This window comes from Podarcis vaucheri, assembly GCF_965113315.1.
Source record: "Podarcis vaucheri genome assembly, chromosome: 11".
Taxonomy (NCBI): Eukaryota; Metazoa; Chordata; class Lepidosauria; order Squamata; family Lacertidae; genus Podarcis; species Podarcis vaucheri.
The window spans coordinates 43,727,488-43,871,666 of record NC_138749.1 but is presented as its reverse complement, the minus strand read 5'-3'; the positions used below and the strand labels follow the sequence as shown (position 1 = coordinate 43,871,666).

At 42.8% G+C, this 144,179-nt stretch overlaps 2 protein-coding genes across 3 annotated transcripts; one reads left to right on the top strand and one right to left on the bottom strand.

Moving 5' to 3' along the window:
* Nucleotides 1–40,929: 40,929 nt before the first annotated feature.
* STARD4 (StAR related lipid transfer domain containing 4) lies at nt 40,930–52,652 on the top strand. The gene is made up of 6 exons (XM_082191507.1): nt 40,930–41,077; nt 44,709–44,826; nt 47,269–47,318; nt 48,090–48,216; nt 49,439–49,553; nt 50,834–52,652. The coding sequence occupies exons 2-6, from the start codon at nt 44,722–44,724 to the stop codon at nt 51,058–51,060; spliced, it is 624 nt and encodes a 207-aa protein (XP_082047633.1). The 5' UTR covers nt 40,930–41,077; nt 44,709–44,721; the 3' UTR covers nt 51,061–52,652.
* Nucleotides 52,653–53,716: 1,064 nt separating this feature from the next.
* CAMK4 (calcium/calmodulin dependent protein kinase IV) lies at nt 53,717–139,155 on the bottom strand. Of its 2 annotated transcripts, XM_082191495.1 has the most exons (13): nt 139,008–139,155; nt 135,469–135,730; nt 105,522–105,600; nt 99,712–99,765; nt 97,165–97,227; nt 96,800–96,882; nt 84,530–84,602; nt 67,735–67,825; nt 67,378–67,452; nt 64,340–64,415; nt 61,422–61,548; nt 60,335–60,487; nt 53,717–59,379 (listed from the first exon to the last, which is right to left on the bottom strand). In XM_082191495.1, exons 2-13 carry the CDS (start codon nt 135,684–135,686, stop codon nt 59,155–59,157), a joined length of 1,317 nt encoding a protein of 438 aa, XP_082047621.1. In that variant the 5' UTR covers nt 135,687–135,730; nt 139,008–139,155; the 3' UTR covers nt 53,717–59,154. The 2 variants fall into 2 exon arrangements, with proteins under 2 accessions (XP_082047621.1, XP_082047622.1); XM_082191496.1 differs by lacking the exon at nt 99,712–99,765.
* Nucleotides 139,156–144,179: the final 5,024 nt, after the last annotated feature.

Here is a 144,179-nt window from a genome sequence, read left to right as displayed (position 1 = left end):
GGCCTGCTGGAGAGTTGCCACATGGCGTCAGGGCAGGAGAGCATGATCTCAGGGTGAGGTGGAAGACTCACTGCAGGGAAGGGGAACCCGTGGTCCTCCAGATGTTAAGTACAGTTCCCATCATCCCTTGCCATTGGCCAGGCTGGCTGGGGCTGATGGGAGGTGGAGTTTGAATGAACCACAAGTTCCTCACCCCTGCCTTAGTTCATTGTAAATAGTTCAAGGGCTTTATATATGCCCACCCCTGCCCCAGAATGCTGCTGTTTCCACCCAGTGCCAATCTGCCTTCTGCCAGCCCCTGACACAGAGAGAGGCCACTGCTAGTTTGTGCTCCAGCTGATGACCTCCATTTGCTGGTGTCGCAATGAAATGGGATTGGGCTGCTGGGTATTCTCTTGAGTGTGTATAACTGCAGAGACAGCTTGAATTAATAATGTACGGCAGTTGGATTCCAGCTTCAAGACAGCTTTGCCTGAACAGGCTCAGCGGTAGGGCCGTAGAGTAGCAGAATTATTAGCACAGCTAAAAATGCTGGATATGGAAAATCGTGAATATATGAGATAGGGTTGTGGGCTCCCCCCCTTCCACATTTTTGCTTGGCATAGAGGCTAGGAAAATATTCTGCAGCCAATATTTTATTCTGATCGGGAGGCTGCCGTTATTCAAGAGTTTGCCATTTCTGAGTTAAAGAAAATGAGAGCAAACAAGTTTGGATAAGGGCAAGCAAGTTGAAATGTAAACCAGATAAAATGGGGGTGGTATGGCTGGCTGATCTGAATGGAGGGAAGCAACCTGTTTTAGATGGGAGGGCAACCCCCTATAGAATCCCATTTGTTATTTTGAGTTTTTTGTTATAATGTTGTATTTATAGATATTCATTTTTAAAAATTGTTTTATTGTGTGTTATGTGAATCACTTGGGGATTTTGAATATTGTCAGTATAGAAATGTTATAAATATATAAGAAAACTGAAACTAAACAAGGTTAATATAGAGGTGTGAAAACTGATTTCTGATGCAGAATTTCAAGAAAGAAATGTGAGCATTTAATACTTACTGGAATTAATATAAACTAATTTTCAAGACTAATGAGTCTAGCCTATTTACATGTAGCCACACAAAAGCAAAAAAAAACAAAAAAAACCCACCCGTTTAACTATCTTGGTTGCAATCCTGCACACACAAATCAGATTTATGTCCCACCTGCGTGCTGGATTTCAACTATAATGATGAGGACTTTGTGGAATTTATTGTTAGGACTCTCTTTCTGCAGTGTCTCTCTGCTCAAGATAATGCATAATAATGGACTTTACTTTAAATCTCGCTGACATTAAATAGTAAACAGGCTAAACATAGGTTTAAAGTTAGAGCCAGGCTTAAGCACTTGTTATAATATATTATAGGAACTAAGAACTAAACATTAGAAGTGACAGTGTGGGAAAGAAAGTATTAGCAAGACAATCTAGATAGTAAAGCACAGCTTCTGGCAGCATGGCCTGCTACCATTCCTTACCACTTTGAGAGAATAAATATGCCTTTCAGTAAATTATTGCAGGGAAAGGGTTCATTACTGGGTGCCAGGAGCCTAAGAAACAAGCCATTTAAGAAGGCAGGAGAAGGCAGGCAGCAAAAAGGTACATTTCAATAACTAGGCAATTTTTTGCAGCACGAATGGATTTTCTGTGCACTAAATTAGAAGTGCCAGTAAAAATGGAGCCTCTGATTAACACCCAAATGAATTCATTGGCAGGCAAGCTCGTTAGCATTAATGTTCTGTGCCTTTGAGTGATGGTTTAAAGCGATCTTCCTCATGCTATTATCAGTAAGTTATCTCCCTCAGACGTGTATTAGGTGCACTTAATATGATCCTCACCTGGTCTGTAAATTTATGCAATCAGATTTTACCTTGTTTCTTTTTTGCACACTTGCTTACACTTGGCAGTTTGTGTGCAGAGCACGCAACCAGGTGTCTAACTGCCTTAAGCATCAGCCTTGCACAACCGCATCTCTGCGTCCAAACATATCCAAAACATGCAGAATAAGGATGCACTTGTTGTGGAGGTTTGCAGATACATTAAGAACAGGAAGTCTTCCCCTCTGTGCTACCCTTGTGCAAACAATCTGTTTTGTTTTCTTGGTCAGAAAACAACAGCTGCTCCTATGTCAGCTTGCTGGGGTTAGGTTCTTTTACCTGAAGAAGGCCCCTGTGATCTTGGAAATTTTATTTCCAACAGATGGGGCCATACTCTTCAGTGTTGCAGAAAGAAGAAGAGTCATTAACTAGGAAAATGGTAGTGATTCCCTTCCGGGCAGAAGTCTGAAACTTTATACTGAGGAAATCTCATGTACTTTGCCGCAAGCTCCTTGGAAGCAGGGTGCGATACAGATGCAACAAAAAATAATACAGTGGTACCTCAGGTTACATACGCTTCAGGTTACAGACTCCGCTAACCCAGAAATAGTACCTCGGGTTAAGAACTTTGCTTCATGATGAGAACAGAAATCATGCTCTGGTGGTGTGGCGGGAGCAGGAGGCCCCATTAGCTAAAGTGGTGCTTCAGGTTAAGAACAGTTTCAGGTTAAGTACAGACCTCCGGAATGAATTAAGTACTTAACCCGAGGTACCACTGTACTGGCCTTTTGTTTTCCAAGATGTAGGAAATAAAGAGCTGTGTAATGCTCTACCACTTTGTTACACTAGCCAAAGGGCAATCTCTGTACGTTGGGATTACTGGTGCTATAATTTGAGGAATTGTGTGTACCATACTGACATGGTATTCAGCCAAGATGGAAATTTCCCAAGGCATGGCTTCTGCACCTACCAAGACCCAGAACTCTAGAAAGCGAATTGTAGTGTGTGATGTTTTCTCCATTCATCATAGTTTTGTTGATTGCACCGTGTTTGGAAAACAATATCCTAAACAACATTCTTCCACCTAATACTTTGAACTTGAAGTTGTGTATCCTTAATGTTTAAACCAAGTCTGTAACAAGCCAAATGTATGTAAGGGGAAAGGTTTTGCATTGGTACGGTAGAAATGCAGCTAACTCTTTTCTCTCCTCCCACCCTCTTGTGTAGGATAACCTACCCATCCCAAAGGAAGTCAATCGCAAAAAGAACGATGAGGTGGAAGCTCCGCTCCTGGCACCAGCAAATCGCTATGGACACCATTTCACCAAAATAAATTACCTCTCCTCTTTTTAATCATAACTCCTCATTTGTATTAAATATGATGTATGGGTGTTGATGAGGTCATCATGGTGTCATATATCGGGAATTGTTTCTGTGTAAATCATACGAAGAAAATTACGGGACTCTGAGCCTTTCTATAGAGAATTACAGTGGGGGGAAAATACGTATCATGAAACTGGTTTATAACCATTCTGACTCAAGTCAAAGCTCTCAGAATTTCACACTGTGAATCCAAGTTTACAAACTTTACAGGTGGGCCTTCAGGCCTGGTTCTACCACAACAATGTCTTCCACTACTCAAAACTCAACAGACCGCATGCAACTGGTAACTTTGCTGCCTCTTCATTTCCATGATTCCGAACTGCTTCTTGCAGAGGCTGAGAGTCCCCCTTTTATTTCATTTTAGATGTAACAAGCCTAGTAGTTTATTTTCATCGATTGTCTGTATATCTCTATATTTTATCCATGTACTCTTTTGATGTATAGAAGTAGTATGAAACTCATGGTTTCCTTGTGGTAAGTGACTGAGATGCTGCCACGGGATTTGAGACACTGATGAATGGTGCTATTTTGGACTTTAAACGTGCTCCTTGGCAAGGTAGCTCTGATGGAGTTATTTTTAATTTCCATGTTCTAAGAAGGTGTTGGTACTTCGTTCTCGTTCTTTAGACTGGACTGACTTGTTTCCTTGTGTCTTCAGTGTGGCTTTCTTATTCAGTGTTGTAGGGTGAGTAATTACTAATACAGTAAGTGCGGAACCAATTCCCACCTGGGTCTGCTCACAAACTTGAAATGGTAAGTGGGAGCAATCACAAAACTGTAATTTACTACGAGTTCCTTTCTGCCATCCTGCTTATATCATTTGGATAAAAGAATAGCAATAATTTTCATACGGTCTTTAGGGGTCTTCTTAATTTTTTTGTCTTTTTTATTTATTAGGAAGGCTTTTTTTTTTAAAGGGAGGGTTAGCATGTTTTTACATGTCCTCTTAAAATCAATAAGAATTGGCTGGTTTCCCCCCCGCCCCCCAAAAATGTAATCGTTCCTTTAAATGTATAAAATGACAAACTCTTTAAAAAGCAATGAATAGAATTCCACAGTCTTTCCAATGTGTGGGTTTTACATTTTTGTTCTTGCTCCCAGGGTATTAGGAAACAAAATACAATACAAAATTGTACCATCTCCTCATGGAATGTTGTTGTGTTAGACACAGTCTGGAAGCCCACCTTGATTTTTTTATATAACTCTGTCTTTCAGCTCTTCCTTTGACTGGGCAGGTTTTGACCTGAACTGTTTAGCTTCTGACTGTTAAATACCAATGCATGCACTGCAATTCTTAGTTTTCTTTCCACTTCCTCCTCCTCTTCCTCCTCCTCCTTCCCTATTCTCGTGCGCTTTCTTTCTAGTAGACTAGATAAGCGTCAATTGTGCTGTATATACATATAGCAAGAATCAGTATTCAGCAGTTGTGGCATTTATGTATAGTTGCAGTTGTGTACTGCTGAAAATGTAGGCTTTTGTAACAGTGTGATCTTTAATAATGCACTACAAGTACCCAATGTATTTTAGCTCTTTTAGTAGGATTTGTTCAATAAATATGCAAGCTCTAAGAGTAACTATAACATCCGTGGTCTCTTTTTCTTTTTCTTCTTCTTATCCTGTGTGGGTTACGAGTTTGATTGTTGAAAAACAAATAATAAAAACAGCACCCACCCAATCCACCGACATTAATCGACAGAATTCCTGAAACCAAAAGCCTTTTGGAAATCGCAGTAGGTGCTATATAGTCTTTTCCAAAATGTAAGCAAGGAGGTTCGCTGGGAGAAACATCCCAAAGTCCTGGGGCCATCGGTGTAAAGGCCCTGCTTCTGCGCCTACAATTCAAATTTCCTGAACTGATAAAAATGAGAGGTATGGTTTTGTTGGAATAATACTATAGAGCTGGGGGATGTGCTGCTAGAAGGAAAGGTGGTCTCTAGGATATGGGAGCTTGACGAATGTGTGCAACTAGGATCCTACAACTTGTCCCTGGATCTCAGCACAAAAATGTGACTGCATATTTTAGTTCTTTTTAAAAATGTTTCCAAGATTTATATCCTAGTTAAAAAATAAATTAAATGCAATCACCCCAATCCAAGCATGGCAAATATTTTGCAACCGTGACACCAACTAGACTTCCCAGTGAGCAAAGCATGCCTTCTGCGTTGGATCCTTTCATTCATCCCCCATACTGTGTTCGCCATTCCCCTTGCTGGATTTGCACATGCAGAAAACAGTTGGTAGGTACCGCTAGCAGTGGCAGCATTGTGTATGCCTGTTTAGGGATGCAGAGAGTGAATCGTTCGGATTACAGATAACAGGAGCCGATGGCTATCTTCACTGAGCAAAAGATTTGCACTCAGTTGTGCAAAACATTTCAGATGATCTATTTAGATAGGTTTTTGTAGTCTAAAAGGGAAGTTCTGCACATGTTCAGGATGAAAAAGGAGAGAAATGCTGGCTGCACTGTTTGGGCACAGTGAAAAACGAATTAACAGGACACACATTCCCATGTCGGCCCGTCAGATTCCTAGAAGCAATCTGACGTTCGTGACTTTTGAGTACATAAGATGCATGAGCCCTTGTGATTTCATGATGGTAGTCACTCTGACTTTTGCATAAGCAATTATTTTAACATTTGCTGCTCCGTCAAATAAGTGCACTCAGGGAACAGGCTGACTACTGGGACGGTGAAATGTCAAATATATACTGGTGTTAGGAATAGGGAAACAATTCACATTTAAAGGCGAACTTAACCAAATTTGCATTTTCTGAAACAATATGCAGACAGAAATGCAGCTACATATTGAAATTTACACTTTCCCAAATTTTGCAACACAGTTCTCCAGCTGAGTAATGTTTACAAAAATGGAATGGTCCCAAGAATCCATCAGTCTCTGAAGGCAGATCATCTTAACTGGTTTCCAATCCCTGTGGAGGTGTTATGGTCTCCATGCTTCTAAACCCCACCATGTTGTGATTTCTCCATGGAACCATCACCTCACCTGGCAGAGAGCACCAGATTGAGCATATGACCCATCACATTTATAGGACCCCAGGCATTCTTGGCCAGCTCCATGGTTGCTAACGGTAGTTACACTTGGTAAGGAGGTCTTCGCATGAATGTTGAAGACCTCCTCCACTCCCGGAAAGAAAAGCTTGGGGATTCTCAACATCGGGTCCAAGACCATCTCTATCAGGAGTAGTCACTGGGGTGGTATAAACATGAACCAGAATCCTTCAATCCCATGTGTGTGTGATATCGGGGGCTAATGCTTTAAATGTGAGCTCTGCTAGATAGGAACTGGGGGAGAGGGTGGAGAAATGAAACCCACACTTTCCCAACCATTGAGGGCTAATGCTGAACCAAGAACCTAAGTTAACATAACTGAAGCAGGCTAATACCACCTGCCTCTACCCAGGTGCCTATTACCGTATTTTTTGCACCATAACACTCACTGTTTCCTCCTAGAAAGTCTGTGCGTGTTATGGAGCGAATGCCTGCGGGTGGCGGGGGGGATCTGCTGCAGTCGTGAGCAGAGGATCCATGGTTCCCCTTCCTTCCCTCCTCCGTGGTTACAAAGCATGGATCCACATGGATCCTCAGGATTTTTGCATTGGGCTACTCCAAACTCACTGTCAGATCACATGTCTGTGGCCACAGCATGAACCACAAAAATCATATATCCAATATTTTGTTTAGAATGTTTTTTTCTTCTTGTTTTCCTCTAAAAACTACATGCGTGTTATGGTCTGGTGCGTGTTATAGAGCGAAAAATACAGTATGTATCCCCAGGTCAGTCCCATCCTCAGGATAACCTACTAGGTGGCATTTAGTAACAGCACTCTAAAAGCTCCATTGACATTGCATCCTTGGCTGCAAGCAGTTGACCTATCAGATTCTCAGTGCCTGGGCTCCCTCTGCCCTTTACAACAGTAATCGGCACCCCCAGTGTCCCACCACCAAGGCTTATAGCAGTACCTGACAACAGCAATAAGAAGTAGCTACAAAAATGGTGTGAAAGAATAGAATCCCAGAGTTAGGGGTATTTCCATCCAACCTCCTGCTCAAAGCAGGATGATTCATCCATCATCCAATCTTAATAATTTTATTCTTCTGTTTCACTTGTCCTACCCCAAAATTCAGTTCTTGCCTACATCACTTTATTTGGGCTTGAAATGAGAACTTGGCTCAAACAGGGTTTACAATAATTGCCCCAAAGCACAGCATCTCCAGGGACACACGTTGCCTCTTACCCCTCTAACTATAGACCTGAGTAGGTGAGAGTCAAGTCTGCAAATCAACATATTCTTCATTCAAGAATACATCCTGTATGCCAAAAATGTCCCTTCAGTTGTTGCTGGACTCCAAATCCCATTAGCCCTGGGCAGCGGCGTAGCGTGGAGAGCACAGAGGCGGTTGCCCCAGATGCAAAATAGGGGTGCAAAATTTCGACACCTTCTGCTGCCTCAATACAGCTGCATGCTTCTGTCACGGGGCTCCGCTGAAAACGTCTTCTCCATGTGAACCAGGAAGCGACCTCTCCGGACAATAGAACGACTCTTCTTTTCTTATCTCTGTGGTTGTGATCTCCTGGGTGACATGGACGACGCTAGGCAGTTTAATGCGCATGCGAACTCCACCCATTTTTCTCCCCCCCCCCCACTCCTTAGGCTTGACCCCGGGCACTGACAATCCATGCTATGCCACCAGTCCTGCACAGCATGGCCAATGGTCATGGATAGTTGTAGACCAGCAACATCAGGAGAGCCAAAAATCCCTCTCACCCGCTTTACGTTGTTTTTGTAAAACCACCTTAATCTATATCACATATGCTCAAAGGATATCAAAACCTATTAATGAAAAATGCTGCATTCCAAAGAATGGGCTCTTATGATAGCCTGGAGGCTGAGCGGTTCACAAATAAACACATGCTGATTTCTCATTTCAGAGCATCAGGATTATATGATGAAAAAGAATATCCCTGTTTGTGATGTAAGACAATCTTGAGGTCCCCTTGCACTTGTCTCTTGATATCTCAAAACCTTCTTCTCTGTGTGTACTACTTGTAACTTCAGAGCGTTCCCCTTAAGTCATTTCAAAGCTGTTTAAGAAATTATGCATTTACAAAGGGCCTGATTTTTCCATGAATACATCAGGGGGCGGCTGGTTTTCCCTTCCAGCTGCAGCCCCATGTGCCACATCAAATACTGGTTTGGAGATTTAAAGAAGTGTTATTAAGGGGGCTGCAACAGGAGGGGGCTGAAAAGTCCCAGTACACGTTAAAACTCCATTTCTGCCTCTGCATCTCCATGTGTGCCATATTCCTAATCTCTGTGTAAATGTAATTTTTATTCTACATGAGTAGCAAAAACGGCTGGCAAAAATGGAGGAAATGTGGCAAAAATGGCAGTATGAACATTTGTTGGCTGCTAGGGCATGTTCTACATACTTAGGCTGTGCACTCACCTTTCAGATTTTCTAATATAATCACAATATTATGCACATGGTCATAGTTCAAGATTGAGCTTAAACAATTTACCACCTGAGCACAGCTTGGACATGCTTCTACAGTGCTATCATTATCCGTGCAAACATGAATTTCCAGCAGTTCCCAGTTCCTCTGGCTTCCTCTTCCTAGATTCCCGATGCATTCTTAGTATCTTATCCAAGATTGTGTATTTTAGAGCTCAAACATCTTGTTAGTGAGGCATCATTTAGCAATTGTTTTTTAGAGTCAAACCACACATGATAGGTGAGATCTAGGACAGGTGAGATCCAGTACTTTAATTTGTCTCTCTTTCCACTATCCTTTATTGCATTTAGCATGACAATGTGGAGAGGACATTACACTAAGATCAATTTTGTGTGGGCTGCAGAGCTTTGCAAAATAGATAAAATGTGGACTCTTTGGATGATCTTCTGGGAAAACTGCGTGCAAATTAATTTTACTGCTGTTCCCACTGACCCCTGTGCACATCAGTTGTTACAGTGTGGTTTGCTAGCAAATTCTCACAGCAGAGTTTTATATAGTCCTGTTTCATTTCCCTCTGAGTCATTTTGGCTCCTACAGAGTTCTCCCCTTCCTGTTTGCTTAAAGGCAATGTTTCTGCCCGTGACTCACTAACTCCATTTGTAAAGTCTGCTTGCTCCGTTGAAGTCTACTCAGAAGCCACACACATTTCCTGCACAATCCTAATTTCCTGTTCAAAACCACCTGGATCCTCTGCACATCTTTAAAACCCTGTGTAAGTTCTCAAGCAGATCACACACATCTGCAGCCATAACTATTTATCCAGAAGTAGAGGAGGCTTTGAGAAACCTCCCGAGTGTGGTAGGTCTCTCCATCTGAATACCACTCTTCTATGTAAACAGCAGTTATCTGAAACTGCAGGTTACTGTAGGAGCAGTAAAAAATTTCCATTGGGTTCTGGAATGTTAATTTAGCCACAGCAGGAAATTATTACACGCCCTGAAACCCTGTTAGTATGTAAGATTTTAGCCAGCAAAGGAAGGAGTCAACTTAGGTGAATTCATGTTGACCTGTGTGTTGAAATATTGTAACTCCAGCAGTTTGGAAGAGATCTTTTCATTAGGACATCAAAGTGGCTTGTGAATCAACATAAAAACTTCCCCAAACCCTGGCAGAATGGTGACTTGCCCAGGAAAGCAGATATATAAATAAGTTGAGCAAATACTTGGAGAGATGAGACGCGCTCATTTCTGAATGCTGCCTTTCTGCTTTGACTAATCTGAGCTCGCAGTTATGCCCATAATTACAATTAGGCTGGACACATGCAATATTGGTATGACAGAGGCATTGTTGATCTTTGTATACATATACACAGTGCTCTTTCTGTGATACTTTTCACTGGTGCAGAGTAACCTTTTTTTTGCTGCCCACTGCACTTTTATCAAGAGACGTGTACCAGCACCTTATTTTTCACACACAAAAGCACTACATAGATGCTAAGTTGTGGGTGAACATATCAGACGACACAGCGATTCTTCAGACAGCTCTTGTTTATTCACAGGCCAGAACAGAACTGAACTGAAGGGTTCTGCCAGCCTGCTTATATAGAGCTCCCCTACAACGCGACAGTAACAATTTTCTGTAACTATCCAATCACTGAACGTCACTTTCAATTCCTTATTTGCATACGTAGACCTGAGTGAAAACTATCTACGGTATCCCCCTGCTGGCCCAGGGTGAGAACTTCAGTACATAACAATAGATATAACTATGGATCATTCACATGGTGCTAAACCATAGTTTCTATGCAATGTTGGCTAATGCAAACCTTTTTGCAGAACTTTCCCCCCTAACATAATGCATTTCATATATTCTTTTCACTAATATGTGCACTTTTATGTACACTTTCTTCCAGTGCATGCATTTTGGTATACCGTATTTTTCGCCCCATAAGACACACTTTTTCCCCTCCAAAAATGAAGGGGAAATCGGGGTGCGTCTTATGGGGCGAATGCCTGCAAGCCTCGCGCGCCCGGCAGGAGGTCCCACCGGGTGCGCGAGGCTTGGGGCAGCAGCCTGGCGCCCGAAGCACGGGGAGCCCTCCGGAGGGCTTCCCCTGCTTCGGGCGAGTGTCTGCAAGCCTCGCGCACCCGGCAGGAGGTCCCACCGGGTGCGCGAGGCTTGGGGCGGCAGCCTGTCGCCCAAAGCACGGGGAGCCCTCGGGAGCGCTCCCCCTGCTTTGGGCGAGTGTCTGCAAGCCTCGCGCACCCGGCAGGAGGTCCCACCGGGTGCGCGAGGCTTGGGGCGGCAGCCTGTCGCCCGAAGCACGGGGAGACCTCGGGAGGGCTCCCCCTGCTTCGGGCGAGTGTCTGCAAGCCTCGCGCACCCGGCAGGAGGTCCCACTGGGTGCGCGAGGCTTGGGGCGGCAGCCTGTCGCCCGAAGCACGGGGAGACCTCGGGAGGGCTCCCCCTGCTTCGGGCGAGTGTCTGCAAGCCTCGCGCACCCGGCAGGAGGTCCCACCGGGTGCGCGAGGCTTGGGGCGGCAGCGGACTGCTTGCGCGCACCTAGAAGCTTGGGGCGCGTTGAGCTCAGCACGCCCCAAGCTCCTGGTGTAGCGCAGCGATCCGCTAGCCCTGGGAGAGCCCCGCGCCTCTCCCAGGGCTAGCGGACTGCTTGCCGGCACGCAGAAGCTTGGGGCGCGCTGACCTCAGCACGCCCCAAGCTTCTGGATTAGCGCAGGGGTCCGCTAGCCCTGGGAGAGGCGCCCGGCTCTCCCACGCTAGCGGATACCTTACCGGCACGCAGAAGCTTGGGGCGCGCTGAGCTCCGCACGCCCCAAGCTCCTGGTGTAGTGCAGCGCACCTGGGGGGGGGGAATAATTTTTTTCCTTTATTTTCCCCCAAAAAAACTAGGTGCGTCTTATGAGCCGGTGCGTCTTATGGGGCGAAAAATACGGTATATTACTTTGCTGGAGAATGGCACTGCAAAATTAGGAGAGCTTCAGGTGTCAGTACGGCTGTGCTTTGGTTTGCATATTGTTTGAAAAGTGTGGATTTGCCTTTAAATGAGAACTAGTTCAAATGTCTCCCGCATTTGGCTTCCTATACTATAAAGGATGGATCGCCAACATGGTTGTTGTAGGTGCACGAGAATCCGCAGACATCTTCCCTAATGTCCACAGGATCCCCTCCCTCTGGGAAAAATAAGCTTGAAAGAAGCCTTCTACAGTAGTCAATAGGATAGATTGCAGTGTGTGCTTGGTTGTGTTTTGTGTGCAGTTCCTGCAAGTTTCTCCAGTTTTGCAAACAGGCTGGTCCTTGTTTTTTTTTATTATTCATTACATTTATATACTTATACTGGCCTTCAGCAAAAGATCTCAGGATGCTTCACAAGATAATAGTACAAGATAAAAGCACAAATAAATAGTTAAAACAGAAACAACAAAACAATAACCTCCCTCCCACAAACACATTGAAAAGGCTGTAGAATATTAATCAGCCAACAGCTGATATTATGGAGTCTATAGTCTTCTAAATTTTGCTTCAGAGTCTTCTAAACACAGAGCTTCGTGTTAAATTCCCAGCATGATGCCTTAAAAATCAGCCCTGATGGTTAACTATAAAGTGCTTTCTCTAACATATTCCTCACTTTTGCAGACAGTTGCTTTCTACAGATCATATCTGTACGATCTGCATTTGTTTATTTATTTGGTGACTTATAAAAGTTGTGTCCTGCCTTCTCACCAAATGGTGTTCAAGGTGGCTGACAGTAAGATTCGGAATGAAATGTAACGTAGCAATCAAAATGTAAAAAAAAACCCCAAATGACGCTCTTGAGACTAGAAAATGTCTTCTCTTTCTCCATTAATAGAGCAAAGGAAGGAAGGACTAAGAGTTTAAAATTCTTTAAGATCTTCAAAACCTAAAACTCATTAGAGCTTGGATGCAAACGAAGAATGAGTACATGAGAAGCAGTACTAACTGATATTGTTCGTGACAATTGCCAAGATTTTCCTCTCCCTTCCCTTTTGGCACCAGGCTTCTGCAAGGCTGCTGCTTACTTGAATGTGATTAACCTTGTGTTCATAGATCTCTCAAACTAAATGAATAATTATTTGGCTGGGTGGGAATGTCAATGTCCAGTTATGGTGTCTCTCGCTAAGGGACTGCTACTTGCTTTGGTGAGTGCAGAAGAAACCCAGCCTTGTTTGGAAATTCTGATGTCAAGGCAATAGATGCAACCCTGATCAAGTTACAATCTGGGGGAAGCTTTGCCAACAATTTCTTTTGAGGCAGAAGTCCCTCCTTTTGTATTTGTGTGTTTGTGTATGAGAGACAGACAAATAGTGAGCAAAGGGCAAAGAAAGAGCAGGGCCGGCGCTACCATTAGGAAGAGTAGAGTGGCTGCCTCAAGTGGCAGATACTGGGATGGTGGGCAAAGGTAGAAGCAGACCCCTGTCCTTCCTCCTGAGTTCCCAAGCCATTCATCTCTGTTGGAGGCAGAGAAGAATTGTAAGAATGTAAGAAGGCATTGTTCTGCCCTGTATTTGTCCTGTGCAGCTCTGTTTCCATTCCACTGCAGTTCGCCTTGTAGCCAAAAGCTACATTATTTGTTTCGCTGTCTGCTGTGGCAAAATTATGCAACTTACATAATCAATTACTTCATTATATTGTCTTTACATTATTCCAACCCAAAGGAAATGCAATGCAATGGTGGGGAAACTGTAAGCAACTTCATGTGTTGTTTGAAGACTGAAAGCAACAACAACAACAACATTGACTACTGATTATATTCACAGAATTGATTTCTGTTCTGGATATGGGACGAATAAGCAAACACTGGCAATTTGTGCTCTCGTTTCCATTTTGTCAGAATTCTCCCGTAGTTGAAGAACACTCTTAGTTCAAGGACAGAACTAAGTGTGGTATGGAATCTACTTTGTGTCCCTACATTAGCCTCTTGCCCTCAGGTGTGGTTCAAGACACTGTCTCTTTTTTTTAATAAAATATTTATTAATTTTTTTTGAAATATAACAGTAAAAATGAAAAAGAAAAAAGAAAAATACAAAATAAAAACAGTTAAAAACATACATTTTTTCTTTTACTTATTTTCTTTTAGCTTATTTCCCGGACCTCCTCATACCTCCCTTTTTTGTATTCCACTTCAATTTATTGGTTCAGCAAATCCTTACCATTAGATTTTAACCCATTTATAACCCTTTTTTCATATTCTCTTAAATCATTACAGCTGCTAACCCCTTAGTTGCTATCCAACATCATTCTATCATTCATTAATTTTACAATATTTCTGTAGATAGTCTTTAAATTTCTTCCAGTCTTCTTCCACCGACTCTTCTCCCAGGTCTCGGATTCTGCCAGTCATTTCTGCCAATTCCATATAGTCCATCACCTTCATCTGCCATTCTTCCAAAGTGGGTAGATCTTGTGTCTTCCAATACTTTGCAATAAGTATTCTTGCTGCTGTTGTGGCGTACATAAAGAAAGTTCTGTCCTTCTTTGGCACCAATTGGCCAACAATGCCCAGAAGAAAGGCCTCTGGTTTCTTCAAGAAGGTATATTTAAATACCCTTTTCATTTCATTATAAATCATCTCCCAGAAAGCCTTAATCCTTGGGCACGTCCACCAAAGGTGAAAGAATGTACCTTCAGTTTCTTTACATTTCCAACATTTATTGTCGGGCAAATGATAGATTTTTGCAAGCTTGACTGGTGTCATGTACCACCTGTATATCATTTTCATAATATTCTCTCTTAAGGCATTACATGCCGTGAACTTCATACCTGTGGTCCATAGCTGTTCCCAGTCAGCCATCATTATGTTATGTCCAACATCTTGTGCCCATTTAATCATAGCAGATTTCACCGTTTCATCCTGTGTATTCCATTTCAACAGCAAGTTATACATCCTTGACAAAGTTGCCAGCAGGAGGATATTGTCCTCCTTTAAGTCCAATCAAGTCTATAGCACATAATTTGCTATCTAGAGAGGATCCCTTCCATGCCTGGTGTATCAACATTATTTGGCCGCTTCTGTCCCATTATTTGCTTCTTATGCAACAACAAATACTGTAAAAACCTAGAATAAACACTGTCTGCCCTCTGACCACTTTTCCAAGAAACAGTTCAAGTATTTTCCAAAAAAGCAACAGCAATGTAGGAAGTTTTCCAATTTGGCATTGCTAGCATGCTAGGCATGCCAAAGGTTTTGTCCTACTTGCTGGGGTCAGAAATGCACACTGTACAGTGTGGGCACGTTACCGTTCCTCCCTCATAGCTTATGTAAGTGATGTTTGTCGCGGATGAAATACTGTAACCATAAGGCTCAGAGCACTTCGCATAACTTCATTGCGATCTTCTTCTTGTCAAAAACAATTGCTTTTGACTGATTATAAATGCAACATTCCAGAACACTTGCTTATTACCATCCATCATTTATATAACCCTTTTATATGGGTTCTACAGCCTTTTTGCTGCTTGTTCTCTCTACTACCAGGTAAGAAAGCTACAGAGGACGACTTGAAGTTTACAGCATGCTATTCTTTGAAGGAGAACTACCTGAAAATGATTCACAGATGGTATTTAACTCCGAGTAGGCTTGCTAAGATGCGTAAGTCTGAATAAGATAAGTGCTGGAGATGCAAAGAGGCGGAGGGACTTGTGGTGGGCTTGTAAAAGGGTAAAAGAGAACTGGGAAATGATCCATAATGAATTGAAAGAAAAATGTTCAAAAGTACTTCCCACCCAAAACCAGAGTCCTTTCTGTTGGGGACAATTCATACTGAAATTCCCAGGTGTCAAAAAAAGGTTATGTATACTACTACTGCGGGTGGCGCTGTGGGTTAAACCACAGAGCCCAGGGCTTGCCGATCAGAAGGTCGGCGGTTCGAATCCCCACAATGATCCCTGCTCCTGCCAACCTAGCAGTTCGAAAGCACATCATAGTGCAAGTAGATAAATAGGTACCACTCCAGCGGGAAGGTAAACGGTGTTTCCATGCCCTGCTCTGGTTCTCCAGAAGTGGCTTAGTCATGCTGGCCACATGACCCGGAAGCTGTACGCCGACTCCCTCAGCCAATAAAGCGAGAGGAGCGCCACAACCCCAGAGTTGGTCACGACTGGACCTAATGGTCAGGGGTCCCTTTACCTTTACTACTGCGGCCCGTGTTTTGTTAACCCAAAAATGGAAAACAAGCAAGCTCCTAACTAAAGAAGAATGGCAACTTGAGTTGACAGAATATGCACAACTCGCAGACTTAAACATATAGAATAAGAGAAGAAGAAGAACATACGTTTAAAGAAGATTGGAAAACGCTTATCGAATATATGGAAAATAATCGTGCACAGCTCGAAATGCTGGCAGCGTTAAGATAAACTCAAGAGTGTAAAGAAGTTTTGATGGATGCAGTAATGGAATACAGAATGGTATAGTTTTTGTAAAATATGCAGGGATTTATGATATGTAAAATGAACCATGGAAAGAGAAGAAGGGAAGTCACTGATAGCTTAAGGATGTAAAATGAGTATTTTAAATTGTAAAACAGAAAATTGTATAAAAATTATATATATGTATAAGAAATTTAGAGGAGATTTTAGGGCAGTGCAAGCAGTTCGGATGCACTGGGTGCCGCGCTGCAGGGGGCACCACAACAACCCTGTAGAACAGCGCAAGAAAGGCAGGGACGGAAGCATTATAGTGTTGGTCAGGGTGCCACTGAATTTTGAGAGCCCTCAAAATCCGCCACTGACAAGTATCATTTATCTGTGGGTGGGGAACTAAATCCAGCCCCCTTCTTTCTAAGTAGAGAATAGGTGCTGTCACCAACTATCCATCTGGGGCTGTGCAGACATGGCGCCAATATCCAGATCAAGCCAGAGTCCACTCGTACAACACCAGCATATATGCCGAGTGCCGCATTCAGCTATGGATATGTGCAAGAAAAACACATTTCCATTTGCATACGCCCAAACTGGATTGGGGTTAATGGTAAGAGTAATATCTAATCACTGTGGCAAGTAGGATATGCAATTCAAAATATTATACCACTATATATATATTTTAAAATATCCTTTTATTATTTAAAATAAATCACATCAGTGTGCAATAAAACTCTATAATGTTCACAGCGTTAAAATGTCACTAATAGAAAATATTGGTTTCTTATGTATAAGAAATTAGCATTTAAGTGAATTATTTATCAGAATTAGCATGTACGCTAATTTCTTTATCTTGCAGAGTCACATTTGATTGGGGTACTTGGCTGGTGTGCTTCTTTAAGAGGTTTCTCTTCAAAGCCGAGGCAGATGCAAAGAGGCGACACAGGTTGTTGCTGGCATCCGTCTGTCTCGAGAGACAATGGAGTCCGCCTCCGGGTGTAAAGTCAAACCGCTGCATTAGCAGCACCAAAGTGGCCTCCCCTGGGCAGTGTGTATGGAGATCCTGGGATTGCCCAGATGACAAGACCTCCCTCTTGGCCTCACTGCTGTGGTCAAAAGGAAAGGAAAGCAATGCATTTGGCACCAGCTTGGCTGCAGGAGTTGTTAGGTGGATGATACAGCTTGGTTAGGTGATATATACTCAGAGTCGCAAAGTGATTTCATGCTCTTTATTCAGCTCATAGTGGTGAGGAGGAATGAATGAAAGTCCCCTCAAAGTATCTGCTTTATATACATTATTTACACAGTGGGCTGCACATGATTGGCTAATTCCGGAATTCTACTGTAAGCCAATCAGGTTGTGGATTCACTTATATCTGGAGCATGATTGGGTGGTTCCTGCCAACCAATCATACTGCTGCATTGTTCTAGGACCAATCAGACTGCTGCATTCTGAATCCTATTGTTCTAGGACCAATCAGACTGCAATTTGGATCCTATTGTTCTAGGACCAATCAGACTGCTTCAGTTTGGATCCTATTCAACTCAGTACATAACATTAGGGTTTGCTCCTTAGCTTCTTCTTCTCCCAAAGATATTGCCCAAAGCAGTGGAGGTTTAGGACCAGAGTTTTCCTTCTCCTAGATGGGCTACCTTTCTAGGTTGATGAGCCCCATTTGCCTCTCACTTCCCTCTACAGCACGTGCAGAAACCGCCTTCTTGACCATTGGACCCACTATCGGTCTTGTCTGCTCAATTCACCAGTGCCTGTCTTTGCCTGCAGGGGAAGTCCCATGTCCCAAGAGATCATCAGGAATAGGAATGTCAGAAAGTGCTCAGATCAAATCAATGACTTATTAAGCACTTCTTGAGACCTACTCACTGTTAAGTTGTGGGTGAACATATCAGACAACACAGCGATTCTTTAAACAGCTCTTGTTTATTCACAGGTTAGAACAGAACTGAACTGAAGGGTTCAGCCAGCCTGCTTATATAGAGCTCCACTACAACACAACAGTAACAACTTTCTGTAACTATCCAATCACTGAATGCCACTTTCAATTCCTTATTTGCATATGTGGACCTGAGTGAAAACTATCTACGGTATCCCCCTGCTGGCCCAGGGTGAGAACTTCAGTACATAACACCCACACTGTTTTAGGAATGTCAGTCTAAACCTTAGTTCAAAGCTTGACATGACTAGGTTGTGCAAGAACCAATTTTTAATGAAAGATAAAACTATTCTGTAAATATTATTTGCAGGTATTGCACACATGTCCTGCTCGTGAGCTTCAGCAGGCATCTGGTGTGGAGAAGAGTCCTGGACTAGAGATGGAGATGTTGGAGTACAGAATTCTTCCTCCCCTCTTGTTTGCTAATGTCTAACTGAGCATATACAGGGCATTTTGCTTGCTGTGTTTTCAAAATAATTCACAACCCCATAGAATAGTGTCTCTTCTCCGGGACTACAGATGATTTTAAACATATGCCAGTTATGTGAAGAGGAGCAGATTCAAGAACGGCAATGGCCTCACTAAACATCGTGCAGCTACTGATTGTGCTGCACAGAACCGCAACCCTGAAAGCCCTCCCAGAGGGCTACTAAACGGCAAGACAGGCCACCAATGAGATGGAAGATTTTTTTTTAAATCCGTATGATTACATCATCAGAGCATAGTTTCATTGGCTGGTGCTGTTTCTGAAGGCAGGGTGCTGTTACCTAGCAACGTCTGAGAGGCTATGATGAAACCCTGTTTTAACACTTTCTGTTGTTTTGTAACAGTGACCTAGTTTTGCTTTATAGGTCGTTTAAAAATGCAACAATTCCAATTGAAATGGGATTTTTAATTTTTGCACACAGAACATCACATTGCAGCTCAGTTCCAGAGAGTTCTCTGTAGGTTTGGGCACTAACATCAATAGCCTGAGAAAAATACCATACCCTCCAACATTTCTCTGATGAAAACAGGGATGTCCTATTCCATAATAATAATAATTTTATTATTTATACCCTATGGCATATGGGTTGACCCAGCCACTCTGGGAGGCTTCCAACATATATAAAAGCATAATAAACATTAAAAATACTTCCCTATACAGGACTGCCTTCAAATATCTTCTAGAGGTTGTATACTTACTTATCTCCTTGGCTTGCATCCCCACGTTTAATATTGTTTGTGCCTGCAAAAGTTTTGGGGCAGACATACTGCTTGGTTTCTAGTTGGTCTCATAGCTTCCTGCTGAAATCCAGTAACTTTTCATACCACAAATGTCCTGGGGTGGGGTAATTTTGTGTGTGTGTGTGTCACATTTTTGTGCTATACCACAATCATGCTCCTCCACACAGCAACAATACAAGAACATTGATGAAGCACTGCAGAACAACTAATAAAGGGAGGAATGATGTGTAGACTGTCTAGTATAAATCTACCCCTGGGGTATTGCTCAGTCAGTAGAGCGTGATCCTCTTAATTTCAGGTCGTGGGTTCGAGCCCCACGCTAGACAAAATATTCCTGTTGGTTGTGAGGAAATCACTGACTTTCCATTTCCATTCCATACTGAAAGTATGGCCGTCAACCAGAATTTTTTATTTCAGGGGGTGGCAATCTATCTGGTTAAAGTTCCCTATTCTCCTCACAGACCTACAGTTTACAAGGAATAAAATATGAGTGTTCAGCCAGTGATTTTTTTATGGCGTTAATTACTATACAGTTTGCCTTGAAGGAAAAGAAATGTGCTTGAGAAATGTATTCCTTCATGAAAGGACCATAAGTTGACGCAAACAATTTCTTAATCAGCCCCTAATATTAAAGTTGTAAACTTTTGTCTGTTTTCTGTCAGCTGTTCTGTATCATCTCAGCAAAGCAAAACTTTGAAATGCTAACACATTTGTTTACTTTAAGCCCAGAACTGCTCCAGTGAAGTGAAAAACAGACAGGAAATGTATGCTCTGAGGAATATATGCTTTGAATATTTGGCTTAAAATAGCTGCTATTGATTCAATCTGTGCACAAATTAGTATGAAGCATTTAAAATGGCTGCAGTTTGAGGAGGATGTTTGCTAAAGCAGTGGTTGTCAAACTTTTTTCTCTGGGCCACGCTTTCAGAAGAAAAAATTGCTCGAGCCACACCGAATTTTTAATTGATAAGAAATGCATTGCAAAACAAAAATAAACAACTCCACTTCCCTAGGGAAATCCAGCTTTGATTTATTAAGCATTGGATCAGACTTGGCTGATAGACTAATTGTACCACTATCAACAATTAAGAAACAAAAGAATACTGAAGGGCAATAAAAGACAAACATATAAGAATAGTTGGGGATGGAGGTGGGCTGTGTGGTTTCTGTGTGAATTATATGTCAGCCATGCTGTGATCCCCTCACCAAATTTCTGAAACCACATATGCAGAAAACGCTGCATACAAAACGATCTGTGGGACGGAAAGCAAAGTTTCAGCATTTAAACATCAGGCCAATTCTCAACACACTTGTGGGTAAGAGCCTAATTGAAATGAATGGGGCTTGCTTTGGCAGGCTGTTGGACGATCGCAGCTACAATCTTCCTCCGGCAACACTTTAATAAATGCTTCAAAATCTCATTTATTCCAAGAGATAAAACTTCACAGGCATTATATTACATGTTCAGCCAACCAGACTGCCAGATCTGATTGCACGTCAGCCAGCTATTATGGAAACTCAGCAATAATTTGGCCAGAATCCCTCTAAACAGGTAGATAATCTTTCCAACTGGAACGGAGAAATAAAATGTGCTTTTGCTTGAACAAACCCTTTAGACAGCAATTTTTGGCTCAAAATACCGGTGCTAAAAGTAAAATACAGAACCATTTTGCCTGAAGTAGAGCTGCACTGTGCTCAAAAGCTGACAAATGTTTGCTGCTGGTGTTTGATCTAGATCCTATGTCTTGCTGGAATCGCTGTGTAGGCAGACCATCGTGCTTCAACAGACAAGGACATGTTCAAACATAATAACAAGGATGATTTTACCAGGGGGTAACTAGCTGTCTCGAAGAGTTTGGTTAGTACTTATACTTTGGTAAGTATACAGGCCTTTTTTTCAGCCAGAACTCACTGAGGCATCAGGCATAAGCCTGCATTTTATTAATGTTTGATCAGGACTTGTATATTAAAGAGAGCTTAAAGATTTTCAAAAGTTTCAAGCCAGAAGACCAGCAGTTTACAACCTTGGTAATGTTTATTCTTCTAGACAAGGGCCCCTTTGATTGATAGCAGAAAACAATTCTCAAAGTCGTAAAAGCTGAAATTACAGGAAACTGACCCTACATGTTACAGAAGATAAAAAAAGGCAGAGATAAACATAATTAATAGTTGGTAAATAGTAAAATAATATCAATGTGCCTCCCAGTAAATGACCCAGATCTTCTTTCTAAGGTTAAAAGGCCAAGACCAAATGGGGAAGCATCTAGCTAGCAAGTCTTTTTGTCTAATGGGAAAAGCAGCTGGCTGAAGGAGGGGTTGTAAACTGGAGAGGCTTCTTTTGAAGCTGTTTTTTTACTGAGTTCCTTTTTACTTTACAAAGGCCTTATTCCTTTTAAAAGGCTACCTATGTTATGTATTAAATATATTGTCTTAAATGTAATTATGCAAAGGATTTAAGAAATGCTAGATTTCATAGAGTCCTAGAGTTCGAATAGACCACAGGGGCCATTGAGCCCAGCCTCTTGCCAGACAAGAAGACGCCATCAAATGCTGTCCTGATATATTAGCTGTCAGACATTTGTTTAGAAACCTTCAAATGAAGGAGATCTTTCAATGTTGATGTGAAACTCAAGATCCTTGACATATGTTTAAGATAAAAATTTAAGATTAACCATTTGTTTTAGAAGGCAAAAGGGCAAGGAGGGCAAGAGGTGAGCTGGTAATTAAGATTCCTTGTTGAGACACATGTAAGATATATTACTACTTATTTGTCATTTATAGATGTAACAATATATAGCTGTTTGTGTTCCATATAAGGACAGGAGGATGTGGGTGTATCTTTTAGGATTGGGTATAGCAATCAGCCAATAGGAAATCCAACTAGGCTGATTGGACAGAGGCAGCCACAGGAGGAGCAAAGGGGGCTGGATTAAGGGAATATAAGGGCTGGCCATAATGGCAGGAGCCAGGCCAGAGCTTGGTAACCATATACCACTGTGCCTCTCATTTATTTGTCTGACAAATAAATAATTATTTTAATTTCTCTATTGCTGCGTTGAATATTTCATTCCAGCTAAGCGTTAACCACAAGCAGGGTGCTACATTTTATGGTGCCTGCGACTCGGATAAGTGGTCTGCTGGAACGCAGCCCCTTCGCCCTACTGGGCAGGGTACAAGAGAGAGGACCACTCACTGCCTACCCAGCGCGCACTGGAAAGTTTTTTTCCAGGGGAACGCAGAAGTCTCATCTGTCTGATACCCTGCTCACTGGCGGCGACGGACCGGGGGGAAACGGAACCAACCAAGGGTAAGTGCACAAAGGGATTTTTGGCCCTCCAATTAATTGGGAGGAAGAGAAGTCTTGATCAAACTTCTGCGTCTCAGTAAGTGGGAACTGAGTACGCTAGGTGGTTGGGTATATCAGATGGTGGTCTGGTGGGGGAAAAGGGAAGAATGGGAGGTAGTGTGTGGTGAAGTATCTAGCGCATTGTATGTGTGAGAAAGTACAGAGCAATCTGTAGCTGACCTGAGTGTGGAGTGGGTAGTACTTCGGTTCTCAGTAAGGCGACTTCACTGAGCAAGGAAACTCACGAAGTGTGTGTGTGAGTGACTGAGTGGATACTTCACAGGGCCATACAATGGGAGTTGGGGGTTCAAAGGGGGGAAATACACCTCTTGAATGCATGTTAAGTAATTTTAAGAAAGCCTTCTCAGGGGCATATGGAGTCAAAATGACGCCAGAGCGCCTGAGAACGTTATGTGAATTAGAGTGGCCGAAGCAAAATACTGAATGGCCATCTCAAGGAACCTTTGATATAAATTTAGTAAGCAAACTTTGGTCTAACATCGCCAAAGAAACTGGAGGATGCCCAGAACAATTTTCATATATAGATTCCTGGCTGAGCACATTAAATAAAAATCCTCCATGGATAAGGGAATGCAAAGTCCAACGATGCAAATTATTGGCTGTAAAAGCCGAAGCCAGGAAAGGAATCTTGCCAAATAAACTCAAACCCATTTTTGAGGGACCAGAGGAAGAGCTGCTTCCACCTCCACCCTATGCTCCACATCGAAGGGAGCCTAATCCAAACACTCCACCAGTTGTAACCCCAAGGCAAGAAAGTGGAATGAATAATGGGGCTGGAGTCACAGAACTTGATTCCTTGATAGATTATGATAAATATCTTCAGGAGGCATTGGAGGCCTATAATAAAGCCCAAGCAGAAGTGGTTATTCCACCTGTGAGTCCCAGTAGAACTCCATCTACAGTCTCTTTTAGTGGAACAACTGATTGCCTACCCCAAACCCCTGTACATCCAAGTCCTAGAGAATTATTACAGAAGTTACAGGGAGACCTTAATCGGTCAGCAAGCAATACAGCCAGGCGTATAAGGCTGCTAAAAGAACGCCTTGGGACAAATACCATCCCCTATGATTTGAGGCCCCTAGAGCAAAGCGAAGAGAAAGATCACGTACTAGCCCCTCTCAGAAGAGTATTTGATGCACTTGAGGAGCCTGTGCTGGTTAACGGGCAACCCGGACGACGGCCACCTCGAACTTCGACCCTTCAGTACATTCCATTCACAACTACGGATCTGATGAATTGGAAAACACACACCCCATCTTTTGCAGAAAAACCTCAGGCTATGATGGACTTGGTGACTTCAATAATAAATACTCATAGTCCTACTTGGACAGATTGCCGCCAGCTCCTGAATACTCTGTTCACCACTGAGGAAAGGAGAGACATAATTGAAAAGGCACAGATATATTTGCGTGAGCAGGCCAGAGTGGGAAATGTTTTTAATATTGACCGTCATCTCCAAGACAACTTTCCCTTGGAAGATCCTAATTGGGATCCAAACAATGCAATTCATCTGGCCAGGCTTACCACCTACCGCCAGACGCTTGTGCAAGGTATTCGCAGGGCATGCCAGAAGCCCACTAATATGTCTAAAGTCTCAGAAGTAGAACAGAAATCAAATGAGAGTCCAGGAGACTTTTTAGAGAGGCTGCAGGAAGCCTATCGTATATGGACTCCTTTTGACCCTGAAGCCCCTGAAAACAGTAGAATGATTACTGCTACATTTGTGGCCCAGTGCGCTTCTGACATTCGTAAGAAAATTCAGAAATCAGAAGGATGGGAAGGGATGCTGATGAGCCAAATTATGGCCATTGCACGCCGAGTTTATCGGAATAGGGATGAGGCTGAGAAGCAAGAGAAGAAGAAGTGGCAGAAGGAAAAGATGGTAATGCTAGCCACAGCAGTGAAGCAAGACTACCGCCCCTTAAATGGAGGAAGAGGGCGGGGAAGGAATCCACCACTGGGAAGGAATCAATGTGCAAATTGCAAGAAGGAGGGTCATTGGAAGCGGGAGTGTCCTGAACCCCTGAGGTTGGAAGAAGTACGCCCAGGCCCAGGCCCAGGCCCAGGCTCCGGCCCAAGAAACCAGGGACGGGGACGGGGAATGATCCGAGATGGAAGATATCAGAGACCTGGACAAGGACAGAGTAGAGACAATTTCATTGGACTGGCAGAGGAGGATTTTACCCAAGACTAGGAACGACCGGACTCCATAAAGTTAGGCTTCCAGGAGCCCACGGTCACGATTCAATTAGGAAGCCATTTAATAGACTTTATGATTGATACTGGGGCTGAATACTCAGTACTCCCAGAACTATTGCAGAAAAAGGCATCCAAAAGTGTAGTCATTAAAAGTGCCACTGGTCAGTCAGCTAAGAGGTCTTTCCTCCAACCTTTGGAATGCCAGATTGGGGGGCATCGTTTAACCCATCAGTTTTTGTATATACCTGAGTGTCCAATACCTCTCTTAGGTAGAGATATGCTGTCCAAATTGCAGGCCCAAATCACCTTCACTCCTCGAGGTCCAGAAATGAAACTGCCATCAAAGGCAGCAGGAATAATTTCCCTCTCAGTACCTAAGGAACAATCATGGCGCCTAATGTCAGCCCTGCAAGTCCAACCCACATTGGAAACAGAGTTAAACAAGCTCCTCCGAACCCTACAGGTGCCACCAGGAGTATGGGCCGAAAATAGCCCACCAGGAATGGCCAAGAATATAGCTCCAATTGTAGTAACCTTAAAACCTATGGCTACCCCTGTATCTGTAAAGCAATATCCTTTACCCCGGCGAGCAGCAGAGGGCATCCAGAAACATTTGGACCGCCTATTAAAATATGGTCTGCTTAAGCCCTGCCAATCAGAATGGAACACACCCCTTTTGCCTGTTCGAAAACCTGGGACAGATGAATACAGGCCAGTGCAGGACTTGAGGCTCGTAAACCAGGCTATCGAGACCTTGCACCCAAATGTACCAAACCCATACACCCTGCTGAGTTTGATCCCACCAGAAGCAACATTTTTTACTGTATTGGACTTGAAAGATGCATTCTTCTGTTGCCGGCTGGCACCACAGAGCCAACCTATATTTGCCTTCCAGTGGGAAGACCCTTTGACAGGAACAAAAGGCCAGCTAACCTGGACGAGATTGCCCCAGGGATTCAAAAATTCCCCAACTTTATTTGGCACTGCCTTGGCGAAGGATCTAACAAGTTACCCCTCAATACCTGGAGAAAAGGTGGTTCTGCAATATGTAGATGACCTTATACTAGCAGCAAAGGATTTTGATACCTGTAAAGAAGGTACAGAGGAACTGCTCCACTTGCTCTGGCAAGCTGGCTATCGAGTTTCCCAGAAAAAGGCACAGTTATGTTTAGAAAAGGTCAAATATTTGGGCTTTGACATCTCACACCAACAACGAGCATTGAGACCAGAGAGGAAAGAAGCTATTTGCCTTATCAAGGAACCTACCACAAGGAAACAACTTAGAGGATTCCTGGGAACAGCAGGGTTTTGTAGACTATGGATACCTGATTTCAGCAGTCTGGCCAAGCCCTTACATGAAAGCACTCGAGGTGCAGAAAAGGACCCATTCGTATGGGGACCTGAGCAGCAACAAGCTTTTTTAGTTATCAAACAACGACTTATGGAGGCCCCAGCCCTTGGACTGCCTAATTCAGAAAAACCCTTTCAGCTGTATGTACATGAACAGAATGGGATTGCAGCGGCAGTCCTGACTCAGAGATTAGGAAGTTGGAATCGTCCAGTAGCTTATTTGTCAAAACAATTGGACTCAGTAGCAAAAGGATGGCCTCCATGCCTAAGGGCAGTAGCGGCCACTGCCAGCCTTGTCAAAGAAGCTGATAAATTTACCTTCGGCCAGACGATGTACGTGAATGTACCTCATGCTGTTCTGACACTCATGGAATATAAGGGTAGTTATTGGCTAACGAACCCAAGGATGGCTAGGTACCAAGGCCTATTGTGTGAAAATCCCAGGATTCATCTACGAGTAGTGAATATGCTCAATCCAGCGACTTTGCTGCCCCTACCAGAGGTAGATGATGAAGAATCACATGATTGTCTCCAAATAATGGATGAAGTTTATTCCAGTAGACCTGATCTGAAAGATGAACCATTGAAAAATCCAGATGTTGTATATTATACTGATGGTAGCAGTTACCTGCATGAAGGTGCCAGACGAGCAGGATATGCTGTGGTCACCAATGAGGAAGTTGTGGAAGCTGAAGCTTTGCCTGCTGGCACCTCGGCACAAAAAGCTGAACTTATAGGTTTAACTAGAGCTCTGCAATTGGCAGCCGGATGTAAGGCAAACATCTATACTGATTCTAAATATGCCTTCTTAACCCTGCATGCACATGGTGCTCTATGGAAAGAAAGAGGTCTAATAGGAGCCCACGGGAAGGCCTTGAAATATGGACCTGAAGTAGAAATCCTGTTAGAAGCAGTATGGGCTCCAGAACAGATTGCTGTAATGCACTGCAAAGGTCATGGACGAGGAAGGGATCCAATAACCAGAGGAAATCATGCTGCTGACAAAGCAGCTCGAGAGGCAGCCCAAAAGCCTGTGGGAGGATTTATAGCAGCCCTCATACCAGAGGTAGTTCCAGAAGAAGTTAAACCTCACTATACCCCAGAAGAGAGGAAGTGGGCTGAACAGGAAGGAGCGGTTGTGAAGGACGGTTGGATGATCCTGCCGGACAATAGGATTTATGTACCTCATCACCTAGCAGGCACAATTGTAAGAAATTATCATGAATCTACTCACCTTGGCGGTACTGCAACCAGAGAGAGTCTCAGTCGGAAGTTGTATATTATTAATCTATCACAATTAGCAACTTGCATTTCACAGAAATGTGTTCTTTGTGCTAAAAACAATCCCAGGCAGGGACCGGTACAACCTCCTGGAATCCAACATGTGGGATATGTCCCCATGGAAAGCCTAATTGTGGACTTCACAGAGCTGGTCCCTTCTAAGGGATTCAAGTATCTCCTTGTGTTTGTGGATACTCTTACCGGATGGGTTGAAGCTTTTCCCACCCGAACTGAAAAGGCACGAGAGGTAACTAAGAGACTCCTCACTGAATTGATCCCGAGATTTGGGTTACCTAGATGCATTGGAAGTGACAATGGGCCAGCGTTCATTGATCAAGTAGTACAAGAAGTATGTCGAGTCCTACAAGTGAAATGGAGACTGCATGCAGCCTATAGGCCTCAAAGTTCAGGGAAAACTGAAAGAATGAATCGGACTTTGAAAACCCAATTGGCAAAATTAACCCAGGAAACGGGATTGGGATGGGTGGATGTGTTACCCATAACACTGTTTCGTGTTCGGTGTGCACCCACAAAAAGACTTAAGTTGTCACCTTTTGAGCTCCTGTATGGGAGACCGCCCTCCTTTGTTCAGGATATTTCAGTTGACCTTAAACAAATAGGAGACCATGTGACACAGGGACAAGTGCAATCTCTCTCCCGTGTTTTTGTTTCTCTTAACAGGTGGGCCCTCGAGCGCACGCCGTGCAGCATTGCCGAGCCGATTCATCAGTTCCAGGCTGGCGATAGCGTATGGGTGAAAGAGTGGAAACGTGATCCACTTGCACCTAAGTGGCGTGGACCTTACACCGTCTTGCTCTCTACTCCAACAGCGGTGAAGGTAGCTGAGGTGACCCCCTGGATTCATCACTCCCGTTTGAAGAAGTCCGAAGGCAGTTGGACGTGCAAAGGTGACCCCTCTAATCCTCTTAAACTGACTCTCTCCAAAAACCCCTGTATCTAGCCCTACCGGGAACGGGCTAGGTCACGGGCAACATTAGACGACCGGCCTGCTGCAGCCACAACCTGGAAGCTGGCTGACCTGCGCACGCCTGAAGCTTGAGGAGCATCTGAACCAGCGATTGTGAAAGGAAAGATTCTCTTATACAATTGATTGACTGCCCCCCCCCTTGTGGAACAATTATCAGAGATATTACTCATTGGGGATCCTCGGGATATATGTTTTGGTCTTGGTGGTTCCCCATTCCTGTCACTGGGGGAATTATATTGGGACTAATATTTATTTGCTATCACTATAAGGTAATCTTTTGTGGAAGGAATGCATATGCTAGACATCAACATGATTCTATTATTAATCCTGATCCCTTGGGAAGGGGAAGGGTCCTTGAATCTGGCCAAATTGACTAAATATGGATTCCACCATGACCACAATATGTGGGTAGGTTTAGCTGAAATGGTAGCCAATGTTGCAAATAGGACCAATTGCCTTGTTTGCTCTCTCGGGCCAGATGATTCAGAGGGAGGTATGCCCTTATTACCGATACCATTAGATGCCATTGGTATGGTAAGCGAAATACCACACCAAACAGAAGTACAGAATTTCCCCGGATGGAACTCAACTAAACCATTACGAGTTATACCTGTACAAGGGGAATTCTGTGTACATAAATCATCAGATGCAGCTGATTCTACCATGATAGGCTCTTCTCATTGTCACTATACTTGGGATAATATTAAGAATACCTGGGCACACGATACTACCTATCGAACTCGGGATGCCTTGCCCTGTGCACCTCCTTTTATTCATGCATGGAAAGTGGTATGGAACATAACTGTGACAGAAAAAGGCAATCTAACATACTGCACTGTGAACTCTCTACCTCTTTTGCTATTTCGCCTTCTGTACTCCACGTACCAAAGACCTCAGACACGATGGTTGTGGTGGATATGTGGAGAATGGGCATACAAGAAACTCCCCTCCAAATGGAGTGGGACTTGTTTCCTGGGATGGGTATTGCCACCAATGTGGATTATGCCCACTAATTTGGCCAAGCGAACACGAAGAAACGCTGATATTTCTCATATAGCAGGAGGAAGTACCCAAAGTTGGAGCGGTACTGATGATTGGCCACCAGAGCGCATTATAGCCTATTATGATCCTGCCTCCTGGAATCCTGGTGAGCTCATACAAGGGGCACGGGATCCTATTTATAATCTAAACAGAATAATTCGATTGCAAGCAGTAGTGGAACTTGTAACCAATGCAACGGCCCGGAGTTTGAGACTTATTGCACAACAGTTGGATGAAAGTAGAGCCGCCATTTTGCAGCTGAAAATGGGAATGGATTATGTACTTGCCAAGCAGGGAGGCCTATGTGGAGTCTTGAACTTGACAGGGAATGCCTGTTGCTTTAACATTTCAGATAATGGTGAGGCAATCCGTGTGTTGGCCACAAAGATGGAGAATATAGCACATGTCCCAGTACAAACATGGGAAGGATGGGATATGGGATGGCTCACCAATTGGTTACCTAATGTCACAGGACTCAAAGGGATACTATTGTCTTGCTTGTTTTTCTTGACAGTAGTGGTAATGGTTTTATGTATGATGCCATGTATCATTTCATGTTTTAGAAGTACAATTAGCAAGATGGTTTCAAATGAAACTCTACCTCATATCATGGCCCTATACAGAGCTTTACCTCAGGAACATGATGAAGGTCAAGCTATCAAGGACACTTGGGATGAAGGTCCTTGAGCTTGAAAGGGGGGAATGAGGCATCAGGCATAAGCCTGCATTTTATTAATGTTTGATCAGGACTTGTATATTAAAGAGAGCTTAAAGATTTTCAAAAGTTTCAAGCCAGAAGACCAGCAGTTTACAACCTTGGTAATGTTTATTCTTCTAGACAAGGGCCCCTTTGATTGATAGCAGAAAACAATTCTCAAAGTCGTAAAAGCTGAAATTACAGGAAACTGACCCTACATGTTACAGAAGATAAAAAAAGGCAGAGATAAACATAATTAATAGTTGGTAAATAGTAAAATAATATCAATGTGCCTCCCAGTAAATGACCCAGATCTTCTTTCTAAGGTTAAAAGGCCAAGACCAAATGGGGAAGCATCTAGCTAGCAAGTCTTTTTGTCTAATGGGAAAAGCAGCTGGCTGAAGGAGGGGTTGTAAACTGGAGAGGCTTCTTTTGAAGCTGTTTTTTTACTGAGTTCCTTTTTACTTTACAAAGGCCTTATTCCTTTTAAAAGGCTACCTATGTTATGTATTAAATATATTGTCTTAAATGTAATTATGCAAAGGATTTAAGAAATGCTAGATTTCATAGAGTCCTAGAGTTCGAATAGACCACAGGGGCCATTGAGCCCAGCCTCTTGCCAGACAAGAAGACGCCATCAAATGCTGTCCTGATATATTAGCTGTCAGACATTTGTTTAGAAACCTTCAAATGAAGGAGATCTTTCAATGTTGATGTGAAACTCAAGATCCTTGACATATGTTTAAGATAAAAATTTAAGATTAACCATTTGTTTTAGAAGGCAAAAGGGCAAGGAGGGCAAGAGGTGAGCTGGTAATTAAGATTCCTTGTTGAGACACATGTAAGATATATTACTACTTATTTGTCATTTATAGATGTAACAATATATAGCTGTTTGTGTTCCATATAAGGACAGGAGGATGTGGGTGTATCTTTTAGGATTGGGTATAGCAATCAGCCAATAGGAAATCCAACTAGGCTGATTGGACAGAGGCAGCCACAGGAGGAGCAAAGGGGGCTGGATTAAGGGAATATAAGGGCTGGCCATAATGGCAGGAGCCAGGCCAGAGCTTGGTAACCATATACCACTGTGCCTCTCATTTATTTGTCTGACAAATAAATAATTATTTTAATTTCTCTATTGCTGCGTTGAATATTTCATTCCAGCTAAGCGTTAACCACAAGCAGGGTGCTACATCACCAGAACACAATTCCAGCACCTCTCAGGTGTGCGCCATTGCCATTGTAAGAGAACAAGGGAGGCATTCATGGTGCTTTCTGGCACCTCTTTTTCTAGAAAAATAGCTCTGACTAAGTATACTTAGTAAGTAAACGTAAAGGATTCAGGTGGCGCCGTGGTCTAAACCACTGAGCCTCTTGGGTTTGCCAATCAGAAGGTCGGCAGTTCAAATCTGCACAACGGGGTGAGTTCCCATTGCACTGCCCCAGCTCCTGCCAACCTAGCAGTTTGAAAGCACACCAGTGCAAGTAGATAAATAGGTACTGCTGTGGCAGGAAGGCAAATGACATTTCCGTGCACTCTGGTTTCTGTCACGGTGTACTGTTGCGCCAATAGTGGTTTAGTCATGCTGGCCACATGACCCAGAAAAGCTGTCTGTGGCCAAATGCCGGCTCCCTCGGCCTGAAAGCAAGATGAGCGCTGCAACCCCATAAGCCACCTTTGACTGGGCTTAACCATCCAGGGGTCCTTTACTTTTATCTTTCCTTAGGAAATATAAACACCTCAAACAAACAGACTTCTACTGAGATCCTTAAAACTTGGTCTGCATTATTGCAGAGCCAGATGATGTGTCCAATGTGACATCTTGCCTGATCGGTAACCTGAGCAAATAATCAGAAATGCAAAATATTTCAGATTATGGTCATAATCATTACTTGCATAAAATAGCAAGATAGAGCAAATTTGTATGGTGTCTGGTACAAGTGGATGCATCAGGAAAAAGAGTCACAAAAGTAGAATTCCTATTGCTTTAAATGTAATGGAACAGAGCTGGTCCAAAATATTTTGCTACCTGATAATATTATGTTTGCTGACTGGGAAAAGTTATGGACCACCGGAGTGAGGTTTACGACATGTAATGCCTTGAAAGAAAATATTATGAAAATGATATACAGGTGGTACATGACCCCAGTCAAGCTTGCAAAAATATATCATTTGCCCGATAACAAATGTTGGAAATGCAAAGGAACTGAAGGAACGTTCTTTCACCTCTGGTGGACATGCCCAAGGGTTAAGGCTTTCTGGGAAATGATCTATAATGAACTAAAAAAGGTATTTAAGTATACCTTCCTGAAGAAACCAGAGGCCTTCCTTTTGGGCATTGTGGGCCAAGGGGTGTTAAAGAAGGATAGAATTTTTTTTATGTATGCAACAACAGCAGCAAGAATACTTATCGCAAAGCATTGGAAGACACAAGATTTGCCCACGCTGGAAGAATGGCAGACGCAACTGATAGACTACATGGAACTGGCAGAAATGACTAGCAGAATCCGGGACCTGGGAGAAGAGACAGTGGAAGAGGACTGGAAAAAGTTCAAAGACTATTTACAAAAATATTATAAGCTATATGAATGCTAAGAGAATGCATGATAGAAAATAACATGGCATCAGTAACTTGGTTGTATGATGTTTGAATAAGTGATGATTAAGAAAAGGTTGAAATCTGAAGTAATATTATGTTTAAGTGAAGCAGTTTAACACATGATAAAGTATTGAAAGTCTGAGACATAATATCCGAGAATGATAAAATAAGAATTGAAATAAGGTAATAATTTGCTGCTCATAACTATATGGTTGAGAACGCAGGAAAGGGAGATGTGAGGAAGTCCAAAGACTATGAAAATAAGATTTGAGGATAAATTGATTTTGTTGTATTCTTTTTCTTTAATTTATGTTTATTTTCTAAACGTTTTCTGTTGTTTTTGTTATGGTGCATGGTGATGGTACTTTGTATGTCTATTGGCTTGTTTTCTTTTTGTTTAAAATTTGCAATAAATATTATTATAAAAAAACCAAAATATTTTGCTACCTGAGGAAAACTAGTAAATTTAAAAATTATTACCACAATTTAAAGTCCAGGGGTGTTAACTTTAATGGGCAATTTCAAGGTCCCTGCTCTCCCTACTAATGGTTCTTCTAGAGCAGGGTTTTCATACCCTCCAACATTTCTCCGATTAAAATAGGGATGTTCTATTCCATAATAATATTATTAATGATAATTTTTTTTATTTAGGTTGCCCAAGCCGCTCTGGGCAGCTTGCAATGTATATAAAGGCACAATAAAACATTAAACATTTACGAACTTCCCTATACAGGGTCGTCTTCAGATGTCTTGGCAGTCAGATAACTCCATACCCTCCAACATTTCTCTGATGAAAAAGAAAAGCAGGACATTCGGGGATTAAATCAGAAACTGGGACAGCTTCTGCAAATCCAGAACTGTCTCTGGGAAAAAGGGACACTTGAAGAGTCTGGGATTCCCAAATTTGGGTCTCCAGTTGTTTGTGGACTACAATTCCCATCTTCCCTGACCACTGGTCCTGCTAGCTAGGGATGATGGGAGTTGTAGTCCAAAAACAGCTGGAGACCCGAGTTTGAGAAACCATGTTCTGGAGTTTGACTGAACAGCCCGTCCAATAGAGAACTGCCTTCTGTACATTAGGGCATCTGTACATTAGGGATCTGGCACCTCATGCATCAGCAGTTCAGGATCTTAATCTCAGTATTTCACTGGGTAAAGCATCATGTACACTGATGGTGCTATATAAAATTAATTATAACTGTAATTTAATAATAATTAATGGCTATAAAAGTTGCAGACCTTTCCCTGTTTTTGGTAATGAACTCAAATAAGTCTAAAGTTAAAACAGGTTGCTCAGTGAGTCAGCTGCATGGGAAGAACTGGGTGGGTCATTCCTGCATAGGAAAACAATAGACCCTTCAGTCACAGGAAGTTTACAAATGCTTAGAGCTACCCTTGTACTCTGAATGAATAATATTTCAGCACTCCCTATTCTGGGTGCGTTTCTCAAACTTAATTGGAGGTTTTCTTTGTTGCTATGGCATAGATTCCACCACTCCCCATCACTGTGTACAACATATTCTATACGCTTGTGCCACCTTGTGGCATTCACTTAGATTTACACCACCTACTGCAACTCATCTGATAACTCAGTATTTTGATGTGTTCAGTCTTCAACTGCATTCTTTCCAATGTTATCTAGAGTTGACTGTGCAAAACAAGTACACTGGGGTTAAATTACAACAAATCTGCTCTCAGGAGGAATGTTTCTGGTATGATGTTGTTTAGTCGTTTAGTCGTGTCCGACTCTTCGTGACCCCATGGACCAGAGCACGCCAGGCACTTCTGTCCTCCACTGCCTCCCGCAGTTTGATCAAATTCATGCTAGTAGCTTCAAGAACACCATCCAACCATCTCATTCTCTGTCGTCCCCTTCTCCTTGTGCCCTCCATCTTTCCCAACATCAGGGTCTTTTCCAGGGAGTCTTCTCTTCTCATGAGGTGGCCAAAGTATTGGAGCCTCAGCTTCACGATCTGTCCTTCCAGTGAGCGCTCAGGGCTGATTTCCTTCAGAATGGAGAGGTTTGATTTTCTTGCAGTCCATGGGACTCTCAAGAGTCTCCTCCAGCACCATAATTCAAAAGCATCAATTCTTCGGCGATCAGCCTTCTTTATGGTCCAGTTTCTGGTATACTTGGTGCAATATATATGTGTCTATATCTACTGGGTTGTTGTTTTTTTGTATTTTTACTGTTGCTATGATAATTGTTTTTGTTTCTGGTGTTTCTGATCTGTTTTATATTTGTTTTGTGATTCTCTTTTGTAGGCTAACTTGAAAATTTAGATTAATAACATTATGTGGTGGTGTGTGTGTGTTTAATTTCTTCAAGTGTAGCAAGGCAGCTTTTGTCTCCAAGTCCTGTGGATTTGTTTCATGTGCAATCAGTTCAACCACCATGTAAAGGTAAAGGTAAAGGGACCCCTGACTATTAGGTCCAGTTGTGGCTGACTCTGGGGTTGCGGCACTCATCTCGCTTTATTGGCCGGTACAGCTTCCGGGTCATGTGGCCAGCATGACTAAGCCGCTTCTGGCAAACCAGAGCAGAAGGAAACGCTGTTTACCTTCCCGCCAGAGTGGTACCTATTTATCTACTTGCACTTTGTGCTTTCGAACTGCTAGGTTGGCAGGAGCAGGGACTGAGCAACGGGCGCTCACCCCGTCACGGGGATTCGAACCGCCAACCTTCTGATCGGCAAGTCTTAGGCTCTGTGGTTTAACCCTCAGCGCCACCCACGTCCATCAACCACCATGTAGGTAAGTGGAAATAGCAGAGTACGTACAGATATAGCAGTTCTAAGAGTTCCAGGAGTCATCAAGATCAAGAATAGAACTTCTTTTGTCCATAAGCCATTTGCTTAGATTGATCTCAGCTGATGCTGTGGAACAGATGCTCGAAGGCTTAAATAAAGATGCTTCTTCCCTTTACCCCTCTTTTCCATTTTACTGCACTTCAGCTCATGTAATTGGGTTTGTTGATTTTGTATATGATTTTGTATACAGTAGTGAGTTTAGATTCTTATCACCAGCTCTCAGCCCTAACTCAGATAAGCAGTGGTGGTTCCTCTGAGAAATACACTCCTGCATATCTACGTATAGTTAGGAACAGCTTTCATGGGAAAACCCACCTGCTGTATTTGATTTCGACTTGTTGGAGGACTGTTATAATAGGATCAAGAGGGAATTATTTTACTTTATTTTATTTTTTAAAAAACACACAAAAAGAATAGAGATCTTGGAATGTGGAGATTTCACGGACATTAAAAGAAGTCAAATCGTGAATCTGATCTAGCACAAAGAAAATGGATCTGTAAGTTTTGGCACCCAAAATGAAAGGTATTGCTTCTGGGGAAAGTGCTTTTGAGTGGGAAAGTACTGTAAATCTGTGAACTCATTCTAGGAAGATGGTGGCTCTGAGTTCCTGAAGGAAAAGATTTGGCCAAGCACTGCTGCTGAAAAAAAGGAAAGTCTCAACTTCTCTTTCTGGAAAGCCACAAAACTGCAAATTGTTCTTCTAGTTTGACTTTGGTTATTTCTACCCTGAGCCATAGGTTCTTGCTCAGTCACAGGAAGTGACTTGAGGATCTTGAAACGTACTTTTGTTGCCATGCTAAAGACATAGTCTGCTGTCGTAACAACTTCTTCTTGTTCGTTGATTCATTATTTTGGGGCGGCCTTAAGCAGTTAATTAGTTCATTGCTTAGATCACATGTAAAGCATGCAATTAGGCATTCTGGGCATAGTTGCTTTAAAGCCAAATGTGTTGATCTTGATGAACTGTCTTTTGGGGAAAAATTAAAACTTTGTTTGCCTCAGAGGACAGGCGCTGTTCTTCAGGTCCCCAAAGGAATTAGAAGGGAATTATACATAGAGAGGGATTTTGCACTAATTCTTTTGGGTTGGGAGGTGGGCTTGGAATTTTGGTTATTTTGGTTGAATTATTCTGATTGCAGGAGGTACACTCTAGGAGGCTAAGGCAGGCAAGGACCCACAGCCCAGGTGGGGCTCGCTTGCTCAGGGAGGAGGTGTGTGATTCCTCAGCTGTAGTAGGCTTACATGCCTTGCCACATGGCTTGTCAAGCCCAGATGCTGCAATGAACATACAAGACTGCATCCTGGCCGGGCCTGCGCCCCATTCTCCATTCTGTCCTGTAGTCCTTGCATGCAGCACTGCTTCTGTTCCACTGCGGTTTGTCTTCCACCCTAGACTATGCCATTCGTCACACTGTCCACCATGGGAAAATTCAATCTCTTACATAATTTCTGCAATTAATTGTGTAAATTATGTTATCATTACTGTTATGTATTGAAGTACCCCTGGCCACCAGGGGGTATTGTGTATATAGTTTTCACTCAGGTCCACATAAGTTAATTTAGGCAGGAACCCCTGAGCTGTTGTTGTTACAGTGTTGACAGTCAGCTGCCTATAAAAGCAGGCCGGCTGAGCTGTTTGCTGTTCAGTTCACTTCCAGCTTACTTATAAAGAACTACTTGGAGAAATCTCTGTGCCGTCTGCTATGTCCACCCACTACTTAATAATTACGTTATTCCACACCATTCATTTCAACGCAAAGGAAATGCAGTGTGAACTGAAAGCAACAACAGCAAATACTGAACAGGTTTACTGGATTGATGTCCATTCTAGGCATTAGACAAATAAACAAATTCTGGCAATTTCCACTCCCGTTTGTTCTAATCAAATGACATACAAATATTGCATTATGTTAGGGAAAATGACTTAGCAAAAATGTGTAGATTTGGCAAAACTGCCTACAAAAATGTGTCTATAAGGAGAAATTCACACTACAGTGGTACCCCGGGTTACATACGCTGCAGGTTACATATGCTTCAGGTTACAGACTCCGCTAATGCAGAAATATTACCTTGGGTTAAGAACTTTGCTTCAGGATGAGAACAGAAATCGTGCTCTGGTGGTGGCGCGGCGGCAGCAGGAGGCAGTGGCATAGCGTGGGGGGTGCCAGGGGTGCCGGCCGCACCGGGCGCAACATTGGGGGGGGGGCGCGTTTGGCCGGCCCTTCGCAAGACGAAAGTCCATAGGGAAATCTCCGGGACAGCGGGGAAGCGCAGCGCGTCTTCCCCACTGTCCTCGGACCTCCTCCGAAGGCTGGCGGTGGGGCGGAGAGACCTCCTCCCGCCGCCAGCCTTCGGAAGGCTCCTCTGAAGCCTGGCGGTGGGGCGGGGAGACCTCCTCCCGCCACCAGGCTTCGGAAGGATGCTCCGAAGGCTGGCGGCGGGAGGAGGGCTCTCCGCCCCACCGCCAGGCTTCGGAAGGCTGCTCTGAAGCCTGGCGGCGGGAGGAGGTCTCTCCGCCCCACTGCCAGCCTTCGGAAGGCTGCTCCGAAGCCTGGCGGCGGGAGGAGGTCTCTCCGCCCCACCGCCAGCCTTCGGAAGGCTCCAACATCTGGCGCAACATCTGGGGGGGGCGCGGAAGAGACTCGAGTGCTAAAATCCACGGGTTAGGGGGCGCAAATTACTTGCCTTGCCCCAGGCGCTGAGAACCCACGCTACGCCACTGGCAGGAGGCCCCATTAGCTAAAGTAGTGCTTTAGGTTAAGAACAGTTTCAGGTTAACAACGGACCTCCGGAACGAATTAAGTACTTAACCCGAGGTACCACTGTAACATGCTAATGAATGAAGGACCTTGTTTAAAAAAGATGGCATTCTGATGTGAAAACATGAAGAACTGAATGTAAGATTGGGAAAATGAGAAACGGAGAAAAATTAATACTGACACATTCAGATGGGCGGCATATAAATAATAAAATTACTATTATTATTTGCCATCCTTAGTACTTAATTCTAAATGTGCATCTATATGTATAATTTTACCATGCAAATTTTATGCAAATTCATGTCCCTTTTGTCCTTTTCTAAGGATTTGAATCCAGGTATCCTCAGCGCTTCTCCAGCACTATTGATTATGCCACACTTGTTGTTTCTGCAGCTGTATAGTCTGAGGGCTTTCTGACATCAGCTTGCCAAAGGCAACTTCATCTTGCACAGTGCATGTATATGGGTTTAATTATCTTATTTTCTTTTAAAACCTTATTGATTTTTACATGAAGATGGATAGCTTGGTTAACAGTACAGAAAATTGCAGAGCGGGAGAAAAGAAAGATGTGGCAGCCATCTTTCTAATTGTTCATCGTTATTGATCAGTTTGCAAGGCAGAGAACTTAAGAAATCTGACCTTCAGTAAACCTTTAGACTTACAAAATTATTCTTGGTTTAGAAAAGCTATTCTTAAGGACATTTTGAGAAGAAACAAATTAAAGTAACCATATTTTTAATTTGGTGTTCTTAACATTGCCCGGCAGCCCAAATTCAATTTTTGAAGCTTTCCTGATCACTGTCTTCATTCTAAGATAAGTATCACCTGTTAAATATGCCCATTAGGAGCAGATGGCAGGCCAGTAAGCGGCAACCTCAGAGGACAATCCTGTTGACTCAAAAGTAAGATCTACTGTGTTCAGTGAGATTTACTTCTATATAAGTATGCATAGGATTGCAACTTAAGTTTTTGATCTTTTTTAAAGTGTTTCTTTTAATTGCAGCTGAAATCCAAGAGAGTTTAAAGTATGGTCTGATTTTACAGTGTTTTCTCCGTTTGTGTTATAGATGCGACATAAACTTCACTCTTCTTGAAATGCTTATTATTTTAGGCATGATAGAAACTCTGATAATAAATATTATCAAAGCTCTATGAGATTGCATCGTTTTAAGAAAGCCAGGTTATCAGACCTTCCAATTGTCCCTCTTTTCCATGGACAGTCCCAGATTTACAGAAGCTGCCCCAGTTTCTGATTTAATCCCGGAATGTCCCGCTTTTCCTTAGGACATCCTTAAGTAACTATACAAACCTTAGAAGACATCTGAAGGCAGCCCTGTATAGGGAAGTGTTTTAATGTTTAATCGTGTTTTTAATGTTCTATTGGGAGCTAACCAGATTGATTGGAGAAACTCAGCCTGAAGGGTGTGGTGTTGTTGTTTAGTCGTTTAGTCATGTCCGACTCTTTGTGACCCCATGGAGCAGAGCACGCCAGGCACTCCTGTCTTCCACTACCACCCGCAGTTTGGTCAAACCCATGTTCGTAGTTTCAAGAACACTGTCCAACCATCTCGTCCTCTGTCGTCCCCTTCTCCTTGTGCCCTCCATCTTTCCCAGCATCAGGGTCTTTTCCAGGGAGTCTTCTGTTCTCATTTCCTTCAGAATGGATAGGTTTAATCTTCTTGCAGTTCATGGGAGGAGTATAAATAATAAATTGAGAATGGTGATCATTTTATATATGTATGTTGGAAGCAGTCTGGAGTGGCTGGGGCGACCCAGTCAGATGGGCAGGTTATAAATAATAAAATTATTATTGTTGTTGTTGTTGAATAGGAAATCCCTATTTTCATTGGAAAAATGTTGGAGGGTATGAAATATGTGATTACATCATAGCAGAATGTATTATATTAAGTGCTTGAGTGTTTAGTATTCCTATATGTCAAATGGCCAGACGTTTTCTGGAAAGCCTTCCACCCTCTTAATTCTTTCCTGTCACTCCACTTTTACATTCACACTCCTAAGACTGGGATGGGTCCTGTTAGTCTGTTGCAACCAAAACATCAAAGAATCTGGTGGCACCATTAAGACCAACCAACTTATTATTATGACACAACAAGGCAGCTTTCCTGGACCGCACAATCCTCCAGGTGCTGTTTTTGCACCAGATGAGCCGGACTGCGGTCCAGAAAAGTTCCTGCCACAACAAACGTGGCAAAAGCCTCTCTCAGGCGCAGCAAAATTCTCTTTGCTGATCTCTCTCTCCGCGCCCCCGCCGTTTTGTCACTCCACATGCACGTCAGCCAATCCCCGCGCTTCACCCCGCCTCCCTCCAGCCATGTGCCCAATGAGCACGGTCCGCCTGTCATCCGTTTTGGGAAGAGAGAGAGAGGAGCGGACAGTTGGGGGCGTGGTTTAAGGGCTATGAATTTTGCATAGGGAGATCGATACCGACGGCGGGTTGGGAGGCGAAACGGTGGTGGGCGGGGGAAGGAGAGGCGAGAAAAGACGGGCGCGCTGCGATTGGCTGCGACGGGGATGCCGGCTGAGCTCTGATTGGCCCAACGGCATGAGCTGCTGGACCGGGTGAGCGCAGCAGAAGGAACAGAAGCAGAGCTGGGGGAAGAAGGAGCGGGTCGCGCGTGGCCGGAGTCCGGGGGACCTTCGACGCGGCGCCGAACCGTTGCTCCTTGCAGCCCGGGATCCTGGTAAGCGTACGCGGCCCTTTTGCCCGCCCGGGGAAGCGGGCCGGACGCACCGAGAGATGCTCTCTTGCTTGGGTCACCCGTGGAGATGCATCCCTCAGTGGCGTAGCGTGGGGGGTGCAGGGGGGGCCGGCTGCACCGGGCGCAACATCTGGGGGTTAGGGTTAGGGGGCGCAAATCCACGGGTTAGGGGGCGCAAATTACTTGCCCCGGGCGCTGACAACCCACGCTACGCCACTGGCATCCCTGACTTTCCGCGCGTGAGCATCTCGCCCGTGAGCATCTCTCGCTTCGCCCACGGGCGGCTAATTCTCGGTACCCGAAAAAGTGTGCCGTTTTCACACGTTACGTTTTCACGTGCCCGCATTCTGAGCCTCACGTGCCCGGGCTTGTGGAAACGGGGAACGCGAAGAAAACCGTTCGCCCCGCGCAAACCTATAACATTGGATGTTCAGATTTGAAAGCAGTGGGCCGATTGAAATCCCCCCCCCCATGAACCCGAGGACAGGCAGCATGTTTGTTTATGTATCGAATTCATTGGTATCCTACTGCATTTACTGTATATCTCAGCCTGCCTCCAACGTGGCGTATGTGCTCCTCCCCACCCCCCGTTTTATCCTCAGGAGGAGAACATCTGGTGTGAAGTTGATAGACAGTGACTGGCCCAGGGATTATAGATGGAGGCGTAAGGATTTGAACCCGGGTCTCTGCAGGACGCAGGTGGCGCTGTGGGTAAAACCTCAGTGCCTAGGACTTGCCGATTGCATGGTCGGCGGTTCGAATCCCCGCAGCGGGGTGAGCTCCCGCCGTTCGGTCCCAGCTCCTGCCCACCTAGCAGTTCGAAAGCACGCCTAAGTACAAGTAGATAAATAGGTACTGCTTTATAGCGGCAAGGTAAACGGGGTTTCTGTGCACTGCGCTGGTGCTGGCTTGCCAGAGCAGCTTTGTCACGCTGGCCACGTGACCCGGAAGTGTCTCCGGACAGCACTGGCCCCCGGCCTCTTAAGCGAGATGGGCGCGCAACCCCAGAGTCGGACACGACTGGCCCGTACGGGCAGGGGTACCTTTACCTTTACCTTACTCTGCAGATCTTGGCTGACGCATACATATCATCACAGTGGCATTCAGGTTATTCTGGAGTGAAAGGATATGCCGCCTTACTTTCTATTCTGGAGTAGAAGAATGTGGGGCATTACTCAGTATTCTGGATTAAAAGGATAATGGGGCATTACTCATCTCAGATGAGTCTGTTGTGGGTTTTTTACCCACTTCCCAAGGAGAGGCAGGGCAGGAGCAAATAGTTTCATCTCCTTGCTCTGAGTGCGGCACCTGCTTTCGTAAGTAGATGTCTGTTAGGGAGCTGGCACAGAAGCCTCAGCTGTTATGGTTGGCCAAGCACCTTATTATCTGTCTGTGAGAGAGATAATGGGATGGGAACAAACAGCACATTTAATTAAGACCCATTTGCATAGTCGTATAAAAGTAGGTCACAGGTGCTTCTAAATAATAAACATTCGGACTTGTTTTTTAGCAGCTACACATTGTGCATAAATGCCTCTTTGGCCCTGTTGGTCACCTGCCATAGTTTAGCCAAAGGGAGGGGGGAGGCAGCTGCCCCTTCCCCAATCAAGCAAATAAATAAAAAATAACTAACCAACCAATTGCATTGCAGATAGCTGGGTTCTGCCCCCTGGAACATAAATCCTGGCTACTAGAAGTTACCAGCTGGATGAGTCATTAGAGCTGGGATAGGAAACCTGTGGCGCTCCAGATGCTTTTGGCATGCTAGTTTATTTTATTTTAAAGGTTCAATCAACTACAAATGTGCCTCTCAGTTAATCAGGCATCAGATATTATAAAAACAATATTTTAATGCATGCACTTACTGAAACTGAAATGTATACAGTGGTACCTCAGGTTAAGAGCTTAATTCGTTCTTGAGGCCTGTTCTTAACCTGAAACTGTTCTTAACCTGAAGCACCACCTGAAGCTCCCACTGCTGCATGATTTCTGTTCTCATCCTGAAGCAAAGTTCTTAACCCGAGGTACTATTTCTGGGTTAGCGGAGTCTGTAACCTGAAGCGTATGTAACCTGAGGTACCACTGTACTTTTAAAATATTCAGTCTATATTTGTACTGCTTTGCCTTTCAGTGAAGGTTTCATTTCTCTTTTGAGAACAAGCGTTTAATTTAAGCAATCTGCCACTTGTTGTGAAAGTAACAACCCCTTCACCCACAGTGGTTTCCTGCAGAGAAATAAATTCCATGTAGGAAAATGTGTGCAGTCATATATGATGAGCATGCACATGGCGAAACAGATGGGTGCTTATCATGAGTGTGACATATAGATAGTAGTTGTACACACAGAAGTGAAACCCATCACTGGAATAATTGTATGTGAAGCAGTTTTACTCGATGGTATAATAGGAGACACTTCAGTCTCCATTTTAACAGGTTGTTATGTTAATGAAGACATCTGTGGGGTAATGTTAGGTTCTGTTTTTGTCCAACTGACTCTCTCATTTGCCAGTCCTCCTGTGCCTCTTTTCATAGTCTTCTCTTGAGCTTCTTTGTGTTTTTGGCACTAATATCTGATCTTGTAGGTGGCCTGTGCTGGCATGAGCCACACAGCCCCTCTGAATGCCATTTGCTTACCTTCCCTGATGTCACAGAGGCTCATGCCAACCTGGAGCCATGGAGCAGTTTAAGCATATACTCATAGCTGCCAACTTACAGATTTGAAAATAATGGACCGGCAGCCTCGAAAATAAGGGATCAGCAGCCAAAATAAGGGATTTTCCGGTCACAGGTATGTTCAACTTCTGAGCCCCTCTGAGCCAAAGGCAAAAAGTCCAGCCAGCAGCCAAATGAAGCCTCAAGCGGTGGTTCCCACAGCGCAGCAACCTGGCAAAGGGGAAGCAGCAAGGAATGCCACCGTCACCTCTCCGCTGGGAACCACTGAGCAAAAGCGAGTCCCCACGCAACACGGCCGATTTGATTGGCACAAGGCATGCAAGCTCCACCCCCCCAGTCGTTCTTAGACTCCTTATTGGGTGAGCAACGCAGTCAAGCAACACAGTTGGAGCCTCCCTCCTCCCTGGCCAGCAGGGAGGGAGAGGAGCTGCTTCCTTTGAAACCCAGGAAATTTAAGGGACATCATCAATATGGGACAGCAGCGGGACACGGCGCTGGGATAAGGGAGTTTCCCGCCAAATAAGGGACGGTTGACAGCTATGCGTATATTCTAGAAATCTTAGCACCAGAGTCCTAAGCTCCATGTTCAACCCGTGTGATCCTTAACCACCACAGCCTTTCAAAGGTCACTTTCTCACTTGTTAAGAGTGTTTGGTATTCAGAGCTTCTTCCAAGAAGGAGATTGGCAGTACTTGCAACATACTTGTTTAGATCTTGGAATGTGTGCATTTTAATTGTTGGGCACTGCAATAATATATTGCTTCTGCTTTGTTGAGAAAAACACTTGCTGCTTACTCCAGATGATCCTGAATCATGCAGCTGTGCAATTTAGAGAGAAATTGAGACTTGTATGATTATTATAGTGTTAACGCCAAACAGGAAACTGAGAAGGAACAGTAAATCACCGCCTTTTGTTTTTTTACATCCTGATTTTCTGCAGAAGACAGAAGAGAATGGCAGACTTTCCTGATGTAGTTTCTGTGGCTACAAAGCTAAAAAATGAGGTCATCCGGTACTACAATGTTGAAGATGATGAATGGAGACTTATTAAGAAAACAGTAAGTTGACAAGTTGTTGCCTTTCCAGATTCTTTTCTTTTGTTAATAAACGAGTAGGGTGATTTATATTCTACTTTTGTGTTTTAGGTGGGCCTATATGGTGCGATGATATGTGAAGTACCGTACATTTGAGTGGGTAGATTTCAGAGCCCTGATTTGGTGTTTTGTTTCTTTGAGTGATGAAAATCACACAAGGAGATTAAGGTCACTTTCCTCTTTTTTCTACCTTTCCACAAGCTAGAGGTCACACAGGGATCCTCCACATGGGCGTAGCCAGGATTTTGGTTGGTGGGAGGGCAGTCCTTTTGTTGCGGGGAGACAGAACCTCAGTTATCTATGTGTTTTTATCAATTTTCATTGATTTGGAGGGGGCAGCTGCCCCCCCCCGGCTACACCCATGAACCTCCATCAGTAGAAGAGGCTCCCTGCTTCAGACTTTGGCTCTCAAAACTTTTGGAAGTGTGTAGTGCTGGTTCACTAAAGCAGGTGGGACATGGCAACCTGTCCCCCTTTTCCCTCATGTGTTTATTTACTGTGTATGGTTTGGGGAAAGCTTGTTCTTATTTCCATCTGATAGTGCTGTCTCATTACTTAACTGCATGTGCAAATGCTGGCACAAGCATAATATACTTTCCCCCAAGGCTATAGTGATACTCATCAAAGCTCATCATATCTAGATTGGCACTAAATCAGTTTTTTATACTATCAGATTAACACAAAATCAACTTAAAATTTTCAGCAATTGTGTCAGTTGTGATGCCTACACGATGCCAAGGCAACCCAGTTAAAATTTGATGTTGTGATAGGGAGACTTTTTGATGTGTGATTTGTCAAGTTTAGTTCTCAGAGTTTTTCTTTTGAAACATTTTTTTAAAGAGGCATGGGATGATATGAATGGCCGTAGTTCATAGAGGATGTGTTCTCACATTTATTGATTTAATGCTATGTTTGGGTGTTGGTTTCTCTCCTCATTCACCAGAAGAATTTACATGACAATTTATTGCATGCATATATATATATATATATATATATATATATATATATATATATATATATGCAGGTTTTGGTGTCTTCGGGTGTCTTCCCGTGTAAGAGTCGGGGTGTCTGTGCGACGTTTCGACGAGGTCTCACTCGTCATCTTCAGGCTGGTGCTTTCGGCTTCTTGTTACTGGAACAGAGCAGAATCTGGTGTTTGAGTTCCTATAAATACTGTTGAGGGGTGTGGTGTATAGCCTCCAACGTTATGGGCAGAGAGGAAGTTCCTAGATTAGTGTGCCTTTTCTTCTTTTGTTCCTTAATTACTTGAGGGATATCTTGGGTGATTTCATGAGTGATATTCTGAATACCACTGGGTGGGTCATTAAGTGTAGATTAGTTGCTAAAGCTTTCGTGTCTTGACCTCTTGAGCTTGTGAAGAGTTTTTCTGAGAAGATGGCTGTGCTGCATTTAGTTGTGCTCTGGCTTGGCTTCGTGTATAGGGGCGAGCTGTGGTTTTGTGCCTTGTGCCAGCCAGATCTGTGTAGGGATTGCAGGGGGGTGCAGCATCCGGAGGTGCCACTATAGTTTGGCTACTGGATGGAGTCTGTAATATGTCTGTGGAGAGACCCAAACCCAGACCCTCTCCACAGACATATTACAGACTCCATCCAGTAGCCAAACTATAGTGGCACCTCCGGATGCTGCACCCCCCTGCAATCCCTACACAGATCTGGCTGGCACAAGGCACAAAACCACAGCTCGCCCCTATACACGAAGCCAAGCCAGAGCACAACTAAATGCAGCACAGCCATCTTCTCAGAAAAACTCTTCACAAGCTCAAGAGGTCAAGACACGAAAGCTTTAGCAACTAATCTACACTTAATGACCCACCCAGTGGTATTCAGAATATCACTCATGAAATCACCCAAGATATCCCTCAAGTAATTAAGGAACAAAAGAAGAAAAGGCACACTAATCTAGGAACTTCCTCTCTGCCCATAACGTTGGAGGCTATACACCACACCCCTCAACAGTATTTATAGGAACTCAAACACCAGATTCTGCTCTGTTCCAGTAACAAGAAGCCGAAAGCACCAGCCTGAAGATGACGAGTGAGACCTCGTCGAAACGTCGCACAGACACCCCGACTCTTACACGGGAAGACACCCGAAGACACCAAAACCTGCATTCCTGTACCCGTGAAAATCTACGAAAGCAAATATATATATATATATATATATATATATATATATATATATATATATATATATATATATAAAAACTACAGTTTAATTAAAATGTGTGTACTGATGAACAGGTTGGTAAAAGATGCACTATATTTGAAAAGTTCCCTCGGTGGTCTGTGTAGTTCTCGATTCTGTCATTATATTTGTACATTCAGAGGTGTGAAGTGATTGAGTCATTTTTAATAAAGTACAAATATTGTGATCTTTTTTTCTGCAGAAAGATACGACAGTTTGGCGTAAGCCATCTGAAGAATTCAATGGATACCTGTAAGTTAACTTACAGAGGAGATGAATTCTTTCATAAATATAATTTCCAGCAGCAAGGGAGGGGACTGTTTCTGAGAGGAAGAATCTGGCCATATTAGAGCAGAAGTGGGCCGCTCCCCAATACATTGTGCCCTCCAGCCATCGTTGCTGTATCATACTTCATTTCAGGATAGGTTCTCTGCATCTACCATGGACATAAAAGCATAAAATGCATAGTGGGTGGGAGCGGCTTTGAGTGCTTTGTGGAATACCGTATTTTTCACTATATTGGACGCTCTATTTATTGGTATAAACATGAAACCATCACCTATGCATTTGTGTACATAATGCCTCTGGTGCTAAGCATCTTCCTCTCAGTTGCATTTTGTTTGTTATAAAAATGGTTATTTCATTTGTAGACAGTTCTTGCTGTTCTCTGAGGCTGAGTAAGTCCTGTTGTAGCTTTCCTTTTAGGGAGTTCTCATTAAAAAAACCTTTGGCAGATCTCCTCTTTCTTCCGCCTCAGACTGACTGAATGAAATCCAACATGGTGTGCCTCCATCCCCACCCTCAAAGATCATAGAAAATAACTTTTTGCTTTGGCAAAAGAGGATTGCGTTATCTGAGGCATAATGGATGAAATTTAACATTCCTAAGACCCCTAAATCCTGATGGAAAATAAAAGAGATATTGGCACGTGCATGACCCATATATAGTTACTTTAAACTGGTGGGAAGTTGCTAGGCGCTTTGACATTTTCTAAGCATCATTGTATTAAATCTGATTCTGTAGCTACAAAGCACAAGGGATTGTGGAGGATGTTCCCAACAGAATAGTAGATCACATACGCCCTGGACCCTATCGACTCTACTGGGATAGTCTGATGACCTCGATGGATATTGTTGATGAGTTTGAAGAGGTAATGCGGCACCCATTTATCACACAACCAGAAGTTCTACTTGCATGCTTTTCATTTGGCACAGCAGTTGCAATGCAAGTTAAAGTTTAAAGTCAGCAAGAAGGGAGCTTCTCTACTTACATATATCCACACTTCATACATTGTGCTTTGAGTGACACTTTAACCTTCTTGTTGGCAGTGGTAGAACCTGTGATGTATAAAAAATCCGAAGTGAACAAAATAGCTTTTGCAGTTTTCAAGAAAGCGCCTCATTTTGAGTAGCTGAAAACTAGGACGTACAAATACAACCATATCCAAGCTGTTTTGAGCATTAATTCCGGTATAACTTCCAACTAAATTTGAACTATCCAGAAACAGTTGGCTTCAGTGGGAAAGTTAATCCCATTGTGATAGATTTAAACTCTTAACCTTTGGCTGCATCATGCTCTCAGTTTTTAATTTAAAACCTATTTTCTTTTGATGTCCAAAGTCTCTTTTCTTGGCCAAGAAGTGACCTTCAGCAGAACTGTCCTGGTTTCAGCACAGCATCTTAATGAATCCTGAAACACAGGCAAACACCTTTTTTTTTTAAAAAAAAAGCCTGTAGATTCTACCCCAGTTCTGGCTATTTACATTTTGCCAGGCACCTTTCATTCTGATGTGTGTAGCTTTAAGCTTACTGTTTCTAGTGAATTTAACTCCTATTAAGAATCTGTTCCTAGCTTTCTTAAATATGTTTATTATTTAAGACAAGTCTGATGATTCATCTCAGGCGTGTTGGAATAATCAGGAGCACTTGTAGGAAAACCTGATTGTTTCTTCAAGTAAGAGATATCTGTATAGTTCATTATTTGAGTCAGGCAGTCAATTAAATCCATATTAGGCCTGTAAATGGATTTTTTTAAGGTGGGGGTACACTGGGTAAGTCTCTTGTCTCTTTAAACTTAAAAGAATTCAGCTACATAGAGTCCTGAGTCATATCAAGAGATGGCTGCTGCATCTCTTCACATTCAAGGGACAGCCCTCGTAACCACAACCCCCAATGTCACAGGCCTGATCCAAATTGGAGTAGGCGGTGGAACTGCTGCTGGAGAGCTTAAAAAGATGGAAATGTCATGATTTATTTCTGGTCTCATCTAGTTTGACCCTTCAACACAGTCTCCATATTGCTTGGCATAGCTAGAAACACTAAGTTTCTACAAATGAATACTACCTAAATGGGCATTTTGTAATTGCACTGCAGAACTGTTGTATCATGCGGTACACCACAGCTGGCCAGTTGTGGAACATCATTTCTCCCAGAGAGTTTGTTGACTTCTCCTGCACAGCAGACTACGAAGACGGGATTCTGTCATGCGGTAATTCTAATTAAACCTCTTCTATCTTCTAATCTTGCTGTCTAAAGCACACCGAAACCTGTAGAAATCAAATCTGTGTACATTCGTGCTGCTGTTTGCAACAAATTATTGGTTTGACACCCACTTCCTCAAAGCTAAAATTAGAAATAAACTAGCGCCACGAAGAAGGACATCCTGTCTGTCACTTGGCAGATTGAAAGTACTATACAAAAGTCACTTTAGTGCAAAGGAAAGTAGAATGAATACGATTGCTAGCTTGCATTTCCTGGTGAGTCAGCTGCACTTGGCCTGAGATGAGGATTGGCAGGTTGAACCTGAACCCTGGGCCATTCCTGACTGCCTAAAATGCGGAATTTGAGGAGGCGCTGCTTGGCTTGCCCTGAAATCATAGAATCGTGGAGTTGGAAGAGATCCCAAGGGTCATCTAGTCCAACCCCCTGCAATTCAGGAATCTCAGCTAAAGCATCCATGACAGATGGCCATCCAACCTCTGCTTAAAAACCTCCAAGGAAGAAGAGTCCACAAACACTGGCGGAGGAAGAGGAGTGCGGGGGGAGCGCACCGCCCTTGGCAGCGCGATCCCAGTGGGGTGCCATCGCGGCTGCGCCCCCCCCCCCGCCCATGCTGGGCACCACACCCCTAGGACATGCACCAGCCCTGCCCCCGTCTGCTCTCCGCCCCCCAGTGCCAGAGCATGAAGCTCCGCCACTGTCCACAACCTCCCAAACCTAGTACTCTCTTCTATGTAACTGTTTTGGGGAGCAAAGAACCAGACCTAGATTTTGCTTGGGAGATTACCATGTTCAGACCAGATTCAGAATATTGTAAATATTGCACATTGACTTAAAAAGGCGTTCTTGGGTAACTTTGTCCCCAAATCCTGCCCCTCTCTGGATGGGGGAAGGTTGGTTTCGGTAGCTTCTTCTAGACCCCACCATTTCTTGTTCCCCACATGATTATAAGGTACTGCCTTGGACAGAAATCCCTCAGCTTTACAAGCACAACTTGAACAGAGGCAAGACAAAGGACTACATATTGGAACTTCCCTTTTTTAAAAAAAATCTGAATATATCTTCTCCAGGTTTGTCAGCAAACTGCTGAAATTCTAGATACCCTGAGTCTGGAGTTTGGGGTTGTTAGAAGGAAGCTTACCTCTCCCACAGGATCCTTGGGATCCTGGCTGTAATAAAATTCTTAAAAAAGATTTCTCAGGAATAAAACTAGGTGCATTCCCTTTACTTGAGAGGTTCAATCCACAACTGTGTTTTATTTTAAAACAGGTGTCAGCCTGGACTATGGTGAAGTAAAACCGGGTTATGTTCGAGGTTTTAACCACCCCTGTGGCTGGTTCTGTTTCCCTCTCAAGGACAATCCTAGACACAGCCTGTTGATAGGCTTCATCCAGACAGATTTGCGTGGGATGATCCCCCAGTCAGCGGTGGACACGGCTATGGCCAGTACTCTGACTAACTTTTATTCTGATCTCAGAAAAACCCTGAAAGCATAATCTGCGCTGACCTCAAGCTCTGTGTGTTTCTTGCAATCATATTCTGCACCTCATAGTCAATTCTCAAAACCTTAGGATAAGTTGGAAGCTTCCTGCATGAAGGTCTGTAGTATTTTCCTTATAGGTGCTGGTAGTCCCATTTGCACAGAAGAACTGAAAACATGTTTACTCTGAAGTAAGATCCACTGAGCTCAGTGAAACTCACTTGGCAAGCCTTCAGCACATCGTTGCTTCTTAGCCAAGCCGTGGACACAGAAGCCCATGACACTCGCATAACCACATTCTGGACAGAACTCTAAATCAGAGTGTTCTAGCAAGTTGAGGGAAAGGATCTCTTCCCTGCAGGAATACAGTCTGTGGGCTGGCCTACACAACATAATTTCCAGAATGGTTGTAGCTCCAAAGCATGCAAATCACAGTGCTCACATTTGTAGCACCCCCATGGAAGATGCTGGTTTTCACAAAGGGAAGCTGTAGAACTGGAGGGTGAAAACATGTTCTGCTCTAGCTAATTTCACCCCTAAAGGAAACTAGGCAATGATAGGAAAGCTCTGCCATCCAGCAACCCCTTTATTTACTAAGACTGCTTTACTAAACATTATTACTAGGGAGAAGCCTCATTGAGCACAGTAGGACTTGCTTCTGAGTAAACATTGAAGGCGGCGGCCCGTAAGAGTGGGAATAGCAATACACTGGCATCTTTTCTTTTCAAGGGCTAAATGTATGAATGCGAAATACTAATGCTTTCATGTACTTTATGTTGCTTGCTAATCCTGATCTAAAAGATGGTTCAGAATCTTTTATCTTTAAACTAAAAAGCTTGATGCACTGTAGAGAATTCTGTGCTCCTGTTTCCATACTTTACTGGTTTATAGAGTAATTTTGTCATTGGTTATTTGGGGTGGCATGCAACTGAGTCTTACTCAGAGTAGAGCCACTGAAATTAATGGACCTTGCTTAAGCTTTAATTTCAATGGACCTACTCTGTATAAAACTTACTTGCATACCACCCATTTTAGCCAAAAAGTTTGCAGTAGTTGTTACTGATAACAAAATAGTAAAGCATGTGGTTATTTGCAAAACTGCTCTGATTATTACTAATACATGGTGACAAGTTTCAATTAGTAACATCTGTAAAATGTATTATCCTTCAATAGGAGATTGGAGGGACTTAACAGTGCTTAACTTTGACTGGGTGCACCTAAGAATTGAATCAAGATTTTCCATAAAAACAGTTTAATAATATCTAAGGCCTATACTCCAGGACATTGTTTTCTTAAGATTGCTCTTATGTTAACTTACCAGGAAAGAATTCATTTGAGACTTTGGTCGAGCATAATCTTCTTAAGGCTTCACGATGATGTTTATTTTTTTAAATTGTTAATATGCTTCAATTATTTAAACAGATGTTTTTTAAATTCACTTGCTGGTACAAGTGACCCACAGTTCTACTGAAATGGCTACTAGTCATTGAGATGGTGCTAGTGCTGGAAGAATATATAGGAATAGTGCTGCAGTTCTGTATTACAACTGGTGAGAGATTATTTATATAAGATGCTTAAGATGTATATTAAAGTATTCAGTTCAAAATATTGGTGGTGGTGGTTTTTCTAAAAAAGAAAAAAAATAAGATGACGTTGCCAGTCACACGAACCTGCTTTATACAGAGTAGCTGGGGAAATCCAGCCACATGGGTGGGGTAGAAATAAATTATTATTATTATTATTATTATTATTATTATTATTATTATTAGTCTGCCTAGTCCAGCATTGTCTGCTTCAGCCAGCACTGAGTCTTCAATGTCTTGGACAAACATCTTTCCCAGCCTTTTAGCTGAAGTTAAAGCAAAGCATGTGCCTAGGGGAACTGGTTCTGGCCAGCTAGTCCCACCCACCTGTCAATTGCCTGATGTCACTAGGACATCAGGTGACCCAAACAGGGCTTGAGCTTCCTGCCAATCAGCTGCTTGGCGCTGACTTCAAGCCCTACAGCCAATCCCAGCAGGCTCGACGCCAGCACTTATCAGCTGTTTGTTCATTGACTAGAAAGACTTGCCTATCAGGAACGCACCTTAAGATTACCAGTTGTGCACTGGCAGCTGCATCTCTCTACCTGCCCCATGCCAGACACCACATAGCATCTTTGTGACAGGTGTGGGTGATCTGGAGGAAACATCTTGTTGGGGCTGTGGACTTTCGACACTTGGTGTATTTTTATTGTGACAACCAAGTGCAAAAGTCCATGAGCATATTTTTGAGCTTTCCTTCCTAACCACAAGTTCACATGTGCCTATTGTGAACCATCGTATCATAAGGCACCAACTTAAAAGCTGGTGTTGGATTTCAGGAGTTACTACGCAGATTTTGGGGACCTGCACAGATGTCTTTCCTGTCAGCTCATCTAATGTAAACGTAACATAAAGCACAGAACCTGGACACACTCGGACAGCTGGAAATTCTTCCAGATCCTATCCAGTGCTCTGTCACTCAAGCATCACCCATCCAAATCAGAAACTCTGAAAGGCACAAAATTGAGGCTGACTCTTGGGTTGTCACTGCATTTTCCATTTTCACAAATATATGGTGTTCTAAGTACCTTGCCCCCCCCACCCGCGGTCTCTATATAAAAATCTGATATCACAGAATGACAAACAGACTTCTCTAGACATATGCGTTTATTTTTATGGTACATGCAAAGTACTTCTTAAACTTTTCAGCATCAAAGTGCATTCTCTTCATTCTCCAGATAATTCGTTTCCATATGGGCATATGAAAGGCTAGGTGAGTTGCACTTATTAAAGCTGCAAACATGCCTAATTCTGAGACTTCAACAGTACTGACTTTATCATGTGATAGAAAGGTTTTGCAAGCCTGATCCATCAGATTCTTGGTTATAGTTTTCAGGCATTTCCACACACAACTATTTCTTGTTCTTTAGTAACATTGCAAATGGGTTTTTGTTTTTGTTTTTTGATACACTAAGCAACAAAAAATGTGCTAGATGTTTGGAGCAAATATAACAAAGGTGGGGAAAATATACAGTACAGGGAATGCATACATAGCAATCACACATACACAAGTGTTGCCCAAACCAACTCTAAGGGTCCTTTGCTAGTGCTACTTTTGTGCAACATATCTTGGGTTAACCATAATCATTCAATGCTTTACCTGAAAGTGGTCCTAGGTGACAGTCCCACAAAAAGTGCACATATTTCATTAATGGGAGGAAAGGAAGGTTTTTATACTTAAGTGCCTTAGGCCACAATCTAACACAGTTAAGTGTGCTTAATCTCATTCATTTTATAGGTTTAAGGCTGCAATTTCTATATACCTTTGCCTCAGTTCTATTAACAGTGTTTACTTCTGAGGAGACATGCATAGGGTTGTGTTGGACGGTGTCTCCTTTTAAGAGCCTAGAAGTACACATCCCAATATTGTGCCCACCAAAATCCTGAGCAGGAGAGAATTCCTCTTCTTAAGTCAGAAGTAATATTAGCATTTATAGACTGCTTTCTATACACTGATATATAATTAGCACAGTAACTTTTACAACAGTCCTGTAGGGTAGGCCTATATCATGAGCCTATATTGCACATGGTGCTGGAAAGTTGAGGTTCAGAGATGCCAAGGGTGCCAAAGGCCACCTAGGGAGTTTGAGGCAACCTCTCTTCACTTAGCCACTACACTAACAGTGCCAGGCTTCTCCAATACGAGCCAATATTAGATGAGAATCCATAAACTACTTCGTGGTTGTGCAAGGGATTGCAGCTGTGCAGCAGGCCATTCAATTTTTGCAATGAGAATCCTGAAGTGCATTGCAAACTGTTTTTGAAAGTTTAATGGTGCAATTGAGACCTTCCATATCCATGCTTTTCAGACATACTAATAATGCTCTAGCTGCATTACAAATTGGTTATTAACAACCTAGTTCTCTTATACTAGACATGTATTCCATATTGCACACTTGAGATTATTAAGCGGCAAATGGGCTGCAGATACATGGTCATGGTTGGGTTTCTGCCATATTCCTTGACCCCCATTGTAAAAGTCAACCTTAGGCACTCCTAATCTGCTTCCAGGTCTGTGCAGTCTCTTTACCTGCCGTTCTCAATGGTCATGATGCATGCTGGCCCCTGAAATCCTTTCTGCCAGGTTCTCTACTGATAATGCAAAAGAGACAACACAGTGAAAGAGCAGTGGAAATTATGTACAGCTACTCACATGAAAATGCAGCAGTAGGAGCAGCAGGAGCAGTTGCTCTGCTTGAGGGAACCCTATGTCCTCAAGGTCTGCAGGAGTACAAAAATATTTAGGGCAAAAAATCCCCCGAAGCCCATGGAGGGCTGAGTTTGCTCAGTAGGCATGGGATGCTCTCTGGCTGTTAGGAAAAAAATGGGAAACCAGGTGGGAAGGGGGAATAGAATGAAGTGGCTGGAAACTTGAGCAGGGGAAAGCCACACTGCAACATTTAATTACAGGTCCGCTTCACCCCCTATTATTAGCCTTGACATTATGCATTAACCATGGGTATAGCCTGGCTGAGCAGAGACTTAAAATCAACTTACAGTAAGTCATTTGACTGATTTGTTGCTGTTCTGCAACCAGGAACAGTTGACATGGCAAAATAAGTTAGCACTCACGAGAAACATATTCTGTGAAATAATTTTATAATAGTACCTGCTATACGAGACCCTAATCTTATCTCACCTATCAGAATAATAAAAATACCAGTGCCTAATTAACTTTACCAATAGCATGCATTCAATGTTAGTCTACACCTCATTTTCTTCCCCTGTCACAGTAAGCTGCTTTCATACCATTATGTGAAATGGTAATGCTATTCCTTAGGCAACCACAGAATCAAAGTTGCATTTTAAGGCTGCAACCTTACTGATCCGGGAGAATGTCCCGCTGAATTCCACACAGCTTACTTTTGAGTAAGTATATGCAAGACTGAGCTGAAAGACTCTTATAAACTGGAATTTCCATGACCCATACAGAATCAGATATAACACACTCCCTTAATTTGCCCTGATGCTTATTATTAAAGCATATGGTCCAGCATGGCAGAGATCAGAGAATCATAGAGTTGGAAGGGACCCTGAGGATCATCTACTCCAACTCCCTGCAATGCAAGAATATGCAGCTATCCCATAGAGGGATTAAACCTGCAGCCTTGGCATCATCGGCCCCATGCTCGATAACAAACTGAGCTATCTGCATCTGTGTGCACATTTAACACTGAGACTTGCAGAAGAGGAATTATTTCTAACACACTGAGCAGAAATCATAACAAGGATTTAGCAATCAGATCTGGTGAACAGCAACAGCTTCTGAACTGCACCGTCATCTGTTAGCCATACCCCATAACCTTCCATGGGTTTCGTATTCTGGGTGTCTTTCAAACATTTGATTACAGATCACAACCATGAACTATTCCTATGACATAACAAGCAGTAGTAATAAATCCTCCTTAACAAGCAAGGGTGTGAACTTGCATCAGCTCAGCCAGCATGACCATTGGTCAAGGCCAGGGATGATGGGCGTCCATGGTCCAACAAGATTGGAAAGGTGCCATGTGGACTATCCCTGCTCTAACAGTTTCATTGCCACAGAAAATGGGTAGCACCAATGCAGTGTGGAATCTTGGTTTCCCAAGAGCACAGATCATTTTGACATACTTGATCAAGTGCTTGTCATGATCAGATTTACACACCAAATCAAATGTATCTAGAATAAGTATAGCTGAAGGTTCTGGACCAAATTTTGAACCTTCAGGTGTTTTGATTGTCCCCAGACCTCACTGCTACCAAGATGCTGATTTTTAAAAATATATTTTGTGTGGTTCACAGCACGAGTAGCTTCCAGACTTCTGATAATATGCTACCAGAGGAGAGAGAGAGAGATGGAGATGGAAACTAGTTTTCTGGAAGGATTTCTGAAGCAGTTGTATAAGAAGCTAGGAAATCACTGCATGTACCCTGTGTTTCCCGAATGGCTGGATTTAAAAACAATTCTGTTTTCCTGGCAGCAATAACCAACTTCAGGCTCAGTACCCAGAACACATAATGCAAGTCACAGTGTGCAGCTGAGAAAGCAGCCCTTGATTCATTTCAAGCAGATATGCAGCTGATTGTACCTAGAAGCTGTGATCTGGCACTTCTGATGTGTGCACAGAACTTCGCATGCAAAGGGGTCGCCAGCCCTCTTCTATATCAACTCATATTGCATGCAGTGGGCAATCTCCATGCAAGTCCAGAGCATTCCTCTTCACAGAAGAAAAAGAACTAGCCCCACCTGCAAACTGCTTTGGATTGTGCTGTGCTTTTCTAGCTAAGCACTTCGAATTCTTCCTTTTGCCAGACAAGCAAACACTTTCCAAGAACAACATCTTGGAATCAGTTTGTGTGCTTGGGCACAATGATTCCATGTGCAAAACAAATATTTTTCATGTAAGATCTACTTATTTATCCATTTATAAATGAGTTAAAATATCATGGCAGCTTTCAAAAGTCATATAGGACACTTTCACTGCAAAAAAACTAACTTAGTATTCTGTTCTGTCGTTATCAGAGTTGTTTTAATTTACCAAGTCTCGTAGAAATATTATTTAATTACTTTTCTAACTACAATAGAACAGAAGACACAAAACATTTGCCTCCTCTTGGTTTCTGTAGTTAAACTGATTCTTGTTTCTCTGCAAGATAATACTATTTCAAAGGCAAATAAAAAAGAATGCAAGAAATAGCTAACGTATTGGGGTATTAGCTGTGTTCCTGAAAAGCAACAGAGACTACAGTACTACACCCATTTACCTGTGAGTAAGCGCCACTGAACTCTGTGGGGCAAACGTACTTCTGAGTATAGGATTGCACTAAAAGTTAATTGTTGCATGCTAATTTCTTTGGATCGTTTTTATCTATATGTTAAGAAATTCGGGTGATACAAAATGTATTACAAATGCTATCCATTCTGCTTATTTTTCAACTCGCATAGGTCAGAATAAAGATTGTAACACCTATTATACACAAGTGCCTGAATAGAACATTTTCTTTCTTTTTTGCAGTGACAGTGTCCTATCCTAACCTTAACCTGTTCTTTACTGGCACACTTATACTGATCAAGTCTACGCTGACAGATCGAACAAAAAGGAACAACAACTGGCTACACAATTCTCATGTATCTCTAATCATGCAAGCATTTCTATTGCTGCCCATGGCAAGTACCTTGACTGGTATCCTAAAGCAAAAGTATCATGCTGTTGAATATTCTTCTTGCAGGACATTAATTGCAGAATCCCCCTCTGTATAAACAGGTGCACAGTTTCATAGTCATGACTAATTCCAATTGTACCTTAACAATGGCACACATACCTGCTCTGTTTGAGTGCTATCCTTAACATTGTTTTGTAAAAGTAATACTAGATAGTAATGTGACAGAAGTCTGAAGATATTCTAGTTATCATCAAAATACTGTACAGAAATGGTTACTTATAGAGGTAAGGCATTCTTAAGGAACATAGTTTCATAGCCATTCGAATAAATCTTTCACAGGAATCAGTGGAATGTTTTTTTGCATATAAATATTTAAGTTCTCAATTGTAACCATTTGTAAACTATCACGGATGAATGCAAAATATTTCATATGCGATTTAAAAAACACTTGGCGGGTCTTAGCGCCCATTGATCTACTGGGTGATTATGAGTTTGAAAAGAAGCAGATTGAAGAAATGTCAAGATCTCTCTAGAAAATCTTGTATAATAAGCCATAATCATCATTCACTTCAGAGGTTATCTATCAACACTCTACATGAGATATACATGTTGGTAATAAGGAGTGTTCCCTGCTCTCCACTTCATTCGTTGGTATTACTGTAAATATCACTTTATCCATGGCATGCCATTAAAAGACTGTGAACTATTTATTTTTTTTCAGAAGCAGTCACATGCATTTTGAAGTTCAGGTCACCAGCTAGAGCATTTTCCATCCCAAGGCAAAGCCACTCAGAGTAGCCATGCTTGTAATTTGTTTCTGAATGGTATCTTGGCTGGTGCACGGAATGACAGAACTTGGCTGGAATAAGATACCCCAAGATTTAAGACTCTCCTTCAGTGGCTTCTTCGTGAGCGTCCTCTTCATGAGATTCAGTGAAATTTGCTTCTTCTTCTTCTTCTTCTACTACTACTTCTTCTTTTTCCTCCACGCTGTCCTGTCTTTCTGGGCGCAGAGACTGCCTTTGGCTGGGCTTATTGCTGTCGTGGGTGCTGTGGCAGCTTGCACTCCCAAGACGAGTTGATGCAACAACAGCTTTCACTGCAGCCTGGGTTTCAATAAAAACAAACAAGAGTGGTTAGATTTCTTGGCACCTATGCTGTGGTTTCGTGGCACCGATCCCATCTGTCTCCACTGTGTACCAACCCAGGCAAGGCTATAAGCACTTCCTAGTAGATTCTCTCCTACATAATGTATGAATTAACTCTATTTAGACTTGCAGGGGTTCAGACAGAATGTGTCTCCAAACTGAACAAATCAGTGTGGTCTAACGAAAGAGAATACTTTGCTAAAAGCCAAAGTTACCGAGACACCAGCTGTTTCTGCTAAGACTGGGTGATATGCAGCTGTGCACATATAGAGTAGGTTTTAAGGGAATAAACATGTTTTATACACACATTTCCACCTTTTTAGGTATTCTTTATAGCAGCCCCTCCTTACTTTTTTCTAAGTGTGTCACTATGAGGGATGGGGGAGAAATTCAGTCCACTTTATAGTGGTACCTCGGGTTAAGAACTTAATTTGTTCTGGAGGTCCGTTCTTACCTGAAACTGTTCTTAACCTGAAGCACCACTTTAGCTAATGGGGTCTCCTGCTGCCACTGCCCCACCACTGCACGATTTCTGTTCTCATCCTGAAACAAAGTTCTTAACCCAAGGTACTATTTCTGGGTTAGTGGAGTCTGTAACCTGAAGTGTCTGTAACCTGTTGTGTCTGTAACCCGAGGTACCACTGTACATTTAAAGGGCAAACCTACTTCTCACTCTCCAAAGCAATACACAAACCAAAAGATAGCCACACTTCTCTGAAGTTCTCTGGCCAGGTGATGTGCACAAAAATCCATGCACTTTGGCGACACATGCATAAAAATACACACATCAGTGAAAACAGCATGCAAGTATGATGCTACGTAGAGGAGCCCTTGTGCTGTCTTCCGTTAACAAAGGGAGTTACTTGAATCCATGCAAAAGTAAACAATAACACACCACCCCCCTGAAATGTACCTTAAGTTTACGTCGAGCATTGAATTCTTGGAGTTTCTTTTGGGCTGTGTCCATATGAGCGAAATTGGCTGCCTTGCCTGTGACCCAAGGGTGTTGTAAGGCTTGAAATGTGGTGAGACGTTTCTTGGGGTCAAGCACAATTAACTTCTTAACCTGCATAATAAGATGATTTAAAAGTAAGGGGGAAAACGCATTCCTTGGAAACCTTGTAGGCTCCAGCCTAAGGATATATGCACAATTTCATGTGCTAGCAACTTGCTACCCAACCAATATCCACTTCTAGCATCAAACAACTGCTTAGAAGCAACGTTAGAGTAAACCTGGTGTGAGTGCTCCGCACATATTATTTATGATTAATTATTGCATTTATATCCCACTTCTATTTCTCCAAGGAGCTCAAGGTGGTGTATATATTCTGCTCCTCTTTCAAATCCCACAGCAACCCTATAAGGTGGCAGTGACTGGCCCAAAGTCACCCAAGGTAGCTGAGTGGGAATTGAACTCTGGTCTTCCAGGTCCCAGTCCAACACTCTAACCACTGGGTAGAAACATCCAGTGAACGCATGGATAGAAATTCTCAATGCACATTATCCCTCCCCCTCAAAAAAGGAGATGGAAAGGAGTCAGCTTGTGCCTCTAGCATCCAAAGACTGTTGCCAGCTGAATCAGCATATGAACTGGGCCAGTAACGTGCTAAAAGTGCATCTGAACAATATCAAGATTCAAAACTTTCAGGCTATAATTTTACTGGGTGAAATCCAATGTCACACAAGCAGATTTCTGCTGATGCAACGAGACTTCTCCTTGCTCTTCTGTCTCCTGCAGCCCCATGAATCCCACCTCCGAATCTGTTCCATAGGGTCCACCAACCCTCCACAGATTTTGACGGTACGTGGGGGCTGCAGAGGTAAGGATAGGAAGTAGAAGTGCCATTGCATTGGTGGAAGTCTATTCTTCTCATGCACAGACACTGTGGGGATATAACCTATAATGAATATACATAAAGTAGATTCCACAGGCATAGTACAATGCTGATTATCCTGATAAAATTATGCTGATGGTAAATGGCAGAATTAGCCGAACATACCAAATCCTTGGCATTTAGAGACACATCATCCCACCAGGGGGAAACGAAATCATATTCACAGTTCAGGATCCTTTTGAACATGTACTGGTCTCCTCTTTCATCGTAGAATGGCTCAAAACCACAGAGTCTAGAGACAAGCAATAAACAAACTTGTTACATCATTATCAGTGAGATAGCTCAACCATGTAGATCAGCTTTCACTTCCTTGACACAAAGTGCATGTTATGTCTGCAAAATACAGAGGAATGTGTAACCTCTGTAGTAATCTACCTTGCCCTGCATGTGCCCACTTGACCGCTTCAATCAGCGAAATTTGTACTGCTACACATCATGCCACATAATATTTGTTCAGCGTTTGTAAGAACTCAGTCGTTTAGTATGGCAGCATCTACACTTTGGAACTCCTCGCCTATTGAGATCACGCAGGCAGCTTCGCTGTACTCTTGCTGGCACCTGCTGAAAACATCCCTGCTTAGACAAGCCCACCCAGATGCTTAGGAAGTTGAGGTAATTTTAAACTGTTTTAGCATTTTAACTTTTGTATGTTTTAAAGTAGGCTTGTAAATTTCTCTTGATTTTACTGTTCTATGCTTTGTAAACTGCTCTGAGGGTTTGTTTTTTACAGTCAAGGGGTGTATTAGTTTTTAGAAATAAATAATATTGAACGTGGAATTCATATCATGTTTAAAAGTCTTCAGTACCAAGAGTCAAATGCAAGTGTGTACTGTAAGGAACATCAGATAGAATGGCCCTTCTCAGACTGTAGGGGCAGTAGTCACATGTTCATCTCCCCATAAAATTTCCCCATGCCTGTGGGTTAAACCACAGAGCCTAGGACTTGCCGATCAGAAGGTCAGCGGTTCGAACCCCCGTGACGGGGTGAGCTCCCGTTGCTCAGTCCCTGCTCCTGCCAACCTAGCAGTTCGAAAGCACGTCAAAGTGCAAGTAGATAAATAGGTACTGCTCTGGTGGGAAGGTAAACGGCATTTCTGTGCGCTGCTCTGGTTCGCCAGAAGCGGCTTAGTCATGCTGGCCACATGACCCGGAAGCTGAACGCCGGCTCCCTCGGCCAATAAAGCGAGATGAGCGCCGCAACCCCAGAGTCGGCCACGACTGGACCTAATGGTCAGGGGTCCCTTTACCTTTACCTAAAAGAATAGAGGAATAAATCCTAGACCAGCTTCTTCCTGCTACAGCAGCTTTCCACATATGTTCTTATGCGCTACTCTGTTCAGCCAATGGCTCACAAGATCAGGCCATAAGAGATTAACAGAGCACCTAGGATTTTGCAACAGGTATGAAGGATTTTAAATCTATTTTTCTTCACAACATTTGGGAGGATTAAAAAGTATCTAGGCAATTTGAAACCTAAGCATATCTCATACTGGGCTGTAGGTGGAAGCAAAGTAGCATTAGAAATATTCTATTCTGAGGCTGACACAGCAGAAAACCTGGTAGATATCAAGGCTGCCATCTATTGGTTTCTATGAGAAGAAAAGGATGCAGCAACACTTGGGTCTAAATAGTTCAGTTGAAGAGTAGGATATAAACAGTCTTAACAGATAGATAAATAGTTGGATAGAGCTGGAGGGCGACAGTTTCCCCATTGCTGTTCTAATGGCACATCTAGGTTTACAAAATTGCAGCCACGAACACTAAAAGAAGGAGCACCATTGCTGCAATGGGGGTTGCCTTCTCTGTAGATAAAAATTGGCTCTATCCGGTGCTATTTTTCTAGAAAAAGAGGTGCCGGAACTCACCAGGAACACCTCCCTCGTTCTCTTGGAATGGCAATGGCATTGAGACTGAGTTCCATCAAATTCCGGCTGGAAAAAAAGTCCTGGTTCTATCATAGTTAACAAGGCAGAGGGTCTTCTCGGCAGTGGCGCCCTCCCTATGAAACACCCTCCCATCACCAGATGTCAGGGAGATAAAGAATTGCACAACTTTTAGAAAACATTTGAAGGCAGCCCTGTTCAGGGAAGTTATTAATGCCTGACATTTTATTATTTTTTATAATTTGCTGGAAAGCCACCCAGAGTGGCTGGGGGAACCCAGCCAGATGGGCGGGGTATAAACAATAAAATTATTATTATTATTACTCAGATTTAACAAAAGCAGCCACAATACAAATATCATCTCCACTACAATTAAAGACCCAATGCAAAAAGGGATTTCCAAAAAATTATTTAAGCTATCTTGAAGAACAGTCCCCCTCTCACTCTGGTGACCTAAACTCCTAGGTCTTTCTGAGGGGGGATTCCTTTCAATAGGTTCCCTATTCTTCTGGGAGAGCACTGGGAACTTACTTCTCAACTTCTCCCGCAAACATGAGGCAAATTGGATGACACTCCCACCCTACTTCCAACCCAAGGGAGTGACAATCTTTGATACTACACCTTCATGGCTGCCTGTATTGGCTAAAGGACAATGTTGATACCACAGCAGAGTATCATAAGAGTGGACAAGAGTGGCGTGTACTGCAATCGTACCCATGTTAATTTGGAAGTAAGTTTTTACTGTGTTTAATAAGGCTTCCTCCTATGTAAAGTGCATAAACTGCAGCCAAAAATTAAATCCCAATTGACTCATGATCAGTGTGAGGGAAGCCGCTGTTTCCAGTTAAAGATCAGTGGCTATTCCAGTTAAACATAACAGCTAGCCATGAAAAAAAAGAGTAATTAGAAGGAGAAGCGTGCCAAAAGACTTCAATTTTCAACAAATGAGGGGCAGTACAAATTTTTTAATGTACGGTTTGAACCTTCTTCCAAACACATTTCCGAATACAAAATCTGGTGGCTAGAAAACAAACTACTTCAGTAAGGTGAAAGATTTATACAATCTGAAGAGAAAGCAAGCAAACTAATAAATGAATCGCATTTGCTTATATATATAGGGTAATTTTTAGCCAAACTCACAGGATGTAAGTGATTATTCCCAAGGACCACATGTCCACTTCTGGGCCATAGGCACAGCCTCGCAGTATTTCCGGTGCTGCAGATTATAAAAATCTTGTCAATAAAACAAAATTTTAATGTAGAAAGAAATAACAGTGAAACAAAGCAGTGGCCAGGAGGGATGGGCCCAATGCAGAGGCAGTGGTAAGAAAAAGCAAAATTCTAGAAACCTAGAATTCCTATGTGAGAGAGAGAAAAAGAAAGAAAATAAATAAAGCAGCTTAAGCTCAGCAAAGGTAGACCAATTTCTTTACTGAAATAAGCGCATTAATTGTGCATTCATATGTGCTAGGAGAATGTGTTTCAGGAAAGAGATATAGTGAAGCTATTCAGAATGAATATTATTAAACTGTTATTGTTAGGTAATATTATTATCATATGAAGTGAAGCCTCTCTAGAAGCACAGAAGAAAGCACAGCCCCCTCTCAAGCAATTGTCTCCTGCACTTCAATTGCTTATATTGTGAGACCTTTTGTTACAACCCTTAATAAAAAAGAAGAAGAAAAAAGAAATCTGGAGCATGAAATCTGACTCTACAGCTGTGTACTGTATATACTTTATATTTAAAGCACATTCAAAGCACATCCTTTCCCTCAAAGAATTCTAGGTACTGTTGTTTGGTAAGGGTTGATGAGAACTATATCTCTTTGTACCGTATTTTTCGCTCTATAACACGCACCAGACCATAACACGCACGTAGTTTTTAGAGGAGGAAAACAAGAAAAAAATTATTCTAAACGAAATAGTGGATATATGATTTTTGTGGTTCATGCTGTGGCCACAGACATGTGATCTGACAGTGAGTTTGGAGTAGCAAAAATGCAAAAATCCTGAGGACCCATGTGGATCCATGCTTTGTAACCACGGAGGAGGGAAGGAAGGGGAACCATGGATCCTCTGCTCACGACTGCAGCAGATCCCCCCCCCCCGCCACCTGCAGGCATTCGCTCCATAACACGCACAGACATTTCCCCTTACTTTCTAGGAGGAAAAAAGTGAGTGTTATGGTGCAAAAAATACGGTAATTACAATGTCCTGTTCAATTGTCTAGTTCCATGTTTGGCAAAAGGGAAAGAGAGAAAAACATTTGGTTCCAGACTCTAATGGAATGTCCCCCAAAATAGGTTCAATCTATTTTAGTCAAGGGATAAGACTGCTTTTTTAAAAAACTAGAAGCAACCCCTTTTTCTTTCCCCCTCATTCAGGATGCAGTCCTACACACTCTTGCTGGTAAGTAAGTGCCAGGAAGCTCAATGAGACTTAGTTTTGAGTAGGGATGCATAGGATCCCACTGTTAATTATTCATACTTTTAATTTCCTTTCAGATTTTGAAAAGTGAGTTTGTATTCCTTGCATGTCTTAATCAGTGCATTATCTGAGATGTCAGACCTTGGCTCGTTACACATAATGTGCTCAAAAAGTGATAATCTATTATTTCCATTTTGTGGTTGACTTGCCTTGCTACCCTCAGGCAATGCATGACTATTCTCGGAAGTTAATTATTCATGGACAAGTAACACCACCATTTCTCATTGCATGTGGTTGTTTCAAATTTTCCCATTTGGAATCCTGCTTTTGTCTGGACATTGTTTTGCTGCGTTTATAATTTCTGAATCCCTTACCCTTTGTTTACATCTATTATTAAAAGCCCAAGGCTGGTGGTGTGTTGAAACAAACAGATTTATTTCTTCCTATCAAAATGCAACATAATCTAAGCTAATGTTTTAAATATTTACAGGGCAATCTTAAGATTGGGAAGGGAGGAGGATGACTCCATGGTGAAAAAACTACCACTTCCTAAGCTGGCAGTGGCCAGGGCAGAAAGTGTGGATGAATTTTCTGCAGACATCCGCCCCAATTTGACTTTTTTAATGCCTCTTCTCACTGATACAGATGGCAGGGGAAATAACTAGCTCCAGGGCTGGTGTACATCTTTCAGATTTTCTGGGGTGTCAAAGGAACAAAGAGACTTTGGATCCTGTGGATTCAAAGCTCTTCTGATACCCTTCCAGAACATTCTGTTTTGGGGCCACCACCTACAGAACACTGCCACTGCCACTGCTAAAGGGCCTCCACCCAGGGCTCAAGACAGTTTGCTGCCTGAGGCAGAGCAGCAAACGGCACCCCCTTCAGTCAAGGTGCATACTACTTAAAAGCCAGCCAAGATATTTTGGCATCTTGAGGCAGAAAATACCACAGGGCAGAGGTGCTGAATTTTGCTCAACATGGGGGGGGTGTCTTGTCATGTGGGGGGGAGGCCCAGCAGGGCCCAGCCCCTCAAGACTGGGGGGGGGGGAGCTCAGCCCGAGCCCCATATACTTTGTGGGGACTGAGCTGTCCTCAGCCTCATAAGTTGGCATGTATACCACAAGCACCTCTTAATCTTCTTTGCAGAAAAATAACACAGCAATAAGAAATGAATTAACTAGTCATTTGCTGTCATTTGCTGTCATTTCATGACACTCAGAGCCAGCTGCCTGACTTGGCTGCCTCACCCTGCCCGTCAGTAAGGCCACAGCTTCCAGTGGCCTTCAGTTGGGACTTTAGGAATGCTCACCTAACGTTACCTCAAACAGAAATACCATTAATTTTCCTGAAATGCCTTGTCCTTTGTACTTAACACCACCTTCTACACTTTACCATTTGTGCATTTAACACCCTTAAATGTGCCTTTAACACTGTTCATTCCATGTTAGTAATATTCATTTTGTGATTTATGTTGACAGAAGTCGTGATAAAGAAAATGCAGTAAAGAACAGTAATATTCTTGTTTATCAGTCATAATGTGTATCAGTCATAAATGATGCCCCAAATAGAGGGAAATATCCAAAACCCTTTACAGAGCCCCCTGTCAACTGTGCCTTTTTAAAGTGAAGCTACAAGTTATTTCAGTGGGTCTAATCTGAATAAAACTTAGGTGACTACCATCCTAAGCATTTAAGGCAACTGAATACAAATAAATAGATATCTAACATACTGTAAGCAATAAAGGAACATACCACAGTACCCTGGAGTCCCACAGACTGTTTTCATGGTCACTTGATCTGCAACAATCTTGGAAAGTCCAAAATCAGCTGTTACATATAAACCAGAAAGGATTCATTATTTGTTATTATCATTATTTTATATTTCTTGCGCGATACCGTGGAATGAAATGAACATAATATTTCATCATTTGGAAATGTTATACTAATCAACTAACAATCAAACACTAATCGAATTACTCCTCATGTAAGGTACAGGAGTGAAACTTTCTGGTGGGTGAATACATCCAATCCTAAATTCATGGAATGTAAAGTTGTTGCACTAGAACACCAACACGCAAACCAAAACTAGTACAGAAGAACAGTATTTACCTATTTTTAAAGACGCATCTGGAGCTGGCGTTGCATACAGTAGATTTTCTGGTTTCAAATCACGGTGAACAATTCCATTGGCATGTAGATACTTGGAAGGAATAAGTGGAAACGCACAATTTTAAACTTGCATTTGTGATGAGTATTTCTCCCACACCCTCCATAACACTGTGCATTTAGAGTACTACAATTCCAACAGCAAACGAACCAATTATTTGAAAAAGAAAATTCTATCTCAAGACATTTGAATGCAAATTGTAACCTCAAGAGGAAACGGAAAATAATCACTTTTTATACAGCATAAATGTATCAGGTGTTGTTGTTGTTTTTTAAAAAAGTTCTTTTGGAAATTACAATGGTAAATGGTAGCCATAGTTTTCTGTGTCTGCACAAGATGTAGCTACAGTAGCGGCCACAATTGTGGAAACTTTTTGGGGAAAGTGTATTTCCGAGGTTTGATGGCTCATAACACCTGATTGGCTCTCTAAACACTCATGCTCATTGGCTACATTCAAGTGAAGGAAAGTTACTGCATATCAACCTAAGCAAGTTGTGCTTCCTTTTTCTGGTTATTTGGCTATAACTTTTGATAGAATACAGATAATTGAACAAACTTTGTTGCTTTACAATCTTCATTATATTATCTTTCCATTGATATATAATTTTATGGCATTACTCCCCCCAAAAGTGATGTTATGAGCCATCAAACTTCAGATATACACTTTTTCCAAAAGGTTTCCACAATTTTGGCCACTAGTGTACATTTCTAGCCTTGGCAATGGACTAGATGAGAGCCCACGAACTGAAGCTCAATCCAGATAAGACTGAAGCAGTGTTAGGAGGTGGTTCCCTATACAGGATGGATGGGAGATGGCCTGCTCTTGATGGAGTTGCACTCCCTCTGAAGGAGCGTGTACATAGATTGTGGGTACTCCTGCGTCCATTGCTGTTGCTTCAGGCTCAAGTGGATTGCCTTCCATGAACTTCGGCTGATGACCCAGCTGCACGCCTATCAGAACAATGATGATGATAATAATAATAATAATAATAATAATAATAATAATAATAATAATAATAATAATATCTTTATTGTCATTGCCCCCTTCGGGGACAACGAAATTACTTGACTGCTCCATAAAAACACTAATTAAACAATACAGTATAATACAGCAAGGGAGATTAGATGACTTTCAAAGTCCGGGCTTCCCATTCAGGGCCGAGATCGCTCTGGAGAAGAAGCTGTTCTTAAGACGGCTCGTTCTTGTCTTCATCGTCCTGTATCTCTGTCCCGACGGCAAGAGCTCGAAGAGACAGTGACCAGGATGCGATGGATCTTTTACTATGTCCAGTGCCTTCCTATGGCACCTTGTGGCATAAATCTGCTCTAAGGTGGAGAGTGGGCAGCCAACAATGCTCTCTGCTGCCTTAACAACCCTGCACAACCCCAACCTGTCCTGGGTAGTAGTACAGCTTCCGTACCACACACATAAGCCATAAGTGAGCACGCTCTCAATGGCACAGTGATAGAAGGCAAGCAGCAAGGATGGTCTAACTTCTGCTAACTATGCTCTGGTAACCTCTAGGTTAGATTACTGCAACATATTATATGTTGGGCTGCCTCTGAGGATGGTTCAGAAACTTTAGCTGGTGCAGAATTCAGTGGTCAGGTTACTCACTGGAGCAAGATGGTTCGATCAAAATAAAGTGAAGAAGTATCTAGCCTATTCCTGCATTCAGATCTCATGATAAATCATGATTTATCACTATGGGAATGAGATGTACTGAGTCTTGGGGGCATGTGCTTCACCCTTCTCCGCCATGGGTGCAAGAAAGGCTTCAGAAGCTTTTGTTTCCATTTTTTAATTAACTGCAGCTCATCATTTTGTCGGAACCCAACAAACTGGGGTTAATTTTAATGTGGTTTGCTTGAAACTTCAAATCATGGGTTGTTTCAAATCTTGGATCGCTTCAAGAAAAGATGGTTAGGATTAACTGTAGTTCAGGGTTTCACAATAATGCTGAACTGTGATTAGTAAAAAACAACAACCAGAAATGAAAAATTCCAATCTCCACACCAGAAAAGGAGAGGGGTTGGCGGGGCAGGGAAGTTTGAAACATGCAAACCTCAGACATGTTGCTGCTTGTTCCTGTGGTTTATTGACATTTGCATAAGCATGATTGCTCTGTGCAAAAATACAATTAGATTTTCTCATTTCAGAAGCTCCTGGTGATTTGCAAGCATTGTTTATTTAAGTTGCAGTCACAGACCCTATTACCTGTTAATAAATTCTAGCAATAACATGGCTGCAATAACTATGTGTTTCATAGGGAGTTTTGATGTAATGGCTTCATGAACTGCAACCAAAATGAATGCAGTAACATTATAAAAAAGAACTTTAAGGAGATAACAAGAAAGTAGATCAAAATATATTCTGTTATAAAGAAACAAGATATATTTTAGTGTAATTATTTTATTACTACAAAGGTCAGGCTTGAGGAGTTTTATTACACTGATCTTGCTTTCTAACCATTCTTCTGTCATCTGCTATATATTTTGGAAAGTGACTTGTCAATTTTTCCATCCTTCTGTTCTCTGTGGTTTTTCTAAAAGAGCACATTTCCCAATATCAACTATCTCAGACCATTATGATCAGCAGGTGAAGCCTTGGTGGTGACTCATGACAATTTCTTTGCCACGCCTTTTCAGTGGCAGATACTGACTATGAAATGCCTTTCTTTCTGACATGTGTCTATCTTTCTCATTGTTGATTTTTCAGGAAGACCTTCAAAACATTCCTGTTATACTTAGGCATTTGATGGCTGAAAGTCATTGTTCTTGGCAAAACTCAGATCGCCAGCTGAGAAAATGTTCTAACTGTTTTTAGAATGAACTGTTTTTATGTTTCAAATTATGGTGGTTTTTTTAGTGCCTTATTTTACTTATTATTGATGTGCCACCTTGGGCTTCTTCAGGAGGATTGAATAAATAATTAAAATCAATCTTTTCCCCCCTTTTTTGAAAATTAAATGAATAAATAATAAGTAAAGAATCTGATTGCACTGTTAACACTCTAAATCACTGTCTTTACTCCACGACTCTAAAAACATTTAAGCATGGCAGATTTGTCTAATCTGGTATTCCATGAATGGTACCTTTCCATGGTAGTTAACTGCATTACATTTTTAAAAAACTAGTTTATTCTGTAATATGAACTTTTAAAAATGTGTGCATGCCATACATATGAATGATTGGAATAAAGCAAAATCTTCAGCTGGAAAAGAAATTAATTTACCAGACTTACATCCAAGTCCTAAATATATTACTTGGAATTAAGTTGCACACATTTTCAGCGTAGGTTACATTGAAGTAATACAATGCAAGTTAAGAATTGCTTCCATTATGAAAATGAGGTCAAAATAACAGAAGCTACAGGTTTAGTCTCTCTATAATAGATGTAACCTGCTTTGGAAGGGAAGGGGGAAGTGGAATCTAAAATGACACATGAAGAAAATGATGTGTTTTCTGCTAGTGAATGCTAGGTGATTTTCTGACTGCTTCTGAATGCAAGGGAATAATTCACATCACACCAAGTGTTAGCAAATTTGACAGCCTTATTAAAGTCCTCTGGTTTTTTTGGATGACTAATGCTACAAGGTTAGAATTTTAAGTAGTTGTGAGCCTAGAATACTAACTATAAGAAGATGTTGACTTTTTTGGATGTGGATTTCTGCTGGACCTATGAACATGTCACATGGCATGTTGATCAAGATAATTTTATAAAACACCTATGTTTATTTATTCAAGGCAAGCGTATGCATGCATTAACATTTTTCTCTGTTGAGCCTCACAAAGCAGTTCACATTTAAAAGACTTGATAAGCATCAATAAAATGTATATAAAGGGGGGGGAAGCATGGTATTCAACTGAGCTTTAATCAAAGTACCGTATTTTTCCGTGTATAAGGCGCCTCCTATTTTGGGGGGCTCCGAATTAAGAAAACACCCCTCAGCACTACCCATGTATAAGACAAACCCCAATTTTAAACCTAATTTTTTGGTTAAAAAACCTGTAGTCTTATACATGGAAAAATACGGTAAACCTATTGAAAACAGCAGACCTAACTTAGGCTGTGTTCACACTATACCTTTAAAGCACATTTGAAGCACATTGTTTCCCTCAAAAAAATCTGGGTACTGTAGCTCAAACCTCACAGGATCACAACTCCCAGCAACGCTTAACAAACTACAATGCCCATTATTCTTGTGGGAGAGACAAAAGGAATGAAGGGGGTCAGGTTAGATTCAGTTATGTCCACCTGACAAGAAATGGGAAGGTGAAATATCTGCCTAAAAGAAGCAGGATGCCATTCTATTTCCACCCCATTTTTAACATAGCTTCTTTTAATACCGTTTCTTGCTTCTTCTGATCTCTCGCTTAGTCTCTGCATTTGGATGTGAGGGTGATCTGACTGCGACATCTGTCACCCCTTTTTGTTGTTTGTTTTTTTATTAAAGATTTTGTTGATTTACAAAAGTGTGCAATGTCTCTTGTGGGTTTTTTCCCATGTAACATTTTTACAAATCAGTTTCATTTGTTGAGACATTAGGAAGAAAAGGGGGAAAGAGGTGGAGGCCAACCCCAATCTGTCACCCCATTGATTGCCAGGGTTGATTCAACTGATCTGGCTGGCTAGGCGGGTGTTCCCTCCTTCTCTCACCAGTTCATGTGCGCCCCTCCCGAAGCTGCGCACTTGGTGGAAGAGGACGACCCTCCCAGATAGAAGGAGTGTACCGTTCTTCGGTCAAATCTCCGCATTTACTTGAACTAGCCCTGCCCCTAATTTCCACCCTGCCTTGCTTTTCCTGTTGTCTGATCTTTTCTCTCTTTTGCTTTCATTTTAACCTACAACATGACACTCTTCTTGTCTCTGTCCCTTTCCCCACCGCTAAAACCCACTGCTCCCACCATTCATCTCTTTTATCTATAATCTCTTTCTTCTGTCACTAAGGTGCATCTGAGTTTCCATTGGGCAAATGAATTTTCTTCACGAAACGTGACTGATGTACCCAAAGGAAACTAATGACTTGCTGAGCACTTCACCACACAAAGCTTTTCCTTTTCGCTACTGCAAAGAGCTACTTTTATAAATCTGTAGAGAGTCCTCTCTGCTTTTGACAGTTGCATCTTCTCTGATTTCTTGATGCAGCATGATGGTTGAACTGCAAATGCTTCTTAAGAATGAAAAGTATCATATTTCCATTTCTTGCAGTTTTTCCAGAGGTACTGTCAGGGCAGAATGCTTGAGACTTCATGGCCCTTTAATTCCCTTGTCACTAGCTTAATGTAATCAACTAGGCAAGCAAACATCCCATTTTCCACTTACAAATCACTGCAGTAGTAATCTGGCAGGGTTGGTGGAAATCTCAGTTTTGCCTCACTTCTCTCATGTTAGTGAAAGATTTCTTAGAGGGTGTAATAGGAATTTTATGGTCTTAGATATATGGCAATGTTCATAACCGCACGTACATAGATCAGCACAGGAAGGCCAACCTGGAACCATTTTGATTCCTAAACTGAGCAAATGTTTTCTCTGCAAGGTCAAACTGGAAAAGCCTCCCCATTGTCTCTTTCCTCACAAATCCTGTCTTAAGGGTATGTCTGTGTTTGAATAAGGTGTGAGCCTGTGACCTGGCCAGGAACTAAGTATTTATCATTACAAAAGACTGGCCAGGCTACCCAGGAAATCCAATCAAGTAACCTGCTAGACAAGAGATAAACAAGGACAAGAGATAAACAACATTTAAATTTCTGTTTACACCACCTATTAGACCGCCTTTTTGTGATATATGCATGATGTATCTGAGGGGTAGTCTTAGGTTACACCCCTTCTGTGATGTATGTATAATCCTTCTGGGGGTGGTCTTGATCTACAGGATGGGAATTTCAAAAGTCTTTATAAGCCCTTGCACAGCATTTTTGTGGGTCCTCCTCCTTTCCTCCGTGTGAGGGGAGCACCCTGTTGCAACAGATCAGTAAAGATCAAGCTTACTAGCTGCTTTGCTTCTCAATATTCTCTGGTTGGCCTATGTTATTCTCTCCTACCAATAGGGAACCTATATAAGGACTCTATATGGGCTCTTGGATACCCCATAAGGGAAAAGGGCATATTTTTATTTACAACAAGGGTACATTTTTTTAAAAAAAATCTTTATCAATTCACCAAAGTCATCATGCAGCTTTCAAACACTACATTTTATAGTGCAGTGAGTGAATTAAATCAGAGGATCCAAAATAAGGATGAAGAAGGCAGACATTATAAAGTATGGTGAAACTGCTGCATTCTGACTTTGTTTCCAGGGCAGTCAGAATGGCTGTCTTCATTCTAATATAACATTGGTTATTTGATTTCATGATAGGATTCCATTCATCAAAACATACTTTTGAATTACAGATATATTCCCCTAAGGTGGAAGGCAGATTTGAAATATACATTAGAACAGCATTATTAAATCATTATAATCACAATTAGAGTGCAGGTTACCTAGAAGCAGAAGCTAGCCTTTGGGAAGTTAACGGGGCTAAGGTTAAAATGATATTTTAATTCTGAGATGCCTATTTTCAAGGAAGAATCTTGCAAGAATATTTGAAAAGCAGCAGATTGTGGACTGCTAATTGTGGGAAATGAATCCACTAATAAATTATGTAAGGAGTACACCTTGTATCCATGGGGAATATGCCTCTGGATGAAAACACGGCTGTTAAAAGTAGCCCTCGTTTTTCAAAACAGAACCTACTATGACTGCGTCATTTCAAAAACAGCAGCTAGAAATCTAATTACTCTGTACTATTAGACACACAATACACACACACTTGTCCTGCGGAGCTGCACAGCATGGCAGCTAGCTGAAAACCAAGGATTGTATTCAAGTAAATATTACTTAGAGTAGACCCATTGAGATTAGTAAACACAGCAAAGTTAGGTCCATAATTTGAGTGGGTCTACTCTCAGTAAAACTTACTTGAATACCACTCTAAATGATGGGAGAATATGCAGTATATTCTTATGGGTTTGTGGGCGCTAGATATTTATAAATTCCTGCAAGCAGTAAGTGATAGAATTTAATCAAGGTTCAGTGTGTTAAAACTCTGGGTGTCAGACCTGTGTGCATTAGGCTGGACATGTCTAATCCTATAATTAAGCCAAGTGTTAAAAGCTAATTAAGCTAGGCTAAGCTTCTTGTGTTGAAGTGATAGCCTAGGGATGGGCTATTAACAACAAATGATCAAGGGACTCTGTCTGAGATGGCAAATGGATGGGCCTCCTCTCTCCCTCAAAGCCAAAGCTTAGAGAAGTTAGAAGGAGGTGTTATGTGACTGGGTGACACAAAGCAGCAAGCAGAGCACAATGTTGGATCTCTCGTTGGATCCTAGGCTACATCTATGGAGGAAGCAAGACGCTCTTGGAGTGCTAATACTCTGAACCCCCTCCATAGTAGGTTCAGGCAGTATATATCATAGGTTCAGGCAGTATATATGTGTACATAAGCCATATATCATAAAGACACCACCGTCTCCGCTATGCCTCATTTCCAAAAGGAAACAGGGACCCTGGGCAAGTGTGCCTGGAACTCCTGGAATCTCATATTACTCTGGCAACAATAAATTGAGAGAGGTGCATGCAACATGGATAAAATATAACACACATGCACCTCAATGGAGTTCTACAATAAATGTCTAGTTGTCAAAGTCAAGTATTGGGCTTCAGTTACATTTTTTAACAGTTTGTTTAGAGCTGCCGTACATCCGGATTTTCCCAGATATTCAAAGGCAGAATTGATATCCATGGGGAATTTCTGAAAGGCAGCGCTTCGTCCTGGATCACAGGCAAGTTAAGCGAGAAATTGTGGGTTGTTTGGCATTTTGGGGAAAAAACAAAACACTTTGGGGTTTGTCTAAAAAAAATCTGAAAAACTTGGGGGGTTTTCTTTAAAAAGTTCAAACGTTTTGGTGGTTTCCTTAAAAAAAAAAGCTCAACAGGACATGAGTGCAAGCTCCTGGTTTTAATTTTTGAAATATGGCAACCCTAAGATTGTTTATTTAACATATTTGATGAGCTACTGTAGGTCTTGTCCTATGAAACTACAAGAGGTAAAACCCAACCTTGAATCAATGGTAGGAATAAAGGGCTGGATTCAGGGAACATCAAAATAAGCAAGTAACCAGTCAGGGAGCCAAAGCACCATCAGGGTATGGCTTTTAACATAAGCTGCGTATTTATATTTTGGAATTTGTGTTCTAGACCACTGCAACTTTCTCCTAGTGGGCTTTTACATCTGCTGTATCTCTGCTCTGCTGTTGAATCAGAACGTTGTGGCTACAGTCAGCTGTCCTCTTCACCCCTGTTTACAAATTTCACCTCTATATATTCCTGCGCTTGTGATACAAGTCACTTTCTCATGGCAAAATATCCAGGCCTGGACATGTAAAATTAGTGTTAGTGCTGTCTTACATGGACTGCTGCACAGTTGCAATCCTCATTTGTCATTCATTTCATGCACAGAAGCAAGTGAGAGGATGAGCTTCGCTGGGAATTTAAAATGATCGTAGGCAAATAGTCCTGAAACCTAATCTGACAGGACTGGGTTGTCCAAACAGCTTTCATTCTGCTTCTTCCTCTGCAGGAGTCAAGAATCCTTTAAGATTAGTGTCCCACTTGTAAACAATGAAAGCTTCATACATTTTGGTCTGTATGTTTGCAATAGCTGTGAGAAGAGGTGAAGGTAGTTTGACAGACCCTCCATTGCCCTGGATGTATTTTCTACTCTAAAAACAAAGTTTCCTTATTTCAGATCAGATTATTTCCTTCCCTAGCCTGGGATGGGGAATCCTTTCGGCTCCGCAAACAAGATTCTTATCAGGACCAGCCTTGTGGCCACATTTGGCAGGTGCGCTAGGCTGGGTGAGGATTTGGCAGGTGGGTTGGGTGCAGACCTGGGAGGGCAGGCACAAAAATCATGCCTTTCCACTCTGATTTGAAGTGGCTAGGAACCTGCCCGCCAGTCTGTGCACTCCCTTTTAGACTTTCAAGTCCATGGGTGTAAGGGATGGAGGGGAGGGTCAATGTAGCTCCTTCTCAGGGGCGCAAGGGAGCCTAGGTACACCTCTACACATGTACAAAAATACATTGATGCATTTTCCTCTACCCTGTTGCATTTGTATTTTTGCAGATTAATATACAAAGCTGGAGAGCAAAGGAACTTGTTATAGAAAGCAATAAGGCACCAATATTTCTCTGAAATTGCCAGTGGTTTCTTGCTCTTTATGAGAATGGCAGGCTTTAATTTAGCTTGTACACAATGGCTCCAAATTACCAAAAGTACTAGTACAAAAGAAAATGGCCGAAAGAAAGGAAAGAGTAATTTAAAATATATAACCATTAATAAAACATTGTATCTGAGTTGAATAACTCATAAATATAAAGCAGCTTTTTTGGAATACCAAGTCAAGTGCACTGAACTCAAAGGGTTTCAGAACTGCAGTCTTTGCTTTCACAGATGAAAGGCTTCCTGAGGATATGACAGTATCTGCAGTGTTACAAAGGATGTTCATTTAAAATCGATTTGATGCTGGCTCATATCTAAAGGCAGACCACAACAGAGTTGGCACAATGCTGTCTGCAGCAGGATGTAGAGTCAACAGAACTTGAGATTTAACCTTGCATGTCTATAGTTAGAGCACGAAGTCCTAGCTTATTCAAGAATGCTGGCTAAATCAGCATTACTGACTTTTCAGCTGCATAGAGGTACCCTTTTTGGTATATTTGTATGTTGGCAAGGTTAGTTTTCATTACTGTGTAGGTGTGCTTCATTTTCAAGTGGACCTGCAGAAAATACCCGTATAATTTCCTCAAAACAGAAATGGTTCTAACGCTGTTAACAATTCCACATGTTTTGTGTATTTTAGTGCCTATCAACTGCTGTCAAATTCAGCCAGGAAATTCTCAGCTGGGCAGAGCAGCAATGACATTACTACTAACTGTTCCTGCTGACTAGAGCTCCATAAGCTGAAACACCAAGGATGACAACTAAAGTGCAGGTAGAGAAATAACTGGGCAAAAATAACTAAGCAGGTCTAGATTCGGCTTTTGAGCATACTGAGCAGCCATGGTGGTGTGATCAATGAAATGATTATGGTTCTTCACTGTTGCATCAATGAAATGTTGGACACTGGAGCTTTTCTGGGTAATTCTGAGTCTTAGGATATCTGGGGACAATGGAACTAGTACATAGCCATCATGGTCAATGGCTACTAATGCTGGCTGTGTACTGCCTCTGAATACTACGGGAGAGTCCTTTAAAAGAGGCCCTGTGGTTTCAGAGTATACATGTTCCATGGGGCCTCTTTTAAAAGACTCACCCTGTATTTGCTGGGGATTGCAGCTGGGAGAGTACTATTGCACCCACATCCAGCACCCACGTCCAGCAGGGCTCTTCTTAGGTTCTTATGGACTACTCAGCTGAGCGATCACTCAGTGATCTGTTGTGACATGTTAACAAAACACTTTGTGAATAAAATTTATTGCATCCTGCTTTGAACGGCCTGCTGGTTGCAGAGCAGTTTAGTGAAGTGTCATGGGCCTTGTATTAGCACAATTGCTTCGATATGTTTTGTTTGCTATGGACACATTCCGGAAGGTATTAGGTTAATGACCTACAAACTCTAAAACTTTGTCCATCATGTCTAATTATAGCTTGCCAGAAGAGAATGACCATCTCTGGTAATAGGGCTCTCTGTGAAGACCCTTGGTTTCTCAGTGGAGTTCTTCCCAACTTCCTGATTCTCCAGCATTTTTTATAGCACCCAGTTCCTCCAACCTTAGGTCTTGAGTTCTGCTTTTCCTCTGTGCCAAACTGATTTTCCAATTTCCTTAAACACAGTTACAAAGTTTTGCAACTGACCTTTGTTTTATGGAGGGGAAAAATAAATGGATATTTGGAAGTTGCAATGAAATAAATTTTCATATTCGACAGTAAGTTGGTTATCATTCAACTGTATTTCATGTCTGACAGCATTTGATAGACAACATGCAATGATAATTAGTAGTTGACGGCTTCATGAGATTTCACATGTTTTGATTTTGACAGGTTTCAGTCAGGAAAATCTGTTAAGGCTAAAAGCATTTTGATTCAAATTGCTGAGGTAGGTGTTTCACATTCAAAAATGAATCTGGATTCTCCATTCAAAATCTGGATAGATATATTGGAAAGTTCATTTTTTTAAATCCTAAAATTAATTTTAATGTTTGGTTCAGACCTAATTTTAACAGTTGATATATTTGAGGAGCTGCCTTTATTTGAGCTGGACTTAGGGTCTACAATCCAGTAATATTTATCCTAACTGGCAGTATCTTTTAAAGGGCTGAGCTACTTCAGCTGGAGAAACTAGTCATGAACCTGGGACCTTATACATGTGTACTACCACAAAAATTTGCCTCCTCCCTGCTCTAGTGTATAGTTAGCACAAAAAACTATTTGTCTATTTCATTATTATTATTTTTAAAAAGCAAGCTAAGATGTGTGTGTTTAAAGTATTCATACGATATAGGTGACCCAACTCTATGATTCTATTACAGTTCAGGAAAAACAAATTAAGACTACATACTGCAATGTTTATGTGCTAATCGTCCATACTAATATTTACTGTATGTCCATACTTCATTATAGAATAAAAGCAAAGGCAAAACAAATCAAAATTGACTCCTGACAATAAATTAATGACCAGAACACTCAATATTTCATGAAACAAACACTGCCAAAAGTTCAATTTCTGAATGGACACTGAATAATTGCCCAATTTTTCTCATGAATTTAAAACCACTGGAAGAAGGCAGAGTTCTAGGAACCCTACTTCGGTTCCCCAGGTTGATGAATGTGAGTTCCCCTTTTATAGTTTACTTCATTTATCAGTTTGTGAAAGGGGTTCTTAATAGACACAAACAACAGAAAAATAAAAGCCCTTCTACTATTATTTAAACTTTGTCCTAAAGGTAAACTTTTGAGTAATGTTTTTACGGGGGATGGCGTGTACTGTTTTCCTATACATTTGCTAAAGGACATGAAATAATCATCCAGAGCCTTTTAAAAAGTGGTTAGAAGAAGAAAGCATGGTTCGTTTAACATAGGTAGGCTTTGTTTAAAAGGGTAAAGGGACCCCTGACCATTAGGTCCAGTCGTGGCCGACTCTGGGGTTGTGGCGCTTATCTCGCTTTATTGGCCGAAGGAGCCAGCATACAGCTTCCGGGTCATGTGGCCAGCATGACTAAGCCGCTTCTGGCAAACCAGAGCAGCGCACAGAAACGCCGTTTACCTTCCCGCCAGAGCGGTACCTATTTATCTACTTGCACTTTAACGTGCTTTCGAACTGCTAGGTTAGCAGGAGCAGGGACCAAGCAACAGGAGCTCACCCCATCGCAGGGATTTGAACCGCCGACCTTCTGATCTGCAATTCCTAGGCTCTGTGGTTTAACCCATAGCGCTTTGATCATTTCCACATAAAAGCACAATGCACATAACATAGCATTGTGACTGGGGCTTATTTTACCCTAGAACTTCTAATTGTATGAATTGTTATATGAATCCCAAGGTCAATCAACATCCTGGATCATATCTACTGTAGAAAATTATGTCCCACAAATCATTTTAACTCGGGTTTAGGGAGGGTGACATGCTAATCCATTCCTGCCAGCTGTGCGATACATCTAGAAAAGCTCACTGTGTGGAATTACCTGCCAAGGAGACTCCTGGATATTCTATAACCTGGATGTTCAACTTGGGAGTCAGGTGCACTGGCAGAAAATGGGAATGAGAATAATTCTTTCGGACATAAAAGACATGCACATAAGCATGATGAGCTACAGGGAACTGGGGCATGCAGCCAAAGCAGAATTGAACTTCACCTCCTCCCCGTCAACTGTCACCCACCCATTGGAAGAATTTCAGCTGATTGACAGGTGGGCGTGTTTTTTTGGGGTGTGTACCCTCAAGGGCTAAACTGAGACTCCTGGTGGGCCAGGGCTGGCCTGTGGGATGTTGGTTCCCCATTGCCTAAGCCACAGTGGGGGCTCTGGGGTCCAAGAACCCTAAGTCAGATCTTTCAGAGCCTGCATCCCTGATGAACCAATCACCTCCACATGGACACATAGGCTGATCTACCAATGTATGTGGTAACACATCTTGAGGGAACTTCTAGGCTCCAAGCCTGGTGGAACAAAAACCTTAAAACCTCTCTTTGTTGGAGCCACTTGCTCACTTATAGCACTCCCAGGGGCTGCAACTACCAGCATGCCTTGTTCCGCCATACTGCATTGCTTCCTTGGTTTAAGGTCAGACAAAAACACCCAGCAAACTTCATGTTGAGTGAGAATTTGAACTTCTGCCTCCTCAGTCTTAGTCTTGCATCCTAGCTTTTCCTTGTACCATGACATTTATTCTAACAAAATACGAATTAACCTTTCGTTAACTTTTTCTTATGTGGCTACAAACACGAAGTAAAGGAAGTCAGTCAGAAGCCATCAAGTATCAGTTCAGTAGTCCTGTGTGAGTCATTGTATTTAAACTAGCATATCATGAACAGGATTCTAATGAACTTCATTGAAAGAGCAACAGAAGATCAATTAGTTCTGAAATTCCTCAGTTCTTACAGAATGGAACAGAATATTCTGGCACTTCATGACCTGACATTTGTAGTATAAAGAGCCATATAACCAAGGCAATGGAATTAAAATGAGACACAATGCCTCACTTTTTTTCTCTTTAGTTAAATGAAACATAATCTTTGGCGAATTCCCACACACTCCACACACACACACACATTTTGGGGCAATTTGTTTCAAAGTCTTCCTGTAACAGCCTCTTATCCCTCTGGACATTTTTAATTTCGTGTGTTTCCAAGTTAATGCTTTTAAAATAGAATTGTACATGCTGAGGCACATGGATAATAAGACTTGAATTCACTGCACAATAAAGGCAAAGGGAGTAGTGGTGGAATACTCCTGAGGTGCAAACCACTGTGGTGATTGAAATAGTTTCTTTAACATGCAAGGATTTCTCATTCACTTTAGCATCCTGCATGCAGCCAATGTATGTGCAGAGATGATGCTGGCGTGACAATGAATGGGGAAGCATGTCATGACCCTTTATACAGAAACAGACTTGGAAAAACTCTTATAGATGAGGAGAAGCTTGAAGAAGCCATGCTGGTGGGGTGAACACACAGGAGGAACTCATGACAAACTCTTCTTGTTACTGGGTAGCACTCCTTGCTTATTCCTCCACCAAAGAGGAGAAACAACAACAACAACAACAACAACAACAACAACAACAACAACAACAACAACATATTTATTCCCTGCCCATCTGGCTGGGTTTCCCCAGCCACTCTGGGTGGCTTTCAACAAAAGATTAAAAATAAATTAAAACATCAGTCATTAAAAACTTCCCTAAACAGGGCTGCCTTCAGATGTCTTCTAAAAGTCAGATAGTTGTTTATTCCTTTGACATCTGATGGGAGGGCATTCCACAGGGCGGGCACCACCACCGAGAAGGCCCTCTGCCTGATCCCCTGTAATTTCACTTCTCGCAGTGAGGGAACCACCAGCAGGCCCTCAGCACTGGACCTCAATGTCTGGACAGAACGAAGGGGATGTAGATGCTCCTTCAGGTATCAATAAAGGACATCTCACCCCCTATTTATGAATGCCCAGGTGTTTCTTCTGGCGTCCTCAGGTGCATCCTCTACAGCCCCCATCCTATCTTCAATCCCAAGGCCAGCTCTTCACACCTCTTGCCACTGCAGTGTGTGGTCTGGGCTGATGTTGCTTTGATGGAGAGGTGACCATTTAAAGAGAGCTTGGCTTGAGCCATGGCTCCCTTTAGCAGTATTTCAGAGCACAGTAGCCCCTAATAATCTCTGAGCTGGAGAAACAATTAAAGCTCTTTTCAGATTTAGCCCTGCACCGTGCTCTCCTGTCCTCTGCCCAAGAACACCATGCGTCACCTATAATTCTGACCACTGAACTGGTGTTTACTCAGATCCTGCTTTCTACTGCAGAAACCTCAATGTGACTACTTCCTAGGTGAGATTAAACTGAAGGTACTCTCCACTGCAGCAGCAGCTCCTCCGTGGGCACTTTAAAATGTCACGCTTTTGTTGAAAGTTGTAGTTTACAGCCACAGAAGAAATCTGGTTGTTTCCTGCATTTTCCTTTGTGTTTGATTATGTGACTCATTCAACTGGGTGGCAGCAGCCTTCATCCACTTTCTGACTGTGTTTAAGATTTGTACACACAGCAATCTCCTTTACAAATATCTGAGAAGGCCAACACTGTTTGAAAGATCCCTCCAACTCCAAGCTGAAATTGGTATGGGGATGAAGCAGAGCCTTCCTAGTTATTGCCCCAATCATTTAGAAGATAACATAGAACCTGATACTTATATTACTAGGCAATATGATAGCTGCTAAAAAAAACCCATTTGCTCATGGTTTGGAGCAGCAGTGGAGTGCAGTGGACCTGTTTAAATATGATGACTCACACAGGACTACTGAACTGATACTTGATGGTTTCTGACTTCCTTTACTTCATGTTTGTAGCAATGTATGAAAAAGTTAGCAAAAAATTAATTTGTATTTTGCTAGAATAAATGTCACAGAATAAGGAAAAGCTGCTCACCAGACCTCCTCCCAGCTGTGTTGCTGCTGCATACTGGGAAGGAAAGGGGAGGGGGAGGCAGCAGAGAGGTCAGCGCAGTGCAAACACATTGGAAGTAGTGCCTGTGTTACCCTTATGTTATTGCTGCATTGCTTGCCCCCCTCCAGAAGCAATGGCGCTAGAGGGAGGTCAGGTGAACAAAGCAGCCCCAATGTGCTGGTTTAGTTTCCGCAATGCAGTGATCTGCTCCAAGCTTAACCCAACCCTCTGGAGCAGATTTTGAGGTGCACAGTGGGCTGCAAGAGGGACAGATAGAGGTGATGTCCTGTTGCACAAGCAGAAGTCTGTTCCACTCATGCACAGAGAGCATTGGATCACAACCCAATGAATGCAAGGTCCTGGCCTGCAGATTGCTTGGACTGTATGATTACTTCTCAAGCCCACACTGGCGATGGCTCAGGTATGAACACAGGCTAAGCTTTCAGTTTGGGATGAAGCAATCTTTAACTGCGTCACCACATGCCTAGCCACTCATCATGAGCAAAATGAATCGTGCGGATTTTAAAACATTGTCCATCAAATGGTAACCAGGGAAGCTGGTGTGCAGAATGCTATCTGGCCTCACATTCTCCATCTGAATACAAAACTCAATGCTGCCCTTGAACATCTGGTGCTATTTTGTTAACTCTCTATACAGTAAGAAACATACACCCCAAACTGCCTAACTATAAAAGCAATATACTGAAGATGCTTTACCAGAACAAACGGATAGCTATTGGCACACAGAATATTGACACAGAAAGTGTCGCTGTCAAAGCTGCCTCCTCATTCTTGATATAAATGACCAAGAGTGAAAATAAATAGGTTTCACAGAAAGTGAGCTGTCATAACAATCATTCAGGTATGCAGCATGAAAGATGACGCTGTCGCAAGATCACTTTTGTCTCAAAGATGCCACTGATTTAGACAGGTAAGCAGAAAACTAACCCAAGAACTGTAGGCAAGAGCTGTCACACCTATATGTATACTGATCACATAAATTGCTCCAGGTAAGTGAAAGATTATTCTGCAAGAGTAGTAATGCTTACAGCAACTGCCTCCAGGATTTGTTTGACAGCATCAGCAGCATCTCGTTCACTGTAATATCCTTTTTCCACAATCCTATAAAGAAACAGAAGATTTATTTATTCATAATAAATTTGTATACTGCCCTTAGCATAAACATACAAACCACACAAAACACAGCATAAACATACAAAACACATAATAAAAGCAAGAACAAAAATGAAACACACCCATAACTCCTCCCCCCAACACATTTAAAATGACAAAGATTGCAAATCAGCCCAAGGCCTGGCTGAAAAGGAATGTTTTCACTTGGCACGAAATTTCACTTCAGACTCAACGGTTACAAGGAAAGCACAGTCCTAGGTAAATGTGCTATTAAAAATTAATCACACAGTAATCAGAGCAGACACATCTTATAGTCTAGGAAGTCTCCCGCAGAATAAAAAAAGCCACTTGCTCATGGCTAAAAATAGATTTACCAAATATACAGCAACTCTGATTCTCAGCTAATAACAAAAAGATTGTTTTTCAAGACATCGGCTTAGGTGCTATGGGAATGAAATGAATTTGTGCTAATAAATGCAGTATCCTTAAAAGGCTACCGTAAAAAAAAATATGTTCATACTTATGAACTCCAGAATTAAAGGGCAGATACACAAACTCTATACTCTTAGTCAGGAATAAGCCCTTCTGAGTCCAATGCTAATTTATTTCTGACACTGTGTAAAGGACTAAAGTCATGGCTTGCAAGCTTAACCAAGCTATAATGAAATAAAAGTGATATATAGGAAAAGGCAGGAATAGGTAAGGCCATAATATGCCTTCTATTTTGTGTATATATACACTAGTTTCATTCATTCTGTGATACAGCTTTCAGGTCTAAGTGCTGTTCCGTAGTGCCTTATTTTTACAGAATGGGAATCTCAGTGTTGCCATTGATAACTACTGAAAAGCTGGGCCATGCAGTTGGCTTCCCAAACAAGGAAACCATGAACCAGGCTCTATGGATATAGATGAAGCTATTCCCATGGTTGTGTTGGCTGGACATGCATATGGCTGAGAGACCAGCCATACTCCTGGCATGTAGGTGGTAACAGTGATTTTATGATTTAGCCTTAAGTAAACCATATAGCCCTAGGGCAGGTGAGGCAACTGCATACTAAGGCTAACAAAGCATCAGAGTTTCCTAGAGGTTGTACAGGGTGCTACTTGCATTCATAACTTTTTAGGAGCTTTTGATTGCACTGCAACTGCTAAAAGTTGCAGCATAGGACCAAGCACTCAAATTGCCATAGCTCCATTGCACAGAAGGTCATTTTAGAGCAGGGGTAGGCAGCCTAAGGCCCGGGGGCTGGATGCGGCCCAATCGCCTTCTCAATCCGGCCCGCGAAGAGTCTGGGAATCAGCGTGTTTTTACATGAGTAGAATGTGTGCTTTAATTAAAATGCATCTCTGGTTTATTTCTGGGACATAGGAATTCGTTCATTATTATTTTTCAAAATATAGTCCGGCCCACCAAATGGTCTGAGGGATGGTGGACCGGCCCACAGCTGAAAAAGGTTGCTGACCCCTGTTTTAGAGGAATAATCCTCATACCTTTTACTCTGTGGCAGTTGCAGTGAAATCAATGGATCTACTCCAGAATAAATGATTTGAAGACTGCAGAAATAATCTGTTGTCTCTTGTACAGAAGCAGCATTTTGTTTTCAGGCTGTTCACTGGCTGAAGGCTCCGTGAACTAAAATGTGATCACAGCACAGCTCCTTAGAAAAGAAGATTGCTTCCATGCTATAGTAATAACCACAGTACAATGAAAATAATACAGCAAAATAACCTTGAACAATCAATTATTGCAAAGTGCTTCTGAGTTGGAAATAGAAAGAAAGTTGGTATATTCTGAGGCGCTGAGGCATTCGACAGCCAACCTTTCCCACAGACTCACTTTTATTACTCTATTGATCCGAAAGAGAGGGAAAAAGATTAATCTAGCTCAGCTCAGGGGAAAAAATTACCTCAGAAACATTGTTTTGTACAGGGTTTCCAGCTTTAAATTTAAGAAATATTGGCCACCTGAGTCCATGGGGAGAATCAGAGGAGGCCAGAAATGGCGCTTGGCAGGTCAAGGGTATGAGGTAAAATATCATTGCCTGGGCTTTCTCTGATATTTACTGGGTTTTTAAAGATATTGATTCTAGTTACTTCCCAGAACATTGTTTTACTAATAATAATGGATAGTTTGGCAATGCTGCTTCAGCAGTTCATTAGACCAGTGTTTCCCAACCTTTTTTGGGCAAAGGCACACTTGTTTCATGAAAAAAATCTCGAGGCACACCACCATGCCAGATGGGGAAAGGTCACTTTTTACTTATTCACTTTTTGAATAATAAGAATTATACGTCATGGGGGGGGGCAGGATTTTAGAGATGTTTAGGTGGGGCATGGCCCAAAAAAAGGTTGGGAACCACTGTTCTAGAGCATGTAAGAAAGCTACCCCAGAGGGGGAAGGGTGGATTGAAAAAGTGGAATGAGGACAAGAGCCTATTCTTGCCAGGCTGCTGCTACACCCACTGGTCTTCCAATTGATCCAAATTGGGTCGCAGTGCCAAGTGCAACCGTGCAAACTATATGGCCAAAGATTTAAGAAGCTGGTCCCCCAAGTGCAATGTGTTTGGGTTCAATGTGGAAAAAGTTGACAGCGGCGGGTCTGCACTTGGAGGGCAGGAGCTCTCCAAGGTTTCCAAGGCAGGGATCGACGCCGGGAACTGATGTGCCTGGGATCCTTTTCGTGCAAAAACACACCTACACTCTGCCCGCTGAGTCACGACGCGGAAGCCTCTGTGGTTTTTTGATGCTTGTTCAGCATTTGGCGGTCATTCTGGGGGGTTGGGGGGTGTCTGGAAGAGGGGCAGCCCCCCGCCAAGCCCCTCGAGGCCCCGTCTCGGCTGCCCCTCGCCTCCTTCCCACGGCTCCCGGGGCTCCTTCCAGAGAACAGGAAGGCCCGCGACCTGGGGCGTGTGTATCCCCCCCCAGTCTCGGGCGCCTTCCTCACCCATTCAGCGGGGGTCCCAGGGGCTCGCAGGCGTCAGTTTCCCCCTCCGGGACAAGGCACAGGACTCCCGCCAGGTCCGCTCGGCACTCCCAGGAGCAGGCGGCCGACAGGCGGCCGGCGGGCGCAAAGGGGCCTCCAGCGGCGGGAGCTTTTGTGAGGCCAGCTACCACCGCCAGGCTGCTGCCGCTCGCCATGGCAAGCAGGAAGCCCCCCGGGCTCTGGGCGCCGAGAGGATGCTATGCGGCGGGACCATACGCGGGCAGCGGAGAAGAAGAAGGGCGGCAGGAGAGGGGCGGTTCTCGAGGGGGGAACTCAGCTTCCCAAGATCGCGGGGCTCACCGGACGGTTCTTCCCTGCAGGAACTTCCGCCCTTCCGCAGCTTCAACCGTAGACGTATTAGCATATGAGAGGATGAAAGCTGGCCATAGAGAAAAGGCGAAGTTTGGCTGTCCGCAGCCTGGATTCCCGGGTTTCTTTCGACGTTACAGCCCCGTGACGTCAGCGCCACGCAGGCAGCCAGACGGCTAGAGCCCCGCGCTGGGCGGCCTCTCCTCCCCGCCGCTGCCCCGCCTCTCGCCGCCCGACTCGCCCGCCTCCCTCCCACGGCACACCAGGCAACGTCTCGCGGCACACTAGTGTGCCGCGGAACACCGGTTGGGAAACACTGCATTAGACAACTGAGACACATGTGAGTATATGGGACACAGAAGAAGTACACTATCTTGTCAGAGGCTACACACACACACACACACACCACACACAAAAGAACACGTCTAGATCATTTATCAATGCTCTCACCTTCAATTGTCAGCTCATGCTTTTCTAAGTGCTAAATTATCTGATTTATTGATGTCAAAAAATATCTCAACAATGCAAAAGTTTATGCTATTATTCATCCCCCTTCTCCTCAGTTTTAATGAACTAAGAAGGCAAATAAAACTTCTCTGTATGTTCAGCAAGGGTTCTCCCTCTCCTTCCACTGAGACATGGCCAATGCAATCCCCCCCCCAAAAAAAACACCCAAAACATATTTCTTTCTGCTCATATGAAGACCTGGTAATTATCACTTTGCCTTTTAACCGCCTACTCTCAGAATAATTTTTCATGGGGAAGCAGACAACTCAGTGGGTTGCATCCATTGGTGGCTTTGCCTGCCATGCCCACTTAAGTCCCCCAATCACCCTGGAAACTGGTTCTGAGAACCAGTGGGACACCCCCACAGAAAATAAACACATAATGGGATATGGCTCAGAGAGCTGCAGTAGGTAAAAGGGAAAGCATGATGTCACAACATGCATGAAAGGAAACATTTCCACTAAGGCAAAATCACATTTGGATTCAATGCAGCATTTTAGATTGCTAAATGACTGGCCCAAAATCACTTAGGACTCAGCTACATTAGTAAAGAAAACCCATTTTATATGCGTTATAACACTATGACACCAGATGGCGCTGTGGAGTCCCATCTTCGTCAACGTGATTTTCCTTTATAAAGCTTACAACGCGTTTACCTGAAACGCTTCTTTGATGTGTCTAGATCCAGCCTGGGTTATATGAACTTAAAAAAAACAAAAAAAACAACAACTGATTTCCCAGGGACAGAAATCAAACATTACGTTTCTGGATCAAATTTTAATAATAAAATACATTATGGTTTAGAGCTGACAGCTATGCGAATCACCACGGAACACACTGAATGACAGCTTTTGCTTTCTTTAAACTTTTGCAGCTTCCATAGTATTTCAAAATTCCATAGAGGCATCATCTAGAGCTGTGGAGTTTGTTGTTATCAATACGCCTAGGACACTAAATTTATATTTAATTAATTTAACATCCAGAACAGCTATCTCAGCTTGGAACCAATGTCTGGAAGCAATGGATGTGGAAAGAAGCAAGGAAAAAAGAAAACCCCAGGTGTTTAATCCAGAGAAGATGGAGGTGATGCTGGTGGATAACTTCAAGGATCTCGAAGGACTTGTTAGGAGAGATGGTAAAAAAGGTAAAGGTAAAGGACACCTGGAAAGTTAAGTCCAGTCAAAGGTGACTACAGCGTTGCGGCGCTCATCTTGCTTTCAGGCTGAGGGAGCCGCCATTTGTCCATAGACAGCTTTCCGGGTCATGTGGCCAGGATGACTAAACTGCTTCAGCGTAATGGGACGAGTGCCAGAGCGTACAGAAATGCCATTTACCTTCCCGCCGCAGTGGTGCCTATTTATCTACTCGCACTGGCGTGCTTTCAAAACTGCTAGGTTGGCAGGAGCTGCAACAGAGTAACAGGAGCTCACCCCGTCGCAGGGATTCGAACCGTTGACCTTCTGATGGGCAAGCCCAAGAGGCTCAGTGGTTTAGACCACAGTGCCACCACCGTCCCTAGGAGAGATGGTATCCCATATCAGAAACACTGAGGGATGGGGAAACACAAACTCTTGAGAGTCCCGTGGACTGCAAGAAGATCAAACCTCTCCATTCTTAAGGAAATCAGCCCTGAGTGCTCACTGGAAGGACAGATCCTGAAGCTGAGGCTCCAATACTTTGGCCACCTCATGAGAAGACTTCCTGGAAAAGACCCTGATGTTGGGAAAGCAGAAGGAGACAAGAGAGGATGAGATGGTTGAACAGTGTTCTCGAAGCTACCAACTTGAATTTGACCAAACTGCGGGAGGCAGTGGAAGACAGGAGTGCCTGGCGTTCTCTGGTCCAGTGTTTTTCAACCACTGTTCCGCGCCCGCGAGATGTTGCCTGGTGTGCCGTGGGAAAAATTGAAAAATTCGAAAGATTTTTAAAAAAAATAATGTCAAATTTTCGCCCACTAGGCGGGCGCCGGACTGTGTCCACCCTATTTTCCATCCGTCCTGGGTGGGGATCAGATTGGATGGGATCGGATGAGAGTGGACAGGCGGTCCGCTCTCATCCGATTCCCCATAGAGAGCAGCGGGGCTGTGACATCTCCCTCTCCGCACACAGTGGTGGTGTGCCTCGTGATTTTTTTCATGAAACAAGTGTGCCTTTGCCCAAAAAAGGTTGAAAAACACTGCTCTAGTCCATGGGGTCACAAAGAGTCGGACATAACTAGACAACTAAACAACAAATGTGAAGAATTCGGCACTTCACTGAATAAATATTTCTTCTACTCTCCTATTTTAAATCACTTATATTGTTTCATTTTTCTAACATTGTATAATAACTAGATGATTGTCTAAAGCAGAGACTGATGCACAGATTAAACTTGCTACAAAGCAATGCATTTAAAATTACAGGTATTTTGGGATTTTTTTTCCCTTTTGCGGACTGAAACTGTTGAAAAGTTTGTAAAATATTTAAAACAAAATGGGATCTCTTTATTCCGCTAAGAAATCTGACAGCATATGGAAGGCTTTCCCCAGTGCCTGCCATCAGCATCGATGCAGTTCCAGTTTCTTGTTGCCAAGGTATCTTTAGATAGTTACAAAGTGATGTGTCTTTGAAAATGAATCCAGTATGCTAGTTTTGCACTTACTTCAGAATTTTTAGCAAATGTCAGCTAGCTAGCCTTGTAAGAGATCATATTCTGACTTGTCTAGCTGTCATGAAGGAACTGTGCTTGGCAATGGTGCTTTCTCCTGCTTCTGACACTGCCTACACAGCGTGATGCTGTCTCGGGATCCGGCCGTATAGCACAGACGAACATGAAATTATGTTGCAGTTATATAACCCCAAAGGCCTGGAAACAGTGTTATGTTTTCTGTATACCTCACCGTCATCATGTGCATAGCAGTTTACAGCAGGGATGGGGAACCTGTCAGCCCTAGATTGGCGTTGCTTACCAGACATACAACCACCACCACCCCAGCCCTTCAGACTGAAATGTCTGCAAAAATGCACTCAGGCTTTGTCTCTGGACTTCACTGATTGCCCTTTCTGCCTTATTCAGCATGTTTTCCTCCTCAATATTCTTGATTAGAAACTGTTCCAGTGTGGGCCTTGGAAACAGATCTTTTAATTTTATTCTTAATCCAGTTTATGGCTCCACACTTAAGAAACAGCCTGTCATTCCTCTGCACCCTTCACGACTCCTTCCTGCCCCAGTTTATTAATTTATTTGGGGTGGGGAGTCAGCTGCAGACTAAACCAAGATAACTCCATTCCAGGCCCATTCGGAAGGAGGGTTTTTAAGGCAGGGTGGTCCAAAATCATGCACTCTTCTTCTTCGCAGGCTGCGTTTATTTACAAACTTTGCAAGAGACTTAACTGGTTTTGAATATTCTGAAATATCATCATCATCATCATCATTATTATTATTATTATTCCCCCGCCTTTTGTCCCGACAGGAACTCAATGCGTGCTTTCGTTAACAATGCAGAGAAGCAGTGGGATGTCTGAGTTAGACAGTTCTTCACCAGTTGACCGATGTCTGCCTTAAGGTTGGTTGTTGACATTCGCAGGCAATTCTCAAATGAATGATCTACTAGGTTGTTTTGAGTTTGGGACTTTATGAAGTTCATGTTTGAAAATGATTGTTCACAGTTCACCCACCCACCCACTCTGGCACCAAAGTTCCCTTCTCTCCCCCACCAACTGGTGCACCCCAAAGCTCAAACTTCTCTGCATTGCAAAAAAGAAAGAAAGCAAAGCCTCTCTCTCTCTCTCTCTCTCTCTCTCTCTCACACACACACACACACACACACACACACACACACCGTGCTTCTTCTCTGCACCAGGTGGTGCGCCTCTTCTTCTTCTCCCCCATACTCCAAGTGGGCCATAGAGCGCAGCCTGTTGGCTGCACAGAAAGCCTCTCCTCCTCACAGAGGAGGCAGGGGGCATTTCAGCCCCTGCCCAGCTGCTCCAGCTGTCACCCCATGCCCCCAGGTGGCCAGCCAATCAGGTAGAAGCTTGGGGGCAGGGTTTAGCCACTCAAATGCGGTGGCGGCAGCACTTCCTGGCCATTGTGTTGCTGGTTTTCGCCTACCTCGTAGCATATCGTCACATCTTTAGGTATTGGCGGTTAGGCATTGGAATATGGTTGTGTATTGGAGGGCAGGGTGTGGCCATCACCTACCCCTCCATTTTATGGGTATTCTGGTAAAGGAATCCGGCAGTCGTGAATCCTGTCCGACGCCCTTGCTGGTGGCTAGGGCCATGGCATGACCCCTGGTGACATCAGGGGGAGCTTTCAGTTGTATTTGCATCAACAGGCTCCTCCCACTGGTGGTTAACCCTTGATAGACTCACCCTTCCCTGAGGGGGTGGAATCAAGCTCTGTTGTTTTATCCAATGCCTAAGCCAATACCTCTCACATGCTGTAATCAATAAAGTTGTGGCCTTTTTTAGCCCATTAACCTAATATACCGTGTCCGTGTGTCTTTCTTATCCTCAAGCAGGTGGCGGGTCCTTGAATCACAACTCCTGCAGCCGCAGCAGCAGAGGAGGAGGAGGAGGAGGAACAGCAGCAGTAGCCTGCCTTTGGCTGCAACCACCATCTTCACCAGCCTGATTGTGCTGCCCCAGGTGAGGAGCTGGAGGGCCACAAAAAACAGCCTCAAGGGCCACATGTGGCCCACGGGATGTGTGTCGGATTGCCCTGGCCCAGGTGATATGAAAGCCATATGAAAGAATCCATGTAATGTGCTCTCTGCAGCCAGTCACCCATAGGAACCTGCATTAGGAAATTCTCAAAGTTCACAGATATAAGCAAATAAGGAAAACAGGGCCTCCTTGGTTAAATAATGTTTAGCACAGAAAAATGGACCTAATTACTATCTATCTTACCTCTAGGATCACGCAGCACTGCCATCAGAAGGAAAAACGCAAGAATGGGAAAGTGTTCAAAGTGGTCTGATTTTTACAACTCATTATGATAATACAAATCTTGATGATTGGTTATTTTATCCTCCACTTCCTTATCCTATTAAATGCCCATCTGCTTCTTGTATACTTTTGCCTCACCTGCAGATCTGACCACATGCATTCGCTGGCAATTTGCCCACATTCGCCTTCTGAAACTCTCACTGTTCATTACTCCCTTCTGCTCTGTTGAGCTTCTATAAATAATAAACCTGTTTGACATACTGATGTGACCAGCATGTTCATGATACACACTGTTTACTTTTGTCAGGGTATTGGAACATGTGAGGTATGAAACTTCTCCTCTGTGGTCCATATTTGTGGTATAAAATGTTGTCTTTGAAAGGCTGCCTGGGTGAGAATATCCCTGTGTTTATGTATGTATGTATGTATTGCATTTTTATCGCAGCTTTTATCCAAGGAACTCGAGGCAGCATACATGGTTCCTCACACCCTATTCTATACCCTTAACAACTCTGTGAGATAGGTTAGGCTGAGAGAGAATGATTGTCCCCAGCTCACGCAGCATCATGGCAGAGTTGGGATTTCAACCCAAGTCTCAGAGATGCTTAGGAAACAGAAATAAGCATTCCTACCTGTTTCCTCTGTAAGACCTTCTAACAATGGCACCACACCAGAGAGAGAATAGGTCATTTTGCAAAGTTAAAAGGGGGCTTTGCTTTTGCTCCCCAGGGTAATACTGGAGCATTCAGAGAGCATAAATGCTGCCGAATGAGTGTTTTTGTGCTGCTGTGTCTGTCCAGCGGCTGTGGGGGGGGTAGATGTATGTACACAGTTCTGCTGTGTGTATGTCTGCCTGCGTATATCTGTGCTTGCAGGAGTGTGGGGTGACTACACTTATTTTTGGCAACATATGGTGCTGGCATGCATCCCCTGATAGCTCAGCTGGTAGAGCATGAGACTCTGAATCTCAGGGTCGTGGGTTTGAGCCCTACTTTGGGCAAAAGATTGCTGCATTGCAGGGGGTTGGACTAGATGACCCTCGTGGTCCCTTTCAACTCTATGATTCTATTATTTCTATGATTGGCCAATGGTGAATGCAGCCCTCAGGCCCTCTGCCCTGCAAGGCTAGTCACTCCTGATAAATATTGGTACATAAAACGTGGTTTAGTGTTACATCTGAACCCAGCAGAGTGCCTTAACTATAGTTTAACTTTTAAAGCCATGATTTGTTGTTGGCTCAGTGACGAAGTGGCCAAGTGTTATGTGTAAACATGAGCACCTCCCTAACTACAGTGGTACCTCGAGTTAAGAACTTAATTCATTCTAGAGGTCTGTTCTTAACCTGAAACTGTTCTTAACCTGAGGTACCACTTTAGCTACTGGAGCCTCCTGCTGCTGCCGCTGCGTTATTTCTGTTCTCATCCTGAAGCAAAGTTCTTAACCCGAGGTACTATTTCTGGGTTAACAGAGTCTGTAACCTGAAGCGTCTGTAACCTGAAGCGTCTGTAACCTGAAGCGTCTGTAACCTGAGGTACTACTGTATATAGTTTATGTGACCCTTGTAATGTCACCCTTCCCAAATTGTCCACCAAGAAACAGACACCAAACAAGAGTAGCTGAAAAATGAATCTGCTTTTAGTGCTCAGTTCCTCTCATTGGCACTTTTCTTGTAGTTGACACTGCTGCCAACTTTGCCTGGTAACAGAATCCTTTCCCCTTCTATTCAAAGTTGCAGCTCAAGCTGGATTTGAAAACTTAAAGGAAACACTGATGAATTTTTGCTTTGCAAATGTTTCCACTGTTGGGCGCTGGAGTGGTTTTGGTTAGTGAGTGGAATGATTTCTGGGAATGTGTCTCCTTTCAATTTGGGCAGCTTTTGAAGGAAAAAAACTCATTATGCATGAGTTTGAAACGAGATTCTGTTCCTGGCAGTCATTACAATTAACATATGAAACTACTTAAGTGTGCATTAGTCAAATGAGTCTTCCAATACCCACCTAGCAGAAGAAGAGCGTACAGAGGGGTCCAATGTAAGGAATGCTTACTTAAACCAATTGCAGGTTGGGGAAAGAAAAATAAAAGGCATGGTTGCAGAGGAAAGGAGTACACTTTAAGAAACAACAAGCTGCAAAATAGTGTGGGTGTTTCTTTCCTGGCAGAATGGAAAGAGGGAGCAGTTGTTTGATGACAGCTCTCACTCTCACAGCCGACCAGTGGAAAGCGAAACGGTGGCATGGTGAGGCAATGCCAGTAACTAGGTGCTGCAAACATTTAAGTGATGTCAGAAGGAGGGGCAGAAGAGAGTTAGAAGCCAAATGGGATAAAAGGGTGAAACAAACCAGAATTACTTCGATAATTTGCAGTTCATCCTTTGGTTTAAACAAGGTTCGTTGACTTGTTTGAATAAACCACTGTTTAAGAATGGTTTAATGTGATAATAATAATAATAATTTATTATTTTTACCCTGCCCATCTGGCTGGGCTTCCCCAGCCACTCAGGGCGGCTTCCAACAAAATATTAAAATACAGTATGTCAAACACTAAAAGCTTCCCTAAACAGGGCTGCCTTCAGATGTCTTCTAAAAGTCTGGTAGTTGTTGTTCTCTTTGACATCTGGTGGGAGGGCATTCCACAGGGCGGGTGCCACTACCAAGAAGGCCCTCTGCCTGGTTCCGTGTAGCTTTGCTTCTCACAGCGAGGGAACCGCCAGAAGGCCCTCAGAGCTGGACCTCAGTGTCCGGGCAGAACAATGGGGGTGGAGACGCTCCTTCAGGTATACTGGACCGAGGCCATTTAGGGCTTTAAAGGTCAGCACTAACAGTTTGAATTGTGCTCGGAAACGTGATGTGTGAACCACACCATTGCTGTGACAAAAACAGGCTTCAACCTTATTCATATTGACCAGGTACCAGAAATGTCAGCAGGGACACCATGTGATGTGTAATGCAGTCACAGTTCTTGCTAAGAAGCCTAGGAGGGAAAACATTAGAAACAGGTTGCTTCCAGTTGCTTCTGCCTGAGGTCATGGCTTCTTTTGTGATTGCAGTACTGGCTATGAGGCATTTGTGCCCTGAGGCATTTAAAGTACTGCCTGCAACCTTTCTCTAGCTTAGATCCCCAGATGCTGGTGGACTACAGCTCCCATCATCCCTAGCTAGCAGGACCAGTGGTCAGGGACGATGGGAGTCTACCAACATCTGGAGATCCAGGGTTGAGAAAGGCTGCCTTAGGGGCTTAGCTGAGAAGGGGCCTGAGGCCTGTTCCTCTTACAACCTAACAGGGAGGTCCTTGAGAAAGACATTTACTTTGAAGTCTGCCCTGTGAGCCAGAGGAGAGCAAGATCACAGCAGTTTTCAGGGCAGGACAGTGGAAAACTAGTCCCCATTCAGTAGTAACTCTTCATTATAACAACATTCCTGCAAGAGATATAGAATAACTTCCACACATTGCCTACCTGTCAAACAGTTCTCCTCCCGTGACCAGTTCCAAGACAAGGCTGATTTCTGTGGGGGTTTCAAATATCTCCTTCAGTCTTATCTGAGAAAGGCACAAAATAAGGAATTTTTAAATTTCAGAGAAAGTATGTATATATTTTGAGGGTCAACAGCAAGGAAGTTACAGTGAAGGATGAATGTCTCATTTATCCCATTAACTTGGTCTTGGGGTTTGTTTGAACTTATTCTTGTTTTTAATTACTTCTTATTACTTTCTTATTACTTTCCTCTGCTTTTCATTCTGCCTGAAGGTTCCACAATAAAACATCTGTATCGCAAGCAAACAAGCAAAAAAAAATTGTGTTGTAAAAAATAGCCAACTTACAATATTTGGATGTGAAAGTCGAAGTAGAACGCCTATTTCTGTTCGGACAATCTTCTTGTCTACCTAGTTAAAGGGGGGGGGATTCATAATAAGTTGTTGGTATTCATCTTAGACATTTTTAACTATTACTGTGCAATCCTAAACACATGTCCTAGGAAGTGAGTCCTATTGAAGTCACTGGGACTTACTTGCATGCTAATATATTTAGGATAAGGCTGCAGGTTAAGAAATAGATATTTGAGCAAATATACCAGCATTCTTAAAGAAATTTCAAAGATTTCAGTGACGTTTCGTACAAAATTATGATGGAAATTTGGTCAGTACCCATTGTTTCAGCTGACAGGAAGTTCCACTGAATCAAAAAGTTTTCTATCTGCAGGCAGCACAACCTGCTACAACCACCTGTCTCATTCAGCAAGGCTACTTTTTTAAATCTTGCATTACCATTCAAACATCCTATATATTTACACAATATATTAGAAACACATTATTATTCTGAAAGCTGCCTTGTGCCCAACTACCTTCTGAGCACAGTTCCAATGACATCAGTGTGACTGCAAAAACCAATATAAGAAAATATGCCTTCCTTTCTTGAGTTTAATGTCTACATAAAAAGACAGTATGTTGTTCAAAGACTAGAGGTGTAGCAATAAAACTGTTAGCACATTTGCAAAGCTAAGCAGGGTCTGGCATGGTTTCAAAGTGGATGGGAGACCATGTGTTGAGATGCCTGCATTGCAGGGGGTTTGGGCTAAATGACCCTTAGTGTCCCAACTCTATAATTCTGCGAAGTGGAAGGCAAGAAGTCTCAGGGGGTGGAGGGGGTGGTGGAGGGAATCTTGCTAATACCAGTGAGAGGAGAAAATGCTCTAGGCACCCAGGTCAACATCACTGAAACCTATATAATGAAAAGAAATCATAAAAATAAAATTAATAGTAGATGTGATCAGGGGCGCAAAGAGGTCTGAAGTCTGAAACAAAGATGATCAGCTGTTTTAGACAGATTTGAGAATATCTCAAGATACTGAGGAGACAAGAGAAGTAAGTTTACACTAAGTCTGGGGGGGGGGAGAGAAATATGTTCAAGAAACAGAAGCAAGGTGTACACGAAGCAAGACTTCCCTTTGTTTTATTAGGTTAGTAAGCACTCCCTGCTGGCGAATATCTGTGCCCCCAAGCTGCTTCTGTGTGAGGCAGCAGTGACCCTCTAGTGCCAACATATCACAGAGGACTCTCTTTTTACAACACTACAAAGTTAATTTTAGAAATGTGCTCAAAGACAGAATTTTATATCACTTGTTTACACATTTGGGAGAGGGGAAAGGTTTCCTCTGTGCTCTGAAAAGACCCAGCAAGCTAGCTGAAACAAGAGGGTAAGGAATAAGTGCCTAGAGGGTAAACAAGAACGGAAGAAAGGAACAAGGGGGGGGGGGAGAATCTTACTGTTTTGTAAGCTCCAGTAGTTTTTCTGACTGCCTCTCCACTTAAGATGAATGTTGCATGTTTCAGCAGAACTCATCACTCAGTTTTATGAAATAAAACATTAATTACTCAGTCCTTCAGTGCACTCTGCGCACCCAGCAGATTTTTGTTTTTGTTTGTTTCCAGTTTCCAGCTCATACAATGCTCAGAAATTCCATTTGGCAGTTTCCATCCCTGATTTGCCAGTATGATATCTACACATGTTCATACCAGAGAGTAATAGTTGGCGTTTATTATTGTCCTACTTTAACATTTTGAAGTCTCAGGATGGAATTACAAGGTTCCATCTGCAAGGATATTTGCTTGCCAGATGGAACATTCCCCCCTCTGTATGTGCTGTTCTGGGGGTTTTCCTGACCCCCTCAGATGCAATTTCAGGGCAAGGGGGCATGTTTGGGGGGGGGAGGGGGAGGGAAGAAATGAGGAAGTTCCCTTGCACAAAGCTTCTGCTGGCAGGGTTCATTAGGTGAATCCCGTCCTTAATGTTTGTTCAAAATCGTTGCATAGAATTCATGACCAATAGTTGCAGTAAATGCCATCTACCAAGCAACAGCTGCTGCACACATGTTACTTATTTCCTTGCAGAATGAATGCTGCGCATTTAGCTGAATGTGTAGCATAAATACTAGGCGAAACGCACTCTTTACCATAACAACAAACAGGCTGCCGTCCAGGTTCAAGGCACAATGTTCTTCTTACTGCTCCTCCCTGCTTTGTAGTCAAAGTAATAAGGCTACTGACTGATTAGTAATAATTTATTTACATGAATGGCATTTACCTAAGGCTGCTTTAAACACAAGGCTTCGAATGTGCGACTCAGTGTGTGTACAGACATTGAATTCCTGCATGAATTAGCCTTTCACTTCCCATGGAGCAGGCAGCCCAACATCAATGAAAAGAATGGAAAAATACTTAGAGAATTTCCTCTGCAAGCAGATCTTTTGTTGCATGGGATTACTAAACTGGGTGGGTATATTTTTGCAGTTCTAGTTTTTCTGAAGCCACTTAATACTCTTCCTATTATCATATATATATATATATATATATATATAAATATCGCAATACCTTTTCTTGAAACAACTTCTTTAGAGTTGCACAGAGCTCTTCAGCAGGCAACATCTGAAATAACATGTTTGTTTACAGATTACTATAACAGCTTTACGCCCAGTTTAGCCTTGGCCCAATGGATACATTGGAGCTCATGGTACAAAAAATAGTATATCCTTATACAGTGCTATTTTTCTGGAAAAAGAGGTGCCGGAACTCACCATGAACGCCTCCCTTGTTCTCTTATAACGGCAATGGCGCCCAGGTGAGAGTTGCCGGAACTGTGTTCTGCCGAGTTCTAGCTGGGGGGAAAACCCCGTCTTCCCTAGGTCTTGCTAAAAATGTTCCCAATCTCTAAACTTTGCTCTGAATACATGTGTGAATTAATGTTTGTGAAACATACTACCTATGCTTACCATCAAAATGTTTTAGCAGGCACTACCATGGCATTAGTGAGCTTTTCATGTCATGACAACAACAGGTAAATGTTTATGAGGATGTTCACTGGTATCTCGCACTGCAGAGTTTCTGTGTCTCAACACTGAAGACCACATTTATTTGATACTTATCATTTGTTATATAATTTATAAATGATAAAGTATGCATCATCATTAACAGTCCAAATGTTTAGGATAAAACCTTGCGGGGGGCGGGGGGTGGGCAAACCAATAATCTGGATAAAGTGAAATCCATTCTACTGTTTACAAACCTATTACCAAGCCCTGCTCTGGCACTAGTTTGGTGTTCATAGAAACAAGACTCAGCTGCACATTACCTGGCTTAGTTCCAACAGTCTGGTCAACAGATGGTGCAGCGAAATACTGCTGGCTGTTTCTTGCTTTACTAACCTTGAGCTTCAGGATTCAAGCTGTGTTTGGAACCCTACGGAGTGAGTGCAGCTTATATATGAGGGAAGTAGCAATTTGCAGCACAGGAAAGGGTTAAATAACTCTGCTCTCCACTAAAACTGCTGTTATTTAGAAAGAGAGCTGGTGCAACAGCTTCTTTGCATGCATTTTTGCAAGATGGGTAGTTAGCCCTGCCAAAAATAGAGGGTCTGCATCTCAGTAGTTCAGCCGCTGCTTGGCATACAGAAGGTGTCTGGTTCAGACCCCATCATCTCCAGTCCAAAGGGTCAGTGCTAAGTTGCTGTGGTCAAAACCACTGAGCCTCTTGGGCTTGCCGATCGGAAGGTCGGCGGTTCGAATCCCCATGACGGGGTGAGCTCTTGTTGCTGTGTCCCAGCTCCTGCCACCCTAGCAGTTCGAAAGCATGCCAGTACAAGTAGATAAATAGGTACCACTGTGGTGGGAAGGTAAATGGTGTTTTCGTGCGCTCTGCACTTGTCACAGTGTCCCGTTGCATCAGATGCGGTTTGGTCATGCTGGCCACATGACCTAGAAAGCTGTCTGTGGACAAATGCCGGTTCCCTCAGCCTGAAAGCAATTTGAGCACTGCAACCCCATAGTCACCTTTGACTGGATTTAACCGTCCAGGGACTTTTACCTTTACCTTACTTACCGTAAATTAAACATCTGGCTTTAGAACAGCAGCTAACTGGAAAAATGGAATCACAGCACTGCCAGCTTTACTTAGCCGAAAAATAATCATGCCAAGTCTAGAAACTAGAGTAATAATGAAGACGGCTGTTCTTTACAGAAGCAAACAAGTTTTTAAATGATTTTTTAAAAAGTTCTCATAGTTAAACTATGCTACGTTTGACATTCAAGCTTCAGGTTATCACTTTATCAGAGCCAGACTCTATATTACATTCAAATGTGTGTAATGAATGCCTCACAGTCACTTTCATGTAAAGAACCCCCTTTCAGCTAAGCCTTCTCCTTTGAAGGACAAAGAATGGACAGCGAAAAGCACTGAAGTAGCCATCCAGACAGGCAACCACTGAAAATGTTATCTCCCTCTCCCTCAACCTGCTATGCCAGCCCGAATTCAACAACATTATGCTGAAGTTTCACAGGAAGTGAAATAAGCCAGTGTAATTCAGCGTTCAAAAGTATGACAACATGAAAACATAGGAATGCAAATGTTTTAGCAGCTTTGTCATCTGGATTTTCTGTAATCAATAGGTCAATGAATTACATTAATTTCAGGGCCCAGTTCAACTCTGCCTCTTGCGTGGTGCGAGAACTTCTGACATCTGAATTTCTCTTCTTTATCTTTCCGCTCCTCCTCCTGCTCCCAGGCAGAGGCTGCATAGTCATGCACCTATTCTTTTAAACAAATCCTGCAGAATCACTTGGGACTTCCAAGAAAGCATAGGCTGTTGCCCATTGTGATGAACATTGCGGGAATGGTTATGATATATGCAGCACTGCATGGAATTACTGCTTTGATTTTGCTTACAGTGGACAGTGGGAAAGCAATGCCTCAGCGCTACTAAAAGGCTTGACTGTAGAAACAACCCAGTAATGCTCCCTCCTTGATCTTTGAAGCGGTTTTACACAATAAAGATATTATTATTATTATTAAAAAGCTCTGTTGTGTAATTAATTAGGTGGTGAATGAACAGATAAATGCAGAAACTTTCTCGCATTTCAAGTTTAAGCAACAAAGGCCAAACAGAATGTGGAGAGCAAGACTGATGGCTGGACTAGCTATAAGTTTGCTGGTATGCACATGGAAGCAGTAGTTGACTGTAAATGAGCAGAAGATTTGATCAAAGAGGGGTGAACAAGTTGGCTGAATTGGAATGAAAGTTGACATGACAGTTAAATGGTTCTTCCTGGGGGCTCAGATTTGTGACAGCACACAATCCTATGTATGTCCACTCACTTTTGAGGAGGACTTACTTTTTCCTATTTAGTTCTATTGTGCTTACTTTCAGGTAAATGGGTGCAGGACTGCAGCCCAGTGCAATTTCACTTTAGTGTCTCTAAAGCCTGAGCAGATCCCTCAGTCTTTAAAGACATTCAGTTAAAAGTGCCTCACGTAAACCTCAACTGCTGTTGGTAGGGAAGATTTATTTTTTAGAGACAAGTAGACTTGGCTCCATCTCTGGATATTTTATCTGCTGGGATGTAACCTAAAATTGCCTCAAGTCCCACAATAACAGTTGCTGTAAAAACTGTTGCCAGTTTGGGTCGTGATCAGGAATAAAACATATCTTTTTCCTCTTCTCTGGGAAGATTAGGGCAATGATTTTCTCAAAAATCATCCCTGAGGGACTCCCTTTAACATGACTAGAATGCTTCCATGTCCCTCAGGGGATCTGTTTTAATTTATAAATGTCATCAGTTTATCCCAAAGGTGCTCTCTATCACAACACACTTTTCATTCGAGTTTCAAGAGAGGAAGTTGGAGTCAACCAACAACTAGGGGAGGGGAGCCATTTTTTATATTGCCCTTTTTAATTTTTTGATAACAAGACACCTTTAATCTATTTCCTTCCAGAGTGTCCATCTTAGCAGCCCCATCTTCATTTCTTTAGCTTATTGAGGACTCTAAACAAAACATGGGGATTAAGGACAAGCTGTTTTCAAATAAAAGTCACCTATCAATGAACTCCCTTTTTCAGAAGGGTAAGCAAGCTTTGTGACCTGTGTATACCTTGATCATCAATGAAATTCCACAGGATCCACTGAAAAATAATTGTTAACATAAATGGGCCTGCAGAGCCGCGTATGCCAAATTTTGCATTAATCTATTTCTTTCATAATGTTCTACTTGGTCCCCTTAAACAAAACTCTCAAAATGGAAGAGACCGTTATAAATTGATTTAACCAATGTTTCCTGTAGCTGTTGGTTGGATATGCTGAATGACCATGCCTGTCATTCAAGAAAGCACCCATCCGAAAGCACTTACTTTCCCAAGATGATGGGCCTTAATCTGGATTTTTTTCCATATAGAAAACGTCCCATATCCCTGATTATTAATTTGCTGCTTTTTTGCATATTAACCAATTTGCCCATCTTTTAAAGATGAGGGGGCTAGAACTATGCATATTCACTCCAGACAGACAGATAGTTGCAACATGGTCACATAGCTCCATTGCACTGTGTTTACTCTTTCAACAGTGGTGTCAAGATATTTTACTGTAGAGCGACGAACTACATCTGGGGCTGAAAATGAGAATTAGGTCTCAGATAAGAACATCTGCACTGTACTAAATTTTCAGCTTGCAACTCTAGTATTTCAAGCCCCTTCGGCGAGAAAACAATAAAACAGTCTTAAAATTATTAAAATTATTGTCAGAACATTTTAAAATGTGGAGGAGCTACTGTTGAAGGTAAGTCTAAACTCCATGGAAGATGTGCTTGAACCTCCCCTGGTGAAATAAGAGGAACAGAAAGAACAGTCCTCTTATTTGGTGGAATAAGCGACCTACAGTGATACAGTTGGTACAAACGTGCTATTCCACCTACAGAAGAGCTCTTTCCATTTGCAGAACTGAGTTGGATCTCCACTGATACAAATCTCATTCTTCTCTACTGAATGCCTCCCCTCACTTACCTACTGAAACCTGAAAAGGTTTTCACTGTCAATATGGCCACTGGAGGAGGAAGTGGGGAGCGTGCCGCCCCAGCAGCACAATCCCGTGGGGTTCCATCACAGCTGCCCCCCCCCCGTTCTTGCTGGGTGCCCTGCTCCCGCAGGCAGCACACCACACCCCCAGAATGCACACCACGGCCCTGTGGGTGACCTGCCCCGCCCCCAGGATGCACGCCCTGCCCCCTTGGGCGGCGCCCCCGGTGCCAGAGCATGAAGCTCCGCCATTGAATATGGCTGGATCATAAAACTGTTGTTGTAAAGGAAATGCATCTAGCTTGGCCGTCCCCGCCGTCTCCCGCACTCCTGTATCCAAATTCTCTCCCCTCACCCCAAAATTCTGCTTACATTCTGCTTATGGATTGAAAAATCCATAACTTATATGAATTTCGGCCTCAAAGCTAAATATGATGCTCGAATAATAGCAACTCTTTTGAGAGAGTTGCAGGTGCTTATGTAATAACCACCTCTTAGATGAATCTCCTGACTGCACTTCTCTTTTGAATTTTTTAATCCTAATGCTATTTTTATAATACCATGAAACCTTCAGCACTCAGAGAACATGCCACAATGCAGAGTTCTCAAAGTACGGCATGCTAGCAAAGTTGAAGCAGCACCTGCCATTAACCTACTTACAGAAGAAATTAGCAATTCTCTAGGAACACATAAACAGTTTTACTCTTGTTTTAAACCTTTCTCTCTCCCCCCATCCCTCTTCTGAGGGCTGCATTGAGGGCTGGCCACCCCCTGAGTCAGAACTATTGCTCAGGTACAACTGCAGCATGAAACAAAAGGTAAGGTTGCTTCCTTCGCAAAAACAAGAACTGTTGTATTCTTTCTGGCATGTAGTCTTGGGGGTGATAATCTCTTTCTTCTTCCCACACCCATACGCCTGTGCAGAAGATTCTGCTTTCCATAGAAGGCTGAGTTCAAATCACGAAGTCATACATGATATATGGGTTAGTTTGCAGAACCTCTTGTATTTTTTTATGTCCTTTCCATGGCTTCCTGCTGCTTTGTTCTCATCAGGAATTCATGCACTTGGTGTTTTCTAAGTATACATTTTCTACTAACCATTTTACAATATGCAGATAGAATAGTAATATACAAAAAGATGAGTAAATGCATAGCATGTCTTCGGGAATAATTTCCTCCAAAGGCTGCTGGTGTGCACATCATGAATTTAAATCAAACCAAGCTGGAACATCCTCATTGGTCAGACTGTGCAATTAAAGCCTAAACGCATTTGCAATGGATCCTCTGAAGAAAACCTCTGTAAGAAAAATTTGAGAAGGGGTGGTGGTGGTGGAATGAAACTTACAGTTTTCTTCAAGATTTTGACAGCAAATGGCTTTTGTGTTCCTTTCTGCCTGCATCTGTAGACAATAGATGTTGCACCCCTGAAAAAAATAGAATATAAAGTTATGTTCAGATATGTAGAATATATTCTATTCTATTCTATTCTATTCTATTCTATTCTATTCTATTCTATTCTATAAAACGTAATTTCTCTGAAAACTGAGCTTGCTTTAAAATTTGAAATTTAATTCTTGGAAATTAAAATAAGTTATGATTTTTCACTGTACGGTTTTGATTTTCAGTTTTGATCAAGTACTTGCTCGGAATTTATTTTGGCTATATTCCTCAGCAATGTAACACCTACAACAAAGTAATTCTGTTCATTATTCCATTCCCATTGCCCAGGGATATTTAACTACAGTACAGTACTAGGGAATCGTGAAGAATAAACAAATAAATAAAATCCAGTGCTACCGACATTGTAACACTCCTGCAGAACAGAAAACTGTTTCATTTGTAGCTCTTTCTGTTCCACAGGAGAGTTGTTATTTCACTGCTGGAATGACTTTGGCACATTGGAAAATGCAATCTTCAGCTGTCAGTCTCGAAAATTTCTTTGCTCTTTTCAGTACTGTATTCAACTTTTCATACATCCCCAATTCCTTTTTAAAAACAAACAAAAACCAACAACGACAGAATTAGGTAGGTGATGTGTTTTCTTATATGGAATATTTATACTGCAGTTCTAGAAGTGTTGTTTGGTAGAACTCTTTGAACATTAATTTTAAAAAATCAGATGCATCCACCATTTCCCTAATGCAAAATGTGTTACTTTGAAAAATATATTAGCAAGACCTTCCAGTTGCCATTTGTGTGTTCACACAAACTTCTAATCTACATGTTAAGAAGTGAGGGAAAGTGATGTGTGAATTTGCATCTATCCTGAGCACATCTTCACTGAATGAAGAGCATCCATTTCTAATTAATATATTTGTAGTATATATTCTAGAGAAGGAAGGGAAGTTAAAATAATAGAAAATGCAATTAATGTCAAGTAGACCTGACCCAGCAGCATACTCAGAACATTTTAAAGGAACTTGTGGCACAAGGCAGATGTGGAAGACACAAAATGAGAAAGAAAAAAGGATCTCTGAGTAATGGTCCTTTCAATAAAGATGAAAGAGCCAATAATTCTGGGGCCGCTCAAGAAACTGTCAGAATTGCAGTTGAGAAGAATCCTGTTATTATGGCTGAACTTTCTTCCATTCCCATCAGCAACCCTTCCTTCTTCTGGGCATTGCTTGGCAGACAAAATTCTTGCCTCAAATGTTTCCATGGGACATAACTGTCTCTTTGTTCACTTTTTTCAGATTCTCTGAGAAGGGTGAGCAGGGAGTGGAGTCAGGTGGTGCCAGATTTAAAAATGGAATGGATTTGGAAACTATAGTACATGCAAGGTCTACATCATGGGTAGGCCAGCTAAGGCTCGGGGGCTGGATCCAGCCCAATCGCCTTCTAAATCCGGATGGTCTGGGAATCAGCTTGTTTTTACATGAGTAGAATGTGTGCTTTTATTTAAAATGCATCTCTGGGTTATTTGCGGGGCATAGGAATTCATTCATTTATATTTTCTTCAAAATATAGTCCGTCTACCCACTCCTTAGTCTGAGGGACAGTGGACCGGCCCTCTGCTGAAAAGGTTTGCTGACCCCTGGCCTGCATGAACCATTTGCAAAACAGTATGCAACCACAATGCATGCATGCATGCATAATGCTAAATAAAATGGCAACTCGGCTGCCCATCATTTCCCCCTCTCCATCCTTCAGTCAGGCTGTATACATTTTTATTTTTAAAAGCACCGCATGATGCATTGCTGTGCTCATTCGTTATTAATATTTTATACGCTTTTTATTTATTTATTTAAGTGCAAGACTGCTCCAAAGTTTGAGGAACCAGAGAAGTTGTTCTTCTTGGTATGAAGCCAGTCAATGAAAGATTTGCAAAGATTTGCAGAACCTCTTTTGTTCCAGTTCAACAACGGAAGGGAAATGTGGATCAAATGTAGTAAAGGAGTTTCCAGAGTTGCTCCACTGTTCCAAAATGTCACATTTGTCTTTGCTCTATGTTTCACAAAGCAGCTGCAGCACATTCAGAAGGAAAAGAAGTGTTTTGCTTAATAAAGCTACAATTGCACTATGCATCTTTTAAAAAAGAATCAGATCAACCCTGTACGGCATTTCAAATACAATAATCACCACCACCACAAATCCAATCCTGCCTAAATTTCAACTGGATAAATTATTCAAGTCTTAAACAGATTTGTGCAAGTATATTTTCAAAATCCAATTTCTATTTTATCTAATCGGAGAATTGCTACCCAAATCAAAATAAAAGGATGTAAAATGATGAAATGAACACGGGTAAATGCTTTGCATGAAACGGTCCTAATAAGGTACTGGATCCGATACTATAAAAGCTAACTTTTTCTACATGCATAAGAGATTAGGTGTGTAACTTTGTAGGACCATACAAAAGTGGTAGTCTACACTCCACAGTAGTCAAAATTTTGTATAGGTAGCGATACAGAGAATGTTGTAGTCTCAGAAACCTTGTGTGTGCACGTGCAACTCCCCCTTCCATTTATTTAATGTCCCTGTCCAGAAATAATTTGTGGGGAAGGCAGCAAGGTCCCCCATCACTTAAGAATCCTTGGCAAGTTGGAAAATCTGGCTTTGGGCACACTTATTTCTGGTTATTGTTTCAGAATTTGACTCTGCTCCTTTCCCCGTTTTGATCCATCCCCTTCCCTGCCTTTAATTATTATACGTTCCATTTCCCCTATTTCTTCTCAGGACAAAGTAGATGATTTATTTTATCATTTAATATTACATCCATATCTCACATTTCCTCCAAGGTGGCATAGTTCCAGTGCTTTTTTCCTGGGGGTACTCAAGGGTACAGTGGTACCTCGGGTTAAGTACTTAATTCATTCCGGAGGTCCGTTCTTAACCTGAAACTTTAGCTAATGGGGCCTCCTGCTGCCGCTGCGCCACTGGAGTACAATTTCTGTTCTCATCCTGAGGTACTATTTCTGGGTTAGCAGAGTCTGTAACCTGAAGCGTTATGTAACCTGAAGTGTATGTAACCCAAGGTACCACTGTACACAGTACTGACACCTTTTTTCAGATGTTAAAAGTGTGGCACTCACTGTAATAACTTTGTGGTGAGTACTGGCACCTGCATAGTTCTCCGCCTCCTGTTTGATCCCAACAACAAAGCTCTGAGGTAGGTTAGTAGCCCAAAGTCACCTAGTGAACTTCATGACTTTTGGGGGGGGGATTTGAACCCCCATCTCATAGGTCCTAGCCCAACACACTGGCCACTATACCACATCAGCTCAATGACGTGAGAGATCCAGGAAAATTATCTCCTGCATGTTTGTTCTGTTGATAGCAGCTGTGCAGGAACAGGGCCAACCCAAGACATTTGGCTGACTGAAGCAAAGGACAAGACAGTGTCTCCCCCAAAAGGATGGCAGAAAATAAAGAATGTGAATGCAGGAGGGAGGGAGGAGTTAATCTTTCCCACATGCCATTTGGCTGATTGAAATCACACACCCTGCTAACATCTTCAAAACCCTGCAAATAAAATTTTGCTAGCGGTTTTTTTCTGCTTTCATTTTGCCAAGAAAGAACATCTGTGCACTTCTAGATTTTGGATCTATGTCTTTTAGCTCCCAAATGGATTTTTGTTTGTTGGCTTGTTTTACTATTGGGTCTGACAAGTGAACCTATCATCAACACTGGTTTATTGTGCACTACTTTTCCATCATAAGCCATGCCCAAATGAGCTCACCATAATTAAAATCTGTGTAGGCTTACAAACAATAAGGGGAAAATGTTCTGAATTGTCTGCACATCAAAGAAACCATGGCTGGAAAGCAAAACATACAAAACTGTTGAGCAAAACACTCACTTCCCACTTCTCCTGTCTATCTCCTTGCAATTAAGACAGCATCATCTCTAAAACATGTCACAAAATATAACCAAATTGGCATAGTTCATTTTTTTCTTTACTTCTGCAAATCAAATACTTCACCAAGCCAGTTATTTCACCATTAGCCTAATGACAGCAAATTTATTGCCAGGCTCTAAAGAGTATCCAGGCTTTTCCCAGCCCAGTGGAAAGTTTGTTTATTTTTCTGCCTTGAATCGCTTCCTACCCTACTTGCTGCCACTGTGCCACATTGTGAACTGCTTTTGAAATGCTGTTTCAGTATTTGTTTGCCATACAGCATAGGTAGTCCCTCGCCAGGACAGCCTCTTCCTCTGCTTCTGACATGTCCTGCACTCGCCCCTCTGCCTGGGACTGCTCTGACCTGTCTTCTTTCCCCCTCCCTGACTCTTGCCTCACGCGGACACCAAACCCCATAAATCATTGGTCTGCTCTCCTGTGTCAACAGCCCCCCACCCCCTGCCTCCACAACTCACTCATCAGAGCCCCACCAGTCCCTGACAATCATCCCTCAAAATTTGCACTTCTCCAAATTTTGCAGTGCAGTTCTCCAGACAAGAAATATGTAAATAATAATAATAATAATAGTAATAATAATGCACAGACTAGGGTAAAGTGTGCATAAGACATCTGAAGGCAGCCTTGTTTAGGAAAGCTTTTAATGTTTAACAGACCATTGTATTTTAATATTTTGTTGGAAGCCGCCCAGATGGGCAGGGTATAATTATAATTATAATTATAATTATAATTAAATGATATTTTACTGAAAACAACATACAAAAATATTATTTTTGTTTTTTGCAATTGTTTTTTAAAAATTGTGTATATTAGGTAAATTTGCATGCATTAGGAAAAATTCACATGGAAATGCTGACAAATGCATTTATGTCTACTTTTGCACATATTGCCAAGAAGCCCACTACAGTGGTACCTCGGGTTACAAACCGTCCTACTTACGAACACTTCATGTTATGAACTCCACAAACCCAGAAGTAGGTGCTCTGGGTTACGAACTTTGCCCGGGATACGAACATAATCTGCTTCCAGGGCTGTGGAGGCCTATGTAGGGAATGCGTACCTTATGTTAAGAACACTTCGGGTTAAGAACTGACTTCTGGAATGCATTAAGTTCATAACCCGAGGCACCACTGTACCGCAAATGAGGAAAGCAGACACTTGCTGTTTGAAAATTGAGGCAATGCGGGGGGGGGATGAGAAAGGGGCACTTGAATGAATGAATTTTATTATTACGGTCACAGACCAGTTCCAGCTCACTTACAATATCAGGAAAATCATAAAACACAACAGGAATACATTGAATTGCAGTTGGGTGTAACAGAGACAATTCAGATATAGTGGCAGTTAAAAATATATATTAAATCTTGATCACTAAAATATAAACTAAAATTGTCATTTAAAACCTTAATCATTTTGGTAGTACAGCTTTAAAAGGGGCACTTTATCAATATCCCTTCCTCACTTTGTGACCCTCTCTCCCTGTGGCACATTCTGATCCAGTTGGGCTTTCAATTCCTTGTGGCAAGGGAGTCTATATGACAATCATTGTGCATAAGGCTGTGGTGCTGCATACGAAATGAGAGCCAGCTGCTTAGCAATTCACATGGGTCAATATAGATATAGAAGTATATACATGGCTGCGAATATATAATCACAAGGAAAAAGAAAAGCTATTCCTGTTGGGTGGCTTGCTTCCTTTTACTCTCCCCCTCCCCACTTTTCTGCAGAATCTTTAACATATTGAAAAAACTAGATATGGAACAATAGCATCTAATTAATAATATTTAATTGAAAAAAAATCACATGGTGGAATAATAAAAGTGCAGATCAGGCAGATGTGGTCATTTGTAAAAATGAACAGAGGTCATCTGCACAATTCTCAGATAATAACGGAGCAAGCATTGAACAGAAGGGTAATGTCAAGTCTACATATGCAAATTATGAGAGTTATGAATATGGGCCTCTGGCTATAGATGTAAGCGCTGTATTCTAAATCACACTTCCACAATCCTCCAATGAATCATATTTCACCAGCGGGGGGTGGGGGGATGTTCCGTAGAACTACACAAGTAGCAACACTTACTGTGACAAAGGACAAAACGGGTCTATAGTAAACATGAGTAACATAAAGTGAGCATATGCATGCACGCGCGCACACGCACCCCTACAGATAAAGTCAGAGATTTGGCAAAATAGAGCAATTCAAACAATAGGAAGCCAGCAGAACTTATGCTAGAGTCAGGGCTGGGATTTATGCCAGCTGAGCCAGGAGGGGGGATTTATACTGGCTTAGTACTGAAGATCCAGTGTGGTGTAGTGGTTAAGAGCGGTGGACTCGTAATCTGGTGAACCGGGTTCGCTTCCCCACTCCTCCACATGCAGCTGCTGGGTGACCTTGGGCTAGTCACACTTATTTGAAGTCTCTCAGCCCCACTCACCTCACCTGTTTGTTGTGGGGGACGAAGGGAAAGGAGATTGTTAGTCACTTTGAGACTCCTTAGGGTAGTGATAAAGTGGGATATCAAATCCAAACTCCTCCTCCTCCTCTTCTTCTTCTTCTTCCTCCTCTTCCTCTTTGCCCCAGCTCAGCTGGCACAGCCCAAGATCTGCTGCATACAAACTTCTCCACTCAGGTGGAGCTGAGATTTGGATTGTGCAGAAAATTGGCAAAGCTGCCAGCCCCCCCCCCCCAGCCCCATAAAACCTCTCACACATCTGAGTTTGGTATCTCTTCGACCATCTCATATTCTTGCATTCCATGATGTGGAGACGTTTTCATTTCTAAAAACTCATTGTCAATCCAAACCAGGCAATTTGGGTCAACCTGGGATTTGCCCAGAGCACGTCAAGGCAGCTCCAGGTCTGCTTCTTGTTGGGTCTGCCCAGAGCAGTACAGGACTGCTAAAAGCAGGGTGCTCAGGCAACCACATGTTTAATCAGGATTTAAAACACTAATTAAAAATAGGGTTGGCGGAGGGGGGAAGATGACATAGGCAAACACTCTCTCTTGTCCCTCCTTCCTTCTTCCCCTCTTCACTGCCAACTGGATGTTTAATTAGGGTTTAAATCCTTGATTAAACATGTAATCAGGTGCAGGGAGAAGGAGATGGACACATCAAACATTAAAAAACGTCCCAATACAGGGCTGCCTTCAGATGTCTTCTAAAAGTGTGTAGTTCTTTATCTCCTTGCCATCTCCTTGCATTTCACAGGAAGGCCACCACCCCCAAAAAGGCCCTCTGCCTTCTACTTTCGCGTTCACTGCCAGCCAAATGTTTATTTAGGGGTTAAAAGCCTAATTAAATAATGAGGACTGCACAAGGTCCCTATGTCTCTCTGTATATGAATATGTGTATCTATATCTGTATCAGCTGTATATCTGCATTTGACTGAAAGCGAGGAACAAAACTTGATCCAATTCCAGGGTGGTGGCAGTGACAAATGCTGTAAATGTGTAACAACTGAGAAACAGATCTGTAATCAAACTAGTGTAGTCAGTTTCATTTCTTAAGGTAGTAACAAACTTCAGCTTCTGTTTGATCGCAGGCAGACAGATATTCCACAGCATTCATAATATTTATGCTACAATCTCATGATTTTACATCCTTCATTACAGAAATGGAACACACTCGCTTTTTTATATATAAAAGGGGGGGGTGGTACAAAACCAAAATGACTGGTGCAAGATAGTTGCAAAACTTGCCAAAGCCTGCAACAATTTGATTTGTCTATCAGGAAACTTTCCAAAAGCTACAAAAGGATAGACACAGACAAACAGAACAGTTTCCCCCATCTTTTGATGTCTGGAGTACTTTGTATCGAAAAGGTTGTGTTCGCCTCTACCAGCTTCCAGAAGAATGAGGAGGCACCCTACAGCTGCTGTGGAATATCTGCAATAACACTGCCTCCCAGCATCTGTTGCCCATCCCTTTGTCCTGTCAAGTCATGGCTTAGGGATGGGGCAGTGCTTTCTGATCAATGGTGGTACTTCTGTGATTTCCCTATGCCTGTTGGCTGCAGCAAAGACAATGCCAGAGAAGTTTAAAGCATATTTGCTCCCTTGTCCTGAAATGATGCTACTGCTCATATCCTATGAGAGAAGGGGGCAAAACCATCACTGCATGGGGCTTTCCTGCACTGACAGATATACAGTGGTACCTCGGGTTAAGTACTTAATTCGTTCCGGAGGTCCGTTCTTAACCTGAAGCACCACTTTAGCTAATGGGGCCTCCCGCTGCCACTGTGCAGCCGCCGCGCGATTTCTGTTCTCATCCTGAAGCAAAGTTCTTAACCCGAGGTACTATTTCTGGGTTAGCAGAGTCTGTAACCTGAAGCATATGTAACCCGAGGTACCACTGTACTATGGAATATGCATATAACTGGGTGGTTTGGATTGTTCAAAGGACACTTTTGCCTCTCATTCTGCACAACTGTGTCTGTGTCACACAGTCCTATAATCAAATTTTTTTCTTTAAAAAAAATCAGATTATGGAAGCATGTTACAAAAACCATGGCAATGGCGAAACAGAAGTACGAAAAGATTGGCATCAGTCACATCTATCTCATGTCTAGTACAAAGTTTTTCATCTTTATCACTGAATTATTTTGCTCCCGTTTTTGTCACAATGTGTGTACTGATAATTAATTTGACTATCCTTTCATTGTGTTGTGCCACGTCCTCAGACATGTTCACAATGAATAAGTCCCACTGAACACAGTGGGACTTACGTCTGAGTAAACATGCAAAGGAGTGTCTTGTTAGGCATCCTTCACATAGCAGATGTTAGTTCTAACAGTAAAAATATTGGGAAAGAGAAAATATTCATTATTAAGGTATAAACACTTTCCCCCCCAGCATGAATTGAATAAATATTAAGGCTGTTTAATACAACACTGCACTGCATTAATTTCCATGTAGGAAAAAATGTATACAACAAGATGTGTGAAAACTGCAGGCTGTTATATTTTGATGCATACAAACACCTAGAAGGAACTTCATGTACTGGTTTCTTAATCCCATGTACACATAACAAAATAAACTATGCCATGATTTTCACACATCATAATGAGCTGTATATCTTTTTTCCTTCTCTATTTAGGAAAAATCTTATGCAAAGGATTTTAATTAAAACATATTTGGAGATAACATAATTTTTGTGTGTGTTTTTCAGACTGATTCAAGTAACAGAAATTGTCAAAAATGAATGACTTAACCCGGATAATTGCCAGCCGTGAGAAACCCATTCCGTGTTGCAAATACGATTTTTGTGACAGCAGTAGCTTCCCTTAGACAAGTGATATGATTAGCAAGGAGAAGAGTGACTCCCGAGTGTTATTTTCTCTCGGATGGGAGAGAAGGAGAACTCTCTGAAAAGAAACAAATTACTGTAGAGGAGTCAAGGTTGCGCCAAGAAAAAAGCTTTCGCCATTGACTGCCCAATAGCTTTTTCATAAGTAACCTGGGCATATGGAGAAGGCCACATGCGGGGGCGGGCGAGTGAAGTGACCTTGCCATATGGAAGCAGTCTCCATAGAGGAAAAAGTTGGAAGACAACATCCAAAAAGGTTACTTTGACACAGAACAGCGGCGTGTCTCCATCTGATTTATCTGGGTCATAAAACAGCTGCTGGCTTGTATTGTTTGATTGCTCTCAGTGGGCAAGCAGGTGTGAATGCCGGCAGGTATACATCTGCACATGGAAAGGAATAGCCCAAGAGAGCGAGGGATGGTCAAAGTTAATAATTTTGCTTTGAATTGCCATAGAAAGGTTAGGAAAGCTATTGTTGTATGGACTTTCAGTAACGGGGGAGATAAAACAAGAGATAATTGGCATGTTCTGCATTATACACACACACACACACAGCCGCTTTTTAGGTGTCAAACGCTTGTCCCATAAATTATTTATTTATATTTTAAAAATAGTATTTAATTTTTAATAATAGTAATATTTACTGCTAGTAAATAATATTAAATATACTCGTAAGGCAATTTCTAGCTCACCTTTCACCATAAGATTCCACAGCAGGTTGCAATACCGTAAAACAGAAGAACGGTGTTGCAAGAAAACTGAATTTAGTACCATTTATAAAAGCAGATAAAATCCCACATGTTCTTAAAAGCATACAAGGAGCCACAAACCAAACTCCTAGCTTGCAGCAGTGTCAAAACTCCTAATTAGTTATAAAAAGCCGAGGTGAACACAAGAGTTTTCATATGGTGTCAAATGACAAAAGTGTTGTAGCCACTTGTGCCTTCAGGTTAAGAACTTTGCTTCAGGATGAGAACAGAAATCGTGCTCCGGCAGTGCGGCAGCAGTGGGAGGCCCCATGAGCTAAAGTGGTGCTTCAGGTTAAGAACAGTTTCTGGTTAAGTACGGACCTCCGGAATGAATTAAGTACTTAACCCGAGGTACCACTGTAATGCTCTCTTTCCTATATATTCCTTCGAAGCTTCAAATAAAGCCAGCAGCCAATAAATATGGCTTGTTTAACTGTCCATCTTTATGCCAGAGCTACATTAGTGCAAAGTGCTGCAGTGGAGCAGTGCCTGTTCTTCTTTAACTCAATCAAATATTAGAGCACTCTAGTTCCCCCACCACCACCCGCCACAGACTTTTGACCCCAAGCATTTCAAAATATGCTAGTGAGGGCAGAGTTATGCTCATAGTACCATGACCTAGATTATAATTTTCAAGAACTCACGCATGCTTTATCTATTGATTCCAGTGTGCAATTCATATATTACTTTGAAAAGTGAGGTTATGAATCTTACTATGACTCAAAGAGCTGAGATTTAAGGTAATTAGTGATATTATATGGGTCAGCTTTTGACATATCAGCTTGCAGCAAAATCCTATGTGTGTCTACTCAGAAGTCAGTTCCATTTTATTATGTGGAATTCAATCTTAGGTAAGTTTGCATAGGACTATGCCTGTTAGTGACTAGAATTAGCCATGTGGTAAGAATTGCGCATATCTCATTGTGGAGCCACATCAATGATGTTTTGTGGGTTTTAGGGTTCATCACATTCTCCCTAATTTGTATGTTAGAATCTTAATAACTATACTGTAAGAAGTATAAAAAGGTTAGGTGAGTAAACTCACATAGCCTTCCAACATTATAACATTATTAGCATTATTTTTAAAATAAATATCTTTTTTTTGTTTTGTAACATTTAAACGTTCCATGAAAATCCACTTTAATACAAATAGTCTGGGATTACATCAGATGACTTTCTGTCAAGAAGTGTATCTTCTTCACAGCTTTTGTTCTTGGGCTTAAGCAAAATCTTTGAGGAAGAAAAATGACTTATACTCTTAACATTGGAAGCATTAAGATAAATTCAGCAGTGTAAACAAGTTTTGACAGATGCAATAATGGATTACTGAATGGTTTAGTTTATGTAAAATATGCAGGGATTTATACATGCAAAATGAACCATGGCAAGAGAAGAAGGAAAGTCATTGACATTTTAAGGTTGTTTAAATGAATATTCTAAACTGTAAAACAGAAATTTTAATAGAAAATATGCACAACAAATGATTTATACTCTTTAGACATAAAAGACAAAAGGATTAAATCTGGAGAAGATTCCGTTTGTATTTCTGAAACAGGTATTTGTTTAACTGGAAATGCTGTCTATTATACTCAATTTCTTCCCTTCCTTTTTAGTTTATATTCAGTAGCAATTCAATTATTATGAACAGATGGTTACCATGGCCTTTATTTAATGCATGTGATTTCCTGGTACCCCTTTCTGCTTGTGTTTCATGATCAAAATGGATTTCCTTGCATATTAAATTTTAGTCTCTGTGCCACGTGCATGTTCAACAAAATTCTCACCATGTCATGTTTACAGGCATAAATTCCCATTGCATCACTTTATTAATATTACAGTATGTGATTTGTTTGGTCAGCTTTAACTGACCCAGGCATTGTAATTGTGATTGTGTGTGTGCGTGTGTGTGTGTGTGCATGCGTGCTGTAACAATGATGTTTTATGCTGTTGCTTCTGATTGGTTGTAAACCCTTTGGGGACTCACATGAATATGAAGTGCCATAGAGATAAAACAAATGAGTAAATAATTAATCAAACCAGAAACTAAAATGCTAAATGGCAAAACTGAGTGGCTACCTGCTACAAACCACTGTTCCTTCCACAGTTCTGAATGTTCCCTAATGCTTGTTATTCCTCCTGGAAAATAAAATATTTTAAACAATATCCCTTTGCCAAGAATTATTGCCAGGTTTTACAAGGGGTGGTGTTGTAATACTGGGACAGATGGTCTTTTTTTCTTTTTCTTCTTTTTGGAGCTCAAGTTCTAAAGCACTACGCTGGTACCTCGGGTTAAGTACTTAATTCATTCTGGAGGTCCGTTCTTAACCTGAAACTGTTCTTAACCTGAAGCACTTTAGCTCAGTGTTTCCCAACCACTGTTCCGCGGCACACTAGTGTGCCGCGAGATGTTGCCTGGTGTGCCGCGGGAAAAATTAAAAAATTTGAAAGATTTTTTTTTAAAGTCAAATTTTCGATTGGGGCGCCGTCACTAGATGACCCCTGGGGTTCCCTCCCTCCCTCCCGCTCTGCGCCTCCCTCCTCCTCCTCCTCCGGGGAGGCCCTTCCTGGCTCTCAGCCAAGGCTTGGCGGCTGCCACTCACTCACTCGCTCGCCCACCCGTCCCTCCATCCCTGCACCCGGCCTCTCCCCCTCCGTCCCCGGCGCGGGGGCTGCCGGGATCCGTAGTCCCCTCGCCCTTGGGCTCTGCGCCCACGCGGGGTGCGCGAACTACGTTTCCCAGCGTGGCCTGGCGGGCCGGGCGTTTTGTTTGAAGCGCTCTTCTCCCGGCCATGGAATGAGCGCGGCGGCGGCGGCTGGGCGGGCAGGGGCTCTTCCGCGCAGACCCCGCGCAGCCTGCCTGCGCCCCCGCGGAGATCGGGCGGCAGGATGGAGCCCGGGGATCCCCGCGGAGGCGGAGCGGCGGAGGCTGCCCCCCAGGTAGGGCTGCGTCAGGGGGTTTTTATTTTTGCAATGCTGCATCCGCACCGGAGGGGACGCATCGGACCGCGGGGAGACCCCTTGGCGGGCGTGCAAGGCAATGTATGCGTGCAGGCATTGCATGGAGTGCAGTGCAATGCAATGGCAACGCGGCGCCCTGCATGCATGCATGCAACTTCCACCGGCGCTCCGGACTTGGCAGGTGAGGGGGGTCCCCAGTGGGCGGCAGAGAGAGCCGGGAGGGCGAAGGGGAGCCGGGGGGGAGCAGCGCTGCTCCCTGAGCCGAGCCCGGGGGAAACTTCGGCGTCGTTGCGCCGGGTGTTGGAAGCGGAGGTTGGCGGGGGGCCCTCACCTGCAAAACCTGGTCGCCTCTCATATATTTCGTGCATTGCATTCATCGCCCGCTTTCTCCTCCAAGGAGCTCCCGGGGGCGCGCGTGGTTCTCCCCGTGTTATCCTCGCAACAACAGCCCTGCGAGGTGGGTCAGGCGAGTGGCCCAAGGGAGCACCCAGGGATTGTCCTGGCCAGGTGGGGTGATTTGAACCCTGCTCTCTGCCCGGTCTTCGTCCTCATTTAGCCCCCACATGTGCATGACTGTGCATGACTGAGGTTTTCCCCCCTCGTCTTGGCTATGGTGTGAGTCTGTCCTGTTAATTAATGGGGTTCTGCCTTCGGAGAAGATGAGCCGGCCCTCAAGGAGGTGATTATGTAATTGCTAGCAATTCATGTCCCTCCCGGCGTGACGCTGCGTGCTGATGTCACCGGGCTGTAATGGTGGTGTGCCTCGAGATTTTTTTCATGAAACAAGTGTGCCTTTGCCCAAAAAAGGTTGGGAAACACTGCTTTAGCTCATGGGGCCTCCCACTGCCGCTGTGCCGCCACCGCGCGATTTCTGTTCTCATCCTGAAGCAAAGTTCTTAAGCCGAGGTAATATTTTAGGGTTAGCGGAGTCTGTAACCTGAAGCATATGTAATCTGAAGCGTATGTAACCCGAGGTACCACTGTAGTGATGTATATACACTGCCACTCCTTCAAGAACAGAAACCTTTTTAAACTTTAAAATGGTCACATCCTGACTTGAAGATAAAAGGTTCTTGGATAACTTGGGATGGGTTTAACTCCTGCTTAGCATTTGTTCACATTAGCAGCTTAAAATGCGGCATGGTCACCCCCATATTTTGAACCCCATTTGCACGGTGCTCACATCAGATAAGGGGTGAGGAGGCCTTCACCTGACGCACAGGGTGCTTTGGGTTTCCCAATCATGCAACCTCCTTAGAAGTTCTATTCATGAAGCTGTCATCTGTGCATGGCCACTGGCAGAGGAACGGGGAGAGCACACCGCCCCTGGCACCATCGGGGAGGGGGGTACCATCGCAGCTGCCCCCGGACAGGCACCACACACGCCCTCACCATGCCGGGAGCCAGGCCCGCAGGATGCATGCCACACCCCACGGGGCGACGTGCCACGCCCCCAGGATGCGCACCATAGCCCCGGGACGTGCACCACTCACGCCCACGCCTGCTCTCCACCCCTGGTGCCAGAGCATGCAGCTTCGCCACTGTGCATGGGTGCTCATCTGCACATGCACAGCGGCTGTTAAGGTATGTTCACATTACCTCTAACTTCAAATCCAGTTTTCCAGTTGGATTGAAGCAGTGCTGGTCAAGAAATGGGAGAATCAATATGGAATTTGGCTAATGTCATGTGCGAGTGCACTGAAAGCATAGTCCACGGTTATGTGAATATACTCCTAGTCAGTTCATCTTCCTCAAATTAAATTGGCTAGTGACGTTGTAGAGAGCTAGGTGGCTTAAACTTTTACATTTCATCACCTAGCCTCTACTTTATCAAGAACTGTTGCCCTGGTGCTTATCCTGTCATTGATATTCTACTCAGTGTTGATCCAGAGTAGATTCCAACATATAGTTAGCAGAGTAACAACTTAAATGTGTTGCGGGATTCCCAAAAAATAGACCAGGGGCAATTATATTTCATCCAGCAGAGCTTTACGGCTACAGAGGCAAATGGTCACAAATCCAATACAATGGTACCTCGAGTTACAGACGCTTCAGGTTACAGACGCTTCAGGTTACAGACTCCGCTAACCCAGAAATACTACCTCAGGTTAAGAATTTTGCTTCAGGATGAGAACAGAAATTGCATGGTGGCGGGAGGCCCCATTAGCTAAAGTGGTACCTCGGGTTAAGAACAGTTTCAGGTTAAGAACGGACCTCCAGAATGAATTAAGTTCTTAATACGAGGTACCACTGTACATTCACAACTGGCACAGTCCAAAAAAAATCCAGTTGCAGCAGACTTAACTTAAACTTACAATAACTTATAATAAGTCCAAACCTTAACACAAAGCATACTATGTACAGAACACCACACCAGAAGGAAAAGAGATAGAAAAAGAAACTGGAACCCAGGCTCCTTCTGGCCCTACTTCTATAGTCGGCATGGCCTTGACAGAAAGAGATAAGAGAGCCAGTTTAAGCCAGCTGTACTCAGCTTCTCTGAAGGAATAACCCAAACACCAAGAGAAGCTTCCAGAACCCTCTTGAATTAATTAGAATAGGAAAGATCTCTACATATCGGATGTGTATTTTCTGCACTAAAAAATGCAAACTGACATATCTATCCCACCAGTTAGCATCACTTCATAAACATCTGCTTGGCTGACGAAGGTTTCAAGGCTAGTGGGAAAGAGGAAAAAATATATTCCCTTACCTACCCCATCCTATAACCTCCCTGTTCCCACCATCTCATGAGCCCTAAACAGTACTGCAAGGCTCCTGTACCAGGTTTATGTAATCTGCATTGGCAATTGGAGATGTGTTTTGAAGATTATCTCAGGAATGAGAAGATTTAAAAGTTCAAACACCTTATGTAGTCATTCTTTATTAAAAGAAAGATGTGGGCATGCCCACCAGTGGGCTACATGGGCATGTTTCTAAGTATAGCAGAAGGATGGGGGTTTTGAATGACAGGTAAATAAATACTGCTACACTTCACGGTATACAATTCCTAGACCTTTATTGCTATCCAGCCTACTCAAAACCACCTCCATGAAACTATTTTAAAGAATTTATCTGCTTTCTGCACCACACACCTGCAGGTCCTCTAACTTCACTGCCTATTTAAAAATGCTTGTGTTTAAATAGCAATTCTTACCGATTTATCTTTCATCTTAGAAAAATAAAAGCAGAAGCACACAGCAGAACTTTAAAATCAGCAAAAGCACTGATAAACACTACTGAAAATTGCAGTTGGCTCTCTTTTCACGTGAGGCTTGTGCATATTCAGAAATCAAAACCATCCATTAGTATAATATCGTTTTCTTAGTACACATTACTTTCAAGGCTGAAACGGTGCTTCCACAATAGAAGCTCACCGAGAAATTGCTGTGGTTTGTTCACTCACTTTTTGCAAGACATCCATACAACACCATCATGCAATTACAGCCTTTCTGAATTTCCTCTGTGGTTCTTCTATCTTCTCTCAGACCACAGAAACTCTGACATTTTTTTAGAAGGATGGAAGAGTTTTGCAGTCTCCATTGGTATAAATGCTGTTAGCACTACTATATTTTTAATGACATGTGGTTTTGAGATGGGCAGTGATTAATAAAAAACAAAGTGCAATGGTTTGGACATCACACTACGTCAAGGCTCATAGTTTGTTGCTCCTTGCAAGACAAAAGAAAGAGCAAAATAAGAGCATTTGAGCTGTGTGATTGTGCACATTGTGGGTTAAACAAACCACACAACTTTGCTTAGCTTTATGTGTGAATGTGGCCATTGTGTCAATTACTTAAAAAATATAATACACAAAATAAATGCAATTGAGTGGTGATAATAATTTCTACGCATCATACAAGCCTGTGCTGTTGGTGAAAGTCTTTTTGAGCCTGACTGGTTATTTTCAAATGCAATAAACTGTTTACTTACAATGAAATGTTTTTATTAACATATGGTCTACCTAACAGTTGCAATGCTGGGCACAGAAGGGTTTGTTCTGATTTAAATATAGCATGTTATATACAAATAATAATAATACCAACAGTAGCAATTACAAGAGATACCCATTTAACTCACCAGCATAAAAGAGGATGCTAACAAAAGTGTATTTTCAGTTTTTTGGAAACACACATAGAAATAGAAGTTAAAACAAAAAGACACTAGAAGAAGACACTGACTGGGATAGGCCAGTCAGTAGAGCATGAGATTCTTAATCTCAGAGTCATGGGTTTGAGGGTTGCCCATGTTGGGCAAAAGATCCCTGCATTGCAGGGGGTTGGACTAGATGACCCTTGTGGTCCCTTCCAGCTCTATGATTCTAAGTATCATGCTGGACCACACAAAAAAGGATAATGTGAGCCAGCACTAAATATCTCACATGGCCATTGAGATGCCCCAGGGAAGCTTACAAAGATTGCACAATAGAGATAGTCTCATGGACCATAGTGTGCTACAAGGGTTATTGGAATGTGCCTTGAAAAAGTACACCATGTTAGACACATCCACTATTCTCTCTCTCTTATTTTAGTTATAAGTTAAATATAAAAGATAGGGGGAAAGTAGAAACATTTTTAAATGAGTTTATCAGGTATCAAAGACTACATACAAAATCTTAAATCTTGCATCTTAAATCTTAAATAATGCAGGAAAAATAGGCTGCATTTGCAATCTTATACAGACTTACCTGGAAGTCCAATTGGGATTGACTTCTTAGTAGATAGGTACTGACAGAGACTTACCATAGTTCATGTCATCGTCAAAAATCAACTTCATACCATAGAATCAATCCATTTAACTGGGTTCTTGAATTGTGCCATATTTTGGATGTGGTTGTATGGTGTTTTGAACCTTCTGATTTCAGTACATGTAACGTCCTTCAAGTATACTCAGGGTACACCAGCAATGACTTACAAAGCCCTAAACAACTTGTCACCTGCATTTTTGAAGGAGCATTCCTCCAGCATGAATCTGTCCATGTGCTAAGTTCAGCGGCTGATGCACTGAATTCTGGTTGTCCCACAACATAGGGAAATCTGAAATTCAGCAACCAAAAGGCCTATTCTGCGGGGGTATGTGGAATGTCCTCTCCCATAATTTACCACTGGCATGGTGATAAGCTTTCAGCATCTCTTGAAGACCCATTTGCTTCAGTAGGACCTTATGGTGCACAAATGCCCGTCTAGGTTTTGGTACTATCATGTCTGACCAATATATTTTGCTGACTGAGGCAGAGCAACAGATGAAGACTCCCTTTGCAAGTCAAGGTGCATAGTAGGAAGGCCCATAGCTCAAAGACAGAACATCTGCCTTGAATGCAGAAGGTTCCCAGTTCAATCCCCAGTCGGAAAAGACTCCTTCATGAAACCCTGGGCAGTTGCTGCCAGTCAGTGTACGCAATAATGAGCTAGACTAGACCAATGCTCCTCCTCAGCACAAGGCATTTTCCTATGTTTTCTACTGTTTATTGCGATAATTTTTAGGCCACATAGTACAATGGTTTAGACACATTTTTATTTCATTTATTCATTTAATAAGAATGCTTTTAGGCTGCCCTTCATCCTCACAGATACAACAAGTGTATATGTTTTTTAACCATGAGTGCAATAAAACAGTAAGACCGAACTGTCATTAAATCTTATGAATAACTTTGGAAACCTAACTTATTCTCCTAGTTGCATATTATATGGAAAAAGGAAAAATCCATTCTTGAAAAACAAAAACATCCACGTCAACCAGTCTCACGTTTGTCACTTCAATATTTTCTTGCTCTTCTTGATTCTTTTAAACTTTCCTGTCTTTTATTCACTTTTGCACGCCGTGCTTTGAATCTAGCGGTATCCCCCACTCACACTTGCTCCTTGTTTGCATTCCTTTTCCACTGTCTGTTCATTTCTATTTTTTCTAGTTTGGGCTGTATTTCCGAAGTCTACCTCCCCTTTTATTTTCTTCAACCAAGAGAACTTCGTCTTATTTTGTTATATTTTCTTCTTCTCGGATTTCATCATTTCCTAACTTTCACTGTGTTCACTTGTCAAATATTGCTAACATTTGCTCTTTTCTTTCTGTTTATTCTGCCCACACTTTGGCTCATTCTCTTATTTTATCCTGATTGGATAATTGTTATGCTCTTTTAGTTGCTTTTTCCTTATGCGCACCTTAAGCTTTTTGTTTGTGTTTTGCATTCCATTACCTACCCTTTTTTATATAATGATCATGTATTCACTTTCATTCTCTAGTTCTGACTTAACTTTTATTTTTAGTTTCACTTTGCTAAATGCTGTATCCTTCCCACCACTTCATGCTTCTTCCTTCCTCACATCTATGGAATGCTTTTACCAGCTAATTTCCTCACTTAATTAGTCTCTTAACATTTCTTTAAATGTTCCTTATCATTCCTTAATGGAAGAGATATCTTTATGTCAGCTAGCTTATGCCTAATTATTTCTGTTCATCTGTTCCTCCTCCAGTTTTCAGTCTCTTGGTTATACTTATAGTTTTAGTTTTGCCTAATTAGAATGCAAGCCCAATGGACAAGGTCTGTCTATTTATACGCACTGCATCAGGCCTAGATTCTTTAGACATTTCACAATTATATTGTTACAATATCACTTGCAACAAAATATTGCTGTGTATCATAAGGTGGCTACGTGTGTATCACCAAAAAAGTATTTTGGGGGGTAAGTGTGCTGAGTTCAAGAGTTGGGTAAGAGTGTTGAGTTATAGCTCAACCCACTGGGGCAGCAGAAAGCAAATGTGTTCCAACATCTATGTGACAGTTCTTCAAATGCAGTCGTACCTTGGATCCCGAACACCTTGGTACTCGGACGTTTTGGCTTCCAAACGCCGCAAACCCAGAAGTGAGTGTTCCGGTTTGAGAACGTTCTTTGTAACCCGAATGTCAGACTGGGCTTCCACAGCTTCCTGTAGCCAATCAGAAGCCATGCTTTGGTTTCTGAACATTTTGAAAGTCAAACTGGCTTCCAGAACAGATTCCGTTCAACTTCCAAGGTATGACTGTATTTGAAAATGGTCATCATATCACCTCTTAATCATCTCCTCTCCAGATTGCACATACCCAACTTTTTCAGTATTTAAATATTCAAACATTCCAAGATTTTATTCCCCACAACTGGGACAAATCGTGCTACATTTACCTTTTGCTTATGTAGCTTTCTTTCACGATACTAATAGCTATGCACACTTGCCTTCACAGCCCCCACCCCCGATTCGGGAATGAAGACTGCCATTCAATGGGGAAGGGGGGTGTTAGGGGGGAAAACTCTCAGAGATTTCACTGCACTTGAACTAAAATCCTTCCGACAAAACACCTGTGTTTTCAGGTTGCCATCCCATTTGAAAGGGCTTCCTTCCACATGAGCAATTCCTTAACATTGCTCACATAGGAGTTTCCCTTTCAGAGAGTCCAGACACTGGCTTTAATGAGTGGGCACAGTCAGAAGCCACAGGATCACTTGGTGTCTGCATCATCTATGCAGCCTTTGATAGCATGTGGCTTTCTCCTTGATCAACAGAGCAGAAGAAGACTTTGTAGTATCCTTTCTAGCTACAGCTGCTGTTAAGAAAGACCTCTTTCCTATGGAAAGCTGGGCTGAAGGTTCGTGCTTTATAAATGAGCATGTGCGTAAGAAAAACGAAGTGCATTAATTGTAGAGCTGGACATCTGGTGGAGAGCATTGTGCTGGAATGTGGGTTTCCTTGAGTAATTGTTTAGAACCTCAGAACTTCAGCAGGACTCTTCAATAACATATGTGCTTTGAGTCAATTATGTTTTATCATGCACTGCAAGGATTCAGAGGGGAAGTCAGTTCAGAAGAAGCTGCCTTATGCTACATGTTCATCTAGCCCGGCCTAGTATTGTCTAAGGACCACCTGACTTCTTATGCTTCACCTCTATTGCTGAGGTCTTCCAATGGGGCATTTTCAGCAGTCAGACATTTTTATTATGTTTACTGTAGTATTGCCTATTTAGGTAGTATACTACCTTGCAATGTTTCATATGAAAGTGTGGTCTATAAATATTTAAACAAATAACATAATGACTGAAAGTAGTGTATTTTTCTGTGTATAAGACTAGGTTCCCCCCCCTAATAAATAATGTCAAAAATTAGGGGGCTTCTTATACACAGATAGTGCCGAGGCCATCTTCTTAAATCTGAGACCCCCAAAATAGGGGGAGTCTTATAGACGGAAAAATATGGTACGTTCATTTGAGTCTTTCCTGTCTTTTTGTTACCTTTTTGTTAATTGGGGAGGAGAGGGACTGAACTTCGGGCTGAGTTTGTGGGTGCCAGTCTCCCCCGTGTCACGAGTTTCTGGGTGCCACACACTGAACCCCTGGATTCAGCAAATGTTAAAACATAAGCCAGGCCAGTTTCCTGATGAGGAAATGACCTGGGGTGAAGGTGGGGAGGGGCTCTGTGCCAGACAGCAATTGCCCCCTCAATTCATGGTTAGTTTTTGAAGACAAAGGCAGAGTTGGAAGAAGGGTTTTAGAGTTGGAAGTTATGTGACTAGGAGAAGCAAAGCAGCAAGCAGGAGAGTCAGAGAGATGTTTGAGAGCAATGGTTGAGGTCTGTTTGGATCCAAGGCTGTGGCTATGGGAGAAACAAGTCCCTCTTGGGGTGCCAATGCTGTGAACTACACTATAGGCTCAGATTATATCTGTGTGTTGCTGTTGTTGGCTTCCATCTGTCTCGAGAGACAATGGAGTGCACCTCCTCCAGTGGTAAAGTCAAACCACTGTGTTAGCAGCACCAAAATGACTTCCCTGGGGCACAAGTCTGAGCAGCGTGTATGGAGATCCTGTGCTGCCCAGATGACAAGACCCCCCTCTTGGCCTCACTGATGTGGTCCAAAGGAGAGCAGAACAATACGTTTGGTACCAGCTTAGTGGCCAGGAGTTGCCAGAAAGAGGCACACAAGGCATAAACCATAGGTCATAAATACACCACAATCTCCACCTTGCCTCATTTCCAAAAGAGAGCATGAACCTTGCGTAAAGCACCTGGAACCCCCTGGAATCTCTCACTGCTCAGAGATTGGGGGTGATGTGCAAACAGGACCCTACTGCATGTACAGCATATGCTCAACTTCTATGGTCCCTCTCCACTTCAAAAGAAAGGTTTTCTCAGCAGGTAGCAAAGTTCTGAACCATATGCACAAAGGTACACAATGCACATTTAGGCTGAGCAAATAAGAGTCTTGTGGCACCATAAAGACTAAATTGTTGCACTGCAGATTGTTGCTCAATCTAATGAGAGTTAAGGATAGCCCATTAACATCCATTTAGCATTGCATTTCATGCTGATCAATCTCTAAGGGCTTGTTCATTCACTTTTTAATATATTGCAAGTTTTATGGTTCCCCAGATAGCACTGGCCCAGTTTCACAGTCTCCTTCAAGAGGTACTGGAGATCTTGTACAAGCTGGAAGCACAGTATGATAAAACAGCGACAATGACTACAGCTATTCTTATCTTATGGCCATTCAAATTCTTTCTTTTATAGCTGTACTGTGCACCATGGGTAGGAAAAATCAAGAAATTTTTAACTATGACACCCACCAAGGTATTGAAAGATATGCATGGAAGATATCTAAGTTGAACTCAGCAGAAAAACAGGCAGTAACTCACATGGAAGTGAGAGAACCGCCTCTGATATACTAATGGTGTCTTGGAACAATTGTACTTCGCCTTCCATTTTCCTGCTAATACTTTTTACAAACTGTTCAGTGCTGCTTCATTTTTAGAAACCCAGATTAGAGACCCAAATACTCAGAGGTAACACACGAAAGGGAATGAATACCTGATAACTAAAAGGAAATTAATTAGTTGTTGAATTGCTGCAATGATGGCACCGGAGGTATCCTAGTTTACAGGGAAATCTTCTAATCCTGAGAATTTGCATTATGTCTAGAAAAAGGTAGAGACCTTCTCTGAAGTGGATGGTGTTAGCTTTGGCCATGATCCAAAAGACTGAGTGTTTGAATCATGATTTACATGTGCCATTTGAAAGCAGCTCTTTGCCATTTCATAATCAACTGCAGAAGCACCGTGGTTTGCCTAAACAGTAGACTACTGTCCATTGCTATTGCTTATATTAAGACAAGACTGAGCCTGGATCTACACAAGTAGCAGAATGAAGTTGTGGAATCCTAAAGTGGTAGGCTCTACATTAGATATTGTAACCCAGCCTTCTCATGTGGTTCAGCAAGTCCTAGGCTCTGTGGTTTAACCCACAGCGCCACCTGATCCATTATATCTTGCTTTATCCATGAAAGAGAACAAAATCTACCCAGATAACTCACATACCTTCTAGCTTAACTCCAGCTGAATATCTAGTAAATGAAAGCTTTTGCCTGGCTGAGATCCTGGGAAAGTTCTCATTATCTCTTTCACTCTCTCACATATGCTCTTATCTTTCTGGGGCATCAGAGATCACAATGGTAGGATGAAAGTGAATTATAGTGCAATCTTGTACATGTCAGAGGTAATCCTCACTTCATCCCAGGTAAATGTTATGCATCCTTACATGTGAATAAGATTTCTAAATTACTTCCTGAGTCAATTGCAGCTTTTTAAAATTTGTTTTCAGGCAAATATTCTTACAGGAGAACACAATGTTGTTGTTGTTATTGCCTATTTTGCTACTTTGTGATCTGATGTGTGCAGCATTGATGTGTTGATGGTCATGTTTTGTGACCAGAGTTGGGGCGGGGGGGGGGCGGGATAGCATTTTGGTCCTTCAAACACAACTGGTGACACCAATAATAAACCATACTTGAGCTTCTACCATGATCATGAGAATAGTTGCATCAGGCCAGCACCCTATTCTCATAGTAACCACCCAAATATCCACAGGAAACAGGACTCAAATACAACACTCACTCTCAGTCAGTAGGGTTAAAATGGGAGGGGGGGGAACAGAAGGAAAAACAAATGGGCATTCCAGAAATGTAGGTTTCTTTAGAAGCAAATTGCATTCTCATGTATAAAACAACTTACATTTTAACAAAACCTTGCTTGGGATTGTTCAACTGATAATGACTGGCTTAACAATAAGCTCCAAAGCAAAATAAATCAGAACTTTTTATGTACAGTATCTGGCGTTTCTAGAATATATTGCTAAAGTGTTTTGCAAAAGGAGATTTTGCTAGCAAGAAATAACTTCATCATAACTGTGTAAGATAGATGTACACTCTAATGTCTTCACCACTATTCCCAGAACTCTGTGTGCTTTAAATATTAACACCATATTACAGATATATACGACTAAATTATGAATCCATGTAAAACATTAAAATATGAGCTATAGAGCTTTGAAACTTCACCCATGAAAGTTTAATACCTTCTGGAATGAATAAGTCAAGTAACTGTGCCAGTTCAGATTTAGTATGGCACAAAATTTTTACTGTCAAATTGTTTATAGGGAGAAAGAGTAGAACTGTTTTATAAGCACGCTCCTTGATATGGAACACTTTTATATTTTCATACGTAGGCATTTTTTATTTTTTATTATTATTTTAAGAGAATGATTATGTTAATTACAAAACAAGAAGGGGATAATTCATTATTTACAAAAACAAATTCCCTTTGGGGAAGAGTGAATGCTCTCAAAATGAATATTATTCCCAGATTCATTTACATCCTGAAAGGACTTCCAGTTTTTATATCTGAATCATATTTTCAAAAGATAAACTCGTTGTTTAGGAAATGCCTTTGGGGCTCAGCAACACCAAGAATATCCTTGCAGAGAATGCAGCTACAAATTTTAAAAGGTGGTTTTGGAATCCCAAATTTGGAATTATATCACTAAGCTTACATACAGTCAAGTACTAAATATTGGAATCCCACTGTTGGCCCTAATTTTCTGATGCGGACAACCCTACAATATATGTACATAGCACCTTTGGTTGGTTGGACAATACTAGGATTGAAAAAATTGAAGTCTCAAGTGACTCTGGAAAAAAAAATGGAATATATTGGCTAATAAAAACAAATTTGACTCATTTTTACATGTTAAACTTACTCTGTTGGGAAACCCCACACTAAGAATTGCAAAAAAAGATGATGATATGGAAAAATTGGATGAAAGCAGGTGTTTTGACATTGGACCAACTGATAGATGGGGAAGATGAATTTTATACTTTTGCTATTTTAAGACAAGTATATCATCTATCAGATGCAGCCCAATGGCAATATCTTAAATTACAACATCTCCTAACCAAGTGTGTTTGGTCCATCAGCCCTTTCAGCTTCCAAGATACCTGAGATATTGGAGCAATTGGACAACTCATTCAAAAAAAAAAAAAAAAGCCAGCAATTGCTTTTTATAGATATATATTAACAATACAAAAGTTCAATACACAGACAGTAAGGGATGATTGGAATAAAGAGTTAGAACTTTCATTATCACCCAGACAGTGGGAAAATGTATTTAAACAAAAGCAACATTGGACAAAGTCCCAGTGCAATCCACACCACTTATTTCATGGTACATATTATTTGCCTCCAAAAATCATATGCCTTCTTAAACTTCTGCCACAAATGAGGTTAGTGCGCACTGGTGCCAGAAAACTTTCAACGTTCAAACTGTATGTTGGAATAGATTTTATTAAGTCTATCTGGTGTTAGATACTACCATAGCAACAATTTATAATGAGTTTCCCATATTACAAGACTTTAATACAGATATGACCAAATATCTGGTCTTAAATTTATTTTATTCCATGTTTTTAACAGTTTATATGGAATCAAAGTGTGTTTCTGCTCTTGTTCTCCATCTTGGCTGTGATTCCTGGCCTGGGAGGGTGGGACTGTGACTGACTCCAGCTACAAACGCTGAGGCTGCTGAACAGATTCAGGTTGGGGGTATTGTTTAGAGAATTTTATTGCTGCTATTGATATTAAATTTGTGTGTTTATTTTGTATCTTTATTATGATTCATATGGAAAGTGTTCAGTTTGGCTGTGTGCTTTTTTGATGTTTTATTTATTGTTTACAACTACTTTTGTTGTGTTTGAATTGTTTTGTTTTTATCTTGTAAGCCTCCTAGAGCATGGTTTTAAATAAAATGATGCATGTTTGCAGGTATGTCCTCTCTCCCACATAAGAAGGGATGCTTAAAGTGTATTTTAACCTACACATAGTCCCAATATCATAATGTAACTATTTCATGCACTTCTAAAATAGGTTATAAAAAGGCACCTGTCAATATAAGCCACTGAGAATGGGAATTGCCCCATGACGTGGTTTTGTATTTAGATATGATTGACTTTATGCTTTAACAAAGTCTAGTTAATATATATATATATATGTGGATGCTTACCTATTCCCCCCCCCCCCACTCTGCTCATCCAGGCTTTTTCTACCTAGTTCAACTCCACTGGCTCCTACCCAGTGACTTCTGTTCTCCCAGCTCTGCTTCTGCCATTGCTCCTACTTCCCTCTCTCTGCAGATGCCAGGCAGCCATCATAGTGCTACTTTCATTACAATCTAATTCTGCAGCAAAAAGAGGAAGGCAGTGTTTCATAGCACTGAGATGCCATGAGACACGTTTCAGGAGTACGGATGGAATGGGATATAGGCATAGCTGTCAAGCATCCCTTATTTGGTGGGACAGTCCCTTATCCCAGCACTGTGTCCCGTTGCTGTCCCTTATTGATGATGTCCCTTAAATTTCCCGGGTTTCAAAGGAAGCAGCTCCTCTCCCTCCCTCCCTGCTGGACAGGGAGGAGGGAGGCTCCAACTGTGTTGCTTGGCTGCGTTGCTCACCCAATAAGGAGTCTAAGAATGACTGGGGGGGTGGAGCTTGCATGCCTTGTGCCAATCAAATCGACCGCGTTGCCTGGGGACTCGCCTTTGCTCAGAGCTTCCCAGCGGAGAGGTGGCAGTGGTTTCCCCTGCTGCATCCCCTTTGTCGGGTTGCTGCGCTGTGGGAACCACTGCTTGAGGCTTCATTTGGCTGCTGGTTGACTAAAATCCCTTATTTTTGCTGCTGATCCCTTATTTTTGAGGCTACTGGTCCCTTATTTTCAAATCTGTAAGTTGACAGCTATGGATATAGGTGCAGTTTGTCAAATGGCAACTCACTGGAGGGTCTTTGCTCTTCATCCCATATTGAATAAGAAAGTTAGAAACTGCATGAATGACTTACGCTGCAATCCTATACAGTGGATGCTCAGGTTGTGAACGTGATCTGTGCAGGAGGCACATTCGCAACCCTCAGCGTTCGCAACCTGCAGCACCGCTTCTGCGCACGTTGTGATTCGATTTAGTGCTTCTGTGCATGCGCGGGTGCCAAAACCCAGAAGTAACCTATTCTGGTACTTCCGGGTTTGGCGCGGTGCGCAACCCGAAAACGCGGTGCGCAACCCGAAAATGTGCAACCCGAAGCATCTGTAACCCGAGGTATGACTGTATAAACTTATCAGGAAGTAAGTTTCACTGCACACAGTGGAGCTTATTTCTGAGTAAACATACACAGGGTTAATAGAGTTTTGGCAACTTGATTTCGTGATGATTGTGAAGTGTCAGGTACCAATGGCATACAGCTGTATTATAACAATGCCGATTGTATACCACCCTGGGGTCTGAAAAGATGGTGGGTAGTTTTAAAATATTTTAATAGTAAAATACATAAATGTTTTCAGCTGAGATTTCCAGTTGCATATCACTAAAGCGACCCCTGGATTATTCAGCACTGGAACAGGCTATTAATTGATATTTTTTCTTTTTCCCTTCATTGACTTCCCTGATGTTCTTACCCCACCTTATTTGGCCTTTACAGACAAGGCGCTGAAAACTCCTTTTACACTTGTATCAATGCGTGTGGAAAGGGATGTCACATGACAGCACCGTCTTCCTCAGAGTTCTGAGTGGGAAGCTGCTGCACTCACTTATCGCCCCACCATTAGCCAACTAAAATACTGGCCCACCAGCTAAACCAAAGGTTGGTGTTTTCACAAACTCTCCACAATTAAATAAAATATTGCTTCAGGAGGAAGCTACTTTCAGATGAGATGGAGAAGGTTAGAGAAATGTTCTAAACATTTTTCGCCTGTAAAAAAATTAAACTTGAATCTTTCTACTTAAAACGAATACTGTTTTCCAAAAGAAAACCCTGTGGGTTTCTACCTTTCTCCCATCCTGTTTAGATTGCAGGTTGACACGCATACCCCCTCAATTCACGAGGAACACAGGATTTTTGGAAATGCTTGATCCACGCAAACACAAATGTTCTGTCAAGTCATAAGTATGCAACAGCTGTTACCGTTAAATAATTATCCAGAATAATAATGCTCTTGAGATGGTATTTGCAAAACATTTCTTCATGTTTCAGAAAACGACGCTGCAAGCTTAGCCTCTTCCCAGATAATTAGTGCTAGGCTGTTCATTTCTTTGAACTAGGGCATCACTTTATTATTCTTCCTTTCAACTGCTTTAAATGATTCATTCCCACTCTCTAGCACCTACTGACAGAACCGCAAATCCAAACCAGTATTTAAATTCCATTTTCAGTGTCACTTGCCTCCATACGATAACAATAAGTTTAACGTGGATAAAATAATGATGCTGCTTACCCAAATCTGTATGTGGGTTAAAAAAAGAGAGAGAATAGATTTTCCATCTCCTATTAGAGCGCTACAGATGGCGCATCTTTCAATACTGCCTCCTACACATGTGAAACAAGGGGCAACAGCTCGATCCGTTTACAGCTTTCTTCCCTCAATATAAGAGGGTTGGTGGGCGGGAGGGAAGGAAGGAGGGGAGACTTGTGGGGAAGAGGAAGAAATCTTTGGCGGTGTGTGGCTGCTGAGCAGAAGCGCTGAGACACCAGCCCAGCACACTCGCCCCAGTCTGACCCCTGCTCCCCAACACCAGCAAGAGAAAGACGCCAAGCAGTTGCCGCTCTGCCATAAGTGGCCACTCTCTCCACTCCAATTTGCCACTTCTCCCGCAGAGGGACGGGATACCCCTCTGCCTTCCAGGATCAAGCCCTGAAACTGCCACACCACTTTCTCCTTCCTAACCAGGGGTGTGCCAACTTGAATAAAAAAAACTGGGGTGGGGGAGAGATAAACCCAGTGGCGTAGCGTGGGGGGTGCAGGAGGGGCCGTCCGCACCGGGCGCAACATCTGGGGGTTAGGTTTAGGGGGCGCAAATCCACGGGTTAGGGGGCGCAAATTACTTGCCTTGCCCCGGGTGCTGACAACCCACGCTACGCCACTGGATAAACCCCACCCTGCATAACTGATCACAAGACACATACCATTTGAATAGCAATGCTCATCAACTGGGGGGAGGGTGCGCGGACCCTTCATTTATCGGGAGGATCGAAGGGATCCTCGGCCCCTAGGAGTTGGCTCCTGTGGTCCTAACTCTCCAGTCGCCAGCGCCACCTGGCCGTCTTTCCCCTCCCCACCCCCGCTCTCAAGCGAGACTGCTGGCCGCCCACACGGCTGTCTAGGAATGTCTCCTCTCTGCGGAACCACGATCTCTCGGTCTCTGCCTGGACCGCTCCGCGCACCCCCACAATCCCTTGCACCGCGCGGGACTTCGCCGGCCCTGCTGTGCCCCCTGCATTGCCTCGCCTGGCGACAAGCGCCCCGGCTGCTGCTGCTGCTGCACCAACAGCTCCTCCTCCCCTCCCCTCCCTTGGCCGCCCCCCGCCCCGCTTTGTCCAGGAACGCCTCCCTCAGCCTGGGCACCCCAGCGCCACCCTGCCTAGTGATAAGGGGGCAGCCGCCGCCGCTGCCGCCACCCTGACGCGCCAGCAAGAGGCAGCAGCAGCACCCAGGATGTTGCCCTCCCGAGAGCCCTGCACAGCTTTCCTCCCCTCACGCCCCGCCACCTCCTCTTCCCCGGCGGCGCCCGCGCCAATCTCCCGCCTCCTCACCGTCCCAGCTCCGACTCCAGGTCGTAATAGTCGGCCAAGGTGTCTCTGTTGGAGCCGTCGATCCAGTAGTCCGGGACGACGGTGGGGCCGGCGGCGGCGGCGGCAGGGGCGCCCCCGGGCCGGCCCGAGGTCGGGGCGGGGGCGGCGGTGGACGAGGTGGGGGCGGAGGAGGGCGACGACGAAGACGACGACGACGAGGGCATGGTGACTTTCAGCATGCTGCGGCGCGCGGCAGCGGCGCGGGCGTCCGGCTCCTCAGGGGCTGAGGGGGAGCGAGAGGAACAAAGCGGCGGCTAAGCGAGAGAGGCGGACTCGGCGGTGGCTCCGAGAGAGCGGCGCTGCTTGCTGGCGCTGCCGGCGGCGGCTGCCTGAGGAGCCGGAGCTGCCGGCCAAACTTCGAGGCGGGCGCAGCAGCAGCAGCAAGAGAGGCGCTCGGAGACTGGCGGAACGGAAAGGGAGCTGGGGAGGAGGCTGCGGGAGGAGCGCGCGCGCGCCACCTCTAGCGCGCGCGCGCCCGGACACACCGAAAGTGTGTGTGTGTGTGTGTGGAGGGGGGGGCGTCGCCCCGAAGAGAAGCGGCTCTGGCCGAGCAGAAGCCCACCTTTCGCGTCTTCTTGGCAGCTGCCTAACGAGGAGGGCAAGTTGAGGTTGGGCGCAGCGCGTAACGTGAGGGAAGGCGAGAGGGCGCGCGCCTCTCTCTCTCTCTCTACCCCTGCGTGTATGAGTGAATGCGCGCGCGTGTGTGCCAAGTGGACGGATGGTGGAGGGAGCCGGGCGGGCTTCAGAGGTTCCTTTCGTCGAATGAGGGGGTTGCCGCCGCCGCTGCCATCGCAACACACGAAGGCAGCGGCGGCTGGAAGCCGTCCCGGGCTCGGCTCAGCGCAGCCACTGCCCTGCCTGCCTGCCTGCCTGCCAGCCACTCTCGGCGCGCGCGGGCGGGCGGGGTGTGTATGCGAGACCCAGACAAGCCGGGCAGAGGGACCCCGCTTGGGGCGCTTTCCCGCAGGGCCCTAATGCGCCCCGCCTTCCTCGCCCCGGTGGTGGGAGGCGGCTCGCGCTCCACACTCCGCTCCACTCTTGGGCGCTTCAGCAATGGGAGCAAATTAGAGAGAGACCCCTCGCCATCCTCGTAACTCCTTTCTCTACGAGGGTCGGGTTGCAAAGCCACCAGTCCCGCGCAAAAGGCGATTTCCTTTGGATTCGAAACAGGGGTGCGAACATGAATGAAATATTGGGGTGGGTGGGTGTCAAGGAAGCTCCGCCCTGCATAATCGATCACAAGATCCAGCACACACACACACACACACACACACACACACACACACACACACAGTGACACCGCTTTTGAATGGCGATGCCCATAAAAATGGGGCGCGGGCCCCCTCAAATATTTTATTGAGGGGGAGGCGAAGGGATCTTGGCCCCTAGGAGTTGGCTCCTATGATACAAGAGGATGATTTGGGGTTCTGGACCTAAGTATCAATCAACCCCATTGGTCGAGTATCACATGCTTTCGCGAGGCTCAGCATGGGCAGTTTCACACACTAGGCAAAGGCCAACCCAGGTTGCCCACAAAACTTCCACGGAACCCATCACAACTCCCTAAGGAGTGTGCCGTGTGATATGATGCACATATTTGCAAATGTGCATTTGTCCTATCATATTCAAAGCAAATCAAAGCTTTTGTAGGCTAGAGTCTGCTTCACATGCAAGGAGTGTTATCCTCCATTGGAGAACGTGCAGACATATATCTCAGGGGTAATATGAGCTGAATGGCTCATGTGCATAACAACCAGCCATTGCACCCATTTACTGTGCCTTGTGGATTATGTGCACACAGTCTGACCATGCTTATAATGAATTACCAGTTGTTACACACCTTAGCTCTTGAACTCACGTCACCTCTAATACATGTATATGCATATACATGTCTACACACGTGTAGAGAAGTAGGGATGGAAACAGTGGGGTCTAAGGACAATGAAATGTAAATAATACAGGATATGGCAATTGTAAGTAAAATTCATACAAAGTGACTATGCACGAGAGCAGGGGCTGGTGAGACTGTCATCCCTTGGATTGATGGATGAATTGACACCTCTGGTGGGACAGGAAACCATTATCTTAGTTCAAGATAATGAACTTGATATATTCAATATTTCCTGATGAGTTCCAGTTCAGCAATTTCATGCTGCAGTCCCCTTTGAAATCACTTAGTTGGAGAACAGTGGAATATCCCAGGAGACCAAAATTATCTTCCTTTGGTTTCTTAATGTTGCCATTTCTGATACTAGACATGTGTCCATCTATTTGTTTGCACAGCAACTGACCTGATGGTCCTATGTAGAAAGCTGCATGCTGAAAATACTTGGAAGGTAAGTACACTTTGACATATTTAGGTGTACAATTAAAACATATAAACCATATATAGGGTTCTTACATAGATTACCAGTAATACATTGCCAGTAAGCATTAGAAATAATGAAATTTAAGTGAAGAAGAGTGTAATGCAAAAGCTAGCCCAGGTGACCTTTGGAGTAAGGTAGGTTGGAAATAAAAGGGTAAAACATGATGTCAAACACCTGAGAAGTGATGCATTCTATTGGTGGCATGGAACTGCTGTACAGTACTCAGAATTTTATCTGTAGATTGATATCCACAATTATGAACTATTGAAATTATAGTGTAAAAATCTGGAGGGGGGGAGTAGAATAAGGTGGTGCAGGTTTAAATAATACAGGTTTGCTGGCCACACCACAGAGGGTTCCTTGCTTTTTAAGGATTTGAACAGATTATCAAGCTCTCTCTATAGTCAGTGAAGATTGTATCTGACATTACCAAAAAGCATTAACTGCAATCTTGTATGCCAAATGTGTGTAGTTCTGCTGCAGGTCTAGTATAACTTTGATTGGGGCATTACACGTGCCACGCGGGACATTTTTTTAGCCCAAAGGCCAAATTGCTTAGCTGTGATCTGTTCCATCCCTGCTGCCAGAGCCAACTCCCTTTCTTTCCTGCTGAAAGGTACCTGGTGAAGGCAGCAAGAATGGAATAGGCTGCAGCTGTGGCTTTCTTCCATCACTTCCATCAGCATTTGAGCACCAAGACCTTACAAAGGGGCAATAAGCCCTGGGAAATAATAATTCTCATGGATCCTGGTGTCCAATCCACTGTTCCTCCAACATTCTAGGGTAAGGGATGGGGGAACCTGCAGCTCTCCCAATGCTGTTGGATTACAAATTCTATCACCCCAGAAACATTGGCTTGGGGCTGATGGTTGGAATCCAACAATATCTGGAGGGCGACAGGTTTCTCATACCTGTCCTAGGTCTTAGTCACTGCTGCTACTGCAAATCTTCATTTTTCATTGTCAGTAGCATAGGTTTGTGGAGAGGATGAGAAGGGGGTGGCTTAAGAGAGTTCCAAATGGACTTGCTCTTAAAATGAGCTAATTTGGGCTCGGTCTAAACCAAGTCCTAATTTTAAGCAAGCCTGGGAAAGCTCACCCATCACTTGTTAAAAGTTTCCTGTATACTCACCACGGTGTTGTTTTCATCGGTGTTGTTGGATTGCGAGGCCTTTATTCTCTTAAGACACCCAGTTTACGCATGCATGCCTCCTCCTTGATGCCCCGCTTGCTGTTTCTTTCTGCCCAACCTGGAACTTTTCTTGGCTCCTGCACTGCACTTCCTGTTGCTAGGTGACATCTACTTGATTTTGTGACACGTAGTTATTTTGTGAGAGCAGAGATAAAGAAATATCAAACAGTCGCCAATGACTGCAATGCATTAGCAAACTGCATGCTCTATAAATAAATAAAAAAACCCAGCACTCGTAACATTGTAGTTCGCTGTATAGTTTCAGCAAGGCAACATTAATATTCCGTTACTGGTATTTAGGCATTCCTTTGTATTGATGAGGCGATTTATCGTTATAGCCCCAGAATTCCAGATATGGTGAGACATGTTGGAGAGGTCAGCTGCCATCCCCTATGTGAGGTGCTGTCACCTTGTACATCGTAGACATACAGAGCCACGTGTCACAAAATCAAATAGGGAGAGGGTTCTGAATTTAAATGGTGCCCACAATCTGCTGTGAGATTAAAGGCAACAGTGACCACAGTGCTGATAAATCCATCATATATATAAATGGGCAGTCACAGATCATGAACCTGAGTTTCCTCCATGCTTCCTCCAACTTTCAAACCAAAACTGCAGAAAAAAAGCTTTCAGGTTTAAAAGTGGCATATTAAGTCTGGTTTGCTAAGCCAAAACTAAGCCAAAACTTAGTTTAGTAAGTGTGAGGAAATGTGGGCTTCTGGATAGATTATGGCCACTTTTCCTACTGCACTGAGCTGAGACATAGTTTGGCTTACTATATCACCTGAATCTGGACTCGTGTTTTTGCATTCCCAGACAAACCACGAGCAATAAGCACAAACCACATTACAGCTTGTAGTTTGTTTGGAGTGAGACACTTCCATATGCTGGCTGAAGAGAAGCAGGAGAGCTTTGCCAATAGCTTCTCCACCCCATAGCCGATTGTTCCACCCGAAAAGCTGCTCTGGTGAATCTCCAAGACACCCATAAGAAGTGGTCCTGGAGGGTGCAGAGGGAATTGCCTCGGACTCTATTTTCATTTCATTTAAAAAAACAACAACAAATTATTTCTAACCCGCTCCAAATCCCTCTTATGGTTTCACACTTTAAAACCACAGAACAACAACAAACAGCGGGGCTGGTTCAGTGATACTAATCCGCGTTACGCACACTGGATAGGAATAAGAAGACAAAGATACACCACCAGAAGAAACCCGTGCTACTGAACTGGCAGTGCCACCAGTACTTACCTATCACTGGTGCAGCAATATCAGCACAATCAGTAAGAAGTGAGCAGTGGGAGCGTTGCAGGTGAATCTCCAATAGCCCATGTGGAGTATTTTTAAGAGAGTGGAGAACTGACAAAGGCATACAGAATGGAGGAGTATATGGATGGTGGCACCTATTCACATAGTGAATAAGCACCCAATCGCAACTCTTTATTTTCCATTCTTCTCACACTCGGTCCTGTGTCGCTGCCACAATAACCCATCAGAGCTTGACGTCTGCATGTTGCCCATGGCTTTGCCATGAGGAACAAGCAAAGTTGGGGCAAGGGACCATAGCTCACTGACTCTCGGCTACTGCTGGTGTATTAAACCAAGCACAGGTCTACATTAATCAAACTGATACTAACAACAACAACAACCCCCCCCCCAAATGAAACAAATGTGAAGTTGATGGGATGGAGGCAGTGGCAAAACAAAAGGCATTCTAGGAAATGGTTGGTTCTGTTACCTGAAATATCAGAATTGTAGAGTTGGAAGTGGACCACACGGGTCGTCTGTTCCAACCTCCTGCAATGCAGGAATCTTTTGCTCAACGTGGGGCTTAAACCCACAACCCTGAGATTTAAGAGTCTCATGCAGAGGCCATTGGTCGTTGAACGACTCCCTATGGTGGCAACACTGTAGGCTTAATGGCTATGCGAGAGCCTACCACTCACCCCAAGCAGTAGCAGCCATTGTCACCTGTCTTCTCTGTATGATTACTCAGGAGCAGTGAACTTTGGACAGAAGTTTTCCCAAATTTGCCATCTTTAAACTGCATCACCTATTCACCGCCAGCAACAGAATGGCCTTGTTCTCCACTATTATGTCCCTGAACTGAAGGCAGTATGAAATAAAGCTGTGAGGAGACCAGCTTTCTCAAAGGTCCAATGTTTACTTCCTATATAATCACAATCACAACAAAGGAATTAGAGCGATTAAAAGAGATTAAACATTTCCTGGTAATAGCATCACACCAATGGCTTAAATACTGGCAAATGGAGTATGCTATCAGTTGTGGCTAGCCTGGTGTGTAAGGGACAAATAACAAACTGCTTTTATAAACCATGAAATGGTATTGTTTGTGTTTTGACACATTGAGGTCAAGCTGGAATATAAGCATGCAGTAGCTAATAGATACTTCAGCTCTTTAGAAATTATATAAAGCAGAGGTGTCAAACACATTAGCAGGAAGGCTATCTTCCCCATGCTGATACAGACATAAAATCGTCATTCGCAAAAGGCAAATGTCTCATTCCAGTTGAATTTTCAAGCACAGCCAAGCTAAAGAAACTATTACTGTGTCTTCATGCGCAGCAACTATTTGTCTGGATTTTCTCCCCCACTGCCTGTGACCCTACTCATTTATTATTATTATTATTCATTGCCTTGCATTGCAAACTTAAATATATAACTTGGAAGCATGAGTTTCATTGGGACAAACTTCCAAGTAATGGGCTGCAACCAACACTCCCATTCTGCTAGTGCAAGACACACGGGCTAATAGAACCAAATTTTCCTTTTCTTTCCCTTTCAGTCCTCAAACTCTGCTGCAGAGAAGAAAAACCTCTGGATAAGTTTTTTTTTTTGTGGGACGTATGTTAGACGGAGAAGGAAATACTATATGTATACATTTATTAGTAATTTGTATTAATGGATTTATTGTCTATTTTTGTGATATTTGCTGCTGTTCTAATTTTATGTACACTGCTGAGAGACATGGTGTAGAAATGGCCTAAACAAATAAAACAATGCATTTGTGCCTGGAAAGGAAAATGAAATGTTTCGTCCTGTATGAAAACCTCAGAATGGCGCTACCTTGGCTAAATACCCATAGCTCATCGATCCTTGCAGAACCTGAGCCAGTACAGTGATCTAAAGCAATTCCTCAAGCAGGATGGAAGACTATTGGCTTATCCAACCGGGGAATCCTCAATGCATGTCATTCAGCAGTTGTTCAAAGAGATTTTTGAAAGGACAAGACTGGCGCAGGGCAAAAGAGCTTCCGGCCACACAATCCTGGGCTCATTTGCCCAGAATTCAGTCCCACTGTGTACAATGAAGCTTGCAGCTTGGTCAGCTTAGAGTTGCAGCTTTCACCCTTTCGTAGCTTGGGCTACAAAGAATAATCACCACTTCCGTTGATTTATGCAGAAGTCATGTTTGGTTCTTGCGCCAATAGCTTAACAACTGACTGTGGATCGAGAGGTAAACCACTTCCATCTTGCACCTGCCCTGTTATTTTCCTGTTGAAAGTCCTGATCCCCCCTTTGGGGAGAATATACAATTATCCATACTTTCTTCCTTTTAAAATCCTCATCATTCTTGTGATCTTGCACTACTGAAAAGATGGGGGAAATTTTTTTTCTGGCTTATCAGTGAAACAAAACCCACCCATTTATTTTCAAAATAGACTACTTTTAAATAATTTAAATGCAAATTATTTCTTTTTCAAAACCAGAGCTTATAAAATATGCAGTATCTTTTCCTGGGCTTATTTTGCATAATGGCAGAGAACAGATAAAAATACTGCAATTTTTAGTGTTGGCTTCTAATGATTTTGGTAAATGACTTTAATTGTATTTGTGTAATCGAAAACCATTGCTAAAAGCCACTTAAATATATATTACATCAAGCCAATATTTATTTCTTCCATTTCTTCCCTGTCTTTCTTCAGTTTTAAAGGAATCTATTTTTATAAAGGGGGGGGGGTTAATTGATAAAAATATTTCTATACAGTCACATGATAACATATCAGGGTGGTGTACAACAACAAAATACAAATCTCATATGTGCACCCCCCCAAAGAATTAGTTATTTTGTTGCATGAGATAATTGTTTGTATGTTTTGAGGAAAGGGACACGGGTGGCGCTGTGGGTTAAACCACAGAGCCTAGGGCTTGCCAATCAGAAGGTCAGCGGTTCGAATCCCTGTGACGGAGTGAGCTCCCGTTGCTCGGTCCCTGCTCCTGCCAACCTAGCAGGACTTGCACGTCAAAGTGCAAGTAGATAAACAGGTACCGCTCCGTCAGGAAGGTAAACACCGTTTCCGTGCGCTGCTTTGGTTCGCCAGAAGCAGTCATGCTGGCCACATGACCCAGAAGCTCTACGCCGGCTCCCACTTGGGGGCAGTGGTGTATGGTTTGCTTCTTATCTTCCTTTCTAGTGCACATACAAAATTAACTTTTTGAAGAAGAAGAAGAAGAAGAAGAAGAAGAAGAAGAAGAAGAAGAAGAAGAAGAAGAAAGTGAACTGAATCCTTAGTTTCAGTGCTTGTATCACATGGTCAGAACACACAGCTGTGAGCACTGTTTTGCATGCTACTACAATGACATATAGGGATGCGGGTGGTGCTGTGGGTTAAACCTAGGACTTGCTGATCAGAAGGTCGGCAGTTCGAATTCCCGCAACGGGGTGAGCTCCTGTTGCTCGGTCCCTGCTCCTGCCAACCTAGCAGTTCAAAAGCACCTCAAAGTGCAAGTAGATAAGTAGGTACTGCTCCAGCGGGAAGGTAAACAGCGTTTCCGTGCGCTGCTCTGGTTTGCCAGAAGTGGCTTAGTCATGCTGGCCACATGACCTGGAAGCTGTACACCGGCTCCCTCAGCCAATAAAGCGAGATGAGCACCGCAACCCCAGAGTCGGCCACGACTGGACCTAATGGTCAGGGGTCCCTTTACCTTTACCTTGCAATGGCATATGTGGAGCAACAGCAATTCAGTCGCCAGATAGGGTTGAGGATAACAACACAGGCCATGATCTAGAAAATATGACTTTAGGGAGAAGGGTATGACAAAAAACGTTGGGGAAAGGCATGGGGTGGGGGGAAGTCAGCTGATGGCAGCAA

Bases quoted from the DNA above. Each gene is read 5' to 3' on its own strand.
- STARD4 (XM_082191507.1), top strand. From the start codon at position 44,722: ATGGCAGACTTTCCTGATGTAGTTTCTGTGGCTACAAAGCTAAAAAAT. The intron at 47,319-48,089 runs GTAAGTTAACTT...CTGATTCTGTAG, and splicing joins GAAGAATTCAATGGATACCT to CTACAAAGCACAAGGGATTG. The intron at 48,217-49,438 runs GTAATGCGGCAC...ATTGCACTGCAG, and splicing joins TTGTTGATGAGTTTGAAGAG to AACTGTTGTATCATGCGGTA.
- CAMK4 (XM_082191495.1), bottom strand. From the start codon at position 135,686: ATGCTGAAAGTCACCATGCCCTCGTCGTCGTCGTCTTCGTCGTCGCCC. The intron at 105,601-135,468 runs GTGAGGAGGCGG...TATTTTTTTCAG, and splicing joins CTGGAGTCGGAGCTGGGACG to GGGTGCAACATCTATTGTCT. The intron at 60,488-61,421 runs GTATGTTCGGCT...CTTATTATGCAG, and splicing joins CTCTAAATGCCAAGGATTTG to GTTAAGAAGTTAATTGTGCT.